We start from the raw sequence: 119,673 nt of genomic DNA on the forward strand, positions 1-119,673 counted from the left end.
ATTAACTACCTGTGTTAAGTGCTTTGCTAAATCACAGCCTTCCATCCATCAAGGTCTGAGACTGAGTTGTTCTACTAAGACAGGTCAGCAGCAATGTAGAGTGGGAAGACCTTCTCTTAAAGTTATTTCATTACTTACTGAAAGTAAAGATAAAATCACAACTGGTGAAGAGCAAAAAACCCAAAAACTTGTGGGCAATGATTTTTGACAACAACCACCTCTGAGAAGTCATCAAAAGTTCTGAAACATGGTCTTCAAAACCCATCAATCAAACAAACAAAGTTGTGTGCCACTCTAGTCTAAGCTGAAAAGCCTCCTGTCCTGCAAGAACATACATTATATTTGGATATTAAAACTTTGCCATGAAAAGCTATTTTTAATTCAGTAGTTAGCAATATTTCTGCTGACAACCAAGTGCTGGATACTAAAAATACTTTCTGTCTATTTCAGAGAAGAATTTTGTATGCATAAAGAAATAGCTGCTGTCTTCTTCAAACACAGAACAGGTCTGACGTCTAAGGCTAAACAGTAAAAAAAAGCAGAGTTTCAGGGTTATGAGCTTACTCCTTTATACTAAATTAGACGGTTGTGTGGCAAATCAGGTCTTTGAATATATAAAATGGCAAGATAGCCATGCTACTGCAAATTCCAAATGAGGGTAAATAATATTTTTATAACCATTGTATATACACTGATCACAATCCTGTAAGGTACTCATCCATCTTAATGAGAAAAAAGTATCATAAAATTTGAATACTGAAATGAGACTCAAAGTATTTTCTCATATTTAGCAACAATGTTTATAAAAGGCACTTATTCCCCTAGCCAGCACAAACTGAACAACTGACCTCCTCCACTGTTTCACTCAAATTCTCTCTAGCAGTTTCCATATATGTCACAGCCAAATATAAACCTTTTTCCCATTTCAGATGTAGAGGAAGATGTGTTCCTGATTCCTAATGACAGGAACAATCACAGTATAACTCGAAGCACTAAGAGTCTTCCTTATCTCAATGGACAGAAAAGCAAACTTACTATACAACAGTAGGTTTCCTTCCTTCCTTCCTTCCTTCCTTCCTTCCTTCCTTCCTTCCTTCCTTCCTTCCTTCCTTCCTTCCTTCCTTCCTTCCTTCCTTCCTTCCTTCCTTCCTTCCTTCCTTCCTTCCTTCCTTCCTTCCTTCCTTCCTTCCTTCCTTCCTTCCTTCCTTCCTTCCTTCCTTCCTTCCTTCCTTCCTTCCACTCCTTCCTTCCTTCTGCCCCTTCCTTCCACCCCTTCTGCCCCTTCCTTCTGCCCCTTCCTTCCTTCCTTGATTAGAATAAGTGGAAGTCTGACTGTGGGGACACAATACCAGCATCAGTGCATTGAAGCTAAGAAAAGCTGGTGTCTGATGTGACTAGAGATTTCATCTTTTGCTATGCATGTTTTGAATTTCAGGAGGGACAATGTCAAGTATTCATGTGAATTTTCTTTATTTACATCAAAGATGACACTTCCATGAATGTTAGAAGCATTTAACTTGAAAAATTAAGTGCATGATCATGAAGCGCTTAAGGTCATGAAGTCTAACCATAAACCTAACACTGCTAAGTCCACCACTAAACCATATCTCTAAGGACCTCTTTTGAAATGTACTTTTTAATATCTCCAGGGATGAAGACACAACTATTGTCCTGGGTAGTCTGTTCCAATGCTTCACAACAATTTCTCTGAACAAAATTTTCCTAATATCAGATCTAAACATCCCCAGGTGCAACTTGATGTGATCTCTTCTCATCATATTCCTTATCACCTGTGACTGGCTCCCAGCTGGATGTACCTCCATTCACCACCATGGCTTGGCCATCCAGTCAGTTTTCAACCCAGAAAACAGTGCACCTGTCCATGCCATGAGCAGATAGCTTCTCCAGGAGAGTTCAGACAGCGTCAAAGGCTTTACTAACACCAACTAAAAAACATCCACACTCCCTTCTCCACAAAGTCAGTTACCCTGTTGCAGAAGATGATCAGGTTGGTCAAGCAGCACCTGACTTTCTTAAACCTCTGCTGGCTGGGCCTCATTAACTGCTTGTTCTGTACATGCTACATAATGACATAGAAGTTGATTGTCGTCTCAAGATGAGTGCTGTCACGGCTCCATAATCATCCCTGGCACTGAGATCAGGTTTACAGGCCAGAAGTTCCCTGAATAGTCCTTCCTGCCCTTCTTGTAGATGAGCATGACATGGGTAGACTCCAGTCACCTTGGGACCTCCCAGGTTAGCCAGAACTGCTGTTAAATGATTGAAAGTGACTCAGTGAGCACTACCCCAAGAATAAGTGATCTTACTATTAAAGACTGCAGCAATGAAGGCAATAAATACCTCAGTAATATACTTTTACATACAAGAAATCCCCTTTCTTTTTGCTATGACAAATTAGAAAAAACTCAGAGAAGAACAGTAACAACACATTTGAGTACAAAGACCCAAAGGAAGCAGAAAGCAAATACAAAATCAGTTGAATCACTACAGCAAATAATTTTCCTTCAGGGCCTTCAATGCTCTTAAGAGCATTGAGCTGTGCATGCAGAATAATCTTCTGTGTGCTCAAGACACTGAGTTAGAATCAGGTTTCAGGTCTGAAGACACTAAGATCTGGGAACATGGAGCAGAAGATTATGAAGACTGTGTAATAAAAATTAAAACTGATGCTAGGTAATTCCATAACATTCTGTTGCAGTTGATTTCCCTTCCAGAATCCAAAGAATCTGTTTCAAAGTCTTGAAATCTCACTCACCTCTGTGAACACTTGAAAAGAGTGTTTATACCAGCAAGCTCTCCTCAAATACTGCTATTAATGTGATGTCTGCATATTTGGAAAAAAAAAAATGCAAGGGGAAACAGACATTCCTTCATAGATCCATGTACTGGAATATTATATAGATCCATGTATTGGAATGTTATACTTCCTTGTGGACAAGCAGAAACTCCAGTGAATGGGTGAATTGTGCTCCTTCCTGTTTCATTCTGATTGGAAAATTATGCAAGACTCTCTCTCCAAAGTATGTAGGACAACAAAATATGCCAATTACAGGATTAAAGAAAGTGGCAGGAGTGTGTTTCTCTCTATGCTGCATGAAAGCCCAGGCACAGAGAAGTTATTTACCCTGTCCTTCAGACATGTCAGTATTTCCAGATCTACCAAGACAAGAAACAGCAGTCTTATTCCAGAGATTGTGCTCTCACCACTTGTTCCTTCTTCTGACCAACCTGTGCTATGGTCAAGCACAGAAGATACAGCAACTTGAAAATTAATTTATCAGACTAGAAACTGATTTGATCTGGAGCTGCTTCGTATTCTGCAGATTTCTAAGTTTAAATTTTCTCTGTAAAATCATGGTCTTGTTAACATATTCCCAGGATATTCTTCATTTATCAGAAGGGCGCTTGGAATAGGAAACATTATTCAAATATTCTCTCTTTTTGTGACTTAAAGATTCAAACCAACCTAAAGCACATGGACAGAAAGAGGTTACAGTTAAAAAATTCACCAAACCTGAATTTTCCAAATGTTTTGGCTTAGCTCAAAAAATATATCCCTTATGATCCCTTATGATGTAGTCTGAGCTTTGATTTCTGCTAGTGCTAATCAAAAATTCTAAATTACGTGTCTCAGAGGCAGATTGCTATTGGTAAAAAGAGCAAATATTATCCAGCAAATACAAAACCCCCCGGAATCACACTTGAACCTCCTTTGAGACTGGCAAATCGAAGCCCTGAAAGAGTGTATTAACAGGAGAGTGTGTCAAATTTGCTCATGTCTTGATTCTGGCATAAGCGCGAGTGATCCACCAGCTGCAGGGCATCGCATCCCTGAGAGGGTGTCCTGCTTGTTCCTTCACACCGCTCCCTCTATCAGGACTTAGATACTGATTTACAGAAACAGAACTTAAAAAGTTTGCAAGCATTAAAAAAAACCCACCAAAAAAAAAAAAAAAAAAAAGCAAAAAAAAAAAAAAAAAAAAGCCCAACAAAGCGAAAAACAACAAACCCGCATGGTTTGACAACGCAAATTCTGCCACCTACTGACGACGAAAATGAACCTGCAGTTTACGAACAGGCTGAGAAAGGCCTGGCTCACACAGTGCCTGTGGGTGGGCACTGCCTTAACTCCACTGGCACCCGTGGCTCACCCAGGCATTCTGTCTGCATGCTCAGAGCATAAAAGAGGATGAGTGTGGGCAGCGCAGCAGTGCATGAGAAGGATGACCAAGCCAGTATGTACAAACTCAGTTCACCCATTCATCACGCTGGAACCACTGCTGCCTCTGAATTTCATCTTCAGAGAGCTCAATGAGCAGACTTAGCTATTGGCTGCATAGAAGCATGGTATGGGAAGAGGGAAAGGCAGCAGACACTGATGTTTTTTCACAGTCCTTTAGCTTACTGGAGAACAATCAGCACTCCCCATCTTTAGTGTGTCAGCCACATAGTGATTTAATGAGATTTTGCAATTTCCTAAAATGTCAGATGGCTCTGAACTGAGCCATACACAAAAGGACATAATCTGAATCAGTGAAAATCATCATCCAGTGAAAAATGTATGTACCCATCTCTCCCCAAAATCTTCCCACCTTATTTTTATTGTCCTGTGTCTTGTGCACAGGCTCTAGGAGGAGACAAAGCATTTAGGGTAAATGTTGCCTGCTGTTACAAAGGGAAACAGCAAATTGTGTGGTGTTTAGAAATGTGATTTCAGATCAGAATCATATGGGTTAAAACACTAGCTTCTACATATCTGCCCTGGAAGCATTCCCAAGCTACATAAGTATAAACTCCTGCCATATTGCTAGCTGCCACATTTCTTGGTGCTTACCTACAGTGAAATTGCTCTTCAAGCTTTTGTAGGGGGGGGGGCAAATGCATAGAAAACTACAGTTGAAATTACAAACAGGAAAAAGCTACGCTGCTTTAAAGGATATGTTACTAATAATTAAAGTCTGCACTTAATCATTAAAATCTTAGCAAGGACAGACTGCAACAGAATCCAGGCTTGCCATCTTCATTCTCCTTGTTCTAATGACTTGAAAACCCTTTGTCCCTGACACAGACAACTAACTTGACAATTTGATGGCTTGACACACCAGTACCACAGTTAAAATATTTGTGGTCCCTCAAATGGTCTGAGTCACTAGGCCACAACTCAGGAGTGGGTACAACTTTTCTACTGCAGAGGAGGCACACTAGAACAGACAGATACAGACACGGTAACAATAAAAAACAACCATAACCCTAATGAAGTAGCGCTAATGATTGATAGTTCATGCCCATCTAGAAACTCACAGGGAGGAATAAATGCTGCAAGAGATATTCGGTGAGATACAAGAAAGGAAAACACAAGAACAGCAGAAGCCAGTATCTTCTCTACTTACAGCGAGGGTAGCTCATCTGCCTTATCTTTACCAATGTGTTAAACACTTTTTGAAACTTACTTAATGGCTTCCATGATGACTTACAGATCAAACTCTCTTCATGACAGAATGGATCTGCACTATAAACTAAGCATGGTTCCTTCTGCAAGCTCACTAGCTGAGATGGAGATTATCTTTTTCTCTAAGAAATTTCACAGGAAAATCCAGTACCACAGAAGACTTGCTCTAAAGAAGGATGAAATGCAGTCAGCTCCTCTAATTCTTCCCTGATATAGGTAGATCCACTCATTACCCTGCCACCAGTGCTAAACAGCAGAATATGCCCTTTGGAGATTTTGTGGAATTGTCTCTGGTGGAAGAAAACTTTTGTGGAACTGTCTCTGATGTCTCTGATGAAATAAAACTTTACAGTAGGAAGACATTTATTTCAGGAAAGTCTTGGGGGTTGAGCTGTTTGGCAAATATGATGGGATAACACCTGAAAAAAAGGACAGGTCTCTCAATCCACCTGATTAATTTACCATCACTTTTATTGCAATTGAGTTATCTTGTTGTTTTAAGAAATATTTTGACTAAGCAGGTCCTCATTGAAAAATGCAAGTTCCTTGGAACTGAAACTTCTTAGCAATGCAGAAATCTTTCCCTAAATCTATCAGAAATTAATTTTGATATCTGAAGGACAATATCTGATCCATACCAGAGTCAGTCCTTGGTCATTAATCCAAACAGAACTAACTGTTCCAGGAGTGAGGCATTAATTTGAAAAACAAGTGAACAGCACTGCACTACTTCCAACAGAACTTGCATTATCTCAGTAATTAGATGATTACCTAAAAAAAGCAAGGGGGTTTATCTTTTTAGAAGAAAAAATATGAAATATTTTCTTTTCCTACTGCAGAACAAACAGCTACTGAAATCTGTCTTTGTGGCATGTCACTGTTTATTACTGTTGAGGTTTTGTTATGCAAAGTACAATTTCTAATGTAAATTTTCTGACAACCTGTGTTTTCTCTATCTACACATAAATCTTCCTGCCTTTCACTGTTTCCTTCATTTGCTGTTCCTATTTTGCAAGCACAGACTGGCCATACCCTCCATCTGTCTCAAATGTACAGCACATTAGGAAACAGTAAGGGAGGTGGGCTTGTAGCCAGGAGCCTTATTATGGCTCCTGTGAGTGAGGACTTCACCACCAAGGAGCTGAGACACAGAAAGGCAAGTCTTAGTCAGGATCAGGGACAGAAACAACGATCAGGTTGGACAGAGCATCTCCCAGGTGAGACAAGGACCAGGCCCTCACCTCTGGCCTTCTCTACAACAGCACCTACTTGGGAAGTAGCTGACCTTGGGCTCAGACAGCTAAACTTAACTCAGACAACTAAACTTCCAGAATGTGGATGTGTGCTGGACTCTACCTACTAAGGATCTGACTCAACAAGGGAGAGGTTTCCTCATCTACCTCTAAAATAAGAGGGTTTCTGGTAATGAGCTATTGCAAGCACCCATGTCAACAGACCTGGTGGACAGATGACACTTCGCTAAAATGTACAACATACCCACAGTGCTGCCAAAAAAACAGTTTCCCACATTTAAAATTTTCTGTCTTTCAGCTTGAAAACTGTCTCGTGAAATCTTCTGAATTTCAAAGTGACACGCTTCTCACTCTTCCACAATCCTGTCTACCAGAAATAGCTACAAAAGTGTCGGTACTAGACACTGCATCCTGCCCCAGAATTTTTCCAGTGCCATGAAAATTGATAAAACTGCTCTTTTGTACCCAGGGTCTGTCAGGGACTCTGTGGTCTATGTTTAGCTAGCTGACTTGGTCAGGTTTCTGGAACCTGGTCAGTGAGATAACAGGGACAGTGACAGGAAAAATGACAAAATCCTCTTCAGTCAGTTATTAGCACTCTTTCCACATTCCTTCACCTCCTGAGCTTGTTGCCTGTGTCCCTTCACCACAATGTCTCAGTTCTGTGTCATTAATCACACGCTCATTAGTCCCGCAGCAGAAGTTAAACACTTCTGCTTGTCTGCCACAACTGTGAAGAAGCCACAGCAAAAGAGCTATTTCTCAGTGTCACCTGCTGAAGAGTGATATATGTTCAAGTGAAACAACAACATGTTTGGCTTGTCAGACTAACACCTACAAGCAGACTGTTGCTGCTTTTATTTTGGAAGTATTGTCCCACTTAGGAACTTACACCAACTGTCAATAAAAGCACTAATAACAGATAAAACTGGTGCAGGTGACAAGAGGCTGGAGTTAGAATGGTATCAGGTAGAAGCAAAGAGCAACAAGAACATTCTGGAATACTGTTGAATAAATATTTTTGGGAAAGGCAGGGAAATAGAATTCCTGCATACAAATCCTACACATTATAAACAACTTATTACAGTATTTAGGGGGATATTTTGTCAAAGGAAAGAGATGTAGCCAAAATGAAACTAAATAAACCTAAAAATAACATTGGCTGATTGTGTTCCTATAAAATACCTTCTGAGTTTGAATGAACAATTAGAAGCAACTGTACCTCTCCAGGTGAGTCATAGCCTCTAGATAATCAAAGACCTGCTAACCAAAGATAAAGTGCTGACAAGAAAAAATGCTCAAAGAAGTTATTAGAACTTGCTCTTCTCAAGAATATTGTCAGCCAATGTTTTTTCTTTGGTGTTTATACTACAGTGGTTATTGCAGATGGGAAAGGATTTTTTCCCCCATACAATTTTTTGGTGGCCTTAGACCCCGGAATGAGTAGTGTCAACTGCATCAACTAACGCATGCCTGGTTCAAAGGACATGGGCAGCCTGACAGCTGATACTGCTCAGCAGATGGAACCTATATTCACTGGAGAAAAGACATCATTCACAGTACCATACTGGTCTCCAGGACCAACAAGGATGGAAACCTTCCAACTAGGCCCACAAGGTCACATGAGCTCTACCACCTCCAGTTACTTTCTTAAAGAAGGAATGCCCTTTTTTTTTAATAGAAGAAACTCAATATTAACAGGACCTGATGAATATGTAGAACTTCTGAAAGTCCCCATATTTTCTGTAAGCCAAAAAAACTAACATAACACCATTTCCCAAACATTCTTTTCGTCACTTACAGGCTTTCACTAAGCAAAGTACTTGTTATGAAGTTAAGATAAGCATGTCTGTATATGGAGGAAACATGCAAGCTGAGATTGTCAATTTCAAATAGATCTCAATGCCTGTTTGCACACATATATGTAGTTCTTTTTGTAACTGAAGTGGTGGGGCTGATGTATTAAAAGAAACTGCTTTTCCAATTTTTATTACCCTAATTTAAAAGGTAAATAGTGACTGAAAGAACAACCAAGCATTGAGGTGGGGATCTTTACAAGCCACCTCAGAAGGAAAAAAATCCAGTGACATTCAACATGAAGGCGGCCCTATTATCCTCTTTTGTTAGCTGTCACTGCCAGCTGTATAGGCTGTATATATACTTCCAGCTGCAGTACGGAGCTGAATTATGCAGACCCCCTGACAGTCCCATATCTCTATCTACCTTTCTGGTTTAACTGAGACTGAAAGTCTCAAAAGTCTACTTTCAAGGACTCACACATAGGATACGCAACAGTATTTTGAGGTCTATCAGTGTCTACTCACCTACACTGAGTATATGAATGAGGGTTTTTGCCCATGGTAAAGCCTCTTTTGTTCATGGTAAAGACTCTTTGGTCTTAAGCCTGCACCTGAGTTAAATCAATTTCTGAGCCCACAGCAAATATTCAGCACAACCAATAGTCCAGACCTGTGCCAATCTAGCAATCATTAGCTGGCAATTACTATAACTGAGATAAAAATTTCAGCCTCTGAGAGGGATTTCTACTTCTCTCTCATACAAAATACTATGAAGAAAGCCAAAGTATTACACTTTGAATATAGCCATGTCGCCTTTCTTCTCTTTCTCCCAGTAACAGCTGAACCTTCCTTGATGAGTGATTCCTAACATAACATTAAAGAGTGTAGAATGGAACAGTACCTCTTTCTATAGCCCCTCTTCCCATATTCCCTAAGAAAACAAATGGCAGTCCCCTTAGCATAGTTTTTTCTAGGCAATGACTCTTCTCCAAGAGATTTACAGCAGCAGCCTTGTAAGAGATTTGTTGCAGGCAGTCCTCCATCTGTAGTCTTACATCCTCACTATGGGAGCTATAACTCTTCTAGAGTGAAATGACAGGAGGTTGTAATAGCTCATCATGTATTATGATGGTACAGTATCTACAGGAAGGATTGTACTTGGCTTTGTATGTCTCCTTTGGGTAACACAAAACTTTCTCAAAAGGCTGAAATAAATTCTGCAGTTTTGATTGCTACCATGCAATCACTGCACACCTGATCCACACCTCCACACACACACACACACACACACACACACACACATACACCAGTACCATCATAGATATTTTAAAGACCATTTTTTGAGACTTTTTGGATTTGGATTTTTGGATATTTTGGGGGCTTGGATATTGGATATGGAACATTTCAGCTGCAAATTGCTAGAATGATTCTGGCTAAGGCTGGTAATGAGGTAAATGTGTGACAGGTGTCTTGCTTGCATGAAATGGTCTATTCATACAACTCTTCATGCACAGGTGATCTGACATCAGAATAAAGTCCAACAGGTATTAATAGGGCAAAACCTCCATGCTTTAAAATAAAAAGAATATCCATTTTACTTTCATTATGGCATGAATGTACTACCACAGATACAAAGCAGTACTTAAACTAAATGTTTAAAAAGCCATTTTCCTAACACACTAAAATTATAATCTTCTAATGAGTCCTGAATATTTTTGATAGCCTCCTACAGACAGGATCTCCACTGTACACCTCTATCCTTTCACCAGAAAGTTACATCTGTAAGAGTATAATGGGCCAAAATTTTGTTTCAGGACTGGAAAAAGAAAATGTCACCTTCCTGATTTGTTCAAAAAGTCCTATGCTCTTTCTCTCTCCTTGGAGTCTCCAGTTTTAAATTGAAACAGACCTAAGGTTTCTGAGTTTTTTCAGAGAGTTTACTGAATTGACCTTCTTCTGTGGTCAGACATGCTGCAAGAAGAAAATCCTAGCCTTAACTGGTGAGAGCTCAGACTTACTGACCACTGTTCATCTTTTCTTAGTCAGCAATCAAAAAGACTGCACGAATCCTACTATTCTAATTCAAAGAAGAATGCCTTGAACGTTTTTATTTTGACTGACAAAAATTCGCAACTGCAGGATTTTCAGTATAGAAGCTGGAGTTTATAACATACAGCTTCAGTTCCCTGTTTTGTTACTGTGTGATTTGACACAAGCCTCTATGCTGTAGTTCCATAGCACTTAAAAATGTGCAATGGCATGGTTTAACTTTTCAGAAATATGATCAGTTTCACATGAGTTCTGAGATATGTAGGACCACAGAGGTCTGAACAAGTCAGTGGGCTTTATCCCCTGCACATATTTGCCATGTGTTTGCTGCAATTCCTTCTCATGATGCGCTTCCATTAGTATTCTGCTGAAATCAGCAGAATCATCCCTAATCCTGCATCAATACATGTGTATGAGACCTGAATCCATTCACTGGGCACATTATGGACAGAATATGTGTGGTTCTGTATTTAAATAAATTAAAAAAAACCATAAAACCAAGACAACCAAAAAGGCCAAAATCAAATAAAAACAACCGTAGGAATATGGAGGCTAAGCACACTGGATGGGATTTTTAAAAATTCAGAGTGGTTTCCAAGCACATATAGATGCAGGTTTATTGGTAGGTGGAAGAAGTCAGCAGAATGATAATAAGCAGAGTTTGTCAATTAGAAGAAGGATGGAAACACACAGACTGCAACAACACCTTGCTGGTACAATATTCAGTCTTCAGTCTGCACAATGCATTGCTTCCCATTTCATTAATGGCAAGGCCAAGTTTTGCCCACCTCTTGGTTGAGCACTACTTTCAGAACTGAGCCTCTTCAAAAATTCCCTCCCAAAATTCACACTTAAAAACATATCAAAAAGGATAGAATTTTTATCTAATACTATTTTAAAGGCATTTCATTAATATGGAACAGAAGATATAGATTATATTGTACTTTGTGAAATCCTTAGGTTTTCAAATATGGCTGAGTAAGGTCAAGATCCTGCACCTGGTGAGAAATGAAAAGGTAAATATTACCATATAATTAATGCTTTATTCTCAGAATAGGAGCAGTTTGGACAAAACCTACAATTTTCTCAAGTACTAATGGCATTTCTGTCATTCTAGGGCCTTCTCTCTGTTGTTTTCTCTCTCAGTATTAAATGGTACTTAAAAAAAACTCTTACCTGTCATTTTGAGTCTAGCAATGACATGAAAATACAGGTAAAGCTCTTGGCCAGAGCAGAAGGGCAGATTCAAATCTGTTATGGAAAAATAGCTAGATTCTTATTAACAGTAAATTGGGGCAGTCAGATTTGCTCTTTAGCAGCTTGTGATGTAACCATGTCTTAGAGCCTATTATATTCAGATTCAGTAAGGTATCCAAAAAACACAATTCAAAAAATGCACTTAGACATATGCTTTGAGTTCAACTTCTGTGTTACTGAACTAAGATTCAGCAAGCCTCAGTTCAGTTCCTTCATGAAATGCTAATCTAAATAAATATAAAAGCTCATATAATGATGAATAAGCCAGAATCTTTTAACTTTTCCTCTCCTTTGTGTGACTGACCAGACAAAGTAGAGTAAAACTAGTGAGAGCCAGGCAACTACTGCTGCTGCTATTACTGCATCCCTACCAAAAACATAACTAATCTCCTTAGTCCAGAGGCAGAGATTCTTAGATTATTTCTAACACTTGTATCTGTTCAAATAATTTCTACAGTTGTCATATATCTGAACTAAACCCCAGTCAACTATGCTACAGCTGGTATGTCTTTACAAGCTTTTTTCATAAAGGCTCCCCTAGCCAATGAAGGACTGGCATTTTTTAATCACTGTAAAGTTACTACTGACTCTCTGCAGCTGCACAAAGCTTTTCATTATTGGCTAAAATTTGGGGGTTTTTTTAGAGTCCACAATTTTAGGGGGCAGACACTCTGTTTTTAATGCATTACTCTTTTCTGATAATCATGCTGAATATCTTTAGTCTACATGCAAAAAAGCTGGAGGAAGAATTTAATTTCCATGACAACATTTTGAGGTCCTAAATGAAACTATTGAAGCAAAAGTCCTAAATGAGTAGACTATTTTAAAAAAAATTAATTTGGTCTGTTTAAGAGACTGACTAAATAACACCTATGGCTCAGACCTAATGCTTCTGATATCCAAGCAAACGGAAAAGAGAAACAGTGAGACAAAAGTCAATTTTATAATAAGCAAAATGGAGGTACAGGGATTCTGGTGGCTCCAAAGTTACACAAGAACTGGCTACAAATTTCTTGTTATCAATTATTGTGTCAGTTACAAAATTATCATTCCCGCTAGACAGTGTTCATGCAAAACATTTCTTTCATGGCCACATCTTTGAACACCAGATAAATATCTGGATAGAATGAGGTGGAACAATGAAAATAATAGCAATATACATGCAAAAAGTTAAAACACTATTTTAACCAGATACTACAAAATCAGAAAATTGTGATGTTACTGATGAGTCATCAACCTTGGAGGTATTTAAAAGATATGAAGATGTGGCATTAAGGGACATGGTTTAGCATGAACTTGACAGTGCCAGGTTATGGTTGGACTCAATGATCTTAGAGGTCTTTTGCAACCAAAATGATTCCATGATTCTACTTGCCATTAAAGTGACAAGAGCTAAAAAATCCCCAGTGTGATTCACAACTCACCCACATGTCAGCTTCTCAGTTTTTTTGGAAACCTATCAAAACTCCTTTTCTAGTCACAAGGTCTCTTTTGCCTCATTCTGCCTGTCAAAGGATCATTTTATATTTAAGTCATTGCAACACTATTTCTAATCATGGATATTCTACTACATTGATAGAATAGTAAATAACTCTGCTACTGAGTTAAGATTCAGCAAAAAACCCCAAACTTATACAGAGTATTGCTTCGTATGTTTAGGTTGTGCTCAAACACAACTGCTGGACCAGTAAACATACCTTAAAAGGGACTGAGGGTTGCCAATGTGACACTTAACTACAAGAAGGACAAGATGGAGGGTCTGGGAAACTACAGGTCATATCAGCATAACCTCAGTGCCCAGGAAGTTTGTGGAACAGATCATGAGTTTTGGACATTCTTGATCACAGAATGCGTAGGACAATCAGGAGATCAGGTCCAGCCAGCATGAGGTTAGGAAAGTCAGATCCTCATTGAGAAACATGATCTCCTTCTATGATGAATTAATCCACTTAGTGCATGAGGGAAAGGCTGTGGGTGTTGTCTGTCTGGACCAGGACAAAGCCTTTGACTCTGTCTCCCATAGTATTCTCCTAGGGAACCTGGCTGCTCATGGCTTGGATGTGTGTGTTTGCTGGATAAAAATTTGTCTGGAAGGCTGAGCCCAAAGAGTGGTGGTGAATGGCGCCACATTCAGTTGGCAACAGGTCACTAGTGCTGTTCCACCTGGGGTCAGTACTGGGGCCTAGGTAATATATTCATCAGTACACCTGGACGAGGGGATCAAGTGCCCCTTTAGTCACTCTGCAGACGACACTAAATTGTGTGGGAATGTTGACATGCTGAGGGTAGGCTGGTTCTGCAGAAGGATCTGGACATGCTGGATTGGTGGGCCAAGGCCAGTGGTAAGAGGTTCAACAAGGTGCCAGGTCCTGCCCTTGGATCACAATAATCCCAGACAGCACTACAGGCTGGGGTAAAAGTGGCTGAAAGCTGCATGGTGGAAGAGGGTCCAGGGATGCTAAACATGAATAGAGCCTGAACATGATACAGCAGCATGCCCAGGTGGACATGAAGGCCAGTGCCATCCTGGCCTGTATCAGCAATGGTGGGGCCAACAGGACCATGGATCATTGCACTTGACAATGGTGAGGCTACACCTCAAGTTCAAAGGCCAGCTCCAGGCCCTGCAGGACACTGAGGTGCTGGAATGTGTCCAGAGAAGGGCAATGGAGCTGGTGAAGGGTCTGGAGCACAAGTCTTATGAGGAGTGGCTGAGGCAGCTGGGGTTGTTTAGTTGTTTAGCCTGGAGAAAATGAGGCTCAGGAGTGACCTTATCACTCTCTACTTCTTTTCAGGAGGCTGCACCCCGATGGGGATCGGCTTCTTCTCCCAGGTAGGAAGAGCTGGCCTCAGGCTGCACCCAAGGAGGTTTGGATCAGATACTACAAAACATTCTTCCACTATAAGGCTGGTGAGGCATTGGAACAGGCTGCCCAGGAAAGTGGTTGAGTCACTATCCCTGGAAGCTTTAAAGGAAGTGTAGAAATGGTGCTTGATTCTATTACAAATTCTTGCAAATGCGTATGTACTACCAGGCCATACGATTTTCTTTCTCTCAGCGGGCGGGCTCTCAGACTCTGGGGAAGAGCCGCTGAGCAGAGCTTGGTTTCTACACGCAGCTGCCCCCACCGCAGAGCGCACCTTGCCGTGGGGCGAGTGGTAAGCGAAGGATGAGCCCTGGGCTCAGGCAGCTCCTGAGGAGCGACGCCATTTCCACACCGGAAGCGGCCGTGGTGCGGGGGGCGGGGCCCCGGCCGGGCAGGTATCCCCCGCGCTGCAGTGCACTGGCCACGCCCCCTCCAGGCCCCGCCCCCTCTAGGCCTCGCCCTCCCCGAGCGTCTGCTGGGGGAGGAGGATGAGGGGGCGCCGCGGCGGCGCTTGTGGTGCAGCTGCGCTTGTCTGACCGGGCCCCGCGGTCCCCGCCGATTCCTCCGTTCCGCCCTCCATACGCTTCGCGCCGCGCCGCCCTCCGTGCGCCCCGCGCCGCGCCGCCGCCCGGGGCGGGGGTGTCGCGGAGAGTGGATGCCTTGCGGGCACCCACGGGCAGAGACCAGCGGACGCCATGGGCTGCTGCAGCTCTGCCGCGCAGGTGAGTGGCCCGTGTCCCCCTCTCTTTTCCGGCCCCGCCGCCCTCCGCTCCAGGTCTCTGCCACACCTGGCCCCGGCCCCGACCCTGGCCCCGCTGCCTGCCCCGCGGCTGTGCCCCCTCCCCGGGTCTGCCCACGTCGCTGTCCTGTGGCTGCGCAGCCGCTTGTCCCCTCCACAGCCGCGCTCTCTGGCGGCCGTGCATCCCCTTCTGCCCCTGTCAACACAGCTTGCCTCATGTTGAGCACCCCTTTGCTGCCTCCCACCACGGAGCCTCGCTTCCCTGTGGCAGTTCATCCCCCTCGCTACACCTGTAGCGCCATTCTCCCGTGGCTGCGCACTCTCCTGTGTCCCAGTCCATAACCACACACTGTCGTGGCTGGGAACCCATTGCTTTCCCTCCCCACTTCACGTTCCTCCACCAACAGCTTTGCCCTCCCGTGACTGCGAACACCTTGCTTTCCCCTGCCGTAGCCTTGCTCTGTCGTGACCCCCTTACATCCACTCGCCCAAAGCCTTTATGCACATGAGCTATGCGCCTTTTTGCTCCCTCTGTAGCTGTGCTTTTCCCACTCATGGATGTGCACCCCCGTGCTCACCCCCCATCACAGCCTTGCTCCTTACCGTGCTACGCACTTCCACCCTCTGTGTACTCTTCTGTGTGCTGCTTCTTCTGTGGCTCACTTTCACCTTGCCCCTTCTTCCCCAGCCTTTCTTTGGCCTTGCAATCTGTGGCATACCCTGCTCCACTTCCCTGCCATGGCTGCAGCTACAGACCTCCCAGTTCTCACCTGCCATCCTCGTAGTGCCTTGCGCCACTGTCCTGTGATCCCCACCCCAGCTCCCCCACACCTCAGTACGTCTCCCTAGAGAGCTCTGCATGTCCTGCCCTTCCCTGCAGCGTGTTCTTTGAGGTCCCTACTACCCCACCCGACAGAGAGAAGCTATTCCGTGGGAGAAGTCATCAGGCCCAGGGCATCCCTCAAGTCCACTGCCTCTGGAAAAGGAGACAGTCCTAATCCCAGCGTCCTTCCTCACTCTATTGCCAAGGGTTCAGGTGCCTCCCTACATCCATTTCCCTGCGTGTGATTGGTCCCATGCACATCTCTTGTTTCCGAGGTCGGTTTTTCTTTCTTCCCCCTCCCCCTTCGCTCTGTTTTGCCCGTACTGACTCCTTTTTTTTCCCTCAGAGTGGTGCTTCCAGGCAAGGCACAATCGGGAGCTCCACCCCAATGCTCCAGTTTGCGGCTCTGCTTCCCATTTTAACTTTGCCTTTGAACAGCACGGCCAGAGCTATGCTGGTTTTTTGCGTAGCCCTTTTCTGAAGGCTGTAGTACAAACGATCACGACCGATGCCTTGGCTGTGCTTTGCTCGCTTGTAAATGTTAGTTTCCTTTGACTGTATCACTTGCAGTGGCTGAATCCAGCTTCCAGCAGACTGCTTATGTGGGAAAGTCCATTTCTGCTGTCCCAGATGACTCATCATAGAGATGAGTTTTTGTAGCTCATCCGTTCAGGCAGACTTTTATTTTTATGTAAGAGCTCTGTCCTTCCAATGCAGAACACTGCGGAGAGCTGTCCAGTTGCAATAGGAAACATCCTTTCTGTATAGCAAATATGCTGCAAAGAGGAAGGCAATCAGCTTTATGGTGCATGAACAAATGGCTTGAATTAAGAGAGTGAGATATATGCTAAATGTTAGGGGCAGATTTTGAAATTGTTCCGTCACTGCAGTAGACTGCCAGAGGATATTGTGAAGTCTGTATTGTTTGAGGTTTGCTAAAAAAAAACACAAAACATGTTAGATAAACATCTCTCAGGAGTGGCATAAGGAAAGCTGATACAGACTTGGAGCACTGAGAGTGAAGCTGATGTTTTGAAGTAATGTTTTCAAGTCTTTTCCAACCTTATTTTCTGTGATTCATATCCAAATTGCTTTTTTTTTTGAGTGTTTTCTAGCCCTTTCTAGCTCTTCTGTATGAATTTGAATTGCAGCTCACAGTTCTTTCCTTAAAGGAAAATGCAGGCTTATTTGTGGGTGATGTTAGAGGATGAATTGGTTTGCATATCTAGCCTGTTCACTGGTTTCAGTTGACTGATTTTGGGTTTAGTAAAATTTGTGTTCTGCTGCTAGGTTGTATGATGTTAATAGTATCTACTAAACTTTTCATTTGCCTTCCTTAGCTCTGGCAAGATACAGTTCAACAATTGAGCTTTGTACCCCATATACATATGACTGAAGTATAAAGAATGGCAGTTTATTTAATTTCCTAAACGTAAGCAAAGGTGTGTCTCCTCAGGAAATCCAAATCGAAGGCTGAGTATTTTATCAGCAGTTTTGTCTGGTATATGGATTACAGAAACCTTGCTGTATACCATACAGCACTACATTAGGTCCTAATGTCTGTCCTATCTTGCCTTTTTATTATAGAAAAAAAATTTTGTGCTCGTCATCTACCATGGTCTTTGCATTTCCTCCTCTTACATTTTTCCTGGGCAGGGATCCATCAGACATTCCTTCACATTTCCTCACCTACTTTTTGCTTCTCCCTTTGTAATTTCATATTGGTCTTTTTAACATAATCTCTCCTCTTATTGTGAACACCCGCATTCCATATGACTTTGTTTTTCAAGTAGATTTCTCATTAAGTTTATTTTTCAGTGCTCTAGCCTATTTGATCTTCATCTGCTAATCCCTGTTTCTGTTTCTGACAGAAATCAGTACTTCTGTTTTGGTTCTGCCAAACATCTTATCTGATTACTGCATCTCCAAGTCCTTTTCTCATGACTACTACCTTCTCCTCTCATTTCTGATAATGCATCTACCTGTGACTGATTATTGAACTGGATAGATTTCTTTGTAGTTTTATTCATAGCTTTTATTTCATACTCTTATCAATTTTTCCCCCCTAGATATGTTTCCCAGTTTCTTTGCTTTGTAGGCTGTCTAAAGGCCTCTATCTTAGGCCTTTTTCTATGCCTTTTCCCCAGAAGAATCTAAAGGCTTCCAGAGAAAAACTGATAAGAATTGACATGTTTACCTTTATTCAGCACTATTGATTGCTGCTTAGAGAGATGTATTCTCATGTTTGTTTTCTGCTTTTTCTGCCTTTTTAACTACCCAAAGCCCCATTCATTCAGCTTTTCTGTTTTAATTTCAAATTTCAGGTTTTTACATCCTGCTGCCATCTTATTCCCTTCCTAATTTTATTCTGAGTTGCTGTTCTCCATCCTTAAAAATAACAGCACTCTAGTCTGTTTCCCTTCTTTTCCAAATTCCTGAACAGAGTAATGTATATTTGTTGTCACACATTCTTTCCTCTCCATATTAAATTAATTTCAGTCCAGATTCTGTGTTACGCTGAAATTGTCTTCTGTTAAACAGGCTTCTTGTGCCCAAGGTGCAAGGATTCCACATCTTTCTTATCCTTCTTTGTCTTGGTTGCTTTCAATAGCATATGTAATCTTCTGCCACGTGATACCTTATTCTCCCTGGGATGTCTGTAGTGCCACAGAGTTTTCTGAGTTGGAAGGAACCTACAAGTATCATTGAATCCAACTCCTAAGTGAGTAGTCCCTACAGAGATAGCACTGCCTTCTACTCTCTGATTATTGTTTATTTGCCACTACTTCTGCCTGTGGTTATACTTCCAGCCTTTTCCCCCCTTTTGTTAACTTCTTATTTTACCAAATTTATCAGCTTTATCTGTTAAGAGTCATGTTAAATTAAACTTAATGCAACCATACCAGACTTTCTTCCAGTTGAGCTAATTCTTTCTGTTGCTCCACTGCTGTTTTGCCTGCTGAGTTGATTAGAACTGGACAACTTCTTTTCCAGTTTCTTTCTTATTTTCTTTTTGGCATTCTGTGGTTGCACCAAGTTTTTTCACTTCCCCTGCTGTAGCATCTTCTATGATCTCCGCTATTTCTTTATTCTCCCAACTAGAATTCTTGTTTACTTCTTGTTTCTTCTCAGTGTTACCTGCTGTTGCCAGGGTGTTGTCATCTCTTTTTCTTTAGGGTCTTGTACAATCCTGTACTTATTTAGGATCAGTAAGCTGTCATTTATTTGTGCTTGCTGTCTCTTTACTATCACTGTCTTGAACCTTGAGCCTGTAGAGAAAAGCTTGTGCAATGCCAGCTCCATCTTAGCAGTTGTCTTAAAGCAGTCTTGTTTATCTGTTGTTAGTTATCGTGAGCAAATCTTCCTAAGATTTCTTTGAATTGTTGTTTAGCCGAAGTGTGCAATCCTATATGAGATGAAAACCTGTAAAGGAAGGGACAAATACTGAGGTGGGATTTCTATCTCCTTGCTGGTATTGCTGTTACTTGTCGATACCTTCATGTTGTTTCAGCCCACTGTCCTATCTTGGCCATATCTTTATGGCCCTCACAAGAAGGGTGCTTCTGTCTGGATGCATCTCTTTTGTCATGGATCTGCTGCAACAAAGTTTTAGTTTCCTCTTAACTTTTGATAGAGATAACTCTAGTTTGAGTTTTTGTGGGGGGGTTTCTTGTATGTTTGTGTTGTTTCGGAAGTGATCTTCTCTACCTAAATGGAGGGATCTTTTAGCAAATAGTGCAGGAATTCTGAGTCGTTAAAATAATTGCATTTCTTTCAAATCTTTAATTTTACTGAGGAGGAAAAATGGAGTTGAGTGCTGGTATTCTCTTCCCTGGCTTTTCATTCTTCTCCTTTTCCAACGATATTTTCTTCTATGTCACAGCATCAATCCATTTTAAAACTGGATTTTAAGGAAACAACTGCTGGAGTTCATCACTCTTCTGTTGCCACAGTTAGGCTGTGCTGTAAATCTGTTTGAACTAATCCATACAGGGTTTTTTTTGTTTAAGTAAGAAAATTTATTTTACAGTATAACTCATTGCTCCACTGATGTAATTTATAGCACAGTTCTGTAAAGTTTGCCTTGTTATATCTGAGGGGACAGAAATTCATGGGTTGTGAAGGGGAATGAGATGTGGGGAAAGACAGACCTTAAACTGCCGTCTCATGGAATAGTTGTAACAGAAAATCTCTTCTCCCTTCCTGCTGTTCTGCAATAGTAGTAGCTGATAGTAGTTATAAGGTGTTTGCTTTGGCAACATGTTATAAGAAACAAGGCAATTTATTGAAGTCTTAGTATTTGTGTTGCAATTAGAAAATACTGTGTGTGTTTAAAATAAACTTACAGCTTTTTACGTTAGTGACTTAATCTACTATATGTGTGAGAGAAACTTGAAATATTGCTGGAAACTGGAGGCATGACTGGGAAAAACAAAGCACATGTTATTCTGTGGCGGTTTTAGTGGTGACCTTGGTTTTTGAAAGACTGTAAGAACTTCCCGTTATAAGAGGAGATGAAGACAGATCATCCCTTACCTTTCCCTTGAGCATCTGCTATCAAAACAACATTTAATGAATCTGGAGTTCCTAATTTTTTGCAAAATTGGGTAGTTCTGATGGAATATCTCTTCTGACCATTAAGGGCAATAGAGATTACTAATTGTACATCAGCCATATATCTTCAGTTGTCAGAGGTTCTCACAGTCAAATGAGTTTAAGGGGCATCAAAACATGCTTGTTTCATTCTGGGCATGGGTACTGTCATGGAAGAAGACCAGACTAATAATGCTGTAGATGAAGGGAAACAGAATGAATTATGAACTGTCCTTCCAGATGATAGAAAGTTTGATTTCCCTTTCAATATATTGACAGTAGATGAGGCTTCTGTTCTAGCCTCTGATAAGAAGATGTAGTAAGAAGGCTGAAGTGTACAAGCAGGATCCAAGAGCTTGCTAATGATAAGGCATTTCATGGAATTGCTTTTGTATTTCTGGTCTGTAAGCTCTGTTACTTTCCTGTGAAGCATGAGATGTCCTTTTATAAATGCTGTCACAAGCAACTGCACAACCTGTGCAAATAATTCCTTTTGATCTTAACACAGAAATACTTCAACTACATAGATACTTGTGAGTACTCTATAAAATTCATTGAATTTTTTCTACTGAGGACTTGCTGATCTGAGGTTCAGACTACCCTTCAGTTGTATCACTTCTTAAAATTTATAGGTAGTGAGTATTTCCTTTACTTTGTCAGGTAATTCAAACATTGACATTTTAAGAGCTTCAGGAAGTGATAGTTTGTACTGGGAACAAGCATGTGACATCGCAAAAGTTACAAAATTTACAAAATTTTTTGCGAAATTTTTTTTTGATGAAGTGAGAACAGTTTTGGAGAAGGCTGATTATCTTGTTAATAGTGAGTGCTAAATCCAAAACTCGTTATTGTAATCTATTCGGTATTGAGACTGCTGTCAGCCATCAGAATTTTAGGTTAATAATTGTGAGGGTAGGTTAAGTATCACCCAACTGATGGCTTTTATTTGTCATTATGAAGAAATGAGAGTGTATGTTAAACAGTGAAGTTGTCATCTGTCTTTATGCTGCTTACTCTGAAGGCAAGCTTTGGCAGTAACTGCATGCCTTTTCTGTGTTTGGGCTCACTATAATTTTTGTTCTTATGAACTTAGCTCTGTGATTTCTTTTGTGAAAAGTAGAACTTGCAAACCAATTTAACAAACTGTGTCTTTGATATTTTGTATCTTTCCCCCTCTGAAGCAGCCTTTAGAAAATTGTGTAAGTTTTATGCTTATCTTCTAAAAAATGGTTATGTAGTGTTGTCAGGCTACTTCTGCCTGTTGACTAAACTGATTACTAATTTTTACCTTTGTTTTATGAAACTGTACTGAAAGCTTGGTTATAATTTTTAGAGAAAGAGTTTGTGTTGATGGTTAAGTTTCTAATAAGGTTCCTTTAGGTCATTCTACTACTTTGACATTTCCCAGAGTTTAGCAGTAAATAAATGTCATTGTATTTGTTGGCTGCTTTTGCTAGGCCCCTTCTTTTTTTTTTTTCCTATGATTTTTTGGGGTGGTTTTTTTTTGTTGTTTGTTTGTTTGTTTTGGGGTTTTTTTTGTTCTTTTAAATGTTCTAGGTAAACAATTTTCTAATGTGGAATAGAAGTGTATAATTGTATGACAACAGCCTCAAGAGCATCTGTATGTATATTAAGAAGAGAGAAGTGTCAACTTCAAAATGAAGTTCAGCTTTACAGTCCAAAATTTTAATTTTCTCTGCTTTAATATTTCAACACCCAGTATGCAATGCATTATAAGAATAGAAGATGATTGCTGGTATATTGGAAAGCTGATGCCATACTGCATTTTTACATGCTAGTTTCTAGCAGCTGCTATTTTTATCAGTAGTGTTGCTAGACTATGGTGGAGAGCATGATGAGCAGAACATGATGACTTGCAACTGATAATAGATATTGTGCCTGCTCTTAATTAATGTAGTTAAAGCAGCTGTCTACAGCAGAAATGAGCACTGGCCTGTTTTGGTTTGGTTTTGTTTTAAATTGAAGCCACTCTTGCTGCTCTCCAGATATATTATTTGACTGAGGAAGAGACCTCTGAATGTTGTATGCAGATCTACAGAAACAAAACAGGAAACCCATTTAAGTACTTTGTTCAAGGTCACGGTAACCATGTCCTGCAAATGCTTTGTCAGACTTCCCATAGTTTGCAGTGAAAAACTGCAAAATTATTGCCTAGTTATAAAGAAATAGGCTTATGCAATAAGCTAAGGGCTTGACATATTATTTCCTTTTCCATTCTCCTCCCACTTTTTCTTACATAAATCAGATAGAGCTTTCTTAGTATTAGTTCCTGTTAATCTAATATACTTTCAGTGTCCTCAAGCACTGCCCTCTTATTATATAATCCTGAAGTGTTTTTCTTTCTTGTTATGCCAGAATTTTGAGTCTGTAAGTCAGGAGTTTGTGTTTAAGCAGCTTTGAATTTCACTTGGAAACACATTTGAATATAGTATGCACTTTGAAGGAATGTATATCAAGCTGCTATGAATGTCCCTGTAAGTGGCAAGCAACACTGTTAGTTCTCACAGCAGTGGTGTGCAGGCCATGAGCTCCTAATGAGCTGTGATTTATGTGAAGACAGTGCAAAGAACAAGGGCAGCCGTTTTCCATAGAATGTCCTCCACATGTCCTGGGGAGATCAGTAACTGGAGAGCTCTGTCCTGGGATTCCTCATGGTTTTTTTTTGGAGCATCTCAATGTCCTGCGATAAAGCTAACATTTGAAAGTAAAGTTTTTAATTGCATGTTTTACAGGTTGTAAGTTAGAAAATATGTTGTAATTTAGGATTTGCAGTCTGTAGAAGTAAAAAAAAAATTGAAATTCTGTGAAACGGGTTGATAAGCAAGTAGAAAATTCAGATGTAGTGCAGTAACTTGGTATGTGCAAAATGTCTTCAGAAGTGAAGAAATGTTTTGATTTTTTGGTTTTGTGGTTTTGGGGGGGTGGGGTTGTAGGTTTTTTTGGGGTGGTTTTGTGGTTTATTTTGGTTTTGTTTCTTTAGGTTTTTATTACTGTTATTGTTTTGATTTTGTTTGCATTACTGAATAATGATTAAGAACCATGGAAGTACCAAAATTTCATTGAAATGGATATTTTAAACCCCTGAAAAATATTATTATTATTTTTGTAAAATATCCTTATTTATTGCTTTTTTGAACTGTATACTTAATGTATAATGAAGAAAAGAAACCACAGCTAAATATTTTTGAGGCTTAAAAAAAAGGCTTTTGTCTGCAGATGGCCTGGTCTCTAAACTTCAAAACTGCAGCAGGTGTGATGATCATGTCAGCTTTATTTAATCAGCTGTGTTATGTTTCAAGATAAATATTTAAGTTGTTGATTGAGGTGGAGGTATGTAATCAAGGAATTTTGAAGCAATGTTTAGTATGAATTGACTAAAGATGAATGGAAGATGATCTACAACACAACATATGTTACTTTCAAGAGTCAAGTCCCCATGTATCAGTTTTCAGGATAAACATCCTTATATTACACCATTAGTAATACTCTAAGTGATACCTTATGTGATCTCAATTTTGTTTACCTTATGTTAAAAACTTATAAATACTGTTGGTGCTATTAGCAAAATAGAAGATGTGGACATATTGAATTCATGGTATTCTTAATATCTGACCAGAAGCAAGGATAAATTCATTACCTTTTGGTGGATAAAGTAGTATTACACCATCAGAAAACTTCTCCTAGTATTATTTTTGAGTTTCATACTTAGAACGGGCAGGTACATCTTTTCAGTGGACAGGACATTGGAGAACAGATGGTGAATTGTGAAATTGTTAGGAAAATAAGGATGTGGGTGCCTGTATGTAAAATACAATAAAAATAAAATAAAATATGGCTCTAGATCGAAAGTGTGACTAGTGTCTGCTTTGCAGTAAATTGAAAAATACACTGGTTTGTAATGAGATTGAAGCAGAAATTCCACAAAAATGGAATGTTGGACTTCACTGTGAGTTGCATGTCCTGTTATGGGGTCCCTCTTGGAATTACCCCAAGGTGTTTTGGCTTCTTTCTAGAGATGACTAGGACATGCTGCAGTAGTGTTACAGTGACAAGCTCTTTTGTCCCTTTAAGTAGGAGACACTGCTTTGGTTTTCTAAGTTTCTGGCAACTAAAGATTCTGCCTCCCATGAGAATGCAACCGTTAGTAAGCTCTTTGAGGTTGGAGCAATAGTCCTTTTCCCCAGAGGTAGATCCAGGCCAAGTCTACACTAATAATTATTTTAGTGTGTTTATGGAGGTGGTCTAATTGATACAATGTGGATCATTCTTCCAGAGAGCTGGTACAGTTTAGTAGAACAAAAGTTTGCAGTTGCTGGTGTGTGTTCCTCTTCTAGTAGTAATGGAGGTGTACCAATAATATGCTCTACAGTAAACAAGTTTTATTGTGAACCTGAGAGATTGTCTGAACTCATGATAGAGTGCTGTAAGCTGCTGTTTAGTGCTTTGTCTGAACACCTTATAAGTCATCCACAGGAAGTCTGTAGGGAATGGTGAACATTTTAATTAAGTCAGTTGTGTACAGTGTTCTTAGACTTTCTAGTGGAGTAAGCTAAGAGTTTTCTATAAAAATGTAACATGGTTGGTAATGTAATGAACTGAAAATAGGCTTCATTCTTCATGACTTTGTTCTGCACACCTAAACAGTAGATTCACCACATGAAAGTTTTATAAAGAGAACTAGTTTAATTGAGTTTTATTTTTGTTCTCAGAAGTGTACTTTGTGTGGATTTGAGTGTATGCTTGGAGCCAAGACTCGTGGTCTCTTTCTCTTTAGGCTCTAGGATCGAGGTCTGTTCAGAGGTGGAAGAAGTTCCATGAGGATAATATCCTGCTAGTTCTTCTTTTAAACAGCTGCATAGTGTAGAAAAGATTACCATGTCTTGGACAGAAAAATACCATATCTGTTAGACCTCTTACATTGGAAGCAGTTTGGGTAAACTAGTAAATTATGGCTTATCTTATTTGTAGGCAGAATGCTTCACAGTAAAGGTCAACATGTGATTAGTACTGTTCTTTAGCTTGTAAAGATGTGAAATGGGTAAAATACCATCTCCTTAAAAGGCCATTAGGAAACACTGATAAATGCTTCAAGAACTCTCTTTTTCCTCTGTATGGGTATGTTTCAATAGCATTTGAAGGTGCAGGTTTAAACTTAGCTTGCAGGACAGCTTCTGAACTGGATGACTTCTTGGTCATCATCTTTTAAATCTGGCTTGCCCATTTCCCAAGGAGCCATGCCCTTGTATATCATTTGGTGGTATGCCCCAGCATTGCAAATGGACCCTCCAATTTTGAAGGGAAAACTTGCATCATAGGTGTAAAATGTATGTATTCTATACTCACAATGCTACCAGAATAAACCAAATGCTATTTATATGATCAGTTGAATTGCTGGTACTTTATCAGAACCAGTCTGCCTTCTAGGGAAGGTGCATGTTGCAGGACTCCAGCAGTTTCCACAAAAAATGACAACTGGGATGAGAATCCTTTTTTGCCTCTAAAGGCCATTTATTAATGCTGTGTGCACAGTGTGGCTGTTTGTCTTCTATGAAGATAGTTAGCTACACAATAATTTCTGAATTCTAATTTAAATAAACAAAGAGCAGTTATCTATTTACTCTTCTGTATTGAATTGCAGTCGTATGTATTCTGAGTCAGGATGTTACATCAAGGTGATGATGAAACAACAGAGAATTTAAAGGAGATGTAGTTAGATTAATATGATTCCTGGGATAGGGTTTTGTAACAAATTATCTTAACATCAGTATACTGAGCTATCTGAATGGAGTTGTAACTTTATTCTTACAACCTTAGTGTTCATATACAAGTTGGAATAGCCCTATACTGTCCATCTGCTAACTTACACACACTAGCTAAAATGTAGCCTAGACTCTAACCTCTACACTCTGACCTGCAACTCCTTTTCATCCAGTGATCCTAAATCATGCCAGTTTTTCACTGAGTTGTCCTTAATCAGCCCACCTGCCTCACTAATGCCTGAATTTTCTTCTTGAAATGTGTCATCTGACCACCACAAGACTTTTTCTTTCTGCTTCCTGTATCATCATGATGTTGCAGCATCATCAGTTGATAGCAGATTCCATCTTTATCCTTGTCTTATTCACATCTTTGCTACTTACCAACAGCTTGATTATCTCTATATGTAGTGCTGCAGATGTTCTCTAATAGGCTTCTCACTTTAGTCTCATCACTCCAAAATTTTACATTGCATGAGACATGTTGTGTTCAAAATAAATTCTCTGTAGTTTCCTGCATCTGTAGTCTCTGCTGTGTTTTTTCATATTTTTATGCTCTTATATGGGTTTCTCTCTAGTTATGGCACATGAGTGCTTGTATGGCAGCATCCAGTACTGCTATTACAGTTAACAGTGGAAGTGGTTTTGACTATGCTGCTTCTGGCAATATCTGTACATAAGTATATTGCAGTATGCAGAGGAGACCTATTCTTTGGTGCTGGAAAGGTATATTGTGTAAGTGGCAGCAAGAAAGAAATCTGGAAGAGGAATTTCTGTTTTTGTTTTGGAGTGATTGGATGCAATGAATGGCAAGAAAATAACCTCTTTTTATTTTGTATTTGCATGCAAGTCTTTTAGTCTTGAGAATGTCTAGCTCTGAATTCAGCTAGGAAAAGCCAGTAGTTAATGTCCTGACATTCTTCCCACTTCCTCTTCTGCAAGAGAAATCTTAATTGTAGACATCCGATTTTCTAGGTGCATAGTACTAAAACACTATTATAAAATTGCAGCAACTGATGATTTTGATTGGGTTTTGAGTTTGCTAATTCCTGTGCAAAATGGTCAGATGTAAACTTCTGAACACACTTGTTTTTATTCTTGAGTAAATAACTCATAAAATCAGCACAGAAAAGCTGTTATGAGCAGGAAATGTTCCCAACTAGGAAGTTTGTCTTGGAGAGAAAGACTGATTTGCCAGCCTTCCACTTCTGATGGATAGTGCTCCAGATTCTCTGTGCTTTCATGACAGTACATGCTTTGTTAATGGCAAGAATATCCTTAGAGAGCATAATGTAAATTATGAAAACTCTGTTTTAAGGGAAAACTTGAAATGAATAAAAAATTTTCCAGATTTTTTTTCTTTTGCTTTCTTGCATAAGCAAATATTGCAGGCTCCTAATCTATTTGGAAGAAAAGCTAAAATAAGTATAAGTGCTGACTTAGGATTTCAGGCAAAGCATGTCTACTAAAATGTTTTGGTGTTTCAGTCATAATGGATACAAAGCATAGTTTACAGATTGCAGAACAACATTTGTTAGACCTTACATTGACCATAGATTAACAATTTATGTCTCCAAAGCATGAAAATCAGTCTGAGTAAATGCCTAAGGGTGTAGAGTAGACAGGGAGCAATCACTGGAGAGACACAGACACTAACATTAAAGACAAGGATAAAGGACTGGGGAGCTATGGAACAGGATTCATTGGGAATCCAGAATACAAGGAAACAACTGGAAGGAAAATAGTGGGCAGATGATGATAGCTAGCTTGGATTTTAGTGAGATCTGAGGACAAGAAAGATTGGACAGGCTACAGAAGAGAGGTGTTTTAAACGTACAGAATTTCATACCTTGTTACCATGCTAGGCAGTTAAATTTTAATTTAGTAAGTATCTACTACCTCTTGAGTTTTCTCCTAGGGTACTTCTTGTTTAAAATACCTTCCTGGGGCTTTTTGATGCTTTTTGTTTTGTTTGTTTGGGGTTTTGTTTGGGTTTTTGTTTGTTAGTTTTGTTTTGGGTTTTGGGGGGGGGTTGTGTGTGTTTGTTTGTTTGTTTGTTTTGGGTGGTTTCCTTTTACTGGAGGGTTTTTTTTTCTGTTTTTTTGGTGGGGTTTTTTGTGTGGGTTTTTTTAAAATTTTGTTTTAATGCTTTTTTTTAAGGTGTTTTTTTGGGGGGGGGGCAGAGTAAGAATCATAGGCAGAGAATTAATTTATGTGTAGTTTTCTGACTATGTTCTATGTTATGGCATTTCAAGTTTCTTTTTGACATATAAATTGCAGTCCACTTAGTAAGTAAAATGGATTACTTATGGTAACTGTGACTAGTCAGACAACCGAAATCCTTGCCAGAGCTATTCTAGAGGCTTTTAAAAATCCTATTAAAAGATTTTGTATGCAGATGGTAGAGAGAGGATAAAAAAACCCCAAACCAACAAAACAATCAAAGCACACTCTGCAGTGCATTTTGCAGCTCCCTCTTTTGCCAAGGGCAATTTGCTCTTAAGACAGGAAATTTCAGCTGTAGCTGAAATTTACCTCTGCTGTTTGTAAATAAAAGTAAGTTTCTAAAGAATCTGGAGTTCTTGGAGTGAAATTAGGAATAGAAAGCATGAAGCCTTACATATTTTATGCAATTATGATTATGCTAATTATAACAACATAAATGTCACAATCTTATTGTAAATGTTAAGTTCAAAGACTCTGTTAGTTAGAAGTGTGAACTGCCAGGATCAGAAGATTCAGTTCTGTTGAATGTGGGTTGTAAAGTGCATAATGTGACCTTTTAGCACCTCTCGCTACTGGTTATTGAGTAAAATCTAAAGAAGTTTTACTGTTCAGCACCTACAGTGAATTTGCAGTTTGAATTAAAACAGTATTTATCACATCTGTAAAGCTATATTCTTCACATCTGTAAGTGGAACTTCCTTAATAAAAGATTGCAAAATTAGCTTGGAATTCCCTAATGTAAAGTTGGACTACTTAGAAAGCTGTGGTTTTTTGAAGTGTGATTCATGCAGGATTTCATTTGTTTACCCAGTTTTTAGCTTTCCAATGGTAGTATATGAAAAGGCTGCTTTGTGCTTGTGAATTTAAAAAAGCCGAAGTCATGAAGAGCAAAAATTCACCTTGCTATTATCATGTAAGTTACATGCTATTGCTTTTTTTTTTTTAAATTAAAAATATGCAGAATACATACTGGAGATAAAAGTTGTTGACATTTCATCCAGCCATTCTGTTTTAATTTAGTACTGACATTTGCTACGTTGTCAGCAAACTCTTGAAGATTATTCAGTGTTGCGGTCCACAGTGGTGGGGGACTCAACCTTCCCCGAGAGCGTCTTGCGTCAACAGGTAGCAGCCACAGGACCACCAGCACACACAGACACACACACGAAGCAGCTCAACAGTGAAAACACGGGAGAGTCCAGGCATGGAGGCCCAACATGCTTTATTTCAGGCCACACTGAAGGCGTCCAGGGGCCAAAGACAGGGAACAAAGGAGGGCCTGGGATAGAAACAGAGGGAAAGAGGGGGCAGAGGAGAATATCAGGGATCCAATGAACTGAGGGCTCAGGAGTGGTGTACGGGTAAGGGACCAATAGGGAAACCCAGGGTCGATAGGTGGTGACTTAAACCAATGGGAAGTCAGGGAAGGGAGAACTAACTAGAACATGAACATATAAGCGTAAAAGTGGTAGGGAAGGCCAGTGGGCCAGTGGGGAAAGCAGAACTGGGACAAATTAACACAGTGCTGCAGAGTGCCATGGGGAAACTTCTTTCATCACCTTGAGCTGTGAGGAATGCCCAGAGCCTAAGGTGCATCTCTCTAGGGAATTGCTGTTGCATTCTCCCCAATAGGCTCACAGGCCTCCACGCTTCAGTCTTAAGAGAAAAAAGTAAATTCATAATTTGAACAGTTTATGTCCTTTGCTCTGTCTCTGTAGAGGACAATTGTATATGCAGTCTCTTTATATCAATCTGCTTTTCTTCCTCAAGGATTAAAACAGTGCCTGCAGTTTTTGGGTCTTAGTTAATATATCTAACGATTCAGTGTTTGGGAGCCTGCTGATCAAGCTTGTCTCTGTAACTGTGTATTTTTGAAAGTAGCTGTAATCAGTATTTTTGTTATAAAAAATTCTGATTTGCTGGTTAGTTTTATATTAGAGCTAGTGCTTATTCTTTTCCTGAAACCTTTTTGCCTAAATGACTGTTTATAAGACTCTAATTATCTTAGCTATATATACATACTTGGGAGTTTTTACCTCATGAGCAGCAAACTATCTGAATTGCTTTCAACTGCCTCCGTCATTGAGTATTCCAACCTTTAACGACTTTCCTTTCTGGCACCATAGCAATACAGATGAAGGATTTCTTCACTGAAGTGTTAAGCTCAGCTGCCTTATGGCAGGTAGAAAACTGTTCCTTAAACAGCTTTTTATTGCCTCCTTTCTACATGCATAGTTCTTGTTCAGCCTGCAATAGAATTTGAAAAGTTTAATCCTTTCTGGTAATCAAATTACTGAAAGGTAGCTGTGGAATACTGCAATAGGAGATATTTTCAATTTCATGCCATTGATTTCTGTTTTCTGTTAATAAAAAGACGAGTGAAAATAACCTGTTTTGTGGATAAATATTTGTAAATTTCTGGATAAATTAACTATTTTCTGGGTAAATAACTATTTGGTTATCTAGCTCCTGTGGAGGCACTTCTTTTGGAATTGTACATGAGCCTTACTCTTTTAAATCTTTCAACCAAGCTTCTTCAACTGTCTTGACATTTAAAGATGGCTCCTGCTGTAGGTAAACTACCTGTAGAATAATTTTCTGCCTTTTTCTATTATGAGCAGACAAAGTGTTGTTAACTTCATCTCTCTCTTCTCTCACACAAGAGTTCCAAGCGAGAGTGGAAGCCTCTGGAAGACCACAGCTGCACAGATGTACCATGGCTGCTCTTATTCATCCTCTTCTGCATAGGAATGGTGAGTAAAACTCAGAGGATTTTGTAAATGTTATATAGTTAAAGAGTTTGCTTTCTTAAGAAAGGAATTTTAAAACTGGTCAGTAACTTAATCAGTGGCCAAGATCAAGATATGTTTGCATGGAAACCATCAACTGTAGAACAGAAATGGGTAGTATGGACATATCAAAGGCCTTTGGAAGGGATCCATAATTTATTGTTGGTGCCAGTTTTTGCTTCAGTTTCTCTTCTCCTGAAACTGCAATCGCAGTGGTAAGTGATTTTTCAGCAAGGTAAGTTATCACTTGAGTCGTGTTCCTTATGTATGTCCCAGAAATGGTAGCTGGATGTCTGGTAAGCAATTCTGTGAATCACAGTGAACTTTTTTGTGAGAAACAAAAATTCTGAATGTCAAACAGTTAACTGAGTTTTTGTTTATTTGTTAATTTATTTGTTTTTATTGTATACTTAGTAGAAGCAGCTATTGTTAAAAACCATATTACTAATGATCTTTCTTTCAAAGTTTTAACAGTTCTGTACTCTTTGATGAAACCATCACCTTTTTCAAGTCAGCCTCACAACCCTCTACACTTTTTATTTGAAGACCAAACCTCCAAAACCTGCAGATTAATGCAGAAGTATGCTTCTTTCCATCTTGGTTTTTTTTTCATGGATCTGTGTTTGCTACTCTTCTTAAACAGGGAATGTCCATTGCAGTCTTGTACTGCTCTGTTGCAAGCAGGTGTCCTTAGAGGGGTTTGGGACTTAATGTGCTCTCAGCTTTCTTCTCTGCTCTCCCTTGGTCTTTGGTGTTAGGAATAATTCCACTGAAAAATTTCTTCTACTTTTCCCAGGGTGTTTTTCAATGGTTGGGCTTCAAATGTAAAAATTAGCACAATTATTAAAAATCATATCAATTGTGTTGTCAGTGTACTGTGAATATCTTAAAATTGCAAAAAGCACAGCGCTTCCTGAAACAAGTAGCTCTTTTTTGCATTTGTTTTTTTTTCTGGTTTTGTTCATGTTCCCTGATTGTTCGGTTAACTGACTGTTCCCCCAATTATAAATTAATTTTCTGTGCATGAGTGTCCCAAATTTTCCTGTCTAAGTAATGTAATATACAGAGCAATCATCCAAGTGGGTCACATACTTACCCTTCTAGGAGACTTTAACCACCCACATTTTCACTGTTCCATGCCAATGTCATTACCTGTTGCCATCATTTCATCTGATCCTGCCGCTGCCATCTGTTGCTCCATGCTCTTGTCTCAGCTGTTTATTCCGCTTCCACTTCTCAAATCTTAGCCTATCTCACATGTAAAATCAGTTCCTTGGTGGTAGTGGAGTGAGCTGATGGTTCGTTTCTCCCTGTCAATGGTTTGCTAATGAAGCTTTTGAGCTAGTCTCTTATTTGCACAATCATCGCCTTAATCTTGGTTTTGCTTGTGAAATATCTCTAAAAGTTCACAGCAAGACCTGCCTACTTAGGGTATTTTCCACATTATTTGGATGGTTTTAACCATCTTGCTTTGCATCTGTTTCTTTCCTGCATTTAAAACCAGGGTCTGAAACCATAGTGGCCTTGACCTGGTCACTTGCTTTAAGAGGATTTCCTTAAAAGAAACTAGTGTTAGATAGTCCTCTTCATTCTAGCTCATCTTTGAAAGTACTTAATTTAAAGGAAAGAAAAAAAATCCAAAAGCAAGAAAATCTGGATTGTGTGGAATTGTCTAAGATGCTTAACAATCTGTCACAATTCCATCTCTGCTTGTAGCTCTCCTTCACTGCCTGCCCTTGTACACTTGCTCACTTCTTCCTTCTGCTTCATGCCCTCTTACTGACAGTGTGACTTTCAAATAAACCACATACAGGAGTCTTAACTCTGCTTGTATAATATCCAGTATTAGATGTCTGAATCCCCTTTTAGCTTGCATTCAGTTTTATTATTGCACAGCAATTCTCTTGGATAGTCCTTGTCTTTGCCTTTTCAGTCTGAAACAATTTTTAGACAACCCCTGCTTAGAAATAAATTAATAAAACTGACTTTTCCTATCTTTCAAACAAAGTATTGTTTTTGTCTTCTTCCAGGGTTTTATCTGTGGCTTTTCAATAGCTACAGGAGCAGCTGCAAGACTGCTTTTGGGGTATGACAGCTATGGAAATATTTGTGGACAGAAAAATGTCAAGGTGGAGGGAATAGTCAACAGTGGTCTGGACCTCACACATAAGAAGTAAGTATGTGATACAATTTATCAATGTTTGCTTTTGAAGTCGTATGCTCGATTTCTGCCGCTAGGTGTAAGGAGAGATAAAGATATATCTGGTACATTAGATTAAGACTTTAAAATTTAAACTGTAGGCATAATGTAGGTATGTGACTTGTGGAGAAAATGCACAAAACTTTAGAGGTTTGCACAGCTTTCATTAAGCAGTGTCCTGTTAAAACTCATAATCAAAGTTCAGGTACTTCTATCTGTTGTCCAGGAAGACATCACACTGCAGTAGTAGTACTGGAGCAGTGGCAAGAACTCTGCACTGATAGTTTGAATACCTGTCTGTTGAGGTCTGTGTTGTTAGTCAGGCAAACTCAGAGTCCTTCTGTACAACTTGGGAGACTTAAGGAAACAAACTGTTTAGCTTAGTACAGTGATGTTTAATTATCAAAAGAAAAGTGTTTTTTTCCACCACCAATTACTTCAAGGAGCTAAAAAGTTATTAATTTTTGAGTATGATAGCCTTTTGCTTCACACTTTCAGACTAACAGAAAATTGATGATTTTCATAAGTTTTTTTGGATGCATGCTTTCCTGAGTTCTGCTTATTTTGAGTTGTTATTCTAAAGACTTGTAAGTATCTCATTTAAGATTTAATGTAGATAGGTAATTGGTGGTTTCCAGAAAGATTTGAGATAAATAAAATGTCTGGAACTTTTTACTGCTATCTTTTGTCAGAAAAATAATTTCTTAATCTAATCTGGTCTTTCAAGAAGGTTGAAAGGCTTAAAGTTTATGCAGCAAAATTTTCCTATTTTTTACAGAAACATTTTAGCACTTTCTAAACCCATGTATATATAGTGTAAAATTGTGATTCTAGTGTTCTGAGAAAAAATGCAAATTTTAAAAGAATAATTTTAAGCTTACCCTTAGAAGGAATTGGTGTCTGTGTTCATGTGAAGGTAGAGAAATTCAGACATCTTGTTGAAATGTAATAATTAATATTGTGATAGTCTTCTACATGTGACATAAGTCAGACCATCATGTGGGGAAACATCTACCACTAAGTAACATCTACCACTAAGTATTCCTCTTGTAAATGCAAGCTCAAAAAACAGCAGATAAAGAGAGAGACTGTTTTAAACACAGCTAATTGACAGAGGCTGTTGTTTGTTAAGATGTCTTAATGAGGTTCAAAAGAATTACGCTTTTCTAACAAGGATGTTGTGGCTTGAGGCATGATCTAAGCAAATTAATAGATACACACATATGAATTATAATCCTGTCTATTATAATCCTGTCTATTCTGGTTAAGAGAAAACCCTCTAAGGCACACTATTCTTTAACTGTTCACCTGAAGTGCCTGGTATAGTCCAAGGTATCCTGTTTTGGAAGAGATTGGTTCTTATATAAGTGAGTGATCCTTCCTTCCCTCACACCTCATGCTTTCTTCTGAAAAATTGCCAAGCAAATTAAAAAAGCTATCTACTTTGCATCTGTCTCTAGCAGATGGATTTCCTACAGTGTCTGAGGTGGAGTTCATGGGAGTATTTAATGTTATTTTTATAGGAGCACTTTGCAGACAGATGGTAAAAATAAACTCTTCTTCCAGCCTGTACGTTTTAGTTTGTGTAGAGATAGAAAAAACTTGAAAGCTCCACAAACAGGGCTCTGGAAACATGAAGTTATTCTCATTTCATTTTGCTTGCAGGGTAATTCCATTTTCATTTCCTAGTCCAAGGGCTGAACAGCTAATCATCTGTAAAAGTAACATTTTCTTCCTTGTATATGACAGCAACCCATAGGCACTGTCATGTGGAAGTGAAATTTATATGGTCTATGTGGGTATGGAAATGTGGGTGGTAAGAGTAAAGAGCAGAGTTCATACAGGGTTGTGATTTGCTCTGTGTACATCAGACAGATATGCTGAAACCAGTGAGATAAGTATTGGGAAGGAGGTTTTTACAGCCTGGTCTTGTGAAACACACTTTAATAATCTGTTTTCTACAGTCAAACATAAGACAATACTCTAGATCTGGCAGTGAATTCTAATATAAACATATTTGCTTCAAGTAAGCTCCTTGCTTTACAAGTTCTGGTAGTTATAAAGGGTTAAAAATTACCTTTTATTTGCAAATAAATGATGATCGCAGCAGCCAAATGCAAGTCTCTGAAATGCTAGCTCAGTCTGGTTTTTGATCACCAGTATGTTATTATTTGGACAGAATTCAGTTTCGCTGTCTACTCAAGTACTAGGAGATGTGCATATGATGCTATGGAGAATAGTTAGGGTAGCATTCTGCCTGAGCATGTGCCTTTGACCCCAGGAAATGCTTGAACTTTAAGTAATGGGAAAATCCAGGTTTTCAGGATGGTTTGCAGCACGTACACAGAGAATTTGATTGAGTGAAACTATATGCCCTACTGATGAAGAAATTTTTGACAACGGACTCTTATCTCCATTAGATGGCACAGATCAATTATGATATCTGGTAGTTCAGTCTATGTGCCTTGAAAAAAGAGAGCCTGAACAAAGAAATACCTGGGGAATTATTAATATGAGCACGGTTAGGGCCTGGAGTGGTCTTGCTTTTCATTGCTTTGCTGTCGTGTTACCAAGCGGCTGCCATGTGGTCATCTTCATACCCTCTTAGGCTGGTTTTTGGGGGAGTTTTGCTTGGTTCTTGGTTCAGTGGTCAAGTGATGAGGTTAGATAATGTACTGACCATGTTGCAGAATGGTCATTACAGCTCCTATAAAACGGCTGTACACTCTAGTTGTTAGTTTTTAGATAATATTTAAGATGCTAGCTTTGTCTAAGTGTTATTAATGTTCAGATTACTAGCTCTCAGTTTCACCTTATTGCTCTACAGCTTCCTGAAAGGATGGAGGAATCAATCTCCCCTCCCAGATAACAAGTGACAGGTTGAGAGGAAATGGTCTCACAATGTGCAGGAGTAGGTTTAGGTTGGACATTACGACAAATTTTTTTTGCCAAAAAGGTTATCAATCCTGAGGAAGTGGTTAAGTCACCATTCCTGGAGGTATTTAGAAGATGTGTAGGTTCGGCGCTTAGTGATGTCATTTAGTGATGGACTTGGCCCTGCATTTACTGTTAGAGTAGATGAAGGGTCTTTTTCAGCAAAAATTATTCTATCATTCTAATTCTGCCTTGTTTTACTTTAAAGCCACTTGCCCTTGTCCTTTCACTATTTGCTTGTGTGAAAAGTCGCTTCATCTTTTACAGAAGCCCCCTATAAGTACTGGAAAGATGCCAAAAGGTGTCTCCACAGCCTTCTCTTTTCCCAAATGAGCAGCCCCAACTCTCTTAGCACATCTTTGTATGCCCCAGCCCTCTTATCATTTTCATGGGTCTCCTCTGCACTGTTCATGTCTTTCCTGTACTTTCTTCTGGGCATCCCAGAGCTGGGTGCAGCTGGGGGAATCACCCTGAGGGCAGAGTAAAACTTGCCTTGCTGGTCGTGCTTCTTTTTATGAAGCCCTGGATACAGTTGGCTTTCTGGGCTGCAGGTGTGCATTGCCAGCTCATGTCCAATTTTTCACGCACTGGTACCTCCAAGTCCTACTCTATAGGGCTGATACTTCACAAAGATGCATAAATGTGCACATGTTGTAAGTCTACTATATTGATTTTCAAATAGCAAACATATTTTCATTTGCAGTGTTGAAGCTTCTCTACCAATATAATTACTTTGTTTATGTCCATCTTTGTATTGCTGATATGTTATTTCCTTGTTAGAAAACTAGTCTATTGCTGATTGTAAATAACTGAAATTGCAGCACAAAGCATGTAATGACATTCTTCTAGAGAGAAACAAAACCTGTTTTCTGGTAACGCAGTATGAAATTTTCTCCAGTAAAATCACTTATCTTCTACACGTGAGCTTTATAAACAAAAAAATGTAACTTTTCTACTCTAATGCTGGTTTCTCAAATTTTGGTTCTTGTTTTAGCTGTGATGAAGTAAAACTAATCTTACTTTTCTTATTTGTTTCTTCCAAGGCCACAGATTTGAAAGCCTGGAGTTTTCTGTGCAGCTCTTTTCTTTGCAGCATACACTGCAGTGTTTGAATTACATGTGCTGTTTAAGGCTGTGCCCATACTTCTGTCAAAACTGTATTGGATGATGTAATTGCATTGTATTTCTGAACTTCCAAGTTTGAGTTAGAATTGTAGCATTTATTTTATGAAGTATTCTGGCTTTTAAAATGATAGCTTGACCCTTGAATTGAAATCACAGTAGAAGTGGGATGAGTTCTAGCTTGCTAATAGTGACATTCCTGATTTGGTTTCCTTGGAGAACTTCAGAGGAACCTCTTCTCCAGGAACTGGAATCCAGTTCTACAGCTCCCAGAGCCCAGGGTCTCTGCCTGAGATGGGAGGCTGAGGGATGTGGATGGAGAGTAACATATGGGACATTGACATAGCTGGTTATGCAGACTGGCAGTGACAAGGTGCTGCCTTCAACAGTGGTACTCACAAGCACAGCCAACCATGTCCCCTCCTCCTCATAGTGACAGAAGAAGGAGGCTGACAGTGGCAGAAGGTCACTAGTGCAGAAGGTCACTAGGCACCCACGTGGCACTTTGCAGGTTCATGAGCTCACATACCTTTGCAGATTCAAGTATTAGCAGAGCACCTTACCCACCTTATGGGTTCCCCCTTCTCAGCAGCTGGTCCAGTTTGGTGCTGTACCTAACACTCGCACACTCATTCCACAAGCAGCCCAGACCCACAGTTTCCCCCAAATAACACCACAGACCCTCTGCCCATGCAACACTTCTCACCTAGAGCTCCCTGCTCGCCATCTCATATGACTAGTGAGTTATACCAGAAGCTGGATTCAGTGATCCTTGGAGGTCCCTTCCAACTCAGGATTTTCTGTGCTTCTATAATTTGCATAAATCGTTCTAGAGAAGGTACAGGTGCCCAGCCCATCAACAGCCAGCACCACAAGGGCAGTGACCACTTATGCTGAGTCTGTCGCCTCTGTTGCTGCTTTTTTTGTGGGCACACATTGTTCCCACCCCAGCAGCTTGTTGCCAAGACCCCTCCCTGCCACTGGCACTGAGATCCCACTCACTTTAGTAGCTAAAACCACAGTCCTGTGGCACCCAAACACCAGTTCTGATTTCAGCTGCTGGCACCAAATCCCTCACAACCATGTCAGTCCCCGCAGTAGCTGTCACTTAATCCCTGGAGCACTTACAGCATCCATGCATGTGGGAGAGAGACTAGAATTATGCAGAGAGAGAGTTAAAAGCTTTAGTAATAGGACAAGGTAGACTGCAATGGTCAAGTGCAATCTAGATAATATACTGACCAATATCAGTTTGCATGTAACTGTTCCCTTTTACACCCATGTCTACTACCCTGTCTTGTGCATGTTCCCTCTGCTGCTAGTAGAGTCCCACTGACCCTTGCTACATTTTGTACTTATGAGTTTGCATCCCTATCAATCACAAAGTCCCTGTCTGCAGTTTCTTGATAGCCCATCAATTATTGTCATTGACTGGGTTTCTTTCTAATTATTGTTTTTACCAACATTAAGTGGATAAATTTTCTGTCTCCCTCCTTTTCTTTTTGTCAACTTGAAAAAGTCTTTAGCCAGATAGTCTTACTGAAAAATCACCATTTTCATAATCCACATGTCCTTACCAATTACAGACTGACCAGATTTGTTCCCTTCCTAGCATCCCTTGCCATATCAGTTGACTCTGTAGGTTCTGCTTTGTAGCTCCTTTGACCAAATACCCTCAAAGAAGTAGACACTCTCCTGCCATGTACCCTTATTGTATGGGATAACAACTGGAGTAACTTCAATTAAAACAGCTATTGTATGCCCTGGTATCAACTTAAGAGTATTTTATTTGAAATTAAGGGAAAACTGTGTCTTATTGCTTGCATGGGGTTACTTTTACTGTATGCATGACGGAATTTTCATGTTTAACTTGTTTCTCAGACTTCAGTGGTCTGTCTTTGAAGTCCCAAGATGTGTAGTGTGTAATAAGTAAAAAGGAAATATGGATAGGGGATTTCACCTAGATGTTGACAAAAAAAGGCATGCTTTAGGAATGCAAGTAATGTCTTACCATGTTATAGTTGATTTAGACGACATGAGTTTTGATGGACTTCTAAGGAAGATTGTACTGCATAGTAATCATTCTTGTACACTGACACGGAGTAATAGAACTGTAGACAGCAATTAGCATATAGGCTGAAGGTGTTCAGGGAGGACCTAAATGCTTTTTAGGAGCATAAGGGATTTTTACTGTCTACAGAATGAATTCCCATCATGAGGACTACAAAAATAGAAATGGCATTTTATATGGCAGATTTCAGGTGTTTTCATATGATGTTAGGTAGTATGAAGAGAATATTTCAATGCATAGTACGTCACCAGAATTGTAGGGATTTAATAATTGTTCAACTTTCAAAGAGAAAAGCATCTCTATTATACCATCAGTGGAAATTCTGTAGGGTTAATGTTTTTCATAAAACATATATAGCCAGGAGATGTTAGTTAAGAATCTATAATATGTACTTCATGCATTGGTTTTTTAATTGAGGTTCATTGTGAAAAGTTAACATGTAGAATATCATTAAAATACTGCACTTAAACATTAGATAATTCTACTTAAAATATCTGAAGACAGTTTATTTTTAAGTAAATACCAAATTAATTCATTCATGACATGGAAAATCAATCTATACTAAAAAGCTGTTCTTAATTACTGGTATTATGTGAATTCATTAATATATCCATGGACCTTTTCTTTTTGCAGAATAAGAGTGACTTTATTTGGTTTGTTGCTGTTACTGCTGTTTTTATGAGTAGCATCATTTGGATGGACTTAAATCAAGTAGAGTTAAACATCCTTTTTGTGTGATCCAGTAGCATATAAATACCAATACATTTGTTGTGCATATGTTGAGTACATAAATTCTTTTGATCCACACAGTTAAAAGAATATCAAATTTCCTAGATTTCTGGGTAGACTGAATCACTCAGTCTTGACTGAATCCCATAGTTTGAAATTTTGTTTAGTGTAATTGTTAATTAAAATAGAAGTAATTTACCTTTTTTCCTTCCACAGGTATGTATTCTTCTTGGATCCATGCAACATTGATCTAGTACATCAGAAGATTAAGTCTATTGCCTTGTGTGTATCGGCTTGCCCACGGAAAGAACTGAAAACTCTGGCTGATATACAGAAATTTGCAGAAACTAATGGTATGAAAAAAATAGGGGTTTTTTTATTATATTTTTGCAGAATCTGAAAGAAGACTCATGCATTAGCTGAGCTTAAAATGAACTATGTATTAAGAAATACGAATGTAAATAATGTGCTCTTTTCATTAAGCTAAAACATTACTGTATCTATACTATGATAGTGTCTTGGGCAGTTTGGAAAGCTTGTTTTTAAAATAGGAGTATAAAGTGTAACAAACATTTGAGGCAATGCCTGATTATATATATTTTCAGCTTCTAAGGAAATATTCTGACATTGCTGCTTAACAGTAGTGCTGTTTAAATGTTCTCATGTACAGGGGGTTAGTGGGAGCTGTGATGCTGTTTGACAGTACTTGTGGCACAGAGTATATATCTATGTGTGTGAAAATGTTCCTGCTTTTATTCAGTGCTACAGTGCTGTTCTTTTTTGGTTTGTTTTTGTTTCATTTTCTTATGCTTTTCTTTAAAAAAGAAGTGTAATGGAAACTAATTGCATTAACAAAGGGAATATAATACCTTGTATTCCTTAAGAGCTGTACTTTTTCTCTGTGGTAGTAATACTGACATTACTAGCTCAGTTCCTATTTAGCAGTCAGTGGAATAAAATGGATGAGAAGTAATCAAACCTTTGGACATACAAAATAAAGATATAAAATTAATTTGAGGAAATTTTAGCAGTTTTTAGCTATTCAAGTGGGAACATTTTCCTAATGTGTGGGAACAGTCCTGAAGTTATCTTTTAAAATGATGCAGTAATAGTTCTTTGCAGGGTACTTGACTGAAAATGAGAGAGGCTGGATGACCCAGTTCAAAGCAGTGGAAGTGACTACTTTTCATAAAAGAAACGGAAATGTTTATTTCTGTAGTAGCACAGGTTATGTGAGTGCTCTTGTTTGAAAGCAGAGTGAGTTGAAATGGCCCTGGGGAACTGTTAGTGCCCTTGGTCTCCCACTGCACTGTACCTGCATGCCTGGGTGTCTGACAGCTGAATCAGGAAGCTGAAATACTGTAAGGCATCACAGCTTTTGCAGAGCTGCACAGCTTCCTTGCGTGATCTGTGCACTGTTGTCACAGTGCACAGATCACACAGTGATCACAGTGTGTCACAGGTGAAAATAGTCAATATATCTACACTTTCATTCTTTACTCCTTCTCTGAGCATGCTGTGTTTTTCTTAACTAATACAGGCCAGTTCTTTGTTAGTATGAAGTGAAGGTCATTTGTGATGGAGTTTAAGTACCTCTTGAAGCAATGGAATTCAGATGTGTCTTTCTTTATGACCAACATTTTTTCATAAGTCAAATCTCTTATTATTTGTGCCTGACATATGTTCAGTATAACTACCTTTTAAAGTACAACAAAAACCACTCCTCCCAAAACATGCTATGCTGCGTCTTGTTCTCATGAGTCTTTGTTCTAATTCTATTTTCCTTAAGACTTTAGATTTTAAAACCTAAAGATAGTTTTTTAAAAATTAGTATGAGCGGCAATTTTTTCAGTTTCTAAGAGTTTGGTCAAAAGTATGAAAACTGGTGCTGGAGCAGAACAAAATCATTAATGAGTTCAATTCCAAATTTTCATTATATATTTGGCTTGTCAAAGTCAGGTATTTGGCTAAACTGAGCTTTCCTTTTGTAGAGGAAGTGTGTGCATGACTGAAATTGCACCATTCAGGGAAATATTGTTATCCTCATAGTTATATTTCTGCTTAAATTTTCGCCAACCTATGGGAATTACAAAAAATGATGTTTTGCAGCAAATGAATACCTTAATTGTTGATTATTTTAATCATTGCATTTACGTAGTAATACAGTTCAAGTGTGATTCAGCCTTTTAGCAGAGCAAGAACAGTGAATTAATACCAAAACTGGAATGCTCAGTAAGCAGAATAATTTTTCTGAGATCCACTTTGTAACTATGATAGTGGATTTAAATTAATTAATACTAGGATTAGGTTTGGCAGTCCGTTTTAAGTGACTATTGACTCCACTGTAAAAATAGTAATTGTAATAATGAAATCTGAGGATCTTGAACTTAAGATCTTAATTTCAATTTCTATGTTGTGATGATGTATAGTAAGAAAACAGAGTTCTACTGTCAAATTCTGAAGAATGAGGGCAAATTTGTTTGGTTTTGTGATAATTGGTACTGAATTTTCTCACGCTCACAACTTCTAACATTCAGAAAAAAACCCCCACATCATAATGTTTTGAATGTCTAGGTAAAGAATGCAGTCAGTTCTTAATTTTGCTCTGTTGAGCCTTTCTGAAAGCTTTAACCCTTCTTGCATCCTGAAAATAGCAATTGTCAGGTGACAGATTGTGTAGGTTTTGGCACGTGCTTTTGTAGAGTTGGCTGTTTTCACCTGGCTGAAATGCCATCCCTGAAATCACCTTACTTGTCCATGCACCTTGAAATTCTTAAAGGAATTACAGCTCAGTTTCCTCAACCCAAAGAAATCACCTATTGTGCCTCAATTGCCCATCAAGAGGGTAAGTTAAAATAAATGTGTTTTTTAATCTGAACATCTTTATCAAGAGCTATAACGTGTAAAACATATTAAAAACATGTAAAACATATTAAAACATCTTTGTATTGACTAGTGATTTTATCAATACTGCTTATGAATTTGCAGCTAGGTTAGCATTTATAGTATTTTTACTTAAGTGAGGCATGCACTTGATTGCCTCAACACAAAAGGACAGAACTACCAATACCAAAGATTCAGAACACGTATGGCAGAGCTCATGTTTGTTGTGCAGTTCTGCGAGTGAGATTATAAATAAGCATTTAGGGCAGGGAAAATGCTTGCTTGAAGCAAGAAGACCATTTCATGATAAAGCAGCCTTTTAGCTTTCTGAATCAGTAATGATGCTCTTGCTCTTCTGCTGTAATTTGGGAAAAGGAGCCGGTTTTGTGAATAACACAGCACCATTTCAGTGCAATAACTTCACTCCCACCCCTACCTCACTTGCCCTCTCACAGTCAGGTCCTGCATTTGCAGTACCGTCCCATCAAGAAAGAGAAGAAGCCCATCCCTTGCAAAGTCAAACTGATTTTTAAGAAAACAAGAAAGTGTGTTCCTTTAATCTCTTCACAATAATTGACACCCAGAAAACTGGAACCAGTTGGGACCTTTTACAAAGGAGGAAAAAGGGAAAGAGAAGGCTGGGCACTTGGACCACTCAGATCTTTGACTTGTACAGAGATGCAAGCTGTAAAATACAAAAATATTCTGGAGCAGCTCCTCAAAGTGGCACAGGAAAGTGCAGTTTTGAGAAATGTTGCAATGCTGTTCTCAAACAGCCATGCTAGTACTTCAGTTTGTAGAGGTAACAGTTGGACACAACTGAGAATGTTATATGTTGTGAACTGACTGCTGTTGCTCTCCCCAGGATTTTCTCACCCGGTAGAACACCTCAGGCACAGAGTACTTGTGGTTCAATGTTTTTGTTGATCTTTGCCCTTAAAAAATTATGTATTTTGAGTAATGTGACTGAAAGCTATCTTTCCCATAAACCAAATTGATGCTTCAAAACTTAATGTCCATGAAATACTGCAGTATTGAAGGACTTGCTAAAGCAATTTGAAATATCCTTGAAGACATAATTAATGTATGACTGTGCCAAATAAATAATGAAGTGTCATTATTAAAGAGAAACGCTGAACAGGTGGCTGTAATTTCTGTTGTGTTTAATTCAGTGATAACTAGAGTGTCTACTCAGTGTGGGAACTGCTATTCCTATTTGTTGTTTAAATAACTGGATGCATATTTAGGAACCTAAAATGAAATTTTTATTTTGCAGCATTGTGGCAGGCATCACTGTTGTCTAGACCAGGCTAGTGGTCTGTGTGCACACAGAGCCAGAGGGAATGCTTCATTAAGTTTGCTATAGAGACTGACCTGAAAGATATCAATAAAGGAAATCAGTCTGCTAAATCAGAGCAGGTGATATCTCTGAGCTATTAGAAAGGAACCACAGGGGAAATAAAAAGGATTTTTCTTTTGTCTGAAGAAAATGACATATTCATGTGTTCCTCTTGGCTCTTGGTTTAGAAGTAGCTGTTGGATGGGTCACTGTGAGCTTCTGACATTTTTTGTCTGCTCTTGTTCTCCCTGCCTTTACTCTTGTTCTCCCTGCCATACAGTGAAAGTATGCTGTTTAAAACTTAATCCTTTGCTCATGATTTTCCCGAAGTACGATGTACTGTGTTAGTTACAGATACCTTATGCTTAAAGCAATTCTGCTCCTACAGGTCTTTGGAAACCTGGGTATGTTAATTTTGAGTGTCATTTTTTTATTGACTAGAATAAAAGTACATTATGAGCATTTTTGAGATACAGAGTTATCTACTGGTACTCTGTCTTGTTACCTGAACTGTCCATCAGGTTTGTGTTGTATTGGAAATGTATCCTCTAGTTAGAATGAAATTGTTTCACAACAGAAAGTGACAGTATGTGGAGTCCTCCAGTAATTCTGTGTTGTGTTATTATTACATTAATAAACCATTTGGAAAGGGGAAGACACAATGAGGTTATAAATCTTGTTGTGACTACTGAATGTAGTCACATCTGTTCTGACTACTAAAATTTAGAATTATATGGAAAAACCTGCTGCTATTAATAGCAGTGGACAAAAATGTCAAATCAAAAGGAATGCCCCCAGAATGAAGGGGTGGAAACCTATTGCTATGCATGAACTGTTTTAATTTAAAGTGGTTACTGGTACTTGGGGAAGAGATTGTGAAATTACTGAGGATCACAAGAGGATTAAGTTGGAGGCACAGCATTGTCTGAAAGTGTAAAGTTTATAAATTGTGAAGAGGGACTGCATTTTTTGTGAACTCCTGCTATGTTGGCATCGTAAAGGCTGTGTTCTAGTCCTTTCTTTACTTTTTTTACATAAATATATTCTCAGCATGTATTCACCTACTGTATGTGTGCGTGTGTGTATATATATATATATATATATATGTATGTATGTATGTATGTATGTATATACACTTACTGAGAAACGAAACAAGGATTACCATTATAAAAGGACCAGTGATTTCTTCTGTCTGTAAAGGAGAAAACTGCCAGGAAGAGTAAGTCATTAAAAGCAGGAATATCTTAAAGAAGGTTGAAAAATTATTGTTCCTTCGTCTCATAACCTGAGTATTGTGAAACAAGAGATCAAAATGAAATCATTAAGCATCAAAGAGACAGATATTTCTGCACACAAGTTAGAGTTAATTGCCATGAGGATATTTTAAAAAAGAAAAACTCTTAGAATAATTCTCTTAGAATAGAAAATACAAACTCTGTTTGGGTATTTAGTTAGAAGCCCTGAAGAGTATCTTTAAGTTGTGCAGAGCTAAAGATATGGTAGGAGGAATATCTGCTATTTGATTAGATGGATTCTTAATTTGATTCCAGAGTAGTTGGTTTTACTTAGCACTGGAAGAAATAAGAGTGGAGGAATAGGTAAATTAATGTTTTTCAACTCTCTGTACTGTTAATAAAATAGGAGAAAGTGAAGAGTATTGTCTTATTTTTTTAATTACAACTCAAAATACATATATGTATAGATAGATAAATTCTGAATCTAGGATTTTCTTTTTTCCATACTCTTATTTGTAACAGCATGTTTTAATATCTATCATAGTATTTCTCTTTGTGGTTTTCAATTCTAGAGACTTTTGAAGATCTAACTAATGGGATTTTGTGCTAGATCTTTCTTCATATATTCTTGCAGGCATTGTGGACAGTGCTTGCTTTCACTTCAGTCCCATATTTTTTTAATAAAAGCACCTGTAATTTCTCCTGCCCTTTGATGCTCATTGTTTTAAAGAAGTGGTGGTATGTCTCTGCAACAACTAGAGCTAAAGATACATATAAACCTTACTTTTCTTTAAAACACACACTTGTACTTCTGGAAGGCAGCAGTGGGTAGATGAAGAGAATGAAGCTTTTCTTTTCTGAGAACAGTACTGTCATATTAATCTGAGAAGTCCTGACTACAAAGTGGTCTGTCCTTGCCTTTTTGCTTATCTTAAGGCATCACTATTTTGCTAGGGCCCAGAAATCAGATTTCGGTGTCAAGGTTCCGCTCTATCCTTTTTTGGTCTTCCGTCTCTATTTCTGCTCAAGTTGCAAAAGGCATAGCAGTAATGTTTAGGTATGTTTGTGCAATCCTTTGGTGCTTCCATTTTACCTGATACTTTAGACCTCATTAAAATCTCTGGCTAAGAAGTGGAGTTTTTGTTTTCTCAGTCATTTTCAGCTCCGATGCCAATATATGCATAACTAACTGCTATTTCATTCCTGAAGCATCAAATGTGTCTTGCCCTTGGAATGTTTTTGTTCTAAAATAGGTAAATAGGAAATTCATACAATCCTAAACTTCTGTGCTCAGTGCTTGTGTTCTGAGTAGAATTACTTCCTATAGTTGTAGATTAGTTAAAATTACTATTGTCAGGACTAGCTGTCAGAGAATAAAGAAAGTCTGGTGATGTGATTTGTTTCATGGTGATCCAAACCTTCTTCCATTTGACAGGAGTCCATGAAGAGAGGATCATATAATTATTAGCCATAAGCATACTTTTTCTGTATGCTTTTCTGCCATAAGCATACTTTTTTCTGGGGTGGTGCAGCATTGTTCTCTTACTGACAGAACTCAGCAAAGTACAGTAAATACCAGCTTCTGTAGAAGTAGTTTTTGGCATCCCACTGGTTCTGTGGTTTTTGGTTCTGGAATTTGCAGCAGCCAGATACATGAGACAGTATTTTAAGCTGCCACTTTTCTATGCTGTGTTGCTAGTCCATAATATGCTAAGGTTATTGGTAGTGTACCAAGATGTCTCATTGCATGAAGCTTTGAATGGGTAGTATGTTTCAGACTAACAGTTTAGAGCTGATAGAGTTTGACAGATAGATTTCAGTAAAGTTCTGGGGTGAGAAGTGTAGAAAAGTGTTAAGAATTTTATCCTTGTGAGAGCCTTGGGAGCCTTGTCCTTCCTGAACTTCACCTCTGTCAGTATCAATATCATACTCTAGCCTTTATTGCATGGGTTGGTTGGTCAAGCATAATCATCTGTGAGTCACATATTCACAATGTTAACTAAGTTTTAATTGGCAAACTCATTCATAAAACACCCGGAACTCAAGAGCAGAACTGGACTGAAAGTCCAGAGGTTAGGAGTTGTGATTTTAACGGTCTCCTTGCTGCCAACATTTCTGCACATTTCTGTGTCTGTAAATTTTATTCCTGTGTCAGAGAACTTAATGAACTAATAGGATGTTACTTGTAAAGGAGGCAATGAAATAAGATATTAAGTTTTTGAACTATAAGCTCTGTTTCATTATATGGCTTTTTAGAAGTCAGTTATCAATCACAATAGAATATGCTGAGTTGGGGAGACCCACTAGGGACCATGAAGTCCACCTTCTGGCCCTGCACAGGATACCCCAAGAATCATACCCATGTACATGACATTATTGTCTGAACACTACTTGAACTCTGTCAGGCTGGTGCTGTGACCACTTCCCTGGGGAGCCTGTTCCAGTGCCCAACCACCCTCTAGGTGAACTGAAACCTCCCATGACACAACTTCAGGGCATTCCCTCAGGTCTTGTCACTGGTCACTGCAGAGAAGAGATCAGTCCCTGCCCCTCCTTTTCTCCTCACAAGGAAGTTGCAAACTGTGATGAAATCTCCTCTCAATCTCCTTCAGGCTGAACTGACCAAGTGACCTCAGCCACTCATCACACAGATTTTCCTCAAGTCCCTTCATCATCTCAATTCCCCTCCTTTGGCCAGTCTTCGAGCGCTTAGTATCTTTTTTATATTGTGGCACCCAAAACTGCCCCCAGCACTCACAGTGATGCTGCCCCAATGCAGAGCAGAGCTGGACAATCCCCTGTCTTGCCTGGCTGTGATGCTGTGCCTGATGTACCCCAGGACACAGTTGGCCCTCCTGCCAGGGCACTGCTGACTCATGTTCAACTTGCCCTTGACAGTGACCTCCAGGTCCCTTTCTGCAGTACTATTCTCCAGGGTCTTATTCCCCAGTCTGTCCATACATCCAGGGTTTCCCTGTCCTAGGTGCAGAATTCTTAAACTTCATACAGTTGGTAATTTCCCAGCCCTGTCATTGGTTGACTCCTCTCTATAGTGCCTTTGCCTTTAAGGGAGTGAATGGCTCCTTCTGGTTTCTAATCACCAACAAACTTACTTTGGGCCTTTGAGTCTTGTGTCCAAGTTGTTTATTAAGATGTTGAAGAGCACAGAGCTAAGGATGAAGCCCTGTGAAACCCCACTAATGACAGGTCACACCAGTCTGATGTCACCCCATTCATTGTAACCCTTTGTCCCTGACTCATGAGCCAGCTGCTCACCACCACATGATGTGTTTATCCAGCCAGCTGCTGGACATTTTCTGCAGAAGGGTCCTCTGAGAAACAGTATCAAAAACTTTACTGTAATCTGAAAAGATCACATCAACTGGCTTCCCATGACGAACCAGCCTGTCCTAGAAGGTAGTCATGTTGGACACGCAGAACTTTCTTCTCATGAAGCTGTGCTGGCTGTAATGATGGTTGTGGTGTCATTCGGGTGTTTTTCAGAACTCCCAGAATAATCTTCTCCATCATTTTACCAGGCACTGAAGTGAGACTGATAGGCCTGTAGTTTGCCGGGTTATCCTTCTTGCCCTTTTTGAACATTGAGACAATCTTAGCCAGCTTCCAATAAGCTGGGAACTCCCCAGATACCCAAGACTGTTCAAAAATAATTGAGAGAGGCCTTGCAATGACATCAGACAGCTCTTTAAGTATTCTTGGATGAATGCCATCATGAAGCCACATAGATACATGAGGATCCAGCTGGAGCAGCAGATCCCCCACAAATTCAGGGAGTTGATCATTCTCCCTGCCATGGTCCTCCAGCTCTGGGCACTGGGACCATCTAGGCTCATCACTAGTGTGAAAGACACAGGCAAAGAAATCATTAAGGATGTCACATGTGTCATGCCACGTAAGTGCACAATACATGCACAATATCAGACTCAGAAATGGAAGTTCATGTAAATTATCAAAACTGTGGTTTGTAGTCTCTCAGGCTGTGCTTTACCACATGTATGTGAGAAGGGGTATGTGGAGCTGCTTGGAGCTCTTTGTAACTTAAAAGAACATACTCCTAAACTCCTAAGGTGACTATCCTGCTCCTGGTACTGAAGCTATCCCTGTTGTGTCTGCATAGTTTTGTATTTTTATGCTTAAGTTCTTGCCTCTGAATAAGAGTCTATGTTTCTAGATCTTCAAGTCCTTGTTTTAGTTGCTGTTAGTAAGTGTTGATAGATCGGTAGACACTGCTGAGCTCCCAGAATGGAATCCAAAACCCCTTGTATGCTTTCCACTACTATAAGTCATGGAATATAAATGTCATGGATATTCTCTGTTCACTGCTCCTCTTGTTGGATGACTTAGGAATCTTGCCATTTCAAGCTGTAAACTCTTGAATAGTAATGCTGCTCTAACAGGGATTTGTTTGTTGGTTTACAGCAAAGCAAGTACAGGAAGGAAAGCTGTACTGGAGCTCTGGTCTTTAAAAGTGTTTTTACCTAACCACCTTTGGTTAGTTTGGACCTTCCTGCTTACTATATTGCTATGGAAAGCAGAGTGTTATGTCTTTTGTGCGCTGTGTCTTCTGAGCACACAAGATCTTCAATAATTTGCCTTCTCATTTAGAAAGAATCTTTGAAGTAAAAGTCCTGGCTTTCTACAGCATCCTTATGTATAAACTTGGGCTAAATATAGCTGTTTTCTATGAGTGCCAGAGATAATGGCTATTTAGCTCCTTATTAATCCAAGCGTCAGCAAAACAGAAAGGAGATTTAGAAAAGAAGTTTCTACAGCTAGGCTGGAAGTTTGTCTTTTGAGGTACTTTGCTCCAGTTATGGCTCCAATATCTTCTAGTGGCTGGAGCAATTCTATTTATTGAAAAGAAACCATGGGACAGAAACTGTTGTATGTCTCCATGATAATCACTTTGTGTGTGAAACCACCAAATACGGAATTGTGGGACCAAAGCGTGCACACAGGTCGGGCACACTACTGTGTGTTCACCAACAGCCCAAACACTAATGCTCTGCATAGTTTAGAAGTATTTTTCTCAATGTTACAACATGTTGGGAACGGGAATCCAATCCTTTTAGGACAGGTTGTTGTAATTTGCCTAAGGGTTTCTCCAGAAGAAATATGTGCATTGCTGTAGGAAGCAAAGGGTGTATTATATCAGTGATCTTTTAGCTTGTTTGCTGTATCCTGCTCATACTGGTTTTGAAACATTTGAGTGATACTAATTTAGGAATAAAAGTAGTGTCTTTGGTGAACTAATTATCTCTGCAAGATTACTCAAATGTTTCCTTCAACTTTTTCCATCTTACTAACTTGAACAGCAACAAAAAGATTGGCTGTGCTAGTCTCGGCTAACCCAGAGTAACTAATACAGAGTGGAAGGTTTGACAATGCTGTTCATTCTTCTCTCTCACCCTCGAAAATGTAAACTTCTGTTCAGTGATGCACATGGACTCTTTTGTGAAGAAATCAATTTTAAGTGCAAAGTGACATAATTCAAGCACACATTTGGGTTCTAAAGCTCTCTTATGCAGTATTAGAGAAGTCAGAAGGTTTTGAGAGTATAAGTAAAAAAATATTTATGAGAATAGTTAGAGTTTCTAATGATTTGGTACAAAAGGACAAATAATCTCATGGGTGTTATTTCAGCTGTGGCACTGGTAGTTTCTTTAAAGGCAGGGTAGTTTATATCCTTTGTTTGACAAAGCTCCATGAAAATATTTTTCTGCTTGACTGTGACTAAAGAAGTGTGCTGTGAGTTAGGCATCTAAAGGGAAAAGATCCAGAGTAGCCCAAAAGCAGTTCCCAGGCAAGACATGATTGTGGCAGCCTGAGTGGTCAGGCATGGCAGGAGGGAATATACTGTTGGCTTCCAGGGGGACCTGTCAAGGTGTTTCCACTTTGCTCTACAGCCAGGAGTCTATTGGGTTACCCTACAGGTCTTACTTGAATGGCTTGTGAACTGTATGCACATCAGGGCCTGGTATAATTTGATTTAGCTTAATTTACACTTGTGATCTAAGCAGGTCTTCAGACGAGCGTTTGTACAGAGTTTCATTTCCTCCCCATAATAAATCCTGCCCTTTTTCTCTCATGCCTGAGCTGCTGGAGGTCAAAGGGAGCATGGGCATCCACAGACCAGCCCTGTTCCTTAGGCTTGTTTAGATGTGGGAGCCTTATCATAAGGTACTTAAACTGTACAATGGCCAAGCTGGCCCCAAACACTGTGTCATGAATCTATATACACTTGTCCACATATCACTCTTCTTCCTATAGAGCTCTTTATTCTTGCCTTAGAATCATAACCAGAGAGTCATAAGGCTGGAAAACACCCTTAAGATCATCAAGTCCACCACTAAATCATTTACCTAAGCTCCGTGTCTCCACAGCTTTTAAGTACCTCCAGGGATGGGGGCTCAACTACTTCCCTGGGCAGCCTGTTCCAATGCTTGACAAACCTTTTGGTGAAAAAATTACTTTTAATACCTAAACTTTCCCTGGCACAACTTGATGACATTTCTTCTTGCCTTGTTTTTTGTTACTTGGGAAAAGAAGCCAACCCCCACCTGGGTACAGCCTCCTTTCAGAGAGTTGTAGAGAGTGATAAGGTCACCCCTGAGCCTCTTTTTTCTCCAGGCTAAACGGCTCCAGCTTCCTCAGCCACTCCTCATAGGACTTGTGCTCCAGACCCTTCACTCCAGCACCTCAGTGTCTTTCTTGCAGGGAGGCATCCAGACCTGGACACAGGATAGGAGAGGTGGCCTCACCAGTGCCAAGTGCTGGCTGCACAATTGCTGCTACAGGCCAGGATGACACTGGCCTTCTTGGCTATCTGGGCACAGCCGGCTCAGCTGGCTGGCTGTAACTTATCTTTTGATCTATATTCAAAGCAAAATAAAAGTAAATATCTGCAGTCCTCTTTTTCTTTCTGTTTTTAAGAAAATTCTGTAGATTTAGATACATTTTAGATACTTCATTTACAACTAAGATCTAAGGAATGTTTTTTGCAATATCTGTTTATGTTTATATCATGCCATGTTTTCCACATAAGCAAGCAGAGGCATAAGGATTCATATTGACAATATAATTGAAAATGCATTTCCGATGTTTCACCTCCTATCTTCTCTTTGTAGGAGATCTGTCTTTCTTCAATAGTGCATTTGGTGGTTTGGACTGGCTTCCAAAAAACTACTTTGTAGAAGTGGTACTTAAGTAGTGTTCCAGAGACTGCATTAGATAGCATCTGAAGCAGCTAAGTTGGCTCTCTGCTCTTTCAGTCCACGAATTGAAGAGGTCTCTTCATAGAGGTAGAAATGTAGCAATGATAGATAAAATTCCTGCAAATAATAGTCTACAAATTCAACAAATAATAGTTCTCCTCAGTGTAATGCAGGCCAAGATAAAGCTGTTTGTCAAAATTCTTGGTTTATTTTGGGTAATAGTATATATGTATTGTCCAGATCCAACTTGCAGAACTCTGTTATACAAACTATTCCTGAAGAGGGGACTTTAATAATGGAAAGAATTGAATATTTATATTGATGATTAAGATTCAGATAAGTCCTTATTAAGATACGTCCTTAGTGTATTGCACAGGGGAAAAGGACACTAAAAGCTATATATTAAAAGCCCTTGTACTTGGAAGTAAACAATCTATTAGGAAAGAAGCTTGGAAGGAAATTAATCTTTCGATAGGCAGCTTATATCGTTGGAGGCTTCCTTACCTCTGCAATTGCTGATACACCAGGGCTCCCATCTGATTTGGAAGTTTCTGATTTCCTAGAAGCATTGGGTCAGATGTTCTGTGTCTTCATTATAGATAAATTGAAAGAAATCTCTCCTAGGTAAGGCACTTCCATTAGACAAATGTCAGGTACAAAGGAAAACTTAATTTATGTTTGAATTTTGATATAGGCACTTGATCTTTACTGTGCCGTACCAATTTGTTTATGGAGAGGGTTCAGCTTTTTAGAAGCTTTGGATATGTAATGCAGTGCTGTTATTTCTCAGCCAACTTTCCAACTTTTTCAGTTCAGGTTTTTTTGTTCCTGTCCCTGAAATCTGTAGACCAGTTGTATTTTGAATATACACACAAAAAAAACCCTGCAAACACAGGAATATTTTTTTCCTATCATCAATCTTATGTTATGCAATGTTCATGCATTAAAAATTATCAAGAAAAACATGGTAGAATAGTAGGGGAGGGGGGCTTCATGGTATTTTGTGTCCTCTTTTACACCACATTGTGAATTAGTCTTTTCCACTCAAATACTCAAACTTTGGAAAACCCAAAGCAAGATGGAGAGTGTCATTGTATTCTACTGACAGCTGTGTTGGACTTGATGTACCACATTACTGAAGGAACTGTAGCAAAGCTTTGTGATAATGACATGAGGAGGTGCAGAATTAGCACCTGTATCAGTTTTAATGCTGTTTGCAAAGGATATTAGTGTTAGTTTTTTATTTGTTTTCCATACCAATAATTTCTTTTACTTTTCCACAGGATCCACTCTATGTAGCTATGAACTACAGCCATCAGAATATACAACAGACCCAAGGGCTGCCAAGTTATGTCCTAAATATCCTGTTCCAGAGAGGTAATATGATCAAGTTGTCTGATTTGGGGTGGAGGGAGTAGAGATTTGTTTTGATCATGACAGTTCTTTAGAAAATACCAACACATATTCACTCTTACCAGATAGATGTTTTAGTGTATTATTGTATATATTTGTAAAATTCTATTTTTAAAAGATAGTGAAAATAATAGTCAAAGAAAAATCCAAATTATCTGTGTATGTCTTACTGAAACTATTGAGCTGATATCTTCAAATTCTTTTGTCTCATGTGACTGACACTGTTCTAAATATCAGCTGTTTTACTGCCTTTCACCCTATCTATAGCTAGCTGCCCATCACCAATGCAGATCTAAGACAATCATGGAACATTTTTAATCTTTGGGAGGAAAAGTTATGTAGGGATGCACAGCTCTCTGCAGCATTCGCTTCTTATACCTTATTTCAACCAGTCAAATAGATGCAAATTACTTCAGTTTTTACTCTTTCAGTCTACAAATGACTAATATAAGGATAGTTCAATACCAAAAAGAGGGCTGTATTTTATTAACAGATCATTTTGAGGTTTATTTTTTTCAGTGTTACATTAGACTACTGTTTGTGAAATAGGATTGCAAAGTTCATAGCTTCATAAACTCCTGTAGCTGTGCTGCCTGGACCTGTGGAGATGAGCATTGCTGAGAAAAGAAGTGATCTGTTAGCTGTTGTACGCAGCCTTCTGCCAGTAATTGCACTAACTCAAGAAGATCCATGTTGTGTTTCTCAAAATTTAGCTTCTCAAATATACTCAGTAGTGCGTGATAGCTGCAGAGTCTTTTCTTATGCATAGTTTTCTGTCACATTTTTTGTAAATGTTATATTTGTGTCAGTTCTACAAACTCTTTTTTTAAGTCTTTCTTGTATACGTGGTAGCCTCTCCACTGAATCTTTTTTAAAATATTATAGTGACAATTAGTGGCAGCTGGAATACTAGCTTTTTTTAAATTTTTCCCAATATAGATTAATATTCCATGCAGCTAGTCAGCTGTTACTGCCATAATACAAAAACAAATGAAAACTTCAATGCCAGCTTGCATACTGAAAATGCTTGTTACTCCTAATTTTTGCCAGAATTATACTGACTTCTCATAGTGTGTTCTCATGTCATTCAGTCTCAATAAGTATAGCTTAGTAAGAAAATAGAAGGATAGAGTAATGCATCAGAGCTCTAATGATGTTATGTAAATTCCTTATGTTATTTTAAATAAACTATTGTGTAGGTGGAGTATTTTCCCTTTTTGATATGGTATTACTAAAATACATGAGATGTTTGAGCATTTTTGAGATTGAAAAGTCTGAACTTAATGCCCTAAGGCAAAAAAGGCCAACATTGTATCTATAAACAACTGGTTTTCAGGTTTTTATAGTTAAATTATTTGAGTAATTTGAAGGAGAAGTGTAATCCTGTTGAGACAACCAAATGAAAACCCAACATCTTGTAGACTGAGGCATTCAGGAAGGACTTACCTAACAGTCACATTTGATCTGTGTCATGGTTTAATTCTGTTCAGCAACCCAAACCCCTACAGCCACTCACTCACTTCTCCACCAGCAGGACTGGGGAGAGAACTGGAAGAGTAAAAGGTAAAAATCTTGTGGGTTGATATAGAGATGGTTTAATAAGGGAAGGAAAGCTTCGCACATAAGCAAAGCAAAACAAGGAATTAATTCATCACTTCCCATGGGCAGGCAGGTGTTCAGCCATCTCCAGGAGAGCAGGGCCCCATCACATGCAACAGTTATTTGGGAAGACAAAACACCTTCACTTCAAATGTGCCCTCCTTCCTCTTCTTTCCCACTTTTTATATCCTGCACATGATGCCATGTTTGGAATATCCCTTTGGTCAGTTTGGATCATGTGTCCTGGCTGTGTCTCCTCCCAGCCTCCCATATACCCCCAAAGTCCTTGCCCGCATGGCAGTGCAAAAGCAGAAAAGGCCTTGGCTCTGCATAAGCCCTGCTCAGGAATAACAAAAACATCTCTCCATTGTCAACCCTGTGCTCAACACAAATCCAAAACAAGCTCCGTACCAGCCACTGTAAAGGAAATTAACCCCACCCCACCTGAAACCAGTGCAATCCGTCAAGGGTTATGAACCCTCTGATTCCCATTAGTTCCATGGGATGGAGGTAGCATATGATGTAAAGATAGTCCCTTGATGTTTTCTCTTTGATGCCCAGACTTCTTCACAGCTTCAGCTGAGGCTGTCAGTGGACTCTTACCATCCATCTTCAAGGTATTATGTCCAACTTTGACAGAGTAGTACAGTCTGGCAGTGCAGTTAGCAATATGTATTTCTTCTACACCCCATCTAGATCAGCCTCTGTAGACATGACTGCGTGTTTAGAGGACCCTGGAGGAAAACCTGTCCAGTCTCCTGCAGCATTTATCTATAAACCAGCTGTGGCGAGCTGTGCCAAGGGACTGCCCTGTAGAGGTTATAAAGAGCAGCTAGCAGTGTTATTCCAACTGGAATCCCCCTCCCCTCATACAGGTTGCTGAACTACTCCTGTACAAACACAGGTGTAGTAGTGAGAGGAAAAAATTCTTTGAAATCTAATACTTGAGTAATCAGATGGCTCTCCTAACTTCATTTCAATAATGCTTTAAAAGCTTCTGAGACCATCATCTACTGGCTTCAACTTTATTCATTCTTGTTTATGATTAAACATCATGTTGCTATTCTTAGAAATATTTCCTTTTCAGTAGGTAATATATCAAGATATAATCAAGAGTTCGTATAAAATAGCACAAGTCAGAGAGAATAGATCTAATATTGTGTTTTTTATTAGGACACTTTACCTCACCTACTCATTCAGTCAGAACCACTGGAGCAGAAGCAGATCTCAAAAGTGGATTCTCAGGAGTCCCATTTACTCAAGAAAGCTTGTAGGAACCACTAACCTATTTTTTTTTTATTAATTAAAACAAACTTAGCAATTAATTACTGCACATGAAAATAGGTAACTTAAAATAGGTAGTGAAATTGCTTTAGGTTAAGGGATATTAGATGATTAATATAAACTCTGATGCAAAAAGCATGTTTTCTTTCATTGGGATGTATTTTGGAAGAATACTTTAATCCCATTAGTCCCTTTTCAAAGTGAGTATTTTTGCATTTGGATGCTGGAATAACATTCTTTTGCCTACTCCCACCTCAAAATTTGGGCTTTGTTGCTAGTAGTGACAACTTACAAATGCTCTAAGATTTCTGTAAAGTTGTAGCAGTTAACAATTGGATAAACCTCTCAAATGTCAGTCTTTTTCACTAATACGGCATATAATGAACAGTCATATTCCAAAAAAGGTTATGTTTTAAGAGGCTAAGAGGATACATGGGTTGCCTTTTAAGTAGGGCAGCCATCATTATGGGGGGTTTTTTTAACAACTGTGACTAATGCACATTTTTTTGCTGTGCTTAACTGCTGTATTCATTCCTACCCAAAAGTAGACCATCAATATGAGCATCTCCAAATGCATTTACCTACTCAGCGCAGTAAGCCTAGAACCATAAAATTTGCAATCATCAGTGACTTTAAACAAAAACCTAGGATCTTCTAATTAATTACCTAGATTTGGCAGGTGATAATTTCTTTTCAGAATAGTTACACTTAATGGTTTTCAGCATGTTATCCTTTTTCCCCAGAAAAACAATGGATAGGAAATATGTGCCTAAGGCAGCTGGTTTTTCACTATGTGTTTAAAATGATGGTTAGAATTTTGGAAAAACATGGCTTTAAAAATAGTTATTGAGGACAGAAAATGGTTGATTTATAGGTCATTGCTGAAATGGGGAAACTGCAGAAGATTATGTTCATTGCTGGTATAGTCCACTGCAGTCTTTCAAGTAAGGAACATTGAGCAGGTAAAACAATAGAAAAGACTTTTTTTTCATTGGATCCAATTACAGGAAGGATCATGTAATTGATGTCTGAAATGTAATTGGGAATTGATCAAATGATGCAATAGGCCACTTTGAGATCTGACATAGTTTATGACCAAGGCGGACTGCTACTGAATGGGAGACATTTAGAAAACAAAATTACCCACTCTTAAAGGAAAGTTTTTGCTCTCTTTTATCTTTCTTTGATAGCAGGTTTTTCGGAGCATTCTACAAAGTTTAGTGCATAGTCTCAATAGCTTTTTGTGAGGGTCTTTCCAAAGCAGTTCAAAGTGTTAGAGGCATCCTGGCATGTTTTGCATAGTTTTAACAAAGTGAATGAATCTAAACACTGTGATTGTAATATTCAGTACAAGAACTAGCTTAGTATGGGGAAAGACTAGTAATAAATACATTTGTTTTGCTTGGCAGTAGTTGCGAATGCTGATGTCCTTTAGGACAAAATATATACTTTCAAGAATATTGTTATTCTGCAATTTCTTTTGCTGCAAATATGGACCAGTATTCCATTCTAAAATGAGTGAAAGGCATTGTTTCAGCTGCTGGTTCACCACCTGACACTTGAAAGAAAGACATTTAAGTGGAAATAGGAACATACTTTCTGTGCCTTGTCATTTAAGGGTGGGAGGGTGATAATATCCTATTGGAATGTACATTCCAGCCTCACAGGGTTGTTTGTAAGAACTGCATCACTTTTCATTATGATCATCCTCATTTCAGCAGCACTTGTGCATTCAACACATGGTTTCTGGTTATGATGTTATAAGGGTGGAATGATTGCATCCATTCACCTTTCATTTGTGTGTTGATGTGGCATTTATATTAAGTAGGAGTAATTTTTTTTTCTGATTTTTTTTTCTTGTGTCACCAGTGCACCTATTCCATTCTTCCATCGCTGTGCTCCTGTGAACATTTCCTGCTATGCCAAGTTTGCAGAGGCCCTGATCACCTTTGTCAGTGACAGTAGTGTCTTACACAGGCTGATTAGTGGAGTTATGACCAGCAAAGAAATTATAATGGGACTTTGCTTGTTATCACTAGGTAATTGTTTTTCTCATTATTAGCTATTTCTTAGTGTACTCCATTAGGAGGTTGTTAACACACTCTTGCCACAATATGAACAAAACACCTGTATAATAGCAACAATCCCTTAGAAAATTATTCAGAATGCTTTTTTAAAATTTTATTTGAGAGCTGGGTAACTTATTCATAAGTAATATACTGGTTTTGTTTCTCTTACACTGATTATGAGATGGAGGATGCATGGCTGTTAATTAGCCGACATTAGTTTTGATATAGTTAACACAGCATCCATTTTTTCTTAATTTTTTTTATAGTATTCCCCTTTTCCATTTGTAGTAGTCATCTTCTACCAACTCAAGTCCAAATCAACCCTTTCCAAATAAAAAGGACAGACTGAGAAATGCAAAGTAGCACACTCCGACTGGATGTAGGGGATTTAATTTGTTTTATTTAACATACTTGCACAAAGATACGGGAACTTTAAGACTGAAAACAAGAAAATTAGGTGCCCATTTGTTGCATTGTATGTTACCTCCTTCTTCGTCTTCCTTCAAAATTAAAAGCTTCAGGTCTTTGAAAATCTCAGCCTTTTCTGAAGAGCTGGAAATTCCCAACAGTACAAAGGTGCTGAATTATTTCTATAGCTGCAAGATGCCTCTAGCCTATTAAGTGACACTTTGTGTTACACTGAAGAGCTCTTTTAACAAAGTCATCTTGTTTGAGGTGGAATGTTGCCCACCGAGATAAATTGCTTTCCTAGTGAGTCTATTTTACTCACCCAAAGTATAAAATCTGAAATCCTAAAATGGAAGTATCATGATATTAGCTATGCATATAAGTGGTGTATTATTTAGGAAGAAACACTGCAAAGCTGTATCAAATATAGGGGTCCTTTGTTTTCAGTTTGCTTTTGTGGTTAAAAAAAAGGGCAGGGGAGAAGGAAGGGAAAAGGAATGGAAAGAGGATGCTAGATACCATTAACCCCTTCTACATGCACACAAAAGACCAGTGTGTATTTTTTTCAATAGCGTGTAGCTTGAAAGCTGTTTACTGTAACATCTTGACAGCATCAGTATTTGGTAATAATGGTAGAAAACTCTTTGAAATCTGAAAGCTAGTGGCTGATTTGCAGTGCTGCTGTTCAGTTAGAGTCAGAAGTTAGTACAGAATTTACATATAGTTAATTTTAAAAATAGTTTTCATAATTTCATAGTTAAATGCAAACTATTTGTTTTAAAACAGTGGGTTAGACTGTGATTCAAAAAGCCGGGTTCCAGTGGCTTGCATGTAACTGCTGAACACAAATGTGTGTATGTTAAAATATGAATATGTACTTGTACACACCACTCACTTAGCCTTAGCTGCTGTATAGTTTTTTTACTTATGACTGGCATGACATTCTGGAATACACAGATACCATATTAACTACACTGATTTGACATGTGTATCTGAGTTCAGACTCTGCTCTGGTCCTCTAGAGGTGTGCTCATGTTACCAGACTCAAAGTACTGTCATGTCTTGCTGTCTGTTTGGTCATTGCCTAAGTACATCTCTGTCTGTATGCATGCATTATGTCTTGTGTTTAATGTATTGTGTAAATGTATTTATGCTGGCTTTGTTTTAATCAACATTATCAAAGCAGAAGCTGTAGAGGTGCCTAATTTTCTTAACTATCTATTCAGTGAGCTTGTAAGCCTCAAAAAAGAAATGTCTGTAAAAATTCTATTAGAAGGCAGTTCTCTTAGTACAGTGGGAAAATTAGGAAGGCTATATCTACTTGAAGTAATTAGTCTGCTTATTTTCTTTGTCTTCTTTTGCAGTATTGTCCATGATTTTGATGGTTATAATAAGGTACATTTCAAGAGTACTTGTCTGGATTTTAACAATTCTTGTCATTCTGGGATCGCTCGGTAAGTCTTGTTTGTCTCCCACTTTGAGTGCCCAGTTCTAATCCTTGTGCTCCATTTCCTTAGCCCAGCTACATTCCATACACAGCTTGGATCATGCATTTCCCTTCAGCCTTTTTTTTTGAGTCCCTTTCCTGACGCACATCCAAAATGCCACCTTAGTATTGCAGGTCTCTCTCAGAGAGTACATTGCTCCTTGAATATTTGCACACCCTGCTTGGCAGTCAGTCTTCATGTCAGCCTAGCTCACTAGAGCCCATGGGTGACAGTGCAGGAGATTGCTCACAGCACTTGTAGCACAACCCTAAATGTTGCCTGCTTCTTAACCTGCCCTCCAAACAGGTCAGCAAGGCAGCTAAGCCTGGGTGTGTCTGTTGGTACTCCCACACCTTGGCTAGTGCATGAAGAAATCAAAGGGAACTATTGCTTATGCAGCTGAATATATTTACAACTCTGACATGTTCATCAAGCACTTCAGTTCTCTGAATAGCTCTTTAGGACCTGTTTTTGAAGAGAGGAAGGAAAGGTGCTTGTCTAGCTATTCTAATTAAATCCTTGTATTTCTGTATGACTCAGGAGCACCTGCATGACCCAGATCATATGTGAAATGCCACCAGGCATGCTATCTTGGAAATGACCAAAGGTTGTCTCTTCCAAAATGATGTATCTTGTGTGAAAGTAGCCTTATTTTATCACATTAGCTTGTAAATTCATAAAACTAAAGTTTTCTACACTTATTACTGAGTAGCTACTCCAAAATGTCTGGACAAATGACTGCACAGAAAGAAAAAAATGGAATAATCATATTAGGAATCACTAGTGATCTAATTCTTGCAATTCAAGACTGCAGTGGGTGGAAAAAATTGGCAGACCATCTATATTTTTTTCAGGATCACTTTGGTTTTCTGACTCATGGCCTCACAATCTATGATCAGGGAAAACACAAAATGTGGATTTATTTTTCATTTATATTCTCTTCAGAAGCTGAGTAATCATGTTGAGTGAAATAGCTGAACAACTTATAATAATTTATAACTGGCATCTGTTGCTATGTTCTAAAAAGTTTCATCCATTATAATAATGGATTGAATAAAACCCTGTCTTTTATGACACATACTACTTATTCTGTCTTGACTGTTTGTTTAGGAGGTGTCAAAAGAACATTCTTCATTTTAGTCCTGAACAGAGTATGTTCACCAAAAACATGCAATCACAGAATCACAGAATGGGTAAGGTTGGAAGGGAACACAGAGGCTCATCTGGCCCAACCTCCCTACTTAGCTTATGCATTTGATTCAGAAATACCAGCAGAACAAAGGACAATTAAAAGAGAAAAGAAATGTACCAGGGAGGAGAGGTTATCTCCCTGAGGGGCTGGAGATCTGTGTTCAAGAAAAGTTCTGCCTTGGAAAAGCAGCTAGAATAGGAGAATGTTTTTCTGGCCATAAGGCTAGGATTAACATAACAGGGGTGAGAAGATAGTATCTCACATTGTATATGCCTCCTGTGCCTTTTACTGATGTTTTTTCTAGTGTCCAAGGCATTGTCTGAAGCAAGTTTAGCTACTTATCATTAAGGTGTGGTTTCCAGCATCAGGCTGATGCATGTTGTTTTGATTAGTGTTCCCAGGAATGGTAGACTACTTGTTTTGTTGTTATTTCACATCTTAATCCAAGGGTCTGTCTCTGTTTCCCCTCCTAAATTCTTACTCCCTGCATTATTGTACACACCAATAAATTTATACATACAGCCTACCACAAAACTATTTTTTCTTTCTTTTGTTCTTTTATTACCTGTCTAGTGGGAGCTGTGCTGTTTACTGTTAGGGCTTTCCATGAAGTAGTCCTTCAATGGAGTTTACCCTAAAACACAGGGTCAAGGTTCTGCAAGAGTCTTAAGTGGTCATAGTATGGTGAGACTGTGAAAAGAGTATATTCACTTGAGAAGAGGGCAACAGAAGAGAACTAGGTACTTCTACCTCCTCTCAAGTTCCTGTTGGGTTGAGCATCAGTGCTCTTGAGTATTCAATACCAGACTAGACTTGAAAGGAAAGAGCTGTTTTATTTCTCTGGGACTAGGTAGTCTATATCACACAGAAGATTCATTTATTTATCCTTCTTGTTTTCTCACTAAAACATAGGTGGTACAGGAGTCCTGTGGTGGCTCTATGCTAAACAACGAATGTCTGCTGGTGCTCTTGAGACCCAAATAGCCAAAGACAATCTTCAGGCTCTCTTGATCTATGCCATTGCAGCTACAGTCTTCACGGTATGCTTTGCTAATGATTGTATTATTTTCTGCTCTTGTCTTCCTGTTGGTCTCTATTTTTTATTCAGGTAAAAGCATTGTATTGCACACATCTTGGAACAGTTTATTGCCACAATTTCTGTGGAAGTGACTTTCTTTCATTATGTTATTTTTTTAACTTTTAGGAATTGTTATCTAACACCTGATTATGAGTCAGGGGAGACTTTCTAGGAGCTGTTCTCTATTATCTGATTTTGAGTCAGGAGAGACTTTCTAAGCCTGAAGCTACTTTTATCTACTGTAAAATGTCCACAGGGACTTCCAAGAATAGGTACGATACTGGACTGCCAATCCAAAGAGATTTTTCTTTGGTTCTCAGTTCAGAGTACTGAGTCATTTCAGTGTATTTAAAAATCCTTAGCCTACTTCTGAAAGAAGTTGTTCTTAAATCATTGTGAACTGAAATACTAACACCATTTGAACCAATCTATCTTCTTTGGGCCTTGCTGTTAATTCAGAGTCACTGAATTTACTACCGGAAACTGACCATGTTTGATTAACTTCACAGGATTTGTAGACTCCCTCTTCTGTTCTTCTTGTTGCTTCACATCCTAATCCAAAAGTTCCTCTCCATTCCTTCTCCTAAAGTCTTACTCCCTGTGTTAATATACACATATATACATACATCCTGTAAGACCACCACACCATGGTCAGATATAAATTTTAAATTACCTTTCTTAAAGGTAATTAAAGGTTAAAACTGGCTGATTTCACTGCTTTGTAAAACATAATTGAGGATAGAACCTGGTCTTGTCTCATCAGCTTAAGGCTGATGATGATTCCAAATACATAATTATGAGAATGGAATTCGTCAAAAATATAATTTGGAAAATAATTTATCACCAGAAGAAGCTGATAGAGGTTTTACATTTTGATCTTGTGATTTTATAGATAGAGTATGTTTTAATTTAGTGTGTTTGAATATCCTAGCTGTGCAAAAGAGTATCTTGATTCTAAATGTGATTTGGAAACTTCCCCCTTTAGGTTATCTTGTTCTTGATCATGTTAATTATGCGCAAAAGAGTAGCTCTCACCATTGCCTTGTTCCACGTGGCTGGCAAGGTCTTCATTCACCTGCCACTGTTAGTCTTCCAGCCATTTTGGACATTCTTTGTGCTTATCCTCTTCTGGACATACTGGATCACAGTCCTGCTTTTTCTTGGTACTACAGGTAAGCAGTCACTTACTTTAAATAATTTTCACTTCATTTTTGTATGATTTCTAGCAGAGTTGACTAAAAAGCCAGTGGGAATCTCAAAGAAAAAAGCCCACTTGTTGTGCTTCTATTCCTGTCTGCTTCACTGACTTCAGGTTATTGTGCATGTGAGTCTTCATTCCCAGCATGGTACTTTGTGTATTAGGCTGGCTTTTTGATTTGATGCAAGTTGGCTTGCTGCAAACCATGAGATGCTAATAATAAAACTGCTATAGCAATTTTTCAAATAATTTCCTCTAATTTCACACACAAGTTAAAGACAGCATAAACTTCGAGTCACCAAGTATTGCAGACAGTACTCACACAGATGAGTATACTGTAAGGGAAGGGCCATTGCAAGCAATTACTGCATCCCACAATGTAAATATTGTGATTTTAGTTTTCAGTTGTTTCGAACTTAGGTGTCCAGTATTATTCCAGAATCAATCACTGTATTCTGAGAGCAGCCGATGTACTACTAATTCCTACCTGTTCTTCAGTATGTAGAAGGTGAAAGCTTTGTTTGTATTCAGGGTCTGACAAGAGCTTCTAGAATTAATCAACCCCATAGGTCCAAGTCTTAGTTACTTCAGCAAAAAAAAACCACCAGAGCAGATGCTTTTTAAAAAGTCTGTTATTTTGCAGTACATAGTAGGCAACAGAGACAGTCATTCATTATTAAATGTCTTAAAATTTTGAAACATGTTGTTTGCTACTGACCCAAAAGTAGCAGTGTTTCAAGTCGCAAGGCTATTTCACAGTAATACAAGATAAATATTTTTCATATCCTGAGTTCTTACCAAAGGGTTGGAGGCAATAGAATTCACATCTTCCTGTTCTCATTACTGATGGAATTTTTAGTTTTCATTGCATACTGTGCTATGTGCAGAAAATGGTCACCACTGAAAGTCTCAGTCCTATGCTTCATTTTCTGAGTCAGACCACTGCCCAGGCACTAAATTTGTAGGAGAATGTAGTCTGATATCATAGTTAACTGACAGAACCCTTCAAACTGCCTTGATTTTGGAAAAGCTATTTTATCTTTTTAGCTTATATATACTCAGTATCATCATTATTATCAGTTAAACTGTTTGTGCAAATAAGGCCAAATCCTTGTTCACCAAAACCAGAATTATTTCAATAGTTAACTTATTGACAAGAAATCATTCATTTTATATGTAAGTATAAAAACATAACTAAGAATGAGGGTAAGGTGCTGTCAGTACTAAGTCAAAACAGTGCTTTTCAAGGTAAGCACTTTATACACAAAAAGTTCCTTGCAGTGTTTTTCTGAATCTCATCAGCTGTTCATGTAACTGTTGTATAAGATGAAACATCTCACTGTGCATTAACACATCAAAATAGAGCTTATCTTAGGAGTGTTCTGACATGCTGTCAGTCTCTATGATATTGCTATTCATATTAGACAAAGAGTCAATAAGTTCTTGAATATATTAAATCATATACTTAGAATTTCTAAGGCTGCTCCATATGTCTGTTACTAGCTTTAAAGCTACAAAAGCTTACCATAGGGAAAACAAAAGTGACTGTTAATGTTGACATCTAGATGTAAGGAGCTGATACTGATTCCTGCTGTATGAAAAATATTGATAAGGCAGAAAACTCAAATTAGGAATGACTGAAGCAGACTTCCATTATGTTTAACTATATGAATTTTTGTTATGAGATGGTGGTTAGTTGTGGAATTTTTTTTTAGTGTATTTTTTTCAAATACTATTATACTTATTGTCTCAAAAGCTCTATCTTTCTTAAGAACAATCTTCCTAAATGTGGCATATAAAAATATGAGTAGAAACTAGAGGAGTTTCTGCTGTAACTGGTTATAACCTGCTAATAACATATGCTTCCTTCATTATAAGTTGATGTAACCATCGTTTTCTTTTTTACCCTAATTCATTTCTAGGTAGTCCTGTCCCAAATGAGGAAGGATTTGTTGAATTTCGGATGGTAGGTCCTTTGAAATACATGTGGTGGTACCATGTAGTAGGACTCATCTGGATCAGCGAGTTTATCCTAGCCTGTCAGCAGATGACAGTAGCAGGGGCTGTTGTAACATACTATTTTACAAGGTAAGGCTAACCTAGATAGCTCTATCTTGAGTAGCCTACACATGGGGAGAATATTTCTGTCCATTGGGAAAGCAAGGGAACAGTTAAATTGCCTTGACCCTTTTTAAATAATGTAAATTCCTGAACTATCTGTTTTGGCATTTATAGATGGCATTCATGACATATAAGACTTGAAGTATTATTTGCCTTGTAATCTGTGCACATTCTACAGGTATAGGTGGTTGTTTACAAAGTAGGATGAGTCTGGAAGGTCATCTGTTTTGCTAAATAATTAATGCTGGTAAGATCTGTAGAAGTTAAAAAATAATGAAAGCAATTGATTATTATTTTAATTGCAAAACAATGCCCTTTAAATTATTTACAGTGCTTCGCTAAACTTCATTAATCTTTCCTTCAAAGTATTACTTAAGATCGTATTAGATTAATAATTTACATATAGATCCCAACAAGATAATATAAAAATAAAAATTCATGTAAAATTTTAAAGCTCCATATTTTATTGCTGTACTTGTGAACTAAATTGTGTATCAGTTTTTTCAGTAATGTCTGGAGGTATTTTTCAAGTGCATGATTCAGATCACAAATGTTTAATTGCTTTGTCTTTTTAATTGAGGCTGTAACCTGAGCTACATTTGACTCCTTTTCTGCTCTACTCTTTAAAATAACATCAAAAGCAAGGAATCAATTTATTGTGCTGTCAGAAGTTTTGTTATTTTATTAATGATGAAGTTCTCCAGTATACCAATCAAATACACCTATGAAGTTATTACAAGATGTTACAGGGATGTAATCTTGTGAATAATTAATCTAGACTGAGTACAGAATGAGGAGAATACAGAGGAAAGAGAATAACTCTGCACTGAAATAGATTGCTTAGCAATGTGTATGCTTCATCTGTAAGTTTATGTATTTCCTGTCACCTGAGGGTGAATGATTTTAGTTTCATCCATACCCTATAATTCCATAACTGCAATTTTATTTTAAGTTAGTAAATACTCATTTCTCTCTGTTATCTTCTTTTTGCATTTTAAGGTACAACCGTAATTTGAAAAGTGACTTGTAAAAACAGAAAAGGCATTAATTTGCACTTACCCATTATTTTGCATATGAACAGCTTTCCAAATCAAATGAGATGAGGTTTATCCATGGAGAAATGTTTTATACATGTTCACTGCTCATTCACTTTAGCCAGATGGATTCCTTTTAACTCAGGCAGTAACAGGCCTCAAAGTGTTTTGTGTTACAGACTTTGCCCTGAAAATGAGGAAGTGTTTGGGTTGCCTGAGCATAAGACTCAAGCAATTTATGTGATTGTGCCTAACAGGGAGTAAAATTTGTCTTCCCCAAAAAGCTAATTGGAATAAAATACACGGTAAACCTGCTTTGATCATTAATATATCAGGATTACATTATGCAGATATTAGATATTGGAATGAAGAATCTACTTTTGTTTTCTTTTCTGAGTGAAATTCTCATCTCTCCCAAGCTAGGGAGAGCCTTTGTGTTTTGAATGTTATCACATGTTTCTTAGTATGCTTATTATCATGCTTTTATTTCCAATAAAGAAGAAGAGCCATTCTTTAAATGTTTAATTAGTGCTATCCTTTGAGAGAGATGTATAAATTAGTTTCTTGGTAGAAAAGAATAATGGCTTTAAACTGTGAACGTGAATATTTATCTGATAAATTAAAAGCTGTAGAAAAAGAGCATAGAGGAGAACAGGGAGAGGGACAGGGGTTAGGTGGAAACATACCATCCTTCCAAGGGTCCCAATGACGTCTCGTGGCTTCCCTCCATCTGGTCTTCTTGGTGGCGACGGTCCCCTGCACCCCAAAAAGTATAGAATCCACTGGATTCATATACATTTGGGCCAGGTAGGAAGGCCTAGAGGGGAAGTGTGACACTGTCCCTTGCAACACTGTGGATTTGTTACATCATGTTGCAGAGCTCCAGTGCAATATCTGGGGGCCTCTTGTGAGGGGAGCTTTTGATGGCCCTTGACACCACATCTGCTGTCATTCACGTGGATGTCCTGTAGTTGTGGCTTTCCCCGTGACTGCAGCTGGGTGGGTCTGCCCAGCAGAGTATTGGCATTCACTGCCTCTCACCAGAGGATTTTCACATGCCCAAAACCTCTCCTTTCCACCCCCACCCTTTGGTGTGAGGGCCTGGGCAAGTCTGGCAGCTGATAGCCCTGGGGCTGTGGTCTCCACCCCAAAGGTGTGAGGCTTAACTCTCCTATGAATGAATTCTTTTTTCCCCAGCCCAGAATTGAGTCACTTTCTCTTATCTCCATCAACTTCCAGTCCAGGGCCTCAGTCAGGAGGCTCATTCAGGGTGTGGTGGTCTTCCATGCAGCTTTTGTTAAAAAGTTGTGCTATAATAGGCAAAAGTCCTTCATAAAAATGCTTAAGCCATAAACCATAACATTGCAGTCCCCAACAGTATGACGTGCCAATTCCTAATCCTGGTCCTGCATTAGAGACAAATTTGTGAGTTACACAGATTGTCAGGGTGGAGTGAGCAATATATCCTGAAAGCTAGTATGAGGATAATTTATTCCTTTTGTACATTATTTTATTGAGAATTTGTAGCACTTCTAGATGATACCACTTAAATACTGATCATTCTATTTCTTTTTTTTTTTTTTTTTCTCTTTTCAACAGGGAGAAAAGAAATCTGCCATTTACTCCTATTCTGGCATCTGTTAATCGCCTTGTTTGTTACCACCTAGGAACAGTAGCAAAGGGGTCTTTCATTATCACACTAGTGAAGATACCACGAATGATTCTTATGTATATTCACACACAACTCAAAGGAAAGGTAAGAGAAACAGATTCCATTTTCTTATCGAAACTCAAGGCTTGATACGTTTACCTGTTTATTTAGTCAATGTGGGAGGATGGAAGTCTTGTTTCAGAATAGATCAGGGTAACAAGAAATTCTTCACTGTGAGGGTGGTGGTGAGACACTAGAACAGGTTACCCAGAGAAGTTGTGAATATCCCATCCCTGAAAGTGTTCTTGGTCTTGCTGGATGAGGTTTTGAGCAACTTGGTCTAGTGGAAGGTGTCCCTGCCTGTGGTGTTCGGAGTTCCTTCCAACCCAAACCATCATATTCTCTGAATATTTAGACTTTATAGACCATGGGACTGATACAGATTGCTTAAGTTAGCAGGCTGAATATTAGTTACTGCAACGCAAGGGAATATTGTTTCCATAAAAACTCTTTATCTATGTTTTCCCACATTCTGTGTTTTTCTAGGAAAACGCTTGTGCTCGCTGTATGCTTAAAGCCTGCATTTGCTGCCTTTGGTGTCTAGAAAAGTGCCTGACATATTTAAATCAGGTAAGATTTTCCATATTTAAGTTTTATGTAAGGGCTGATATTAGTATATATATTCCCAGAGTGCAATCTGATGACGACAAATAATGTATTGTACTTTGGAAGTGTACTTGAATGACAGAACTTCAGTCTTGTCTTCATTACTGAAATTGCACTGCATATCACTACATTGATCTTTGGAATATAAACAAGAACTAAAAAATAGCCCATGTTCATTTTCGTGAACATGATTTCTAAACTTTATAACAATTTGTTTAGTGGTTTAGTGGAGACATTCCCTCTTAGGTCTGTCTACTCAGTCAAACTACATCTGAGTTTCAAAATATTTTTGTTATGAAAAGAGGATAAAGCTTTTCTATGTGTAATATTTAAGATTCTCACAGTGCAGAAACTATACAAAACATCAAATCGTCATCATCATCTAGAAAGGAGAAAAAGAGTTGCAAAGTGCAACACACTAGCTAGTCCTTGTAAAAGAGGGTTTATGGGCCATAAATATCACATAAATAAATACCAGATACATAAATATCTTGTATATAACATCTCTTTCACTGTTGTTAATTTTTTTATTTGTGAAAATGTAGAAAATAAAATCATAAGGAAGCATTTTAAATGCCTCAATGTAATCCTTGAAAACTGTCCTCACTAACCTTGAATGCAGTCTAGTTAAGTATTTAGAAATTATCTTGGTTGACTTGTATGACACTCAGATTCTTTTGTATTTCCAGATTGGTTTTTTTGGAACGATTTAATTTCTGTAGCTATGCTACTGTTCACCTCCTCCTGCAGATGAATTGCAAAATCTGTTTAATGAGTTTTTTTGAACAAACTTGTTAATGCATAAATTATGAGCAAGAGAGGAGAAGAATAGTAATTCTTTACCTCATATAATCTTCTGTCAGCTGGTTCATATTGCTTGATTCAACAACTCTCAAGGGAATTTTTGTTCATTAAAATCATATGATGAATGTGTCTTACTCAAAGCTGTATCTTCCCCCTCACCTTTCCCACCCTCCATCTGAAATACCTGATCATTCTATGAATAAATCTTGAATCTTCTTTTCTCAGAATGCATATACAGCCACAGCTATCAACAGCACCAATTTCTGCACCTCAGCAAAGGATGCCTTTGTTATCCTAGTGGAAAACGCTTTGCGAGTGGCTGCCATAAACACAGTTGGGGATTTTATGCTGTTTCTAGGAAAGGTATGTCTGCTGCATACAGCTGTTACAGACCTATGTAGGAGCAATCTTTCTTTAGCAATGGCTTGAACCCTAATTCAAAATGCCTTAAAAATCCCGTTTCTTGGTGTGCACTTTATTGCATCTAACTGCTTCATGTTAGGAAGGGACCATCCAGTATAGGGAGCATAAACAGATGATCCACTTAAATTTAGTAAAAGTGACTAGAGAGGAATAGCTCAAGTTTATGACACTTTTTGCATTTTTTAGGGAGTCAAGAGAAAAGTGATTAGAAAGTCTAAGGTTTTGATTTTGTAGTTAAGACATAGAATTGTAAGGAAAGGAAGCTTTTCTATTAAATTCTCTTTAGTATGGACTCTCTAGGTTTATGTTGAAAATTTGACACATTGATCACCTTTTATGACAAAATCAGACTGGAAGAGTATAGAAGCCTGCTATGAGGAACTGCCAGTTTAAGCAACTAAGTTAGTTTTACTGTGAGAATTAAAAGATCAGAATAATTTCTGTGATGAGTTAGCCTTTTGGGTTTCCAGCTAATGGAGATATACTGTGTGGAAATGTAATTCAGTGAATTATTTCTATCCTTAGAAGTGCCATAATTTACTGAAACAATTAATACCAAATTAATTAAATCACCTGTGCCTCAGTACCTGGACACTGGTTGGACTGATCTGTATTCCTTATTGCATCCCTCTACTTCTGTTAAATCAGAAGTTCAGTGGGCTGAACCTTGTATCCAGTAATTAAGTGAGTAAGATATGAGAAGGAATAAACACATAAGGGTACATATGTAAGTGCTTTGGAGAACCTGAAATTACATAACAAAGTTTTACTGAGGAATCTCAAAAGTGTTAGGAAACACTCCCTGAAAAGACATCTCAGATCATTAGAAAAATGTTTAGGTGACAGAAATGGTCAAATGAACAGTGCACATAAAAATCAGTATCAGCTAAAATAATGCTACACTGTCAGCATCTCCTCTACCAGTTCAATATGATAGTTTCGTGAAAGCTGACCTATTTTATGATTGTGTTTAGTTGCTATTCATAATATTACACACAGAAATATTCAGAAAGTTAATTGGCACCACCAATTTATCTTTTTGGTTTTGCCAAAACCAGACTGGTACCCAGTGGAATATCTGTTAAGGGCTAACACATAGTGTAGTTCTGTAGAGACTGTTACATGAAGTGCCTCATGTGAATTCTAATCTACTTTCTCTGTATGGAGAAGAAATAGATATTAAACAACTTGGAAGTTGTTTCCACTAGCAAAATGAAAAACATACCGTTCTCCTAATACCTAAGTTCTGCCTCCATCCCAAATAAAAAACCAACTGCGTGTTAGTTGATGCTTGGCATCTGGTTTTGAGGTTTATGTAATTGACAGGATAAAGTTGTTTTTTAGTGGAATATTGTATAACACTAGAATGATGACAGCAGAATACAAATGTAATTTTCTCTGAAAAATACTCTTTGTGATGAAGAATGTGTAACAATTGACTTGAACCTGCTGAAAAATGAGTTAAATGTCATTTATCCTCAGGGACATGGGGAATCCAGGAGGTAAAAATCTTGTTACCTACTATCTGTTATCTCTAGTTCTAACCCTGGCAGACCGAGAAGCATACTGTCTTAACACAAACAAACCAAACAAAAAATATCAAAAGGCTTTTGCCATTACAGTTGTCTACCATTTTCTTCTTCAGGTCCTGATTGTCTGCAGCACAGGTTTGGCCGGCATTATGTTGCTGAATTACCAACGAGATTACACCATCTGGGTGCTGCCACTCATCATTGTCTGCCTCTTTGCATTCCTGGTTGCTCACTGCTTCCTTTCCATTTATGAAATGGTTGTTGATGTCCTTTTCTTATGTTTTGCCATCGATACAAAATACAATGATGGGAGCCCTGGCAGGGAATTCTACATGGATAAAGTTCTCATGGTAAGTTTTTCCTTACTCTCAAAGTCTAAGGATCTGGTTCCTTAAAATAGGTATTTTGACAATGGAATGAATGCACTAGCTGAGTTCAATATGGGGGTTTTTTTGGTTGTTTTTTTTTTAACCTTGCCATCTTGTTCATGGCTTGATCAGGAAACAGTGTCATCTGATAAGCATCAAGTAAGTAATGATACTTCCTTCCTATTGTATTGGCTTCTATTTGCTAGCTATTGGATGAGCAGTGATCTTACAGAACCATACTCTTGGACATCATGTCTTGTAAATTACACAGTGCAGAATAAAAGAAACAAAACAAGGAAAGAAAACTTGGGGTTTTTTTACTTTCCCAAGAAGGACTTCTCTTTGGATATGAGAGAGAAAAAATATCAGAGTATTCTACCTCCTTCATAGATAATGGTTACAGTGGAGTTTTCATATAGGCATCAACCAGAATTGTCTCTGTCACACATACAAATACCAGGCTTTATATTCTGTCCTAGAGCCTGCATGCTTTGTCAAGGCCTTTTGCAAGGCCAATTCATTTTGTCCATTTTTATTCCATGTTATTCTCTGTTCACTATAACTAGAAACCAAGATAAAAAAATCTGCTTGTCAAGCCTCTCACTTGTTTGTTGCTTAGGAAATTTCTTGACAGTGTTTTTAAGTGAAAGGTGTAGAATATGTCTCTGTAAAATGTACCCTTGTGTATGCTAGAGGAAGAATCTCATGACTTCTTAGCACTTTTTTTCTTTTTTTCATTTTTTTCCTTTTTTTTTTCTTTTTGTGGGAAAACCATACCAATAATTTAGTGCTAAATTGTTTGTAAACCCCTATGGAATCTAGAGTATATAATAAATAAATCAGCTGCTGATTAGTTGCTTTTTAACAGAGTGAGAGTAAAATGCAGCAAGTTTTCTCAGAAGAAAGCATTGATATATTGTAAAAGCATTGTGGGTATCTTAAGTTAACAGTCAGTATCACAAAACCCCAGCAGCTAAAGTCTACTAACATTTTCTGCAGAATTCTTGCCTTTTAGAGAAAAATATTGCTTAAAATTTTATAGCACATTTTCTAATCTGCATGAAAAGGAGATTGTGATTTTGTGAAAAATGTAAGAGGTTGAATTGAGGACAGTTAGAGAAATCAGCCAAATCTTGCAAGTAATTATCTCCAAGTCCTTTTGTTTAATGGACTTCTAACATTAGGCACAGGATACAAGGCAATAAATGAGATTCTGGTGTGTTTGGGATATTTGTGGGGTGGTTTTTGGTTTGGTTTTGACTTTATTTTGTTTTTTGAAAATCAGCCTTTTACCTTCTTTCCCCATAAAGGAGAGCATTGCATGATAAATATGAAAGTTGTAAGAGTACACAAGGCAAACATCTGTCTGGCTTCCAGAATTAAGTGAGGGAGACCTTTGTGGTTATTTGGCAGGCTTTTTTGATACCTTGTGGTCCAGTCTAAGCAAGAGAAGTGGGAGATGGAAACTATCTAGATATTTTGAGTAGTTACATCTTGAAGTTTCTGTCTTGAGATTTAATGTTTGCAGTCTGCTCTATGAAAGCACTTGTCATTTCATTACTGTTTTTCAGGAGTTTGTGGAGAATAGTAAGAAATCTATGAAAGAAGCTGGCCGGGGAGGTGGAGCTGAGGGCAGAGAGCTAAAACCAATGGTAGGTGCAGATGAGGAGGTGGCGATCCTCCAAGAGTTTCACTTTTACTTCTTCTCCCTCTTTGTCTTTACTGACTGCACTTCTTCAGGAGAAGTTTTTGTTCTCTGTATCACTCAAGATGTTCTGCTTTTTCTGTTTGTGAGCTTGCCTATCACCTGGATGGCAGAGTTTTTGTCACAGCTGAGACCATCTCCTGTAAAAGTAAGATGAAAGGAACTGTTTCATATGAAACAAATGTAGTATCATTTCATTAGGATTAGTGATGCATGCCATGTGGTATATGCAGACAGCCCCAGTTGCTGAACAGTCTGAAAATAAGATGGCTTTGAGATTCTTTGGGCTCTTCTTAGCCCTGAGATGAACAATTTTTGCTCATCTTACATTCACTGCAAAAGCCTGAAATGAAGAACACTTACTGTGTGCATCCATTGTTGCAAAGTAAGACCAGGTATTCAAAGCCCTCACTAAATTATCTTACACAGTGCCAAGGAATTGGATACAGTGATTCCTTTCAACCTGCTCAAATGACATTTCTCCCAGTTGTTTGTTTTATTGCCAACTACTTATGTTGCTTGTCTCTTGTGTGCTCTTTCCATCTCACACTGTCAGATGCACAGACAGTGAACAATGCATCATTTATGCTTCTGCAGCCTGTTTTACTTCTGGTGTGCCTGTTAGGAAGGCATTGCATGTCTGATTAGCCTGGAATAAGAACACTATACATGGTACAGATAACAGATAGGAGGATAAGTTTGGAAGGTGGAGAACAGAGGGCGTATAACAGAGAGCCAGGCTGGGCAAGGTATGATTTGTCATCGTACATTATGACTTTGTGAAACAGAATATTTTTCCATCATCACTTTCTCTGAGTGTTTGGGGTCTTATTCATTTCCGTACCATGGGGATCATTTTTTAACCAAATGGAATCTAAATAAGTGTGTGCTAACAGAAGAATTTCTTTTTCCAACAATGTATGTGAAGCCATGTTGCATGAGCATTTTTTGACTAAGCTGGAATGGGTTCCTGCTATAGACTGGATAGATGTGTAGCTTTGCGTGTTTTGCTATTTCATTATGGCATACCAGTTTCTAGATTTGCTTATGCCTAAATGCTGCTGTGTTTATACATAAAAAAAAACTAATTCTATGCTCATTTACTGTTTTCTTCTGGGAGTAATTCTAGCTGGTCAAGCAGACACTAATGTTGGGATTTTCAGAGCGAGCTAATTGCTGTAAATGCAAATGTGCCATGAAAATTATTGAGAATTGGGTGTGCAAACTCTCTAGTCACATGCACAAAAAATTCAGTTCAAAATTTTATGTTAAACTCTGTTTCAAAGAATTGGTTTACCTTAAGTGGTTTTCCATTTTCACTGTTGTCAGAGCTGGCGCCTGACTGCTACTTACACTTTTGTACTTGACTGCCTGAAGCTTGGATGTTAAAAAACTTTATTCACCCCCACCCCTTGTAGAAGTGCAAACCAAGTACTTGCAAACCAAGGGTGGTTTTCTTCTTAGACGAAATTTTTTAATGGACTCTTAGCCTGGTACTGGTTGAAAGTCCTCTTAGGATGGCTGGAGAAGATGCTGAGCACTTGAGGCTCAGAGTGGAAGTCTCCTGCTGAATTACTCCCAATTCTGCTGCTCATGTGAATGTCTTGTTTGGAACTGTTTGGGCCTTGTTTTGGTTTGGGTTTTCCATTTTTGGGCATTCAGCTCCAGTTGATTTGATTATGAAATACTAGGATCTCACTTCCTGATCACGATGGGACACAGTAGTTGAATTTCAAAGACCTTTCCCCAAATTGGAGGGCCTCAGTTATAGCTAGAATAGGATCATTCATAAATCTATTTTGTAATGATAATGCCCGTAGTCCCAAAATTGCGTGTCTAAAAATTAGATCAACACTACTTTTTACTCTTTTTTCAAACAGAGTCTTTACTGGTTTGCTTCAGTTTCCTTGAAATGTGGATATTTCTTAGATATGACAATTATTTCTTAAAGTGAAATGCCCTAAGTGCAGTTGTATTTAAAATAGATATTAGAAGCGGAGATGAGAAAACACTTTAGGAAGTTCTATTCTTGTATCAGGGTGCAACAAAAAAACCTTACCTTTTCATGCTTTTTTCTTTATGGCTTCCAGTGACCCCTTTGACTCAATTTCTCCTTGTCCTTTGGCATCTGTCTAAGACTGTACTGTATGACTTTGTTTTCTAGGCCTCTGGAGCAAGTTCATCTTGAAACTAGCCAGCCATATTGGAACCCATTGACATTCCAAAAAAGTATATATATACATATATACATACATACATATATATATATATATATATACACATACATACATATATATATATATATATATATATATATATATATCTAAAAAAATAAACAGCCAAAATCAGAGAAAAGGAACAGGGATTTAAAACTTTTTTTAACAATTATTTTTGTGAAACATGTACTCTTTTCATACGGGTGGCTTTTACAAGCAGCTTTATCATTGTTCCATTTCTTAAGTTATTTGTTGTGGTCATGGAAATGTTGATTCTTATCTGCTTGATATTTTAAAATCTGGAGGAAGTATCATTGTAAAGATAATCTGAAATAATGACTGGGTTTAGAGACAGATTTCCCATGACACTGCTAATCTGCTGAGAGTTTTACTTGTTTAATTTCTTTAAAATTTTCATTAAATTCAGGACAGTGACGTGTACAGAAAACTTTAAAATCAAGAAAAGTCTCAAGTTTATTTTTTCAAGAGGTCGTTTCAGCAAAAATTCATTCAGTTGAAATGTGTTTGTAAGCAGTTATTTTACTTTACAGCCCTGGCAGGGCACAGTTCTGTTTACCAGTATCAGATATCACAATAACCAACTCCTCAGGTATTTAGGTGTGTGGGAGCCCTTGCATCTCCTGTTAAACAGAACCTACAAAATGGGGACAGATAATTTTTATATGCAATTAACTTCCTGCTTACCCTACTTTTACCCCTCATACCCATTGCCCTCTGTCCTCCCCCTGAGTTCAGTAGCCTCCTTCACACTTCAGCAGTGTTCTTTGAAGGGTATGGATTCGCCATACAGGCAAGTGAAATAACAGATTGTTAGTGCTCAATCTTAGCCATACTCATGATTAATTCATGACTAGATACAAAGATGCTGAGGATGGAAAGAGAAATGAATTATACTGCTGTACATAAAAAAAGTATTGTATGCTTCATTTCATCTAATGAGAGAGCTCTGGGAGGTAGAAAGGATCATTCCTTGCCTGTTGCTTGATCCATATTTGTACATACTGTAGTGGGTGGCTAAAGCCAGAAAGGGCAGAGAAACATTCCTTTGGAAGTGTAGCTGCCAGGATAGTTATCTGAAATTATTAAATAATGACAAGAGAACATGCTTTTTAATTATTATTATATACATAAATATCTCTTCAGTCTGGAAGTTCACCAGAGATGAATGCTAATATTTAATTATTCAGCATAGTGAATTGGTAAATGCATAACTGTATTTGCTAAGAATTGATGATCTGTCTATGCTATATATTTGTTTTGTTAACTTTTTTTAAGAAAACTATTTTTGTTATTGTAAAATTAATATTTCAGAGCAGAATTTTTAAACTTATTGCACTAAATACAAGCTCTCTACAAATAATGATGCCTCAATGGTTCAATCACTCCATTCCAGAAAATCTTTTGAAAGAGTAAGAGCCTTTCTACAGAAGCTTTATGATGGAGTAGAGAGATAGGTCTAGGTAAAGACATGCACAACTCGTGTAATCAAGGTTTAGTAAGCAGCTAACTGTGCTTCCTTTCAGACTATCAGACTTCTAAATTGCTGCTGAAGGTTTAAATAATTATGTAGTGTCATTTAGCTAACTAGTGCTCTTATCTTTTTGGCAATAGTAAAACGTTTCACTTTTGCTTCCAGAAGTCATTTCATAACTTAAATTTGTTACTTTTTTTTTTCCTGTAAGCCAGTTAAAACAATTTACACTTTTCATATCACAGAACCCAGACTATTTGAATGGTACAAAAATAATTCATTCAGAAAGGATAGCTGTTGGGGAGGCACTTATCTAGTCCTGGAAGCACTTACTCATTTAAGTGAATCATATCTGTAACTACTAGCATCAAGAGGGCTCTCTAAGTATGGAAATTGTAATGTACACATCTGTGTAAGTGCTGACTGGACTAGAGCTTCAGCCTAGGGGTTCAGACTAGAGCACAGGTGAAGCCTCTCTGTGCAAGTTAGAGGTCAGACATGCCCAGAAGAAACACTGGAGCAGCCTTTTGTGGAGAGGAGACATTCCTGCAGTACCAGTGTCTAAGATAGCAGTGGTACTCAACACCAGTATTTGTGTAGATCAGAGGGGTTTAGCAACACAAATTTAAAAACTAGCTTAGATGAATCCTAGAAACTGGTTTTCAAGACTAAAAGACTTACCAAATACCCAGTTGCTTCCAGAGAATCTAGTTTTCATCTTGTTTGAAAGTTATTGGAAGTGCTTAATCAAAGAAGCCTTGTATTCTGCTCATTTTGATAAAAAATTTCTGCCATGACTGGTTCCACAAGTTTGTGTTCTCCACTCACTGGATGTCCTGAGTGGGAACTGTACTCTGTAATTGCAACTAGGACTGCAATTGGTAACAAATTTTGTATTTTTGTATGACTTGACTGTGCACCATTTTTATAGCAGTTTATCCTGTCTTAAAAATAAATTTGTTTATTTACATGGTGTTTAAAAGATATAGGCAACACTTTTCTATGGGTAGTTGTAATGTTTAAGTGGGAAAGCTATATCATTACAAAGTTCTTAATAAAAACGTGTGCACCATGCTTGAGTGTATATCCAGCATGCAGAGTTTTCTAGTCTTGCCAAAAAGGCATTCCATCCACACACAGGCTTTCCAGTGGCCCCTTAAGGCTTTTGAATGTCCCTTGAAGTTCATTTGCAACCAAACTACAAGCTGCCCTCTTCCAGCTTCATCTTATGCACAGAGATAAGCAGAAGACAGAATTCTGAAAAGACAACTTTTCAGGACAAATTTAGACTGCTTTCCTTTCCTAGTGGGGATAGTGGAGTGGGAAGACATTTTGGCATGTAAATCTCATCCATAAATTTTGGCAGTAGGGGTTCTGTGGCCTGCCAGCTGTGAGGGATTAAATACTTCTTTTGACTGTTGGTTATTAAAGCCAGTGTATGATCTGCTTTGTGGGAAGCAGTCTAGACTAAGTAGAGAGTGATGCTGCACTGAGAATAACAATGCAGAAGGAGCAGATGAGACAGCTAAAACAGAGAAATCATCTCCTCAGAAAGTCCATTGAATTGAGTACTGCTAAAATACTGGAGATTTAGGCTGGACAATTTGGATTTAGAAACAATCACTGGAATTACTGCTTCCCAGCATTTGGTTTCTGCATCATAGCCTCTGACCAGCTGAGTTTCAAACAGAAAAAGCATACTAATCCTTAAATTGTTAAATTTTTTCCCACATTACTTTTTCTGTTTGGAAGTTGAAGAGCAGCATGTCATCTTAACTTCTTCTTCTTGGCCCTAGAGAATGTTTTGTGCTGTTGTTCTTTTGGGTCTTATTTCCATATTGCTCTCTGAGTAAAAGTGTGGCAAGTGGTGGAGTGTCAGCCTCCCCTTTGTCCCTTGATCTTTCCACATTCCCTTTTACCTTCCCGAGGCCATGATTCAGGATATTACCTGTACTGAATGAGAGGGAGAGTATGTGCTAAGCTGAAGTTCTGAGGTAGAATTTTTTTCCTTCTTTTGTCTGGTGTTGCTCCATCACTGTGGTTAGAAGTGCAACCAGTCATTTCTAGAGTCTCACTGCTGCTCCACAGCTAGACTTAACACATAGGTTGGCCAGCTTAGATTTGCATCTTCAGCTTTCCATGAGCTCCCAGTGCCAGAACCAGGATGGGCTTCTAAATGTGGCCTTACGTTGGCATAGTAAATTAAGGACTTTTTGCATTTGGAAAGTGTTTTCTATAAGGGAGACCTAACAGTGGAAAATGCAGTTAAATGTTGTGATGGTTTGACCATGGCTGTCATACACTGCTATGTTGCTTGCTCTGGATGGGAAAGAGCAGTGAAAGGACAAAAGTATTGATATAAGTGCAGTTCACTAAGCAAATAAGGGGGTAAAAAAAAAAAGCAAAGGCAATCATTTACCAGCTGACCAATGCCCAATGCAGCTGCTTGGGAACCACACCCACCCTAGTATGATTGCTGAGTCTTGCATTATATGATGTGGAATATTTCTTCAGTCTGTTCAGGTTAGCTGTCCTGGCTGTGTGCCCTCTTATCCTTTTGCCCAACCCCAAACGACTGCGGGGTTCCTAGAGTGCAAAGTAGATGAGGCCTTGACCCTGTGCAAGCACTGCTCAGTAACAGGTAAAACTTTGTGTTGGCAACACTGTTGCAGATCTAGAACACAGCATCTTGCCGGTTGCTGAAAAGAAAATTAACTCCGTCCAGCCTAACCCAGTACACAGGCCCACCTACCCAATAATTAATCCGAGACTTGCTCCCTGCACTTCTGTACAGCATCTTCTCAGGGTGGTTACTTCTTTCTGAAAGGGCTTTTTTTGCAGCAGGCAATTAGCCTGCTCCACAGTGCTCCCTTTCATGGAGGGAGCAGGGGATGTTAGCTCTTATTCTTTCAGCACATAATGGGGATATAAAGCAAAAATGAGCCCTTACTGTATCAGTGTTCTGGCAATTGAGCAGCCAGTGTTGGAAACAATATACTTAATGTGCCCTCAGAGCATGCACTTTAGTGGTTTGCTCTGAGTGGTTATGATGTATTCTGTGAATGTATGTTATAGAGTCAGAATAAAATGCATGTAGCAGACATATACTCATCACTGAACATTTAGTTCAAAGTGCATATTACATGCTATATTGAATATGGCACAGTCGTTTTAAGAAACAGTCTTAAGATTTATAAGTAGATACCTTACAGCATTCCTGTTTTTTAAATCATGGCTTGGCCTGTGCAGATACTGTTTACTAAATCTAAATATCACTAGCCCATTGTTTCTTGAACAGCTTGTGTCACATTATCAACACAGAAATTCTATTTCAACTTTGTGAAAAAAACCAAAAAGACAACAAAACAACCTTCTTGTTTCCCAACACAAAACCCAACAGGCTTATTTGAAGCATTTCTTGCCCTCAGCGTCTTTGTTGGGATGATGAAAGTTTACTCTAAATATTTCATTTTCAAATGCTTTTCCAACTATTTAATCTCTGCTGTTATTTCCACCATGTAACAAGATTATGGAGACTAGTTAATCTGTATTTCTTGTGTTCTGTACCAACTACTGTTTTCAAGGTATTTTTTTCTTTTACATTTAAAGAGTTGAGACAAAAGATGAAACTCATCTCCTGTGATATGGGTTATGTATAAAAGGCAAAATTTCTGGTCTGGGATGGAGCTGTGATGAGTCTTGCAATCTGATACAATCAAGCCAAAGCTCCTCAGAGACCAGGATTGTGAAAATATTTCTAAGGAGAACTGGTAGCATGAATTGATCTGAAAATACCCATTTGGGGGCTAAATTATCTGGCATTCATTTGACAGACATCTGTTAAAACTGAACTATCAGAAAACCAGCAAATATCCATCAGATTCTACTCCCCTGTCTCACTGAGGTCAAGTCATCATATTTGAATATGATGAGCAAACTTTGGTTTTATAAGCATTTGGTACTTCTCTACAGAAACTCCCCTTAGAACCAAAGTTCCAAGAATTCAGAGTAAAAGTACCAGCTAACTTTAGCAGAAAAAGCATAATTTCAGTAATGTTAAAGACAGCTATGACCTCTCTAAGTATGTGATTTATAAGTAGATAGCTAACAGCATTCCTGTGTTATGCTGGCAGCATAGGTGGATACCATTCCTCAAGTGTACTACCAGTCCTCTCTGGGTTAGTGGGAATAGGGGCAGTTTATTTCAAAAAGCTATGGTGAAATTAGGAAGCTGACTAGTTATGAAACCCAGCAGAAGTTGTGCACTGACTGGAGTTCCCACCATAAACATGTTTTTTGACTCTCAAATACCATGTGTCCTCCATGTTAGTATTAGTTGGGTTCCTCCCTGCTGCTCAGACTGAAACAGGAGAATATCTGTCTTTTGAAAAACAGTGCCACAGACAATCTCATAATGTCTCCCAGGGGAGTGAGGGAAGACAAAACAGAAAGGTGGTTTATTTCTGATGTAGAACAGAAAGCAGCTGCCAGAAGTTAGGTGGAGCCATGGAGAGCAGATAAAAAATATTGCACAGGATCTTCACAGTAGTTAAGAAAATTCACATTCCAATTCAGACATCTCACAGCCACATCTCCTGTGTCCCACTTTAATTTTACTCTGGAACTCTTCAGAGCAAAATGAAGGTGGAATACTATACCTATAGAAAATAATTATTTCTATATAATGAATTGCATTGCTGATTACAAAAACTACTGTAAGGAAAAAGAAAAATCTTCTGAACAGATTTTAAAGGCTTGAGAGTACTTGCATTGTCATAGTCCATCAAAGCTTCATCTGGAAATGAATTTTTCATCCTCCTTTACTCATACTTCTAACAGGGCAATCAAACCCCTGGACTGGCTTAGTGATTTACATTGAATCAAGACCAACTAACAAGTGCTCCTTTTTCCAGTGGAATGCCACCTCCTTTGAGAATGGGAAAAGTAAATGTGACACTGTTCATTGTTGTCTTGAGAACTCAAAATATTTTATACTGCAAGCTGTGAATGCAGGAAGAGAAAAGAAATTAACAGTGCTGATCTAATCTTAGATTTTCTGTGTAAACTGACATTGTGCCAGGATACTGATGCAAAACTGTATTTTAGTCTAAGAAATGTATAGATTTTTTAATGTATCAAAATAAAGTTTTCCTTTTAAGTAAGAAAGAAATTTCTGTATCTTCCATGTGGTGTGTGTAAGCCCTGCTCTTACTCAATACAATACAATCTCATGTTCCTGAGAAGCAAGTCAAATTTTTGCTGAAGTTTTACTTTGTTCTGTGCTTGCTCTTCAGCTGAGTAGCTGCAGTAACACCAGACATACTGTCCTGGTGCCAAGAAAAGCATTCTGATGGTAATGTTGTCTGAGATGAGCCTGTTAATGGGCTTTGGTAGAGCAAAGGTAGGATATTTTTGCTGTCTTTCTTCTCACTGATCCTCTCACATCTGCACCTCAGCTTCTCTCCAGAGTCTTGGAAACTGCCCCTACACCCATCACAACATTCCTCAGCCTCTCTGATAGGCTACAGGGTGTGCTGAAGGTCAGTCACATACAGAAGCAATTGGAAAGTTCTTCACTGGGATAGGGGAGACTGTGGTCACACATGCAGAAGAGTCCTTGCTCATACCCAGGAAGCAGGACTCTCGGGGCTCATAAGGCTATCTGGAGCATACTGGCTCATAAGATGCTTTGCCTTACCAGGACAGCTGTGGGGCAGTGAACAGTAGGGAGGCATGAAGGAGATCTTGCTATGCATTATGAGCCATGCAAGCTGCATATCCCAGCACAGCACCTCTTGTGGCACCATTACCTTGTTCTTCAAGGACCTGTACACATCCCACTCTGCACAGCTGTTCCAACAGCTTGAATATCTAAAGATCAATGGTGAGTAGATTCAATAACAGAGGCTCATACAGTCACAAAGATTTTTTCCCCTCTCCTCTCTGTCCCATAGTGACACATATTTCTGCTTCTTGCTGACTTTTTTTTTTTTACACTAATGCATTAGTAAGCCAAGCTGAACCATGTCTTCTGCTTCTATTGTTCTTTACTGCAAACCGTTTCAGCACTGTATTTGCCTGAGATGGTTTATTTTATCTGGAAACTACTGGTGCTTCTGAAACAGAGACTGATGCTGTTGTGGCTAATCAGTCATCATCATCAGTCCCTCAGAAGGAAAAGGACCAGACAGCCCATCAGGCAGGACCTCTGCACACAGGGAGGGTCCATGCTGTGGACCCAGAGTGTTCTGCTGCATGACGGTGTTCTGCAGTTCCACTGAAGGTATGTGCCCTTGGCTCAGAGTGTCTATTTCACGGTTTATTAACAGTGAAGCTGCATGGCTTGATGGGTTTAGCTGCACGGAGCAAAAGAGGCCCCAGAGATGTCCTTCATCAGTAGAGGTGTTAGGGGCAGGAGGCATGAAACATACAGGTTGTATAAACCCTGTCTGGTTTCCACTGTATTTTGCCTGTGTCAGAGCTGCAGAACAGGAGCTCTTTAGCTTTATTTACCCTCTCTAGGAGTGAGGGATTGAAGCACTGTATACAGAGATCAATGCTCTGAAACAAGAGTTTTGTGACTTCCAGGAGAAAAAAACCAAACAAGCACCTAAAGGTGGGCTGCCCACCTAAAGGTGGACTAGTGAGAGAAGCATATGCAGGGAGAACAGAATGGGACATGGGACTTGGAAGGAAAATTTCACATTACTGTGGTGGATTGTGGAAGAAAACTCTGCTCTCCTGCTGTTAGTAGTGACCTGGAGACGGAGGACTGGCGCTGCAGAAGCAGGATTTTTCCTTTAACCACACAGCAGTTCACAGTGGCAAGACATTTTTCCTGTGGTGGGCATTTTTCTCTGACCACTTACCCTTGGGACTCAGCCCCTGGCATTGGCAATTGTAGAACAGCACAGGCAGATCCCTTCTCAGATCCCTGCTCCCTGAAAAGCCCTGCTGTCCCACTGGAGATGAAGGACTAGTCTCCTTGCTAGCAACACAGGACATGTCCTTGGCTGCTGAAGGAGCTTTCCTGCCATGTGTAGACGATGGGACCCTCTGTGTGCAGCATTTAGTGTGCAGCAAACGGGCTCCTTCTCCAAGCCAGGGAGCTCAGATCCTGTGCTGCTGGAGTCTGGCGTGGCTCCTTCCCTCCCCTGTGGCCACTGACCCAGTTTTAGTCACTGGTATTTAGATGTTTAATGAAGATTAGCTAGTGCCCAGGGAGCGATTATTTAGAATTTCTAATTACTAGTAAATGATAAATGTGTGAAATAGATGGAGCTTACACTCCCACACACAAAAAATCCCAAAAAGGCTGGTTTTCTGACAACTACTGCCATCATCTTCATCTAGTGCTTATTCTTGTTTACCTTAAATATGCTAAAAATAAAGTGGAAGAAAATCCAGCACCAGAGCAGATTTTCTGACACCCTGACCAGAGCAGTCAAAGCTACAAATAAAGCCAATGAGAGAGGCTATTGAATTGCTGTATCTCACTACTTCAGCTGACAATAATCAAGTGGGAGACCAATGGGTGAGCAGGTATTTCACACTGCAGTCTTCTGAAGAAGAAATTACAGACCTGAACCCTGTGCCCTAGGAAAAAAAAAAGTCTGCCTCTGTCACAGAAATAGTGATGTCTCCTGTTTTTAATTGCTTTTCTGATAGCTCTTACTTGTATTATAGTTTTAAATATTAAGTCCTGAATACAAATCTTGGACAAAAAATATTTGTTAGGCATTGGCAATGCCAGATGGGGCACGGTGGTCTGACCACTTCTTCTGATTTTAGGACCTTCCCTCATGTCCCCCCATCTTTGCTTAGGTAGGAGAGGTTTGGCTCAAAGATTTGGACATCTGCCTGGGGCCAATGCACTGCTTTTCCACCAAAGACCTCCTCCTCCTCTGTCGCCTGGAACATTTCACTTTCTGTCTCTGTGCCTCTCTTTCCTCAAAGATGGGGATGCAATGAAGGCTGAGTACATTAAAGATCAGTCAGTACTCAGATACTGCAGGAGGATAGATGAATGAAATGGGGGCAGGTAAGGCTGTGTGTGAAACTGGTATCTAAAAATGCCTCTGCAGCTGCAAGAGGCAATGAATTGGGTGGAATTTGCATCCTACGCAAGAGAAATGGTACAGACATGAGCACCTCAGACTCATTGCTCTTCTGATTGTTAAAATATCTGAAACCTTAATCCTTCACTAGAAAATCTCCTCCAGTCTTTTAGTGGGTATGGGTACTTCACTGTGCCTGCTTTTTGCCAGAAGCAAAACCCACTTGTTGGAAGGCATGCTGGCTGTCTTTTAAATCTCTTAAAATTGCACTGTCCCTAGTAACAACAAACAAACCTAACTTTAGTACCTAATGTTGAACATTGCTGAATGAAGTAAAGGGATTTCAAAGCATGGGTTTGCTGCCTGTTCTGAAAGGTTGGGTAGGAGGTCTGCAGAGGAGTTCTTCCTTCTTATGGGCACAGAAGCCCTACTGCCTCCAGGCAAGGAGCATCACGGCTTGCTTTTGAAAGCTGTGGTGTTGTATCTGTGCATTATGGGAAAACACAAGGACAAGAAAACCTCAGAATGGTCTGCATTTCATTGCAGCAGGAGACCAGCCTGCCAGAAGAGCATGTGAGGTTCATGCTGTTTATGACGAAGATGAAGCTTGACAGCTTTATAAAAATGTAATTTGCTCCCCCAAAAAAGCCAGCATAAGCACTTGCAGGTCTGAATTTCCCAGAAGATGAACAGCTTGAAAAGCTATTAAGCTTCTTAAAGAAATAATAAGGAATCAAAGCTTGAATGAAGAGTGTAGGAGAACTATACACAAGCCTGAATTCCTGTTCACTTCATTGTGTTCATGGGCCAAGGCCCCCCACCTTTCCATAATCACCATCTGAACTTTAAGAATAGCACATAACAAGCCAAGTAAAAAGCACACATTAAGGTTTTGAGCCATGGGGGAAAACAAACTTGTTTGAAATAAGCTAAATATATATTGTATGTGTGGCCACAAGCTGGGGCTGGGCTCCAGAAGGGCTGCAGCCATGACACAGCAAAGGAAGTGGGAGGAAGGAGGGAATGGACTGATGATCCACCAAGCCAGAGGCATGACATCAACTGGGGTAAGTCTCAGCAATGGCAAAACCTTGCTTGTTGTCCAGGCTGCTGTGGAGCAGCCTTGTGTTTGCACCTTGTAGCTCTATCCACCCTCACTGTGGCCCTGAAGATATCTTCCACCTAACCTTTCTGGGGGGATCAGGCTAGAAAAGGAGTAAGTAGGGAAAAGACAATGGAAAAAGCAAATATGGAAGGAGCAATTAGTAGCAAATGAGGTGCCAGAACTCAGAGACCATTCTCAGAAGTGGGCTGCTGGAAAGCTCAGAGGGGATCCAAGAGTGTTATCTGTGCCATGCTTACCAATTACAACTGCTGTAATGAACTGCTACTGGAAATTAAAAAAAAAAAAAATTAAAAAATTGTTGCCTTGGCTAGAATTAAGCAATTACATGTGGGTGTTTTGAAAAGTCATATGAAGACAAATGAGCCCTTGCTGTCTGAGCGTCACTGGATTTGCAGCAGAAGAAGCTTTTGGAGAGACCATACCTTGAGTGTCTTACTTTTTTGCAAGGGGGGAAAACTGTCCTTGCTGCCTGTTCTGGTATTAAAAACGTTAAGAACGTCTGGTAAGAAATTATGCAGTACGGCAGGCCAGGACACAGAGCACCTTGGTGTGATAGTAGTAACACATCAGGCATGGGTTACTGAGTATGTCACATATGTTCAGATATGCCTATGATGTGCTTGTGCAGGTGAAAGCTATTAAAAATGATTAGCACTTCACACTGAAGTAGTCTGCTCTTTGGAAAAGAAAGAGCAGCTGCTCCTGAATCAAAGGGTTAAATTTTTTTTGTATCACAAAGCCTAGACAAATACAAAATCTTTGTTTTCACTCTTCCAGATGAATCCTGCCAACTCGTTCAGCCTAAGGGCTCAGCTCAGTACAAGGCATAGGCAGCATTATAAACCTAAACAGCAATAGCTTCATCTGCTATGCTGTTCCTTCCTTTGCAGTCACAATAATGAAATCCAGGGGGAATTAAAAGTATCCTGGCTGCAGAGCCCATCAGCTAACTATTGTAATGTGGTTGTGAAATACAGAGCAAGCACAATTAGCTAATAAGATTGGTGCTCCATCATAACCTCATTTTAAACAGGCTGCTGATAGAGTAATTTTGACACCAAAATAGCATCACAGGAAATATATATTCACTGCAACTCATTGTGCCTTTTATTAAGCAACAGTACAACATGACAAAGAAGCCAGATTTTCACTGGAGGCTGTCAGCAGGAGCAATTTCTCTGCTCAGACCAGTGCTGATGAGAAAATTTTCCATGTCCCCTTCCCCCAAGCAGAGCCAGAAGGGCATGCCAGCTGTGAAGGTTTTAGGCTGCCCACAGCTTCCCTCACAGACCTCAGCTGGAAGAAAACCACGGCTGTTCAGCAGCACACTGGCTCTGCCATATCCTCCATGTATAACTCAGCTCAGCTCCACTCAGTGTGTGTTGAGCCGTATTTATTCCTGTGAAGCACTGGGCCTGTTCTTAACCCTATGCATGAAGATCAGGAGACCAAGTGGACCATGCTAGACAGAGTGAGCTCCTAGAAAATCAAGGTAGCTGGGACTGCTGGATCTCACCAGCAGCTCAGAGCTCATCAGAGAATGTAATTTAATGCCCTTTAATGCTCTGACAAAGTACAACTGCTTCCCACAGCATGTTTGGATGGATGCACAGCACTCTCTGGGTTTGGAAGCTTCCCAGCAATGGTGCTCTCTCTCACGGTCCCAACTGGAGACTGAGTGCAGTTCTCTGAAAGGAAAAGGCAGCATCTTTTCTCCTCTAGTTTTTCTTATAAGAACAAACTGTTCTCTTTTCTATCTAGTCTAGGTTTTTAACAAACCAGCAAGGGCAGTTCATCTCCTTCGAGCCTATGGCATGAAATCTTTCACCATGAAAATAATCCCACTGCAGTGAAGTCTCCAGTCTTCAAAGGCACCTCTTGGGCCATCTCAAGCTCTGGAAAGCCTTGTTCTGAGATGAGATGTGGTGCTGCAGCTGGGTGGTGTGATTTCCAGTGACCCTTCCTGAGACCTGTTCTCTCAGTGGCCCCTCTGCCTTCTGAGCCTGTCCTGAGGGTGGGCTCACAGAGAGCCAGCATTGCTGTGAGCTTTGCCGGCCTCCTGCCTTAAAGGACTATTGCCAGCTTGATAACCTTCTGACAGATGTCAACCCTTTGTGCCCCTCCTCCCTCCTCTTCCAAGGCAGGGCTGACTTTGTGTCAGCATTTGTCCCCCCCACAGCCCATGGTGCACATGCCTCGCATGATTTCTGTACTGGACACAGCCAGCCTATGAGTGCTGCCAGAAGCATGAACGGATGAGAAGCTCACCTCCTGACTGGCCCAGCCCAGAGTCAGGAGATGGTGCACAAAGCACTGGCATTGACAGTACCTGACCTCCCCCGGCTCTTGTCCTTGCCTCTTCCTGCTGGCTTATCAGACTGCAACCCAAGGTGATGAACCAGAGGTTATTGCTCTCCAGGAGGTAGCAGAAAATGGGTGTTTGGGGCAAAGGTCATCTGCTGCCTCTGAGTTTCAGTTATGGTAAGTGTAGGACAGGATTAGAACACCCTTTTATACTCCCCAGCTTCTTCTGCTTAAGGAGAGTTATGGCTCATCAAGCCCAAAAAGTGCTGTGGTTTGGTTTTTTTTTCCTCTGTGATCTTCTTTTGCTGTGCAGCCAGAATCCACTGCAAGATCTGAGAAGTTAAAGGGTCCTTAAAATGGTCACACAAATACATGCAACATTGCCTTCACAGAAGTGCAGAAATGTGGCTTTCAACTCTTTTATAAATCTCTTTTCTCCCTTTAGGATTAAATCCCTGAACCACCTTTTTACCTCACTTCAATCACTGCAGTCCTATTTTTCTATTCTTTGAAAAGACAGTTGATCTTCATGCCACACAAAAACTCACCCTGTGCTTCTGCTGTCCACATGTTCAGCCACTTCCCTTCTACCTGTTTACCTTAAACCCCTTCTCTTCACTCACCCAAACATTGCCCAGCTGTGCCTCCATTCAGTTCTCTGCGTTCCCCCGCGATTTTCCAAAACCAAGCCCCCGCCCCCAGCCTCAAGTTCCATGCATAATCCACACCTCTCCCCAACCAAACCTTGCCTCCATGATACTTCTCTCCTCTTCCAGCTCTCCTGGAACCTGAGGTGTTCCACAGTCAAGGTTGTGCTCTGACTCTTGGTTCGGCCATCTGGGACAAAATTACCCATCTTTCCCCCTCTCTCTCTTTTTTTTTAAAGCTAGACACCAAATTTGAGTGTCTCACAGTTTAAACATCATCAAGGATGGAAAATAGAAGCTGTGTGCATTCTGCAGTTCTGGCTTGCCCAGTAACTTCAGTGAAGGTAGGCAAGTGGACAACAGCTTCCAGTCTCTGTCCTGCCTTTTAGAGGATCAATCAATGGCCATGAAGTTCTGCTGCTATTTTAAACTATGATCCCCTTGCTTTGTCCCTAATGCTAGCAACAAGACACAGATGTGTTGCTACCTGCTTGCATCTGCATCCTACAGTTCCTCTGTGTAGGTGTAGCGCTTGGGAAACCTGGGGTTTGAATCAAATACAAAATGTTATGGTGTAATTTCTACTGCACTTGGCTCTGCCCCCCCCCACACACACACTTATTTGCACTACAAGCAGAGTGGAGAGGAGATATGCACAATCAAGTATTTTTGAACATGTCACTCCAAAACGAGTTGAACAGGGACCCAAAGGACGTATGCATGGTGCATTTTAGTTGAGTCTTCAAGAAGCATTTAAATGGAATTGCTAATTGCAGGGTCCCTCAACTGGTACAAACAACAAACCCATAAATGCAATTTGTCTACAGCACACTCAGAGGTAGAATAGATAGATTCAGATCTAAAACCTTACTTTGAGAAGACATGAGGAGTTAGGCACTCCACACTGACTCCAGTAACATGAGGAGACTGACATTGGTTTCTGCAGGATTTCACTGCACTGTTCAAGTGAGAACCAAGAGTGTCCTAAAGTCACTACTGCTTTAAGTACGTGACATTTTAAAATTAAAATTTCCTTCAGTTAGTGCTTCAGTTAGCAGAGCATAGTGCCACGTGTTGTTACGTGCTTGCCCTCCAAGAGGCAGGTGGCATACCCCCACAACCCTGGGCACACAGACCAACATACATGCAGGCTTTTCTAATGGCAGGTGTGCCCCTGCAGCCATCTCACGGTGCCCTCTTCTGCACGGACCCTCAGCATCCCCAGGTGGGTGAGGGCTGTGGAGCTCAGGGCCAGAGAGGTGCCTGCAGGGGCAGGTACTGAGGAACACTGGGGAGTGGTGGGGACAGGAAGTGCAGCAATGAGTGCTACTGGTACCCAGGTCTGAGGTATTTGTGGGGATATGGCAGAAGCCCTGAGACAACACAGGTCACAGCAAAACTAGCAAAAATGCTTGCAAATTTGCCACCTTCACCATTCTGCCTTCTCTCAGCTCTTTGAACATTTTACAAAGTACTTCTAATGTCCCCAGTGACTTTAGTAAAATTCTACTTGCCTGAGCAGAACTGCAACTACTTCAAAAGAAGACATGCCCACAGGAGGGTTCAGTAAAAAATGCTATTAATTATAAATGCTTCTCATTGATCAGAAAGCCACCCATTTGACCAGCTGGCCAGCAAACTGCAGACTTTTCAAGCCAGGCATGTCAAAATCACAGTAGCTGTAGTCACCTATTCCTGTGAAGGAAGGTGTACACAGTACACAGATGCTTTCTTGAGCACTGTGACAGTCTGACTTGCATGGAAGGTCTCTGGCAACAGCTACACTTTCTAGAGGAACACACTGTGGAGCATCTTCTCTGATCAGGGTGGCCACCATGGCTATGGGAAGTCTCTAGCTAGGTGCAGCGTGGTTCATTCTCCCCCAGAAAGCAGGAAAATGCCATGGAGAAGTGGATCAGGAATGGCTGCATCTCCTTCTTCCCTAGAATGTGCTGATTGTGTTCCACTGTAGTTGTAGCTGGCTGTCCTAGAGAGGAGAGTGTGGGACTGCTCCTCAGGCTTTCATACCACCCACATCTCCCAAAAGGAGAGCCAGGACTGCTGTTGAAAGGAGTAAGATGAATGTGTCTTTACAGACTGTGTGACTCTACTTGTAGACAGGGCCTGGGACTTTTAGATAAGAAAGAAACAGGAGAAACTATCAGTTTCAGAAAATTGACTAATTGACATGGACTGCTGCTCAGCCAATGTCATGCTAAATTCCTGAACTCAGAGAAGAAGACTTAATAGAATATGATTATCATTTAATGTACAAAAAGGGGTTGCATATTAAGGGAGACATCTAGTAAGCGAATCTGGAAGTCTGTACTTTGCATATACCTCAGCCAATGGGAAAAGGAAGAGGGTGATCCAGCCTGGAAATTAGGAAAACAAGGAGGCTGCATCCTCCAACAATTTGAGAGACCCCATGGGGAAAGGACCCATGGCCTCTCTCTTTGTTCATGAATAAAGTTACAGGACTCCTCTGTTTCCTTTCTGGACATAAACCTCTGGTGACTTGCTTTTTTCCATACACTGTCCCTGCCACAGCCTCCAGCTTGGCTGTGCCCAAGCTAGGGTTTCTGCATGCACAAGAGTGTCCTTCTCTGCCAAGTTTTCAGATGCCAGCACCCCTGTCCACTGTTAACTAGAGGGTAAACGGCAGGTCCTGGACTATGTTTGGTGCTACAGCAATCCTTAGAGGCACTGATCACAGGCAGGTAACCCACCTCTCTCCCCCAGACAGGTAGACTGATGAAGACACAGTGCCATCAGCTGGGCATTTGCAGCCACCTGCCCAGAGTCCGGGCCACTTCCCTGCCAAAAGGCAGGGGTTTCACAAAACCACACCTTCTGGTGACTACAAGCTTTTTGAGCTTTTTGTGGCAGACAGCAGCGCATGCCGGGTGCATGCCTGTCATAGGTGAGGAGGGCAAGCCAGTCTGCAGTGCAAAAGTAAGATTAGAAGGTGTTGAGTCCATTAAGCAGCTAATTCTTTCTAAGAAGCAGCGTTAGGGAGCCTTTTGTCCTCCATTCTGCACCTTACTATCCACCAGCACGCACTTACTACATGAAGGCAGAGGCATGTCAGCAGCAGTACCTCTGGCACCAGCAGTGTGCCATGGGGACAAAAGATTTTGCCTGCAATTTGATTTGGGAACCTTTTATGATGAAAGGGGAGGCACAGGCAGCAAGCTGGATAAACAATATTCCTTAAGCTTTAACAGTTGGGGGACTGCAACTGACTGTACAATGAAGGGCATACAGCCCTGGAAACCTCATTAATTATGTTCCTTCTCTTCCACACTGCAACTGGTCTTTCCACTGGAGTATGCCAGCACATTGCTCCCTGGAGGTGAGAGCTCCTATTTCCTTCTCCCCACTTAACTCCTGCCCCCAATTGCCCACTAAAAAAATATAGGCAGCAGCAGAGCCTTTTCACAGGTGTGTTTGCTTTTAAGCTATGTGAAAAAACCTCCCCTTTTCTGCCCTTTCTCTGCTGCTGCCTCTCACTTTATCTCCTCACTCTGCCTGTCTTCTTTCTGGTCCTGGCTGGCTGCAGGGCTTCTCAAAATCTGGTTTTAAAATATGAAGTGACTTTTGGACTGTGTGGCTCTGGGCCAAGCATTCATAGGCAGTGGCTGAGAAAATGTACTTATTCACTGCTTTTTGACATGGTCAAAGGTTATTCCAGTAGACACTTTGGCATGAAAGGAGCAACTTCAGAAAATGACAAAATTATGTGGTTTGAAGAACTCAGCCTTCATCTTCATAGGTGGATGGGTCCTGAGCAATATACTTTTTCCCCCCCATGTAATAGATCTTCTATTTCTTTCCAGAAGCTCTCATGAACTCCCTTGACTCTGTTTTACTTGAGTAGTGTATAGGGGTTTATCCTACCTATATTGATATATCCTGGGCACTGAAGAATTCCCTCTGTCAGAGACGGGGAAGGAGCAGGAGTTGCATGGGTGAGGCAGAGAATTAAATTCATAGTAGTTAAGTGAAATTAAAGGCCAAATTCTAATCAGGTGGGCGCTTTTGAAACTTACCCAATAGAAACAATACCAGGGGAACAAAATTCATATCAGGGCAGCGTCCCAAAGATGGCACAAGCATGGTGATGCATTTTAATACCAGCTCCGTGCTCAAAGCTGCTGTAACATCATAGAGCTGCACTCTAGCCCACTGGCTGGTCTGTGTCTGTGTCAAACGCCATCATTATGAAATTACAGTTTCCTTTCAATACTGCGGTGTTGGTTTTTTTATTTTTTTAAGTTTTCGTACTTTATTTTTAGAACTTGGATTAGTGAACTCTGTGATTAAGCAAAGTAAACATGTATACACAACACTTAGAGTCAGAATTCCTGGGGTTGGAAGAGACCTCAAAGAACCCACGCAGGACCGCCGAGCCTCACATGTGACTGCTGCTGCGACTGCTGCTGCTGCTGCTGCTGCTGCTGCGATCCCACGTGGCACCCAGGGTGTGGGCACAGGCTCCCCGCTGCGGCACACCCCGAACTCGAACCAGCGGCCCAAGAGCAGCAGCCCGGCCCCGCTCCGGCTGCCGGCTCCGCTGCCGTTCCCAGCGGGCATCCCGGGCGAGGCACGGCTTCTGTCGGCCGCGGGAGCCCGCATCCCGCGCCGCTCCGGGGCGGGGGCGGACCTGCCCTCCTGTCGCAGAATATGGAAGGTATCAAGACTGCCTTAGGTCAGGATGTGCTTTGGTGTAAGATCTTTGTACACTTTCAAGACTAATTAGCAAGGAAGGAGACCTAATCAGTGGAACTGGGAGCGGCTAGCATCGCCTAGTTCAGGACATCCGGGAACTGAACGTGACGAGATTGGAGGATGTAGTAAATCAGGATGTTGATGTGTGTTTGTTGTATAGATTAATAACTTGAGATACGCTCAAGATCTGTGTGTCCTGTAGCATAACTATGTGCATTATAATACTTAAAAGCACGCCTTTGTGTAGAGCAAAAAAGGTCGGACCAGGTGAGGCCCCTCCTCTTGAGCATGCGTAGAAGTTTTCTGGGGTGTGTAGCGTATGGAAATTTCCGAACAAACCGTGATAGGGGGATTGTTCTTGGGAAGTCTGACTCTGAGCTTGTGCGTGCAAATAACGTAGGGGAAAGTCCGGCAGGGCGCGCTCCACCTCTGGAATACCAGCGAGCTTGCGCAGCTCTGGAATAAACAACCAATACCTCTCTTGAGTGTGTAATTAATGGCGTGTGGAGAGGAATCTGGTTTCATGGAGATCGCTCTCGCGGCTGGGGAGTGAGAAGAAGTGCATTCTCAGATTTTAGAAGCAAGCATATCAAAACCCACAAACACACACCTTCCCGTCTGCATCTGGATTGTTGTGTTTCCCCAGCTTGCTATGAAAAGCACGGTTATTGAAAGCTCCTGGCATTTACTTTTTTTCCTGTTAAAATGGTAGGAAGATAGAGATATGTATTCATAACAACTGGCTTGTTTTTCTTCTGCTCTGAGCAGGTGACTATGTTAAACTGTGACCTTGTGAATTTTGGCTGCCATCCTGCCTGTCCCCTTCACACCTCCCTCCAGCACAGCACACATCTAAGAAGGATGTTTTTTCAAGGGCTCGATTCAGATTGGTGGATTGCACTCTCTTGCAACCATTACTTAAACCAGCAATGTATCAATGCCAGCCACAAGGTTAGTCTGGGTCTTGGCTTTATAGGCAAATTATGGAAAACCCACCCACAGGGGACAAGTGGTGAGAGGACAATACATGTTGGATGTCCTAACCAGTGCAAGGTTTTTTCCCCAAATTTGCTGCCGAAAATTTCCCCACAAAGAAAAAATCTGGGGTGTTTGTAATCTCCTCCAAAATGCCCCTGATCCCAATATCACACCTTATCCTTCTGCTTAGAAGGGAGATGTTCTGCTGGCCCTGTCAATGCCACCACTGGGTACAGTGTTCTTGGGATCCCAGGGACATGATGAGTATCTTAACCCACGAGATTTACTGGATTTTTTCCCTCTGATTCTTCTTGCCCTCCCACCAGGGTGGTGGGAGGGTGGAGTGAGTGAGCAGCTGTGTGGTGCTCAGTTGCTGGCTGTGATTGAACCACCGTGCCTTGTTATTTTGTGTTCTCAGTATCTTTGTGTACACGCAGATGAAACAACCATTGGCAAAGCAAAACGGCAAAGAGAACTCCCTCTGACTTTAATGTTCTCTTACTGCTAGACAGGACCAAGATGACACTTTACTGGGCCCTGCAAATGCCAAATGTCCTTGTGTCCATCTCCTCAGTCTAGTGGGGCTGTAGAGAGGAAAAACCCTGGTTTTAAAGCCAAACAGGTAAAAAGTTGATGCAGAGACTGGCCTGAAATGTCTGGATGCATTTGGATTTTACTAGTGAGGTAAACAAGAAGCATTGTGAATGGCAAATGTGGGCTGTCACCTCACAGAATTTTAAAGGGCAGACTATTGTGGCTGACTTACAGGGCACCTGCCACTATCTTGCAGTCAGACTTTAACAAATAATGCAGTTCTAAAATAAAAGATAAATGTTTGAAATAATGGTTCTGAAATCCAGAAGCAAGAACAAGAGATGGGACAGCCTATCCTACACAGACATGAATCCTGTGATTCCCAGGGTAATGCAAAGGTTGTCAGTAACCACCTAGCTGATCAAGGGAAGCCAGTTGATGTGATCTTTTTGAATTTCAGCAAAGTTTTTGATACTGTCTCTCACAAGACCCCTCTGGAGAAAATGTCGGGCCCACAGCTGGATAAACACATCATGTATGTGATGAGTGAGCAGCTGGCTCATGAGTCAGCCACAAAGGGCTACAGTGAGTGGGGTGACATCAGACTGGTATGACCTGTCACTAGTGAGGTATCACAGGGCTTCATCCTTAGCCCTGTGCTCTTCAACATCTTCATAAATGATCTGGATGTTTGAAGAGATACTGAATAAGTTTGTTAGTGATACTAAAATGGAAGGAGCTGTTGACTCCCTGGAGGGCAGAGGTCCTGCAGGGAGACCTTGACAAATCAGAGGTCTGGGCAATCACCAACTGTGTGAAGTTTAACAAGGGAAAGTGCTGGATTTTGCACCTGGGATGGTGCAACCCTGGGCATGTTTATAGACTGGGAAATGAGCTGCTGGAGAGCAGTGCCATGGAAAGGGACCAGGGAGTCCTTGTTGAAGGCAAGTTGAATATTGGTGTGCAGTGCCCTGGCAGCCAGGAAGGCCAACCCTGTCCTGGAGGGCATGAGGGCATCAGGCAGAGCATCAGCAGCCAGGCAGCGGGGCGGCTATCCCATTTTGCTCTGCACTGGGACAGCCTCACCTTGAGTGCTGGGGGCAGTTTTAGGTAACACAATATGACAAAAACATATGAAGCTGTTGAAGAGTGTCTAAAGGAGACCTATGAAGACGAAGAAGGGTCTAGAGGGGAAGAGCTTCAGAGCAGCTGAGGTTACTTGCTTGTATCAGCCAAGAGAAGAGGACACTACACTTCCTCAGTAGAAAAGGAGGAGCAGGTGCTGATCTCTTCTCTGTGATGACCAATTACAAGACACAAGGTAATGGCCTGAAGTTGTGGCAGGGGAGATTTAGGTTGCATATCAAGGAAAGGTTCTTCACCCAGAGGGTGGCTGGAACAGGCTCCCCAGGGAAGTGGTCACAGCACTGGCCTGAGAGAGATCAGGAAGTGTTTGGACAATGCTCTCAGGTACATGGTGTGATTCTTGGGGTGTCTTGTGCAGGGCCAGGAGCTGGACTCGATCATTGTGGTCCCCTTCCAACTCAGGATACCCTAGGATTCTTTTGGAACTTTAAGAGTCATAAATGTACCGTATATCTAATCTAACCTTGCATTCTGTCAGTGTGAAGCCATTCCCTGTGTTCTGTCCCTCCATGCCCATGTAAAAATTTCCTCTCCACCTTTCTTGTAGGTGCCCTTTAGGTACTGGAAAGCTCTTCTAAGGTCTCCCTGGAGCCTTTTCTTCTCCATGCTGAAGAACCTCAGTTCTCTTATTCTTTCTTCATAGGAGAACTATTTCATCCCTCTCACCAGTTTTGTGGCACTTCTCTGGACTTGTTGTGGAAGAAGTCTGTGTCAATGGGTGTGATACTTTCTGCTGACGCTGGATTTGTTGGGTTTTTGTTCAGATCATGGAGAGGTACCTGGTAACTGCAGAAATAACTTGGTTAGCCAATGTGGCTTCTATTGAGGATGGATTCAGACCCCTGGTTCTCTTAGAGGTTAGCTGAGGGGCCAGGGAGGGAATGCTCGACAAAATGGAATTTTGACTTTAGGTGGGAAAGAAATTTTCTAAACCAGATATGTGTCTCATTCAAAGTAGTTGCGAAGCATCTTTAGAAGGGATGTACTGGGCAGTGGAGGTTATCTGTGACAAGACTTTTCACTGCCTTTAAAAAAATCTGAACAAGCCTATCTCCTTCCAAAGACCCAAGGGCAGCACACGTTCCAAGAGCTGATGGCATCACTACTCTTTATTTCTCACTTCCAATTACTTGTTTCCCGGCAGTCCACTGGCATCTCTCCTGAGCAATGCAGCTGGCCAGACATCCCTCCTAATGGAGTAATATAAAAAAAACCTCAGTCAGGGTATAACTGTATTTTGGAGATGGAGAATGGTGTCAATCAACAGCTCTGCATGTTCAATTAATGCAAAAGATAAATCAAAGACTTCTGTAAATTAAGTATTTCTAGTAGATGTATATAAATATATGCATACCTTTTTCATACAAAAGAATTCACCTAGATTTGTTCCTTTTAAAATTTTTGTTATTTTTTGGTTTTAGAGTTTTACATCCAACTTCCCATTACACCGTGTAGGCAAGTAAGACAGACAATGATGGCACAAGGACTGTAGCTGTTGTAGTGGATCTGTAAGTGTAGATTCCGTTTAACATACAACCTGGTCCTGCAGCCTCACATGGTTATTTCTTAGCCTTAGCCTAGGTTGTGGTCATGATCCTAAACCTTTCTTTTGGAAGTGTAATAAAGAATTACATAAATAAATGTAGTTTATATATAAATACATACAGTAGATAAAGTGTAAGCAGATGTAGCAAGCAACATCAATCCTTGCAATAAAACCCGAGAAACGTACTTACATGCACACAATAGAGCTGTACAACTTATAAGAAGTTGAATCTGTAAACTCCCTGTCATCTGTTCTGCATACCCTGCCAGGGAAGACAAGGCTAAACCTTGAAAAAGCAAGGAACAATTAAAAAAAATAAAAATAACCGCCCACCTTCCAACGGACCTCAATCCTTAAACAAAACAGGATTGTTGAGTTCTACACTACCTTTCTTTTCCCGTGCCCGACCTGAACAGGCCCTAGTGCCGGGCATTGGGGCCCGGCCGTCCCCCCCCCGCCCGAGGCTGGCCGTGGGGACCGCGGCGCGCTGTCCGCGGAGCGCTCCGGCGCAGGCAGGGCTGCCCTCTGCTGTTTCCCAGCAGGAAATCCAGGCTGCCGCGGGGCTGCCAGACAGGGATGTCAACATCGGAGCGCGGCCCGCACAGCCCTCGCTCCTCGGGAGAGCAGACAAGCATCACCCGGCTCCATTCCTGGTGACACAGCACCCCAGGCTCCCTGAAATAGCACTGGAGGAAGCGGTGACCAGCCATGCTGACTGACCCACCCCCGCGCCCGGGTGGCACAGACCACCCTTACCATCGAAGTCCTTTAAGGACACACAGCAAGCTGGGGCTGTTTATGCCCACACTTGTTCATGCAGACCGCAGGGTTTTTTCTTCCCCTTCCCCTGGCTAATTTCAGCTTCAGATTTTTTTTTCCAGTAAAAAATCGTATATCTCCAAGCAAAAGCAATTCACATAGTTTCAAGAGTAATGGTGGAAGAAGGTAGCTCTTCTTCACAGGAGGAAAAGTGGAGGCTTCAGGGCAGCCTTTGTTGGCCCTTCATACTTGATTAATTCATATTTACACTGCTTTGCTTCATTTAAATGGAGCTTGTGATTTATTTCTAACATATTTTCAGAAATGTAGCCCTGGCCTGCCAACACAGACAGGAATTACACAGGCTGTGGTTCCCTTACAAGTCTTTGTTTACTATTGCTGTAGTAAACAGCTGGTTATATTTTGATGCTTAACAAATCCCCTTTTTGCTTTGTGTGTGCTGGTATGAAAGCAGAGCCTCCCCTCTGGGGGTTTCGACAAACACCCTCGGTGCAGGTAGCTCGGTATGCAAGGTGCTAGCCGCAGGCTGTGCCCTGGATAGTAGGAAGCCAGCCGGGAATGGGGGAGGACTCTACGTCTAACGAAGGGCACGGGCCCTGCGGGGTGGAGATGAGGGGGAAATCATCCCGAGACTCTGAAGAAGCCAGTGGGCACAATGAGACCCCAGACTAAACACCAGAATTGGAATGCGCGCAACACTCCAGCCGTCCTCGTGTCGCTGCAGCACGATTGAAAATTCCAAAAGAGGAGAGGTCTGGGAATGTGCTGAGGAAAACCTGCGGCCGAGCCGGTGAGAGCAACTGGTAAGACCAGGGGAATGTGAGGTGCACAGGGAGCCAAGCGGGACACCCTTCGGGTCCCTGGAGACGCCCGCTGCCGAGCGGCTGCGGTCCGAGCTGTGACAGTCCCCGGTTCCACCTGGGATCTTCGAAGCAGGCAGGAGCCAAACGGTGCGTGGTGAAATTTCCTGAGTAGATCCAGTATCAGGCAGGCTGGATCCAAGCCCCTCCGTTGGGGCAGCATTTGTTCAGATTTGGTGGCGTTCCTGCGGGGCAGCGTTTATGTCTCTGTGTGTGTGTGTGTGTCTGTGTCTGTGTCTGTGTCTGTGTCTGTGTCTGTGTGTGTCTGTGTGTCTGTCTGTGTGTGTGTTTGTTTGTGTGTATGTGTGGTTGAAGCCCCTCGGAAGGCGCCGGTAGAAAGCGGGAAGTGTTTTCTGTCCGGTGTCTCAGCGTATGCCCGGAGCCGCAGTCCCGCGGTGCGGGAGGATCGGCCGCTCTCAGCCGGGGCTTGGCGGAGCGATGCAATCACGGGAATCGCCGATCACACCGATTCCCTTTCCTGCGGCAATGAGTGCCGGGCCATTCCCGTCTCCCAGGGCTCATCGCTGCGTCCGAAAGGCAGCGCCGGGGCTTAACTGAAGGGAGCTTACTACCATACATTCTGTTAGTACTAATCAATGAATATTTGCACATGTGTAAATTCCTTTTAAAAGAGGTAAAATAATTTTTTAAAAATTAAAATAAAACTTCAAAATAAAAAAAAAAAACCACCAAAAACAAGACTTAAAAACCAAAAAGTTCCTTTTTGGGGGAGGGGGTGGTTGGTGGAAAGACTTCTTGAGAAAAAATTCACCCTAATCAAAAGAGACGAACAAAAATAAGAAATTCCCATGCAAAAGTGGATATAAGATAAAATTGGTCTTGAAGGTTTCCAGCAGGCCTCATGTAGGCTCTTTCTAATATGACTTCAGCTGTGGTTAATTTGGTTCGTGAAAAACAGACACACTGAAAATCATTCTTAACTTCTGACTTGACTCTACTAGAAATGCAGAGGCCCAGCAACAATGACACAAAGAACTGGCCTTCCCTGTGGCTCCAAGACAGTATGTTTCACTTGATTTTGCCTGACTTAATTTCTTGTTTGCAGGAAGACATTAGGAAGAGGTTTCTAAGAGTATGCAGCGAGTTATTTAGTTTTTGCATTATTTGCACTCTGTTATGTTGAGGAGTTCTTGTATTTGGTTTGGATATTTTGGTTTGGTTTGGTTTGGTTTGGTTTGGTTTGGTTTGGTTTGGTTTGGTTTGGTTTGGTTTGGTTTCCCCCCAAACTTGTATTTCTGCATAGAAAAGCCTGACTTTATTAAAGTATCATCAAGGAATCATTTAAATGGAAAATCTCAGGAACCTGTGTTCATAATACATTTAAAAGAACTAATAGCTTTTTACTAAACTTTTTATATTATTATTGCACGTTTTTAGGTAGTTACAAGAAAAAAAATCGTGCTAGCTGTTCAGCTGGAAACAGTCTTGCTTGGTAATGGTGGAATACTATTGCCACCTGGCAGCTACTCAGTGTCTGTGTGAAATGACTGGGTTGTCCAAGTGTGCTTTGGATCACATGTGTTGCAAATGAGAGTATGAACTGGCAAACTTAATAGCAGATTGAAGGAGGTCAGGAGCCAAAACCTAAATGATGTGGGAATTGGGGAAATGGGAGTAGCAGTGTGAAGAGGAAGTCAGGCGTGTTATAGATCAAGAGAGAAAACAGCTAAACCATGGCTAGTTTAAGTTTGAGAGTAAAATTCAGTGTTTGTTTTGTTAAAAGCATTGTAAAAGTGGTAACAATGCCTGAGAACAATCTGTTTTCAACTTTTCCCTTAAGGTAAGCCACATTTTAAATGAGATTATTTTATATCAACTTCTGCTCCCAGACACTGACTATTGAGTGCAGACCAACTTGCTCACAAAGTGGTACTTGAAAAAACGGCTGTGCAGCAATTGCTTGCACAGCATTATTTTACATTTATCACTGATATGAATTATTTTTGTCTAGGCCACCAGTATCTTAAGATAGTTGAATATTTTACTCCTTTAGCTCATAATACTGATTCTGCTTTTAAAGTGCATAAATTATCTGATTAATAATGTCCTAGGCATTAATAAAATACAAAACAAGGAGTTGGAAACATAACCAAAGTACTGTACAAGCACTGCATATAGACTACAGTTCAGTGTTTGTTAAGTGTATGATATAAAATATACAATATTTTATGTTATGCTCAGTATCAGATTTTTGGGGAAAAGAAACATTCAATGTCAAAATACAGTTGAAGCATTTAGTGGTCATTCTTTTCCACTTACACCAGAATTAACATAGATAAACTGTTTGCAAAAACTCATCAATTCTGGCACAAAATTTCTTCCTTTACTTATCAGTGCTATATTGCTTAAATGGAGTTTTCATGAAAACTGGCCTGAAATGACTGTAAGTTCTAGCTTTTTCTGGGATTGGACACCAACACCCTGTAAAAAGGTGCTATAAAGTCTTGCAGGAAGAAGCCAACCAGAAAATATAACATTCGCACACCTGCTGGATGTACTTTTCTTCATTGCGCATATCTGATTGCATTTAAAAAATTATACAACTCCAGACTTACATGAGGGAAAACTGGTCTGCTGTATATTCTACTGTGTATTTCCCTGAATTTGCATGATCTTTTGTCCAGATGGATAAAATAGGTATTGAACTAACCTAGTTCTTGCCCCACTTGGAGCCCATTTTGCAGAGGTGTTTGGTTAGCTATTTCCCAAGGATGACACTTTCTCTTGGTTTTCAGTCTGTGCTGTCACTACTAGTGCTAATACTGCCACTACTGTCATAATGCATTGAAACACCATAAACAGTAATAATAATAATTATTATTATTAATAATAATGACTAATACTACCTTTACCTAGGGTACATTGACATCTCCCATGGGATACAAGGTTTCTGAATTTGGGGTGAGGTTATAAAAGAGCAATACATGTTACATAATCCAATTAAATTTACTAATCTTCAGAATCATTGAGTCCTGTTCCTTGCAGGCCTGTCTAAACCATATGAATAAGAGGATAATGTTAAACTAAACCAACCAAATCTACTGAAAGAAATTACTTCGATAGTACAGAGGAACAACAAAAGCACTTTCAAATCTTGTTTCAGAAGGTGTGTGGACACTACATGTAGGCAGGGACCGTGGGGGTAAGGAGATGAGTTTCGGAGCACTGTATGTTCAGTCATTCCAGCCACCACAAGGTGGTAGCAGTACTGAACAGTACTCACACTGGCTGCCTTCTCTAGTGCTTCCTTGCACAGATTTCTGTAAAACAGCAGTAGCCTGGTTTCTAATCACAGAAGGGTTGAGGTTGGAAGGCTCTGGTTGTCTTCTGGTCCAATCCCTCAAGTCCAGCAGAAACACCTAGAGCCAGCTACCCAGTAGGGTTTTGAGTCTACTTTCCAAAGAGGAAGATTCAACACCAGTCTGAGCAACTTGCACAAGTATTTGGTCACCCTCAGATAAAAAAACCCAAACATTTTTCTGATTTTGTTATTGTTAATATTAACATCTTGGTGTTCAGAGGAACCTCCTGCATTTCAGTATGTGCCCATTGCCTCTTGTGTCACAGGGCACTGCTAATAATATCACAGCTTCATCCTCTGAACACACTGCATTCAGGTATTTGTATGCAGTGAGGTGATTCCCCTTGAGCTTTTTCTTCTCCAGACTAAACAGCCCCAGCTTGTTCAGCTTTTCCTTTTATTTCCTAGGAAATAAAGATCCATGAAGATCTTCATGCTGGCTTGAACTCTCCTCAGTATCCAAAATACTCCCCATGTGCTCACAACCAGACACAGCTTTACAGGTGTGGCATTAACAATGCCGAGGAAAGGGGAAGGAGAACCTCCCTTGGTCTGCTGGCAAGACTTCCCCTAATGCAGCCCAGGGCACAATTATTTTCTAATAATAAGGATAATATTAGAGAGCTCCAGGAAGCCCAGAGAAAAGTCTGGTCACTGATCTGGCTTTATTCTCACTATGAAGATATATTAGAGTACACTGTCTGCCCATTACTGCTGCCATTCTTCCTCATCCTTTTCCTCCAGATTCAATTATTTACCAACATTTAATCTTCAGAAAAAGTTAAAGAAGAGCACAAGATAACAATTCTGCTCCTGGCTTCACAATTAAAAGCCAGTGGTTTATTCATCTGCTTATGTGAAGAACAAATCATGTCCCACTTCTCTCCACCTGGAAGTGTTTATACTTAATGTTTTCAAAATGCCTTAGAAAAGATATTACATCTCTTTTGTTTACAGTTCAGTTCAAAATTGTGTTTTAATTTCTGGTTTAAGGAACAAAAGGTATGCTAATAAATTCCTCTCCATCAATGATGGAGCTACCTAGTATTTTTTTTAAGGCACCAGTATTTTTTTTTGCTACTAGTACAAATGCCTTGATAAAATAGGGAAGCAGTAAGATGCAAAACATGTAAGGAACTAAATGCAATAAGGAAGGAATTGTATCTACACAAGAGGAAAATAATTAATCAGCAACTTTGTGAATAGAAAGCTGCACTGGGTAGAGTGATAAAATCCAAAGACATGATTTTTAAAGTCAGCACATACAAACCAAGGCTGTTTATTCTCCAACAGACTGCATAAAGCAAGCTCCCACTGAGGTTACTCTGGATATGAAGCCCAATGGCCACGATGACTTGGCCTTGTACAAAACCTCTTTTTTTCTGCAAGTCTAAGAGCTTCTGGAATAGTGTAGAACACAGGAATTCAGCTATGTTTGCATCCCTCCATGAAGGTACAACCAAAAATGCTGAGAGGTAATTTTATTTACCTCTAACAGCAACAGTGCATACCACCCACATAATTAAGCAAGGCAGCTGGCTCTGGAAGTGCCAGTCTCTTCCAACTAATGATAAAGTTTTCCAATCTGAATGCTTTGAGTTGCACCTTTATCAGATGTACAGACAACAGTGAATTAAAAGTCCCAAAAAAGGACTTTCACATAGGTCTCCCTTCACTGTCCCCTGGGTCTGCAAGGGCAGAGAATGAACACACACTTTTGTGAGCAGCAGAGCCTACTTCAGCATAGAAGTATCTCTAGGTGAAGAGCTCTCAATGCCCAAACAGTGAACCAAACTATACTTTCAAGGTCAGGAGAGCTGGGCATTGTGAAACACTTTCATACACCAATAGGAACTCAGACTGCTGAGGAGACAGTGAAATATATGTTCAAAGTTGTTTCAAAAAAATTTATCTCAGATGTTCCCTAAGCTTCTAGCCACTGTATAGCTTGTTATGGAATTACGTGAGAACATTTTACTGTACTTCAAAGAAAGCAGTCATCCAGCCATGCTCAGCATTCACAGGAAACTATTTCACACAGCACAGGGATCAGTTGCCTATGTTGTTCTCACAAGCTGTATGTGTTGGTGAAATTAATATCAGGTATATACTTTATTTACTGCTGAATTTCTTTTAAAGTGAAGACGTATCACATGACTTCTTTTGGCTTGTTTTGTATTTTTGTTCAAAAACAGGAGAAATTTTATCTTAGGGCTAAAAGTAATCTCCACTGTATGCATCAATAAGGTCTAGGTGACCTGCCAAAACTCAAGATCTATAAGGTTATTGTGGTAAGAATAGAAACAGATTGCAGAGTTGGGTATTTTTTCCTACATTTTCATTTGCTTCACAGTTCAAAGCCTTCAGTCACCTCCCAGTGTTGATCTTTCATGTTTTTTCTTTCTCCTTCAGTACTTTCCATAATCTGACTTCGGCATCTTGTCTGCTTTTATTGCATTGTTTCTTTCTTTCATCAGCAAACACCCAGCTCAAAACAGTATCAGTAATATCTCTTCATTTGTTATTTCAAATTTGATGACTATGCTTTTGTTTAGGAGTAAGACATACATTCAATTTTGAAAATGATATTACTTAAACTTATTTTCATAAAGGAATTCTGTCATGGACTGTACAAAAGCCTTAAACAAATTACAATAGTTGAAACTTAGTGTTTAAAATGGAGTCAAATCACCATTACAGAAATAAGTGCCAAATATTATAAGAATTTTTAGTACTGAAATGATTTTAAATATATAGTTTAGTACCCCTTGTCACAGATGGGTGTGAAACAACAGTAACCTATCAAACAAGAAGACCCTTAAAGAAATTGAGGGACTGAATATTTCATATGCAGACCACAATATTTCTAGCAATAGGAAGAAGAATCCTATAAAAGGCAAAAAAATCCTTTGCACATTATCAATTTCAACAATAAATAGGGAGGACCCTAATTTCTCTATTCAAAGCCTGGACACCTTTTAGGTGCAAGACTTAAATCTGCTAATAATTCTGAGTCTTTTTTTGAGATCTGAAGAAGGAGGGTCATACTTAAATGCTTTCACCATGCCAGGAGCTCAAAAAAAAAAAAATCACCTCTGGAAAGAAGTTCAGAAGTAATTTTGTTAATATCTGAATATATGAATTACAGGCAGTATTTACATAAGTATCTATACATACCACAAGTGATTCAGAAGTGATTCAGTCTATCAGCTTCATGCTGCCTTGTATTATGCTTATGCACCAGAAGGACAGAAAGAGATAGCCACAATTTGAATGTAAGCAAACTATTTGGCAAAGACATGCTTTGCTGTTTTTCTCAAGAAACTTCTAAAATTTATACTTCTAAGATTTAGAGCTTGTTCTTGCCACTGGTCACTTTTACCTACCTCTATGACACCTCAGTGCTGATCAGGTTCTGAGGTCTGTCCCGCTCAGCCGCTGAATACATTTCCTACCCTCAGTGCTCCTGCCCAAGCTGGTGTCATGCGCAGAGCAGTCCTGCAGCCTCCAGAGAATCCTCATATTTGGGCTGATGTGCAGCATCACAAATTAATTATTCTACTTTTCCCTGCACATGATTTAACTTGCACATGAACCATCACTGCCGATGAATAAATCTGTTCTTTTTTGAGTTGAAAAGCAAGTTAAATATTCAAAATGTTCTCTGGCAGTTAAACTCAAAGAGAGAATATTACATAAGGGAGGGAAGGCATTAAAAGGAAAACCAGCCCTCCCACTTATTCCTCTAGAAGATACTGAAGCAGAAGTTTCTTAATATCCAGCCACAAATATCTGGAGTATTGACAGCTAAGCAGCACAGGCACCTGAAAACCTTGCACACCCAGAAACGTGACATGTTTTTAACCTGTGGAGATGTTAGCCAGTGTAGAAGCTCCAAGCCTCAAGCAGGTAAACAAGCTGCCAGAAAACAGGGTAATGTTAAAAAAGCCTGTTTCAGGCTGGTTTTGTTCCGGGACAACTGGAGGGTTGCATGGCATTTTAATCCCCATTCCATTTACTGATTTCAAAACATTCTAATGATTTTATGGGGCACTGCTAATTTTATCTGGCATTGCCATTGTTCCCTCAGGCCTAAAAACAATTGTTATTCTGTTTTCTTTGCTTGGACTAGATTAACTATAAAATTTTTACACAGGTCAAAAAAGTTTGACTTCTTCCAAAGCTTTCTACAAGTAGGCTTTTAATTATAAGAACAATTATAGAAATCAAATGAGAATTCTGTTATTGTTGGCATATTTCATAGAGTATGCTATTTTAAGTCAAAAGAAACACAAATACAGGTGGTTTTAAAAGCTTTAGAGAAAAATTGTATCTTAGAAGCAGCAAAATATGGAGAAGAAAAAACTTAAAATGTTCCTTTGCATCTTATTAAAAAAAAAAAATATATGCTGTTTTCAAGAATACCAATAAGGGACATTTTACCATGTGCATCATGATGATTAAACTTTAACAGTCAAAGGAGCTGCTGGGAATATATTAATGTCCTTCACACCACAGAGAGGAATATGGGTGTGCAAATTTCAATCCAAGTATTCTGACCTGTTGGTACTTAAATATACTGAAATAGTACAAATAAAAGATTTAGAAGTTTTAAGATGAGGGATCTTCCCTTAATTGCAGAGGGGCTAATTCCAAACAGACTTAAAGAAAAACATTTTCAAAGTGTTTGATATTTCTTTACTTTACTAAAGCCTCTATTCAAGAATCATATTTATACTATCCTTAGAAGTCCTACAGATACATAAAAATTTTGAAACTCCTCAAGTCAAAGAGAAGGGTTAATGGGAGTTTTAAATGGATCCATATTTCTTAGTATGCAGACTTAGCACTTCAAAAATTAAAGAAATGGGGATATTTTAAATACTGAAATTCGTTTAATGCTGGATAATGCTTGCTTTGATGTTTGTTTTAACAACATTTTTGTTGTTTTTCCTTGAGTTTCATTTTTGCTTGGAGTATTTACTTGAATTTTATCAAATTCAATATAATTCACCAAAGAATTCTTTCAAAAGCCTTGAAAGAACATATTTAAATTAAACCATGCTGGCATTCTGTATTGTAAATAACTACATATACAGTTATTTTTAAATGACATCACCCTGGAATGTGGAGTAACGAGTAAAGCAAAGTGTTTATAAAGTCATTCATAGCCTTCTAAATACCAGAAATCTGATAGCAACATGGCTTCTATTACTTTTTTACTACACAGGGATATTGTCAGATTCATTTATCCTCCATGCAGGAATTAAAAAATTTCCACAAAACACTTTCTGAAAGCAACACTGTCATCAAGTTTAGAAAGTCTTCCAAAATAACTATTTTTTTTTTCATTTTTTTCTTGACCATTATAAAAATAACAATTGCCATAAGAAGTTTTGGGCCCATTTCATAACAGATACTGATTTTGTCTTCAATACTGTCTGCGTCTTAGAGCTCACACATTTCTGCATATTGTGACAGTTGTAGCTCTTGAAATAAAAGTGCTGAAGAAATGTAGATTATATTCTAAAACAAGCTCCAGCATAGGCTGCTTCTTCCTTGAAGGCACATAATATCCTACAGTCCTGACTTCAAATTATAAACAGAATTGCAAGGATTAGCAGTACAAGCTTCCCACACTGACAAAAAATACTATTATTTAGTTGTACCAAACAGATTATATAAAACGCTTGCTCTGTGTAGAAGCTTATTTTCTATGTAATTTTTACTGGACAGCTGCATTCCCACATAGATATGAACAATACATATGCATTTTATGTAGATTACAGTAAAGGGAATACTGATCAAAAAACTTCAGTGCTTGTACCTCTGGACATAAAGAAAAAGAAAGCCAAAACCGCAGCATGGATCTACTTACCTGAATAAGAAAATCAGGAAAACAAGAAAATAATAATGAGAAAAAACATCAATATCAATATCTATAAACCAAGAGTCTCACCACATTGAGCCAAAAATTTTAAGTATACGGTATTGACAAGAACATGATAAAAATGAACAGAGTTAGATAATCCTAACACAAGTACCACTTCCATTACAAAACCACCTAATAATTTCATAGTTTGACTTGAAGCCTGAGATATTTTTCAGAAAGGAGAGGAACAACGGCACAGCAAAGAGGCTAAGAGCTTTCAGAGACAGAGACACAGCCTTTCAGTGGGGCTCGTGAGAAACATGGTAAGGGATGATGATAAGTGGCTTATTCTGCTTCTGGGTTTTAGAGACAGTAAATTAACATTTGGAGTCTGCCTGTTGGGAGGAAGAAAGGAAAATATTTTTATTTAGCAATAAGTCTGTATTATCTTCTGCCAGACCTGTCAAAAGGCTCTTCTACACCCTCAGCAGCATTTAGCAATTTCAACTGACAGTGCCTTAAAAATATGCTCCTTGTAGAAAAACTGTTTAAAAATAACTGAACTGTTGATTGTGGAACCCTTAAAAGAGAAGCATATATAATGGCTGATCCTTTATGTAAGATTATATTTAGACATACCTCAGAAATAATTTTTCTGGTTTTGAAACCTCAAATGATGAGATGATTTTGGAATTTTTACTAAAAATTACTATGGAAACCTTCTTCAAAATACTTCACTAACCACTAGTTTATAAATATGGTATTTGCAAAGCACACAAATGAAATAATTTTGTTATTAAATAAACACAAATAAAGATGGAGTAACCAAATTGTGAGCATATTCAAAACACCTTTAGAAAAGGATTTTTAGCAACTTCTAGACACAGCCTTTTTCACATTGCAAGGCAAGAGCCCAAAAGTAGTAATAAGGCCCTAAAACTCTTCAGAAAAACTGATGTAAAGAAATACTTTATTCCTGAAGTATATAGGCATAGTAAAGATTTCTAAACTTTGATTTCAGGCAAGCTAATAGTCAGTATGAAGCTGGAATCATTTTCAAGCCTCAGGGTGTAACTATGGCATGTTGCTTCTTTCCTTACCACCATTGCCCTTCCTTGAGTTCTCACAATGCAAAGAGCCTGTACCCAAAGCTTGGAAAGTAATGCTGAGGAACAGGACACAGGAAAGGAGACAGGACATGCAGCACATCACTGGCCTCTCTGACCTTCCTACTGCACCTTTCCCCTTGTTTATCTTCCTTCTTTCTTGCCCGCATTGTTGGAAGAGATCTGAAAAAGAAAAAAAAGAAAAAAAGAAGAAAATAAAAAAGGAAAAAAGAAAAAAAGAAAAAAAGAAAAAAGAAAAAAAAAGGAAAAAAGGAAAAAAGGAAAAAAGAATAAAAGAAAAAAGAAAAAAAGAAAAAGGTTAAACTCTCCCCCCCTCCCCCTCCCCACCAGCTCATGCTGTTTTATCAGGTGAGAGGTCTTCACTGAGCTACTTACAGAAAAGAACGCATGACAGAAGAGACTTATTGCCACACCTGAGCCTGTGCTGTCTAGGCAGAATGCTGTAGTCACTGCCATCACAGAATTGAAACCCTTCTGCAGTTTTGCTTTTTCTTGCTCCAGCTAGGCAATTGTCTGCTTTGATTTTTACACAAGCTAGTCAGGCAAAAACTTTATGGCCTTGGGAGAGTGTTGCAATTGCAAAAGCAACTTGTAAGGTGATTTCCCCGGCCTGTTAGTTTTCAGTTATCATGGTTTGCAGGCAGATGGAAATGTAGGAAAACATATCATTATTCCAGTGAGACCATTTTGGCTGGTCATTTTTGAACATCATTCCACAATCAGCTGGCCTTGAGAAATCTTGCAGAATTTCTTTTGCTTTCAGTGGAAAGTAGAGCTCACTACCTTATGTTAAAGCCATTTTCAATGCTGTTAACACAGTGGTACCTGAGCAAACAGTATTCTAGTGGAGAGAAGTCAATGTGGGATTATCTTGACATTTATTAGTATCTCACTGACCACTAACACTCATGGAGCAAGTGATCTGTTAACACCATTAAGATAAGACTATGAGGGTGCAAGTAGCCAATAGGCCAATTGTCATGAGGTGGTTCAGGGACTGGTGTACAACATAGGCTACTAATGTAGATTTCAGCAAGTCATTTATAAAAAAATGGCCCCTGCACACAGATATATCCTTAAAAAGTTCTTTTTCAGTGTGATTTCTTTTTCTTGGCATGCAATCATTTTGCAACAAGATCATTCATATAGTAAGAAGTTATTCAACTCCATCCAAATGAAGTTTTTGGCAAGAAAGTCCCTTCCAGAAATAAAAGCATAGCTATTTACTCAGATAATGCTGACTTAAAAAGTGCCTATACTTGCTTTGTGGTTACCATGTTCTTTTTTTCTTTTATTACCAGACTAGTATTTGAAGATACCTACATACTTACCTCCTCATTTTTAAGATAACCACTTAATAACACAGACACACCCCAGGCAGTTAGAAACTAAGAAAATGGCCAATTTGTCTGAAGTGTTCATGGCTTAAATCTTACAAACACCATAAAATGACACATACAAAAGATATTTTCTTTGCATGTAGTAGAGACTGTATTACATAAATAAAAAATAAAGTTAATGATAGTAAAGTATGTGATTGAATCACCTTATTTGTTCCTCATTAACTTTCTTCCTACATTTGTTCCCCATTAGCCTCACGAGGTTTATCAGTCAAGGTGATTGAATATGACAGATTTCTCTGCAGTTCATATGACAAGCTACCTGAATGAACATAAAAGGGTTGTTTTTTTTTTTTTTCAGAAACACTTCTCAGAAAACTGATGAAGATATGAGGCTCCACCAGCTTCATAGAACCTACAAGAATCAAGGAACAGGCAGTGAAATAAATTTGCCCTAATGGCCCTGAGCAGCAGTCACTGGGGGTGCTCTCCCCTTCACCCAAAGGTTCCAAAGGGTCTAAGTTCAGGGCTGGGCAGCCACACTTACCTGAACTGAGCTGTCCTGCCCTGTGGATGGGCATTGTCACATTCTTGTCTCTAGTCCTACCTCTGGCCTCATCTCCTACCCTGGACCTGATCCATTACCATGTCTGGGACTGCTGGCAGCTCCTATGTTGAAGCACCCCAGACCATGGTGTGTTCAGGTGCAGCCAGACTTCCCTCTGGTCAGGGAGGGTGCTTTTGTCTGTGTTAGGGGCATCCTCAGCACCCCTTTTTGCTCCTCAGGATGTTGCGTAGCTCTGCTGTTGCTGCTTGGTGACTGATTATTGTATCATGGAGCCTCAGGAATAGGAAAAGGGGGTTTTCTCTCCATCATCTCTCAAAGTAAACTGCCTTGTGAAGGGGGAAAGGGGAATAACAGGTAAAAAGGGAAGCATAAAAGCATGTCAAACATTGCTTCCAACAAGCAAAATTCATACGTGCCAGAAACAGTTATTAGCTGTGTTATTAGCACGACAACGCACTAACTCAATCCAGCAATCCAGCAAATTTAGTACAAGATCACTTTGATTTGAAAACACATTGAACAGGATCTACGTAGAAGATGCTTGAGGAATGAGTCTCCTGCACCACAAAATGACTGTGGTTTCAGCACTCAGTAATGCTGAAACGTGCAGAGAAGTACAAGTACCTGTAACTCTTAAGTACTTTAAATTCTTTTCTCTCTTTAAATTCTTTTCTCCCTCTTCTGTTCTAAGTTGCTTCTTGGGCTTTCAAGAGAGTAATTTTCCCTCTTCATTTCCACACCACAGAAAAGGAACATGTGATAAGAAAGCTAATGAATGGGAGTTTTTGCTACTGAATTTAAAGAAAGTCAGTATTTTAGCATATAGCCCAGTTATACCAGATGACAAAGTATTTCTGAAAATGTTGTTTCATATAGAATACCTAAGTTCTTAAAACATAGAGACAATATCAGAAATGGTAGTACAAGTACAGGGAAGTGCTTGTAGCAAGAAGAGGTCACAGGAATGAACTATTATACCAGCTAACATTGATAATACTATGGTCACGGTCATCAGATAAAATTTCAAATGCAACCAAAGCACAAAACAATGAAAGCACAAATAAGGGGCAGATGTTCTCTGGCATACTGTTTAACTGTGTTGCAAACATGAAAGCTCAGAAAGCAGAGGCAAGTTGAAAACCATCTTATGTGTGCCTGAAGGCACAGAAAGTAGACACCCTGTTCTAATCCTTTGAAAGATGAGTACAGCAGCCCTTTCACCTAGAAATTCAGCATGATAATGGAAACACTGAATACTTCCAACTGGTACTGACTGAAAACACCCTGATCTGAAAGATGCTTATTAAAAAAAAAAATTCTTTAAATTAAAATTTGTCTCCCTAGCACACACTCACAATGCAGAAGCAAACAATTGATATGGCAGGCATCTAGCTCATATGTGATTTCTTAGAGACAGTAATATATTTCTGAAGTTTTGGTCATGATTTTCATGCCTCATCTGCTCCATGCTGTTTTGACACAGGCCAACATGCCAGAAAATTTCCCTAAGAATCGCTGGAAGATTTCTTCTAGACTCTTATGTAATCCTATTCCAAGCCAGATAAGATTGTATAAAAGAATACTTTTGTCATTTTACATGAAAAGAAAAAGGAATAGGGATACTGTGCTCCGCAGTGGTAGTCTAGAAAAATTTTAAGAACAAAAAAATTAAGGTGTAAAACTTTCAAAAAATGATAAGATATCTTCAAATCACTCATAACATGAGTCAAGTTAAACTAGTGGTCAACAAGTATCTATTTAAAGAATGTAAAAATGATAGCACTTAGTATTGAGGAGAAGTCTGTTTCCTTCTCTATTTCATTTCCTGTCCTGTCTAGGGTTTCCCCAGGTTTTCAAATCTTGTTTACCTTACGCCTGAGACGACACCAGAATATCCTTTATGAAGGATTGATACTCAGATTCTACTTTTCATCTGGCTCAGATTTCATCTTTCTGTATGAACGATGACCTGTTCTTTAGAGCCATGTAAAGTATGCATCCCTTTGACAGGTCAGTGCCATATTTTACACCTGATAGGAAAGAACTGTGGAATGAGTAAAATCAAAACCACTGGATTGAGACTATCAGACTACAATGTGAAATCCTTCTATGTAATTATTTCGTATCAAGTGTATAAGCTCGTAGTTTGCTCAATTCACATTACTTCTGGATGACAGTGGGCCTGAACCCCAACTCTGTCTTTTCAGGACCAAGAGACTCACTGTTGTGAACTCATTCGATCAGCAGTCCATGAGGTTTTTCTAGGAGCGAGAAAATTTGAACATTTCAGTATGCTTCTTTGGAGGCTCGTGGCTAAATATTACTGGGGTGCTAGTGTATATGGCTCCTAGTAAAAACACATTTTCATAAATTCAGGCAAAACTACAAATTTACCTGTAGAACCTATTCAAAGCTAAATAAAATAAAAATAAAATATGGGGGGTTTAAAATGATCTATTACATTAATAGTAAAGCTTTCTGTTAATAAAATTTCATCTACCAGAGATGATATTTCTCTACATCTTTGAAAGATTGCTAAAAGTCTGTAATGTTGACATGCTGTAGTGAATGACTTGAGACAAGGCACTTTGCGTTATGTAAGTATTTCAAATAAATGTCCTCACACAGCTAAAGAATAAACAAGCATTCAAAAATATAAAAATTAATTTTAATTTCCTATGGATTTGAACCCTAAACGCTTTCCTATGATGAAAAACTTCCACAATGTCTGGTCTGTGCCATAACAACAACTTTAAACTTTTATCTCCTCAGGTCTCTGTAATAAGTGTATTATGACTACACCATTCATTCCCCAAATTTCCATGGGACATTATTAGTCAAGAGCTAGTTTTGTGTGGCTGTTTCAGCATTATGACTTGCTTACTGGCCACTCAGACATCAAATTCTGGTTTGCTTGTTACTTGTTTAACTTTAGATTTAAGATTTTAGACTTTGCTAAACATTTGTTTCACAGCTAACCTGTGGAAATTAATAGACATGATTACTTTGCTATTATTGTTTTACTTTAATGGTAGTGGAATTGAAGAGTGAGATGTGAAAACCTGAAAACTGCATTTTCAAGGTTTTTTGGTTTTTTTTTAATATTATGGATTATGTTTTAAAATTTAATATATATTTAAAATACAATATATATTTTGAAATATATTTATTCTGAACTATAAAAAAGGAAGAATTCAATAGTGGTGGACAGTCTGCAAGACAATATTCAGAATATGATGCTATTTTCTTCCTCTTCCATATTACAGCATTCTGACAATCTGAAAAGCTAGGAATCTATCTTTAAGTCATTCTCGAAGGAATTTTTATTTTATCTCTTTCTGTTTTAGACTTCAAAACTTCTATTTCAGATGAAAAAAATTCACTACTTTAAAATTACTTTGGTAAGAAATTAGAAAATAGTTGACACTTCAGAATTTATGCTATTATTTCCCCCAAGGGGACCCAAAAACTTCATACATAAAAAAAATCTTATTTAAAATAGCTTCTCCCCCTGCCCCCTAAATTGATACTTATGTCACTAAAATAGCCCAAGCAAATTCCAATGGGGATATTAGCCAGGTTCAGAGTTAATAGAATGTATGTACAGCACCATATCCAGATATTGAGATATCTGGATATTAAAAGGCACAATGTGTCAAAATGGTAACATCAAAACTACAGGGTTTTTTATGTTACAGAAGCATTTCTGCAATCTGTATTTTCTCACAACATTGAGATTTTTGTACGGGGAAATGTTTTATCCAACCACATTAAAAAAAATACTTCCACATATGAATTCCACCAGTAGAAAATTAAACTCCTTTATATTTTACTATTGGGTCATAGCATACTCTCAGGCATCAAAATGTTTTCTGTTGAAGTGAAATTGAGCAGAATAATTACAGTGTACTAAACAATTCAGGGGTCAGTGGTTTGTCTCTGGTATGAGTTTACGTGTCCTACATAATGTCAAAAGTAAATTAGATTCCATGTCATGATATTTAACAAGAACCTGATGAACAGGCAATTTCTTGCTATATTTTTTGGGCTTTATTTACTTTAAAACAAATATCACTACATTTAAAATCTGAGGGGTTTTTTCCCTAGAGGGTTTTTTTTTTTTTTGAGTTAACCTTTGGAATAGTTTTAATTAAGCTTTCTTCACAATGTGGATGTACCACTTGCAAGTATGTGCTAGGTTAGTAATTTTATTCTCATAATAAGATACACTTTTTTCCCAGACAACTATTTTTTCCAATAACTTATTCAATGCATATGGCAACTCATGTTCTCTTAACTGTTCATGTGTTACATTCAACAACCAATGCATGCAGATAATTGCATCTTCATTGCTAATATGAAGTAGTTAATAGGGAAAAAAAATAACTCGAGCCATTAAAATTCTATGCTGTTTACTTAAAAAAAAAACCTAACAAATGTGCATGTATTTCCAGTGGATTAAGAACCAAAACTATAGAGAGCAAAAATTGAAGGGGAATGTACCTAATTCCTGACCCACCTGGTGCTGGACCAGCTACCATTTCACTTTGCATAGAGTAGAAACTGCAGATCCTCGTGTCTTAATCTATAGTTGTTTGTGTAACCATCAAATCGAGGGACTAAGAGGGCCTTAAGGTGTAGGGTTAGGCATGTGGCTTGACTAAAAAACCCAGTTTGGGGACATTGTAAGAGATTAATCCAATATCCCAAAGGAATTCTTGCACAGGAAGGGTTTGAATCCAATTCCAGCACGGCTTCACCTGAGTTATGTGACTTTTCCATTGCCTATTGATATTTCTTGGCATGTCTTACCCATTTTTATAACAGACCAGAAAATTACTGGAAAATAACCTATGCATTAGAGAATTTTCCTGTCTCCCTTCAGGAGGATATAAGATGTAAGTTATTGCTCATGTTTACAAGAAACTTGGATATTGAGTAAAGAGGATCGATATAATTTCTATGTAGAATTAACAGGAAAATGGAGACCACAAACCTACAATTTTGCTTTGAAACTGCGTATTTCAGAATACCAGAGTCTTTATGTTAAGGTCTTGCTCATCATTTCAGTTCCTGGGAATTAGCAGCACTGATATCTAAGATACAAAATTCTTCCTCTCTGCTCATTCGACATGTGGCGACATACTAATAATTTATCACTTTAGTAAATACAATGTTGCCTGGCTGAGTTTTAGCTCACAGCACAGTATATTTAAAATACCTCACTCTTATCCAGAGCCCATTCTGTATTTATTTTACTTTTGTGCTCTATCAATTACCTACTGCTTTTCCTCTCACTCTCATCCATACGCCAAGAGCTTTTCATTGACCCAAACTGCCGTGCCTCCTGCTTTCTTTCTGCCTTCTTCAAAGCAATCTTTGCAAACAAGAGTATCTGTCAACCTCTATCTTCCTTCAAATCAACACATAAGTATGCACCTTCCTTATGAGTCACAGCCTTTCCCTTTATTAATTATTTATGCACATTTCTGTAGCAGTTAACAACAGCCAAACTTCAGTCAGTCAAATAACTACAGTGAGTTTTTGTATGTTAAGCAGAGGTTAATGCAGCATTTAATCTGCCTATTAGTTACTTCGAAGAAAT

At 39.4% G+C, this 119,673-nt stretch overlaps 1 protein-coding gene across 5 annotated transcripts; it reads left to right on the forward strand.

Moving 5' to 3' along the window:
- The first annotated feature begins 15,151 nt into the window (after positions 1 to 15,151).
- On the forward strand, positions 15,152 to 113,897 carry SLC44A1 (solute carrier family 44 member 1). 5 transcript variants are annotated; one of them, XM_059873563.1, is made up of 16 exons: positions 15,152 to 15,417; positions 31,517 to 31,606; positions 33,673 to 33,815; positions 40,915 to 41,051; positions 54,674 to 54,767; positions 59,556 to 59,725; positions 61,528 to 61,617; positions 63,755 to 63,882; positions 64,906 to 65,092; positions 67,041 to 67,206; positions 69,873 to 70,029; positions 70,471 to 70,554; positions 71,620 to 71,757; positions 73,463 to 73,699; positions 75,289 to 75,369; positions 84,832 to 84,882. In XM_059873563.1, exons 1-16 carry the CDS (start codon positions 15,391 to 15,393, stop codon positions 84,865 to 84,867), a joined length of 1,965 nt encoding a protein of 654 aa, XP_059729546.1. In that variant the 5' UTR covers positions 15,152 to 15,390; the 3' UTR covers positions 84,868 to 84,882. The 5 variants fall into 5 exon arrangements, with proteins under 5 accessions (XP_059729546.1, XP_059729550.1, XP_059729549.1 ...); XM_059873567.1 differs by lacking the exon at positions 84,832 to 84,882 and adding an exon at positions 113,862 to 113,897 and having other exon boundaries at positions 15,153 to 15,417; XM_059873566.1 differs by lacking the exon at positions 84,832 to 84,882 and adding an exon at positions 77,587 to 84,300 and having other exon boundaries at positions 15,153 to 15,417.
- Positions 113,898 to 119,673: the final 5,776 nt, after the last annotated feature.

This window comes from Haemorhous mexicanus, chromosome Z (assembly GCF_027477595.1).
Source record: "Haemorhous mexicanus isolate bHaeMex1 chromosome Z, bHaeMex1.pri, whole genome shotgun sequence".
In the NCBI taxonomy this organism is placed as follows: domain Eukaryota; kingdom Metazoa; phylum Chordata; class Aves; order Passeriformes; family Fringillidae; genus Haemorhous; species Haemorhous mexicanus.

Coding starts and splice junctions, on each gene's coding strand:
- SLC44A1 (XM_059873568.1), top strand. CDS start 15,391: ATGGGCTGCTGCAGCTCTGCCGCGCAG. Junction 33,816..40,914: donor CTGGACCTCACACATAAGAA/GTAAGTATGTGA, acceptor TTCCTTCCACAG/GTATGTATTCTTCTTGGATC. Junction 71,758..73,462: donor TTATGCTGTTTCTAGGAAAG/GTATGTCTGCTG, acceptor TTTCTTCTTCAG/GTCCTGATTGTCTGCAGCAC.